Source organism: Paramisgurnus dabryanus, chromosome 6 (assembly GCF_030506205.2).
Source record: "Paramisgurnus dabryanus chromosome 6, PD_genome_1.1, whole genome shotgun sequence".
Taxonomy (NCBI): domain Eukaryota; kingdom Metazoa; phylum Chordata; class Actinopteri; order Cypriniformes; family Cobitidae; genus Paramisgurnus; species Paramisgurnus dabryanus.
The window spans coordinates 47074626-47185352 of NC_133342.1; the positions used below are offsets into that span (position 1 = coordinate 47074626).

General features: G+C 37.8%; 6 protein-coding genes and 1 long non-coding RNA gene across 12 annotated transcripts; 3 read left to right on the plus strand and 4 right to left on the minus strand.

The window, feature by feature from the left end:
- Positions 1-3605: 3605 nt before the first annotated feature.
- On the plus strand, positions 3606-32137 carry atcayb (ATCAY kinesin light chain interacting caytaxin b). 5 transcript variants are annotated; one of them, XR_010541954.1, is made up of 15 exons: positions 3606-3906; positions 4050-4301; positions 7595-7689; positions 8511-8590; positions 9287-9514; positions 12004-12153; positions 12397-12499; positions 12589-12720; positions 12953-13039; positions 13117-13215; positions 14554-14589; positions 15120-15149; positions 23814-23860; positions 28749-28786; positions 28955-32137. XR_010541954.1 is itself a non-coding variant. In XM_065276894.1 (14 exons), exons 3-13 carry the CDS (start codon positions 7613-7615, stop codon positions 23845-23847), a joined length of 1056 nt encoding a protein of 351 aa, XP_065132966.1. In that variant the 5' UTR covers positions 3606-3906; positions 4050-4301; positions 7595-7612; the 3' UTR covers positions 23848-23860; positions 28749-32137. The 5 variants fall into 5 exon arrangements, 4 of the variants coding, with proteins under 4 accessions (XP_065132966.1, XP_065132968.1, XP_065132969.1 ...); XM_065276894.1 differs by having other exon boundaries at positions 28749-32137; XM_065276896.1 differs by having other exon boundaries at positions 12604-12720; positions 28749-32137.
- Positions 32138-35287: 3150 nt separating this feature from the next.
- Positions 35288-38100, plus strand: nmrk2 (nicotinamide riboside kinase 2). Of its 2 annotated transcripts, XM_065276903.1 has the most exons (8): positions 35288-35447; positions 35531-35621; positions 36252-36300; positions 36731-36908; positions 37018-37089; positions 37164-37270; positions 37346-37431; positions 37511-38100. In XM_065276903.1, the coding sequence occupies exons 1-7, from the start codon at positions 35422-35424 to the stop codon at positions 37429-37431; spliced, it is 609 nt and encodes a 202-aa protein (XP_065132975.1). In that variant the 5' UTR covers positions 35288-35421; the 3' UTR covers positions 37511-38100. The 2 variants fall into 2 exon arrangements, with proteins under 2 accessions (XP_065132975.1, XP_065132976.1); XM_065276904.2 differs by lacking the exon at positions 36252-36300 and having other exon boundaries at positions 35398-35447.
- A 2514-nt stretch (positions 38101-40614) lies between these two features.
- Positions 40615-44341, minus strand: LOC135767237 (uncharacterized). The gene is made up of 3 exons (XR_010541957.2): positions 44261-44341; positions 40996-44006; positions 40615-40960 (listed from the first exon to the last, which is right to left on the minus strand). It is a non-coding gene; the product is annotated as an uncharacterized lncRNA (long non-coding RNA).
- A 2007-nt stretch (positions 44342-46348) lies between these two features.
- Positions 46349-50976, plus strand: loxl5b (lysyl oxidase-like 5b). The gene is made up of 7 exons (XM_065276879.2): positions 46349-47247; positions 47349-47457; positions 48059-48196; positions 48704-48860; positions 48956-49051; positions 49131-49246; positions 49676-50976. Exons 1-7 carry the CDS (start codon positions 46521-46523, stop codon positions 49680-49682), a joined length of 1350 nt encoding a protein of 449 aa, XP_065132951.1. The 5' UTR covers positions 46349-46520; the 3' UTR covers positions 49683-50976.
- Positions 50977-61230: 10254 nt separating this feature from the next.
- LOC135767214 (uncharacterized) lies at positions 61231-71758 on the minus strand. The gene is made up of 3 exons (XM_065276876.1): positions 70171-71758; positions 68100-68815; positions 61231-62401 (listed from the first exon to the last, which is right to left on the minus strand). Exons 1-2 carry the CDS (start codon positions 71071-71073, stop codon positions 68252-68254), a joined length of 1467 nt encoding a protein of 488 aa, XP_065132948.1. The 5' UTR covers positions 71074-71758; the 3' UTR covers positions 61231-62401; positions 68100-68251.
- An 8216-nt stretch (positions 71759-79974) lies between these two features.
- jund (JunD proto-oncogene, AP-1 transcription factor subunit) lies at positions 79975-82241 on the minus strand. Its single transcript, XM_065276900.2, has one exon. The coding sequence runs from the start codon at positions 82003-82005 to the stop codon at positions 81166-81168; it is 840 nt and encodes a 279-aa protein (XP_065132972.1). The 5' UTR covers positions 82006-82241; the 3' UTR covers positions 79975-81165.
- Positions 82242-88570: 6329 nt separating this feature from the next.
- LOC135767209 (tripartite motif-containing protein 16-like) lies at positions 88571-92741 on the minus strand. The gene is made up of 6 exons (XM_065276871.2): positions 91308-92741; positions 91081-91176; positions 90769-91002; positions 90395-90548; positions 90192-90248; positions 88571-89147 (listed from the first exon to the last, which is right to left on the minus strand). Exons 1-6 carry the CDS (start codon positions 91926-91928, stop codon positions 88618-88620), a joined length of 1692 nt encoding a protein of 563 aa, XP_065132943.1. The 5' UTR covers positions 91929-92741; the 3' UTR covers positions 88571-88617.
- Between the last annotated feature and the right edge of the window lie 17986 nt (positions 92742-110727).

Below are 110727 nucleotides of genomic sequence, written 5' to 3' on the forward strand. Positions count from 1 at the left end.
AGATCGTAACAGGGTGTGGTGATCTTGAACCTGCTTACGTCACAAGTCATTTTTTGGACCCAACATCCAATAGGAAAATTCAACTGCAGTAGCCACCGTTCAACCTGAAGAGGGCAGCACTCAGACGTTTTTACACCATATATTGTAGTATTGAAACATTTTATATCCAAATGTCAAAAAACTGACTAAAATCAATGAACAGCACTAATAAAGCCACATTCTTACAGATCATTAACTAAAAAAAGTTGGTTTAGGGTTTAGTTACGCTTTAAAAAAGCAACAGTCGTTAAACAAAATCATTCCAAAAATTTTTATTATCATGAAAATACCTGAAACCATCTGAAGAACAGCGATATAAAAATCCCTTTAGACATTTCCTGGAATAGTGTTTGTAATGTTACTTCTTCTCTGGCACAAATGGCGTTTCTACACGAGAGCGCCCTCTGGCTTTTGGATGTGGCGGCGTTTCACCGTAATTCATTTAAATTAATTCATTGAGAAAACGCGCATTTGCACGAGTAATTGACACAGTCCTAATTGTAACATAGCTTCTTTAAATATTTATACAGGGCCGAGCAACCTGTGCTTTTGGTCTTTTCCTCTTACTGCCAGAAGATCTCCTGTGAATTTGTGAAAAGTTTTGATATGTTTTCATTAAGATATTGAACAAAAACTGTTTTTGAGGCGTGGAAGTAAATTTCTTTATCTTATATTTTTTTTCCGATTTCTGAGTTGGGTGTGCAAGTCACCAAATCCAACCGTAAATTATTTTATTGGTAACACTCTACAATAAGGTTATATTAGTACATTAAATATTAAATAAATCCATTAACTGACATGAACAAACATTGAACAATAGTTTTCTCCCACAGGCCAAAAACTGGCAAATTAGGTGAATTGAAGATATCAAATTGCCCCTCGCCCAACCTGTGTATAAATTAACTTGTGTATGGATTAACCGGTTCTCAACATAAATATAGCCGTAGATGCTGGTATGGCGTAAAGTATAAATAAAGAAGAAACTCAAGCGCCATCTTATGGTGAATATAGAAACAGCATGCAGCTGATGGAATATGTTTTTAAATTATTATTACAATTAATGTTTTAATATCTCACATGTACTGTAGTGGTATCATACTGTTCTTCTGTAGCCTATATCTATACTGATGAGTAATTTATAAATCACATGTGCAGTGTATATATTTAGTATATTAATCTGTATTTTTTTTAGTTTCTGTAATAAAACTAGTCTGAAAAAAGATCAAATATGTGTATGAATCACTTTTATCTATTGGAAGATCAGAGGAGATTGCACTCAAAAATTCACTCTTCCTAAAGCATTGAATGGATGTTAATGAGGAAGTTCAGTTTCAGGTCTGTTTATTTCTCAGGAAAACCTCAGGCTTCATCTCTAACAAACACAAACTCTCTTCATTCACTCTTGACTATGAATGTCTCAGTGCTCTGAGCAATATCTGAATTGTCTGCATATCTCACAAAATGCATTTAGTTTTTTTTTAGTGAAACATGGCATTTTAATTTTGTTTTTTAAATTTCGTACAACCAAATACAAGTCATCTGTTCACATCCATATTCATCTCGGTGGTAGTGAATATATACCCCAAATCAGAAAAAGTTGGGACACTGAAGAAATTGTGAGTAAAAAAGGAACTGAATAATTTACTAATCTCATAAACTTATATTTTATTTACAACAGAATATAAATAACATATCAAATGTTGAAAGTAAGATATTTTGAAATGGCAGGCCAAATATTGGCACATTTTGGATTTCATGAGAGCTACACATTCCAAAAAAAGTTGGTACAGGTAGCAATAAGAGGCCAGACAATGTAAATGTACATATAAGAAACAGCTTAAGGACCAATTTGCAACTTATTAGGTCAATTGGCAACATGATTGGGTATAAAAAAGCCTCTCAGAGTGGAAGTGTCTGTCAGAAGTCAAGATGGGCAGAGAATCACCAATTCCCCCAATGCTGCGGCGAAAAATTGCAAAGAGTTTAAAGTTATCATCATCTAACGTGCATAATATCATCCAAAGATTCAGAGAATCTGGAACAATCTCTGTGCGTAAGGGTCAATGCTGGAAAACCATACTGGATGCCGTGATCTTCGGGCCTTTAGATGGCACTGCATCACATACAGGAATGCTACTGTAATGGAAATCACAACATGGGTTCTGGAATACTTTCAGAAAACATCGTCGGTGAACACAATCCACCGTGTCATTCGCTGTTGCCAGCTAAAACTCTATAGGTCAAAAAAGAAGCCATATCTAAACATGACCCAGAAGCACAGGCGTTTTCTCTGGGCCAAGGCTCATTTAAAATGGACTTTGGCAAAGTGGAAAACTGTTCTGTGGTCAGACGAATCAAAATTTGAAGTTCGTTTTGGAAAACTGGGAAGCCATTTCATCCGGAATAAAGAGGACAAGGACATCCCAAGTTTTATTAGCGCTCTTTTCAGAAACCTGCATCTCTGATGGTTTGGGGTTGCATGAGTGCGTGTGGCATGGTCAGCTTACACATCTGGAAAGGCACCATCAATGCTGAAAGGTTTATCCAAGTTTTAGAGCAACATATGCTCCCATTCAGACGTCGTCTCTTTCAGGGAAGACCTTTCATTTTCCAACATGACAATGCCAGACCACATACTGCATCAATTACAACATCAAGACTGCATAGAAGAAGGATCTGAGTACTGAAATGGCCAGCCTACAGTCCAGATCTTTCACCCACAGAAAACATTTGCCGCATCATAAAGGGGAAGATGCGACAAAGAAGACCTAAGACAGTTGAGCAACTAGAAGCCTGTTTTAGACAAGAATGGGACAACATTCCTATTCCTAAACATTGGTCCTCCTCTAGCTGTTCCTTATATGTACATTTAACTTTTCCGGCCTCTTATTGCTACCTGTCCCAACTTTTTTTGGAATGTGTAGCTCTCATGAAAACCAAAATGAGCCAATATTTGGCATGACATTTCAAAATGTCTCACTTTCTACATTTGATTTGTTATCTATATTCTATTGTAAATAAAATATATGTTTATGAGATTTGTAAATTATTTTATTCTTTTTTTACTTTTTTTGCTTTTTAATGCAGGGAAGGCATTTGCTTATCTGCAAGGTCACCTGTATCAAAACAAACTATTTTCATTGCCTCATTTAATTTTTAAAACTAATAGGCCAATGAATGTGGTTTCTAAAGCATGTACTAAAGATGATTTAATATTAGGTTATTATGTAATCTAAGTAAATGTGAATATGTTACTGTGATATCTAAAAACATTACATGGCAAAGTTTCTGTCCCTGATACGCTGCAAATGTCATACTTGCAGTGCACACAATCCTGGAAACCATGACATACAAGCCTCTTGTGTTTCAAACCGATGACGTCATTAAATAAAAGCTGAGCCAATCAGAGAGGAGCAGAAAATATGTCTCTACCAATCACAGCGAGGGATGAGCCTCTGTTCATAGACACAGCCCAGAGCACCAACAGCTGTGTGTGTGTGTGTGAGAGAGAGAGAGAGAAAGAGAGAGAGAGAGAGAGAAAGGGGGAGGTATTATATGAGGGAGGACTTTACAGAGGAGAGATTGTGTTCAAGCTGGACAGACAGGGATGCTGTTGCTAGGTTACAGGGAAGGGGCATCCATCTTTAGTAGCTTGCTCCAGATAGAGAAAAAACACAAGGTTAGGATAAATGTTCCTTTCAAACTGAAGGGAAACGGACACTTTTCCAGGAAAAGATACAGAATAAGAAAACAGAGACGTGACCTCAGGTGAGATTGTGCAGTCAATGCTTCAGACGGGCCAGGGCTGCATTCACACGTCTGGGATTATGTGGTGGTCGTGAAGAGAATGCTGCATCCCCTCAATCTGTAAGTCTGTTTTTTAGGTGTGAGTAAGGTGCATTGGGACTGATAGCTACATGTTTGGGAAGAAAAGGGAGAGTTTGTGTCAGTATCACAGGATATGAATGAGATTGTACAGATGCTAATAAATTCTGTTTGCGATTGTGCAGAAATCATCCACCTGGCCCGGTGTTAGACTGATAGACACCTTTTCTTCATCAACCTCGACCCAGAGGAGAACCACAGACACCAACAGTGATAAAGAGACAGACAGACACAAAAGGAGAGAGAGATGTGGAGAGAATAATTTGAGTTTTTTCTTCTATTATTACCACAATGGATTTATTCGTGAAAACTCAACAGGCCTAAAGACTGCAGAGACATCACAGAAACTCAACACTAGTGCAAGAAAAACATCTGCTGTAAGTATTTCACAAGCATTTTAATTCGATATTGTGACTTTCCTGAATAAAACAGGATATTCAATGTGGATGAGAGCAAAATGTTGCTTTTAAAGTCCCTGTGAAGTCAATCTTGAAAATAGTTTCTAAACACATTATAAATGGTTTAATACTCTCACCTAAAGGATTATTAGGAACACCATACTAATAATGTGTTTGACATTTCGCCTGCCTTAATTCTACGTGGCATTCATTCAACAAGGTGCTGAAAGCATTCTTTAGAAATGTTGGCTCATATTGATATCATCTTGCAGTTGATGGAGATTTGTGGGATGCACATCCAAGGCATGAAGCTCCAGTTCCACCACATCCCAAAGATGCTCTATTGGGTTGAGATCTGGTGACTGTGGGGGCCATTTTAGTACAGTGAACTCATTTTCATGTTCAAAAAACCAATTTGAAATGATTCGAACTTTGTGACATGGTGGATTATCCTGCTGGAAGTATCCATCAGAGGATGAGTACATGGTGGTCATAAAGGGATGGACATGGTCAGAAACAATGCTCAGGTAGGCAGTGGCATTTAAACGATGCCCAATTGGCACTAAGGGCTTAAAGTCTGCCAAGAAGAATGTGTGTGTTGTGGCTTCACAAATGCTTTGCTGCATACCTCAGTTTGTTACGAGTAGTTATTTCAGTCAAAGTTGCTTTTCTATCAGCTTGAATCAGTCGGCCCATTCTCCTCTGACCTCTAGCACCAACAAGGCATTTACGCCCACAGGACTGCTGCATACTGGATGTTTTCCCCTTTTCACACCATCCTTTGTAAACCTTTGAAATGGTTGTGTGTGAAAATCCCAGTAACTGAGCAGATTGTGAAATACTCAGACCGGCCCGTCTCGCACCAACAATAATGCCACGCTCAAAATTGCTTAAATCACCTTTCTTTCCCAGTCTGACATTCAGTTTGGAGTTCAGGAGATTGTCTTGACCAGGACCACACCCCTAAATGCATTGAAGCAACTGCCATGTGATTGGTTGATTATATAATTGCAATAATGAGAAATTGAACGGGTGTTTCTAATAATCCTTTAGGTGAGTGTACTGTATATTACTGAAACACGCCACAAAGACTGTGAACTGTGCTGTGCTGAATTGCAGAATTAGATAGTTCCAAAGTTTTTCACCCTGTCTGAGTTCAGGACTTTTTAGACGTGCTGAAACGGTGGCTCGATGACACACTTGAGGCACCGTGCATGGCCCCGCCCTAACAAAATCACGAACATACATTCAGGTTGTAGCAGTATTTGAAAGTTGAAAGATAACGGCAGCTTTCACGCTTGTTTTTTTGTTTTTTTTGCCGTGTTTTCCATCATTCAAATTTGGTTGGGTGGTAAAAAACAATTTTTTTTAACTATTGAGATTTGATCACGTCATCTCTATGACAGGTGGTTGGAGGGAGGGGCAAAAACATACTTGTTACTTCTTAAGCCCTTTTCAGGCAAAGATTACGGAAAATACATGGAAAATGCGTCCAGGATTTGTCCGAGTTTGTTTGATTTTTGGTTCATTCACACTGCCAATGATTTTCCAGAATCTGTGTGTGAACTCAAACACATACTGTAAAGATCCCATAAAGACATGTGACGCATTTAAAGTCCTACACTTGGTAGGTATTTTCCGCTGCGTCTGAAGTTTGCTAATTATCCGTGATTTCTCTCCCGAGATACCACATGCATCCATTTAGTTCATGATAAATTCCAACATGATCTCATGGAAATCTGTGTTATAGTCCCGGAAAATTTGATCACTTTATCCTTGACCATGTCACGGAATTCAGCTTTGTTCTGTAACGGGACCACAGATGTCTTTTCCGTGTCACTCCAGCAGATTTCTCGTGTCATTTTTTTGTATTGTTTTCTCATATTTTTTTTCCTATTTTTAAATAATTGTCGCTTGGGGTTAGGGTTAAATTTGGGGTATGCGTTAGGATGTACTTTTACGTACTTTACTCTGTACGTGGTGCTATAATACCCCTCCCCTTATGTACCCAGGGTCTAACTAAACTGCGTGAATGGTTACGGTAGGACAAAAAAAGTATGTACTTTTATGTATTGGTTTCAACATGTCTTTCTTGATTTGCATAAGGTTAAACTCAACTTTGTTGCGTCACTTGACACGCCCACTTCCCGTCGCCAATGGTCACTTTCATTCGCGTCGCCCGAAGTCGACCAAGCTTCAGTTAAAATGGATGAGATCATGTCGCTCTACCACTGCTAGTTGATTGTTGGGCGGAATGGGGCTTAATCTGGCTTGGTAATGTCAGTCGAAAACTTGAAGTTGTTTTAGAGGCGGAGCTAGTTTGCTAATTTTTACATTTATATGTATTATTATGAATGTCAACCTTTACTGATAAATACTGGATGATTAGGAACATTTAATCAAAAAATTATGCCTAAAAAACAGCTGTAAGACATATTCTTAATTATTTCATGATGTGATTAATCATAGAAATTGTGTTTTTATAAGATTTATGTATCTGTACAGCTCCTTGGTCAACTCTTGTAGTTACAAATAAAGCTACTGGCACAGAAACTGTCAATTTAATTGCCTTTCAAATATTAATTTAAAGTGAATAAAAGCTTACGATGTTGAGTCACAAATACTGAAGAAATGAAACTTAAAATTAAAACAGCTCTGTTTTCTATTGGAAAGAGTGAAGGAAGCAAGAAAGCATTTCTTTTATTTGATCTTTAGTGAGTTAGTGTCAGGTTAAATGGAGATCTTTAATATCTTGGCGGATCTGAGCACAGCTCGAGTTATTTAAGCAGGAAGAAATAATTGAGATATTAAAGAGTAACTAAACCCTAAACCAACTTTTTTTAGTTAATGATCTGTAAGAATGGGGCTTTATTAGTGCTGTTCGTTGATTTTAGTAAGTTTTTTGACATTTGGATGTAAAGTGTTTCAATACTACAATATATGGTGTAAAAACGTCTGAGTGCTGCCCTCTTCAGGTTGAACGGTGGCTACTGCAGTTGAATTTTCCTATTGGATGGTGGGTCCAAAAAATGACTCGTGACGTAAGCAGGTTCAAGATCACCACGCCCTTATTAAGATCTCACCACACACTTAGTTCGTCCCCTCTATCTCCTTGGGATCTGCCCACTTTTCTTGCATTTTTCAAATATTGCCAGTGGGTGGAGTCAGGCTCTGACCAGGGGTTTAGTTACGCTTTAAAGATATCTTATTGATTATATTGCTTATATCAGCTGTATTCCCTTTAAAGCCACTTTATTGATTGTGTTGATCAGTGAACTTGAGACTTGAGGATGGGAACGACTGAAGCCACTTTACGCATGGAGAACATGGAGGTGAAAGACGAGTGGCAGGATGATGATTTCCCGCGGTAAGATCTCAGATTTACCTTTCTGACATGAAGTGAGCAGTGATTGGGTGTCAGTGGGATACTGTTATATTAAAAAGGCTAAATATAAAGACATTAAGACCCCAGATATCACTTCATTTCTATTGAAACCATTGTGGTGAGAGCATTGATGGTGTCAAGATATTAAAAGTTTGATGCAAATGAGCAATGCAGTTTTGTTAAGTTGGATGCACATCCAGTTATCTGTAAATGATCAACATATAACACCTACATTTGTCCACTAAAGACACAGTCCACATTTTGCATTGACATTAAACATTATTTTTTGGACTGTGAGAGAAATACATGAACTGCCGTGTTCATGTTTGCATATCCCCATCGCCACCTTGATCTTGTAAATAATCATTTTTCGAAACCTGCCACAGATCCTCAAAGTGAAATTTAAGTTAAATGATCTGAACTCTGACGTAAAGACACTCAGCGCTTCTAAACTCAATTATTTCCTCTGTTGTAGTCTCATATTAAACAGCACCGCTGCACAGACTGCTGGGTAATTACACACTGTGTGTAGTCAATAGTGCAGTGTGTGTAGGATTTAAACTCCAACCCATTTCATTCCCAAACACACAACCCCTGGTGAACATAACACCATACAGTGATGTGATGATTGCTGGCTTTACTTCTGGTGAAGCACATTATTTAGAGACCTCTATTGTTTGTGCGTTGTCACCGATGTGAATACTGCATCATTTACTTGTCTTTGCTAGGGATCTTTGTGTGAGCGTAAACTGCAAATGATGTCAATGGAATAACATCTAAACTAACTAAAACCTTTATTTCAGATATATTAATGTTATATTTGGTTCGAATGACAGGCCTCTACCTGAGGATGGTGATCTGGAGGGACTCACTGATGACTCTAGTAAGTTCAGCTCAGATTTTTGTCATGATTGTGTGTATAAATGTTTTACCATTGTGTTTTCAGTAAGACATTAAATCGAATTGAAATGTTTTTTATTAAGAAGCATTGGATGAGATTAAGTATAGAAAGCCAGTTAGTTAAACTGTTCCTGTAGCTGACTTGGTAGAGCATTGTGTTAAATAGAAAAGATCATGGGTTTATTTTGGGATCAGTGACTTTTTATACACAGTAAGTTGCTTTTGATCAAAGTATAAATGTAAACATCTAAAATATCACATTGTCTCATTTGTTTAGTCTCATTTAAAAAAAAAAAAATTCTTTGTTTAAACTTTAAAGGAACAGTATGTAGGATTGTGGCCAAAACTGGTACTGCAATCACACAACTGGTGGCCAATACACAACATGACAACCTAAACATCAGTTGAGGGCTGCAACTCCACTTTTTAAATGACAATATCCTGGCCAGACCACAGTGAAATAAGTATTTGAAATGAAAATGATTTCTTAATGGCTAGTGACATATCAGGGACATTTTATGATTCAGTGATATACATTTCTTACTGTTCTTACTGTTGCTTTAAACTTTCTGTTCTTTCAAAACATTTGGTTTTATATTATTTTTGCCATGTTTGCTGTTTAATAATGACTGTTGAAGTCAAACCGATCAGGTGTATATATACAGTATCTGTGTTGTAGGTCATCTTGGAGCTCTGACTGCCCATCATTTGGACTCTGTCCACCGTAAGCGTCGCACGCTGGTTGCTCCAGAGATAAACCTGTCACTGGACAAGAGTGAAGGCTCTCTGCTGTCTGAAGACTTTCTGGAAACTCCAGATGATCTTGATATAAACGTGGACGACATTGAGACTCCAGATGATGACTCTCTTGGATCAACCAACAATGGCAATGAACTGGAATGGGAAGGTCAGTGAAATCAAAGATCTGGCTGCTGTTTTAAAAATGGGATGCATTACAGTCTCTCTCTTCATAACCGTAACTAACCTTTATGTTTATCCTCATAAAATAGACAGACAAACAGCCAGAAAATATAGACATAGACAGATATAGATCGAAAGATATAGACAGACCGACAGACAGATATAGATACAGACACAGACATATATAGACAGACAGACGGACAGAGACAGACAAACAGACATAGAGAGATATAGACAGACAGACATAGACATAGAAACAGACAGACAGATATAGACAGACAGACAGACATAGATATAGACAGACCGACAGACAGATATAGACACAGACCTATATAGACAGACAGACATACAGACATAGACAAACAGACATAGACAGATATAGACTGACAGACAGACATAGATATAGACAGACCGACAGACAGATATAGACACAGACCTATATAGACAGACAGACAGACAGACATACAGACATAGACAAAAAGACATAGACAGATATAGACAGAAAAACATAAACATAGGCACAGAAATAGACAGAGACAGATATAGACAGACAGACACAGACATAGACAGATATAAACAGACAGATATAGATATAGACACAGACATGTATAGACAGATGGACAGAGACAGACAGACATACATAGACATATATAGACAGACACAGATATAGACAGAGACAGATATAGACAGACAAACAGATATAGACAGAGACAGAAATAGACAGACAGACAGAGACAGATATAGACAGACAGACATATATAGACAGACAGGCAGACAGACATAGACAGATATAGACAGACAGACAGACATAGACCGATATAGACAGAAAGACATAGACATAGGCATGAAGATAGAAATAGAAATAGAAATAGACAGACACAGACAGACAGACAGACAGACAGACATAGATATAGAAAGATATAGACAAACAGACAGATATAGATATAGACACAGACATATATAGATAGACAGACAGACAGACAGACAGACAGACATAGACAGATATAGACAGACAGACATAGACATAAAATATAAATATAAATAGACAGAGACAAAGACAGACACAGACAGACAGACAGACAGACAGACAGACATAGATATAGAAAGATATAGACAGACAGACAGACCGACAGACAGATATAGATATAGACAGACAGACATAGGCATAGGCATAGAAATAGAAATAGACCGACAGACAGACAGACAGACATAGATATAGAAAGATATAGACAGACAGACAGACAGACAGACATAGACAGATATAGACAGACAGACATAGACATAGGCATAAAAATAGAAATAGACAGAGACAAAGACAGACACAGACAGACAGACATAGATATAAAAAGATATAGACAGACAGACCGACAGACAGATATAGATATAGACAGACAGACATAGGCATAGAAATAGAAATAGACAGACAGACAGACAGACAGACAGACATAGATATAGAAAGATATAGACAGACAGACAGACAGACAGACATAGACAGATATAGACAGACAGACATAGACATAGGCATAAAATTAGAAATAGACAGAGAGACCGACAAGACAGAGACAGATATAGACAGACAGACATAGGCATAAAAATAAAAATAGAAATAGACAGACACAGACAGACAGACATAGATAAAGAAAGATATAGACAGACAGACCAACAGACATAGACAGATATAGACAGACAGACATAGACATAGACAGATATAGACAGATAGACACATACTTTATTAATCCACTCTAGGGAGAAATGGTTTGCATGAGCGGTCAAATATATCCACACAATTAAACTGTTCTGTTAAAATATCTGAATATTTTGTAATACTTGAAAACTAATAAAGTAAGGAGAAATCCGTGAATGTTTCATATTTAAAAATGTTTTTGTGCTGCTGTGCATCCATGTGTGTAATAAGCAATAGGTTTGATCACTTTCTCTCTTTAATAAAACGTAATTGAGGTTATATTGTAATCTCTTAATTCTAAATTTCAGACTTTAACTTTTCAAAGATTACTACTTATCAAGAGGAAAATGTGAGAAGCAAATGAAAATCAACATTTTAATCTACATTCAGTACTGATTAGAACACAACTGAGAGATTAAGAGATTTTGGTATCACTTTACAAGGTTGTATTTGTTAACAATTAGTTTAGGAATACGCTAACATGAATTAACTAATGAATACTTCTACAGCATTTATTAATCTTAGTTCATGTTAATTGCAGCAATTACTAATACATTTATAAAATCAAGTGTTGTAACACTTAACATTAGTTAAAGCACCATGTACTAACATTAACAAGAATCACGAGCTGAAAACGATATTGTTCATTGTTTGTTCATGCATTTACTAATGTTTGCTAATACAACCTTATTGTAAAGTGTTATTGAGATTGGATTTAACTCCAAAATCTCAATCTGAACTTAATCATTTCTGATGAAAATCTTGCAGAATAGTCTTCTCTTCATCTACAGATGACACTCCAGTGGCCAGTGCGAAAGGTTCGGCTGGTGATGAGGGTGAAGGTGCAGGGCGTCTCTGGAGAACTGTGATCATTGGAGATCAGGAGCACAGAATAGACATGCAGGTGATCAAACCTTACCTGCGTGTCGTCACACATGGAGGTCAGTTTCGCTTCACGCACACCTCTTATATTTATATGTACTTGTAAGAGTAAAACTATGTTACAGATGTCAAGCATCACTGTCGCTCATTTAAACGAATCACCCTTAGCGCTAGACTCGAGCCAAAGTGTTTGTGCTCAGTGTTCATGATTCAAGCCTTTATAAGAAATGCATGAAATACATTACAGGTAAAACTCTGTTTTATCAATGAACATAAATCCTCGACACTGTTACTCTTTGCAGGTTACTACGGTGAAGGCCTGAATGCTATCATTGTATTTGCTGCCTGTTATTTACCTGACAGCGGCTGTACAGACTACAGTTACATCATGGAAAATCTCTTTCTGTAAGACCATATACACAATACAGTTTTACACATGTATTTGAGTATTTTATATCAGATGTGGAGTTGTGCGTGTATTTGTTTTACTGTAGATATGTGATCAGTAGTCTTGAGCTGCTGGTAGCTGAAGATTATATGATCATCTATCTGAATGGAGCGACACCACGCAGACGAATGCCAGGACTCAGCTGGCTGAAGAGATGCTATCAGATGATCGAGAGACGGTACAACACCTGAGCAATGTTACCTGTAGAGAACAACAACACATCAATCACATCTCATAGAGGCCTTGAATTTTAACAGCCGTAATAAAAAACATAGGAATCTGCAATATAGTATTTCAACATATCACTGATGTCTGTTTTTTGAGTAACATCCTAAACTTTTTTATTTAAATGAAATGAACAAAGTAGTTTTCCTCTGGACTGGAATTATATGTTTGTTTTTAACATCCAGGTTAAGGAAAAACCTCAAAGGTCTGATCATCGCTCATCCATCCTGGTTCATTCGTACGGTTCTTACCATCTCAAGACCATTTATCAGGTGAGAAAACATCATACAAAACATCAGCCTCTGTAATTGATGTGTATTACATCTTGTATTTGAATTTGTCTTTTCAGTGTTAAGTTTATGGATAAGATCCGTTACGTTCAGAGTCTGGAGGAGCTGGCTCAGATTGTTCCCATGGAGCATGTGCAGATTCCTGAATGTGTGCTGCAGTAAGTGAAGTTCACCTGCAGGAGGCGCCATGAGGATGTTTTATGTGTTATAGACACCATTGTGAACCCACATTTATGCCCATACAAGAGTGTTGTAATTCTTGAGTAGATCATCAGATAAAATTTTTCCTCTTTTTAAACATGATACCAGCATACTGTTTATTACACAGTAGACATATACTGTATACATACTCATTTTAAAGTACTACAATATGTGAGATTAATATGTGTTATTAACATTGCTATTAGAGATGCACCAATATAAAAATTGTATTAAATATTAGACTGATATGGATGGTTATATTAACAAAATTCTGAAGATGACATTTTCTGAATGTTATTCATGCATATAATGAGCATTAATATTGAACATTTAACGAGTGATGTTTCTTTAAATTTTCTATAAACAGAGCTCAAATCATTGCATTTTTCCTGTTATCTTTTGATTGATTGACAGGATATATCAGCCCATAGTCTGAAAATTTGCTTTTATTGACCGATTTCATTTCATTTATTATACAGGAAAAGTTAAAAAGTAACATTGAGATACAATTTAAACGGGCCTGACTCAGTTTAAACACTGGTTTCCAGCAGGTTCCTGTTCTGCAGAACATAAAACACAGTTCACAACATAAAGAACACACTTTTAAACATAAGCTAAACAAATACAAAGGACTAAAAACAACAATACAATCAATGCAGAAAAAATGATAAAAAATGATTTTCAAGATAAACTAAAAATATCTAAAAATTCTTAAATTACGATGCTTTTTCTTGATGAGCAAAATGACCCTAGAAAATAAGTCTAGTTTTTAGACCCAAAATATCAAATGTAAGTGATTTTGTGCAAAAAACAAGCAAAAAAATCTGCCAATGGGGTAGGCAAAAAAATCTTGAAAATTTTTCTTAAACACTAAATTTAAGAAAAATTAGCTTTTTTGAAATGCGTGATATATGGTATTTTTCTTATGTAATGTGGAATATTATTCCAAATTTAGGTGTATATATATAAAAGGGACTGATACCGATTATTAGCCAATATATCTGTGCATCTCTAATTACTACTTATTCATGATAGTGAATATGAAAGAACAATGCATTATGTTATACAATAGATTCAGGATACAAATCCAAATAGCTTTAGTGGCATGAGAAACATTAAATAAACATATTTATGGAGGAATACACATTTTGGCAAATAAAAAAGATATCTGGGTATTTCATGCATACTGAAACTTCACATACTTTTGATTGTATACATTTAGTTTAACAAACATTTTGTGTCTGGTGTTAGAAATGTGAAGTTTTTGTAATGTTTGTGTTCTTGTCTTTCTGCAGATATGATGAGGAGCGAGTTAAATCTCAGAGCGACAGGTAAAACTGCAGTGACCTTTATAAGGGTCAGATGTTAAACAGGTCACGGGGTGGCATTTCCTCTTACGGTCCTGCCTTTAAAACACACTCACACTCGCACACAAACACAGGTTTGTTCACTGTTTAAGCGAGGAGACTTCACATATACTTCCAACACCATCTCTTAAATCTAATACAGACTTAAATCGGAAGACATTATTAAAGTAAAACAGTGGGAGCAACTAAAACCTTTGCATTTATTTTACTGTATTTCATTTTAATTTTTATCTACCAGTTTAATATTTTATACTATTACAGTGTTTCCATTTTTATAATAGTTATACTAAATATTATTATTATTATACAATTATTGTTCATTTCAATTATTATTACTATAATAAATGTAGTAAAAATCTTCATATAATCACAGTGAGTGTACATTTCTTAAGATTTTATTAGTGGCTGTGCCCACTTACTAATTAATATTTCAGTGAATATTTAATTTTCATGCACATTAGTGTTTATTTTTCACTCATGTCTTTCCCTCACAGGCTTGAACAGCTGGCCAAGACATCAGAGAGGTAAAATGCCTTTACTCTTTATACATGTTTCACACACACACACACACACACACACACACACACACACACACACACACACACACACACACACACACACACACACACACACACACACACACCATATCATTACACTGAAGCACATTGGTTGTCCACATACCGTATAGGACCGTAGTATGCAGAATGATAGTATTCACAGTAGTCTTTAATAAACTGGCTGTGTATAACATGCATTTATGAAATTATTAAGCAGGCTGTCCTATATTTCAAAAATATTGGGTAAACAGCTGGATCAATATCAATATAAAGTGCCTTTTGCTGTCCTCATCAGAATCACTCAGTCATCATGAATATTATCCAAATAATTTAATTCTTAGGTTTTATTATAAATAGCCAATCATTTACACACATACAAGTACAATGATAAGTCTCTTGAAATATGTTTTTCCCATTTTATACCATTTTCTTTGATTGGATGAATGCAATTTTGTCCCAGACCCTGCTCAGCTAACTTAAGTAAGGGTAAAAAGTGAATAAATGACATAAAATTCAAAAACTTTTAGATTTTTCTTATTGTCATCAACAGGTTATTGATAAAACAAGTCTTTTTTATAATTTATATTCATTTTTCATAATAATATTAGGCATTTTGTACATGTCCCTAAAATTGCTGTCCACCCATGTCATTTTGGGGTAAACGCCCCTTCAAGAAACCAACTGATGCAGTCAATGACATCCCGTCCCTCATTTGGTCTTTATTCAGTGGAGGTTAAAACATATAATGCACACACAGTTAGTATCTTCACTTATTTTTCTTTATTTTCATCATATTGTATTTGTAGTTGTCTGGCGTCAAGCTTAAAATGTCCACCCTGACATTTTTGTGGACATATTTGTTGTATGGTGTTTGCTTGCAGTTAATTTATAAAAAGTGCTGGAGCTTGACTGTTACGACCAGCTCGTTTAAAGCCGCAACACAAAAGAGGAATCACACAAACCATATAATTAATGTGAATTTTATTACATTAAAACATATGCCACAACCAATAATAATAAACAAATGTCTAGAGGAAAATAAAATAATACAAATTACCAAAACAAAATCTGGACGCTACATGTGAAAGAAAACCATAAGAATGAGCCACTCGAGAGGAAAACTTCCCCCAAGAGTGCCTGCCTCCAAATCAAACACAGAACTTTTATATTCTCTTGGCTAACTATCAATTAGCATGGGCAAAGCCAATCAGGAACTCCCATGATCTGCACCCACGGAACCAGGAAGTAACTCAGGGTCGTCACACCTCCCACTCGAAAAGGAAGTTCTCCCAGAGAACTGACAGAGGGAAAACAAAGTTACCAAAAACAATACCACCATTTAAATGTGAATGTACAATAACTTTACTACTCATCTCTATGAATCTAACTCCATGTCACCTCCGGAATCCTGGGCCCTAGGACATTGAGGAGAAAAGGAGAAAGAAGAAAGAGAAGAACAGAGAAAAGACCAGACTCTAACGGTACACGTTACATTCGGGAAAGAGCATCAGCAATGATGTTTTCCTTGCCGCGTATGTGTTTAATCTGTAAGTGGAAAGGTTGTAGAATAAGGCTCCACCTCATAATTCTTTGATTTTTGCCTCGCATTCGATCTAAGAAAGTCAACGGATTATGGTCCGTATATACAATAATGGGACCACAGATAGAACTCAGATAGACCTCAAAATGCTGAACGGCTAAGACAAGGGCTAATGCCTCTTTTTCCACTGTAGAGTAGACTTGCTGGTGACGATTGAACTTTTTTGAAAAATAACTGACTGGATGTTCAACTCCGTTACAATCTTCCTGCAGAAGAACAGCACCAGCCCCATAAGCACTAGCATCAACGGCAAGTAAAAAACGCTTCTCAAAATTAGGGGTAACTAGCACGGGAGCATTTGCCAATAAAGATTTCGCATTCTCAAAAGAACACTGGCATTTCTCAGACCATTGAAATGGTCTCTTTGGGCTTAACAGGTCAGTCAGAGGGGCAACTACACTCGCAAAATTGTGACAAAAACCTCTATAGTAACCCACCATCCCAAGGAATCGTCGTAACTCACGACGGGTAATTGGTTTGGGGAAACCGCAAATCGCATTCACTTTAGCATGAATCGGTTTCACACAACCCCGGCCAACCACCTTACCTAAATATGTCACAGTTGCCTTTCCGAATTCACACTTGGCAAGGTTTATGGTCAAGTTGGCTTTAGCCAGACGCACAAAAAGCTCTCTAATTTGATCAAGATGTTCAGACCAAGTGGAACTATAGAGAACAACATCATCCAGGTAGGCCTCACAACCAGTCATCCCAGACAACACATGATTTACCAATCGCTGGAACGTAGCCGGAGCATTTCGGACCCCAAAAGGCATAACGGTATACTGCAGGAAACTATCAGGGGTGACAAAAGCAGATAGTTCTTTAGCACGAGATGTCAATGGCACCTGCCAGTAACCTTTTAGGAGGTCAAATTTGCTAACAAATTGTGCGGAACCAACCCGGTCAACACAATCATCAATTCTTGGTAGGGGATAACAATCAGGTTTTGTTAAAGAATTGAGTTTCCTGTAGTCGGTGCAAAAACGATACGAATTATCAGATTTACTCACTAAAATACATGGAGAACTCCAAGAACTAAAACTAGGTTCTGCCAAGTTATGATCAAGTAAATAGTTCACCTCTTTCTGAAGTAACTTCCTTTTTATAGGATTTACACGATATGCATGTTGTTTCACTGGCTGTGCCATACCCACATCAATGTCGTGCTCAATGGCAGACGTTCGCGTAGGTACATCAGAGAAGAGGGTTGGAAATGAGCTTACCAACTCTATTATATTGGTCCTCTCTGACTCAGACAAGTGAGACAGATGGTGAGCAAAATTAACAAGAACTTCAGAGTTATTTAATCGCCCTTCCACTTCTCCTCGAGAAGGACCCTTAAATTCCTCTAAATGGTCATCCACCTCTACAGATGCTTCTGAAACACTTTCAGTTACAGTCATAACATCAACAGGCAAAGAAGGTACTGGGGTCACATAAGATTTAAGTAGGTTAACATGACAAACCTGTATTTTCTTTCGACGATCGGGGGTACTTAATAAATAGTTGTTATTCGGAAGACACTTCGCAATTGTATAAGGTCCAGCAAATCGAGCCTTGAAGGGACTAGTCAAGACAGGTAACAACGCCAGCACTTGATCACCTACTTGAAACTGTCTGGACTTAACGTTGCGATCAAACAACCGTTTCATCTTTCCCTGAGACTTGGCTAGGTTTCTTAGAGCAATAGCTCTAGCTTCATAAAGTCGATAACGGAAACTACTCACGTAGTCTAGAACATTCTCAGACGGGTCAAAATTCGTCCACTCATCTGCCAAGACAGCAGTAGGTCCCCTAACAGTGTGTCCAAATACTAACTCATTAGGGCTAAAACCTATGCTCTCTTGTACAACCTCACGAATAGCTAACAGCATCCAAGGAAGTCCTTCCTCCCAGTCACAGTCGAGTTCAACACAGTACGACCTCAAAAGTGACTTAAGTGTTTGATGGAACCTTTCTAGACCTCCTTGGCTTTGAGGGTGATAAGCACTTGAGATATTATGTTTAACTTCAAGTTGTCGCATGACCTTGGAGAAGTTTCGGGACATAAAATTTGAACCCTGATCAGATTGAATAGTTTTTGGAATACCGAAAATAGACATGAAACTTGTTAAAGCCTTTAAAATGGCTTTGGTAGTAATTGATCTAAGGGGGTAAGCTGCCGGGTAACGTGTAGTCTGACACATTATGGTGAGTAAATAAGCATGTCCAGCCTTAGATCGTGGTAAAGGGCCAACGCAATCAATAGTCAAATGTGCAAAAGGAGTGGAAACGGCAGCAATAGGCTGTAAAGGAGCAACTGGAACTTTTTGATTCGGCTTTCCAGTCATTTGACAAGTATGGCAAGATCGTAGAAAGTTAATCACATCTCGTTTACATCTAGGCCAATAAAATCTCCTTAACACCCTATCATAAGTTTTTCGTACCCCCATATGCCCAGCTATGCCCTGATGCGAAAGCTGTACGAGGTCTTGACGAAACTTAAGTGGAACCACAATTTGGATTCTGGGATCGAGTGAAAAATCAGAGCTCATAGGCTGTTGTCTACAAAGCAATCCATCTTGGAGAAAATAGAAAGGAGATGAAGTTTTGTCTCCAACTTCATGAGCTAAAGAAAACAATTCCTGAAGAGTATCATCCGCCTGCTGTGCTTTAATAAGGTCATCTCGAGTCACACTATAAAGCGGAGATAAAGAACAAGTGTTAACATGGTCACAGAGAAATGGGCTTTCTGGCTTTAAATTAACCTCATCTACAACATGTGACTCATTTACAGGGATCACATTTTCCACATCTGTACACACAGTACTAGGTTCCACCTGAGAGGAGTTTCCTGAAACCAGAAAAGTATCAGAAAGAATATTTTCAGTTTCATCTGGCACACATTTCTTAGCCATTGCTCGAGTTATGGCACATGCAGGGTATAAATCAGGACAGTCAGAAGATCCACTTAACTTCTCAACAGTAGACATCACTATAGGTGGAACACCCCCATCTGACTTTTCCCAAACATTTCCCCCGGCTAGATCATTACCGAGTATGAAAGTGACACCAGGGACAGGAAGCATAGCACGAACTCCCACGACCACATCACCTGACACCAGTTTAGAATTAAGATGAATGCAGTGTAGAGGAACTTCTGTAAACCCCATCTCAAGCCCTCTGACCAGTACATTTGTTCCTGTAGCAGTACGTTCAGACAAAGGCAAAAGTCCTTCCAAAAGAAAAGATTGCCCCGCCCCTGTGTCACGGAGGATACGTACAGGCACTGCCTCATCGGAGTTAGGCAAAGCAACAGTCCCTTCAGTAAGAAAAGGTGCAAAATCAGCATTAATTTTAACAGTCTCCATCTCAGTAACATCCACTTGTTTAATATGCTCGTTACATTGAACAGTAGTATGCTTCACATTTGATGTAGAAATTAAACCAACAGACTTTATCCCTTTCTCTTTCTTTTTAAGAGCAACACAGTCTGAAATTTTATGTCCTGGTTTCCTACAATAAAAGCAAACCATCTCACCTTTCGTACGGGTACCTGAGATATGATCAGCAACATTTGGGGCACCATTCTGACGTACAACCATCTTTTTACTTTTAACAGCAACATTGAACTTAGGCCTGCTCAAATCAACAGAAAGCTGATGAGTAAGAACAAATTCATCCGCCATAAGAGCAGCATCTGACATTTTGCTTACTTTGTGTTCATTAAGATACATTGCAACAGCATTTGGAACACAGTTTTTAAACTCTTCTAAAAGAAGCAATTCTCTAAGCTGTTCCTTAGTGGTTACTTTTACTGAGGTACACCAGCGGTCAAACAAATTTTCTTTCTCTCTAGCAAACTCAAGATATGTACATTTTTCAGCCTTAGAGTAACTTCTAAATTTCTGACGGTATGCTTCGGGTGCCAGTTCATAAGCGTGCAAAATAGCAGACTTAACCACTTCATAATCGCCACTTTGTTCCGTAGTTAGCGCTGAATAGACATCCTGTGCCCTCCCTACTAACACACATTGCAGCAGTAAAGTCCAAAACTCTCTTGGCCATTTCAAAGACTCTGCAACACGCTCAAAATGTTGGAAATACTTCTCTACTTCCTTCTCCAAAAACAGCGGCACTAATCTAATGTTTTTATAAACATCAAAAACAGGTGCAGGAAATACGGGTTCAGCAGATGGCACAAGTGGAGTTTCACCTGTTTGGGCACTCAGCTCTAATTCAAGTTTTCTCAACTGAAACTCCCTTTGCTCCCTTTCAGATTGCAACTCCAATTTCCGTAACTCTACTTGCTGTTCTAACTGCATTTTATACTGCAACTCTATTTTCTTAATCTCAAAATCATTTTCTAGCGCTTTCCCCTTTAGTGCACAAGCATCACGCTCAACACGAAGTTTTTCCACATCGACACATAAGCGTTTCTCCTGTAAAGACATCTCACTAAACTTCACAGTTTGATCAGCAGCGAAAATAGGAGAGGTTAATGATTCAGCAGCATCAAGAGAAGAGGTTAACAATTCCTCTGAATTAACTTGAGCTCTTACCTCTAAAACACCGCGCTCAGAAAGTGCATTTTTCACAGCTGCCATCAGCGTTTCTTTCAGCTTCTTGTCATTACTCGTTACCTCCACATCAAAGCGCTCGGCAATCTGCACCAGTTCTTCCTTCGTACATCTCTCCAATAAGATTTCCGAAGGAAATACAAGAAAGTCCTCGATTACCGACGACATTTCTACTAAAGGATGCGGCAGAAACACAATAACAAACAGCAATACAAACACGGACGAAACGCCGCTAAACTAGAGCAATAGAACTACAAATCCCATCAGCCACTTCGCCCGGAATTGTTACACATACATGCTCCGAGTGCAAACCCCACCTCAGTTATGAGATAAATAAAACTTACCCCAAGTCTTTACTCAAATTATCTTCATCTTCAGCAGGTATTATACACACAATTACAGAAAATAACCAAGTGTCACCTTTTACTGAAAAATGAGAGACTCCAGTTCCTACCTATAATAAACCAACTAACTAAACCTACCTAATCTTCAAAGGTGTACCGGACTCGGGGCGGTATTTAAACGCTAAACTCACGGACATTTGGCAATTCAAACCAAAAGCCTGAAGCGTACCCCCAACAGAGATTTAAAACCTCCGCCCAGGATAACCTTCAAAAACAAAAAAGGAAAAATAACAAACACAAAACAACAAACAGTGCCTCGATGGAAGGATTATAAAACCCAGCTGAGAACACTCTAAATACCCGAAGTCTACTCATTTCACAGGTGAACACACTAAATACATCATGCATTTACTTACACATGTAGCAATCCCGGACGAGCCCCCAATTTTATGTTACGACCAGCTCGTTTAAAGCCGCAACACAAAAGAGGAATCACACAAACCATATAATTAATGTGAATTTTATTACATTAAAACATATGCCACAACCAATAATAATAAACAAATGTCTAGAGGAAAATAAAATAATACAAATTACCAAAACAAAATCTGGACGCTACATGTGAAAGAAAACCATAAGAATGAGCCACTCGAGAGGAAAACTTCCCCCAAGAGTGCCTGCCTCCAAATCAAACACAGAACTTTTATATTCTCTTGGCTAACTATCAATTAGCATGGGCAAAGCCAATCAGGAACTCCCATGATCTGCACCCACGGAACCAGGAAGTAACTCAGGGTCGTCACATTGACCAATATTATGCATTTCTAACAGCCTAAGGTCTACTTAATACAAAACAAATTAAATAGAAATCTCCATTTAATCTTCAAAATTTGGGGGGAAATTTTGCCGTCTCAAAGGCACTTTATAGTGATATTGACCCAGCTAACAGGATGTTGTGTGCAAACCCTTTCAGACATAACTCTGTATAGATGGCACTTATATACAACTCTGTAGTATGTGGTATATAAACAGTATGTAAATGATCTGTCTGGATAATCTGCTGATGCAATACACAACAGTCCACACTATACAGGATACTTTAGCCCACAGTTAGGGCAGCAAGATAAATTGGAAGGATCGCAATGTCACAAATGTGTATATACAGTAGCAATGGTTTGAATGATTTTAATAATTTAAGTTTTAGGTCAATTCAGATAACAGAGAGACTGGCAAGATGATGCTTTATTTTTACCAGAAAGAATATAAACATTTCAAAGATAATGTACTAGAATGTTATTTTATTTTAAAAACTTAAAGCATTATCATATTTCTTTTTGTACATCACATTTGTTTATAATGTTTAATTTTGTAAATTATTTGCTGTAGTTATGCAGCTGTTTGCCAGTAATTTACTGTAGATTTAAATGTATGTTATTTACTGGCAACAGTTTGTTCACATTTAAACATTAACAAGTCTTTATGTTTACAGAGTAAAACTAAAATAGCATCCTTATGCAAAGCATTCTGGGAAGCAGAAATTCTCATCAACTTTCTCTTAGTTCCCAGAATGCTTTGCATGAGGATGCTATTTTAGTTTTATTCTGTAAAAATAAAGACTTGTTAATGTTTATTTCACTTTGAACAAACTGTTGCATATAACATATATTTAAATCTGTAACTTACTGGCAAACAGCGGCAGTAATACTGTCATTTCTACAGATGTTTTTAGCAATGTACCCAAAACAAACCCAACCACACATGAATAAATCTGAATTTAGTTTAGCAATTTAATACAAAACTCTTTTACTGAACCTTTATTTAATTTGTTTTCACAAAGTTTTTTCCAGAAAAATGATGACAAACTAGATGATGACAAACTACCATTTACATCCAACAGTACATTTACGATAAAAATGAGAGTGTGTTATCATTACATTTTTTGTATTTATTGATATACAGTAACTATATTGTGTATGTTACTATTCCTGGAAATTTCATCTTCAATGTCAGAAACATAAATCTATCATTCAGCTCTTTATACGCAAAGGAATGTAATGTGATTCTTTTTTGAGGTTTGTTTTATACTGTTTGATTTTAACATCTAATTAAAGATATTATTTGGCAGGGCGTCGTCAGTAGCTGAAGAGGCGTGTCCTTGACATCTCACATGGGGTAAGAGACGGACGGAGCACCCATCTGTAACAGTAGATTCATTCAGCAGTGTCAGTTTAATGACCTCTGTGCGATGTGCCATATCAGGAGCGCTTCACGCCATCTTTAAATGGGGTGGAGCAGAGTCTGGCTGAAAGTTTGAACACCATATGTTACATAAAACACATCTGCTGCACTCATCAGGACACCAGCCGCACCCGACTCCAATTCATGCTATTTATGAGCGGACTGCTGTCTGCTGCACTGTTGGTATTTCAGCAGTAGTATGAGACACACGCTTATATCCCACACTTCTGAAGCTCTTATACAGCTCCAAACATTAAAACACTCTTCATCTAACAGCTTAATCATTAGTCTGTCTGTCTGTCTCTCTATCTTTATAACTGTCTATCTCCTCCTTGATAGCTGTCTGTCTCTCCATCTTGGTAGGTGTCTATCTTTCCATTTTGTTAGCTATGTATCTCTCTGTCTTGGTAGCTGTCTATTGTAACTGTATCCTTATTGTAACTGTCTATGTCTCCGTCATGGTAGCTGTCTATCTCTCCATCTTGTAACTGTCTATGTCTCCATCTTATTAGCTGTCTATCTCTTTATCTTGTTAACTGTCTATTTCTCTGTCTGTGAAGCTGTCTGTCTCTCTATCTTTATAACTGTCTATCTCCTTCTTGATAGCTATCTGTCTCTCTGTCTTGTTAGCTGTCTATTGTAACTGTCTCCTTATTGTAACTGTCTATGTCTCTGTCATGGTAGCTGTCTATCTCTCCGTCTTGTAACTGTCTATGTCTCCATCTTGTTAGCTGTCTATCTCTTTATCTTGTTAACAGTCTATTTCTCTATCTTAGAAGCTGTCTGTCTCTCTATCTTTATAACTGTCTATCTCCTTCTTGATAGCTGTCTGTCTCTCTGTCTTGGTAGGTGTCTATCTTTCCATTTTGTTAGCTGTGTATCTCTCTGTCTTGGTAGTTGTCTATCTATCCATCTTGTAACTGTCTATGTCTACGTCTTGTTAGCTGTCTATCTCTTTATCTTGTTAACTGTCTATTTCTCTGTCTTAGAAGCTGTCTGTCTCTCTATCTTTATAACTGTCTATCTCCTTCTTGATAGCTGTCTGTCTCTCCATCTTTATAACTGTCTATCTCTCCGTCATGGTAGCTGTCTATCTCTCCATCTTGTAACTGTCTATGTCTCCGTCTTGTTAGCTGTCTATCTCTCCATCTTTTAATTGTCTTTCTCTCTGTTTTGGTATCTGTCTATTGTAGCTGTCTCCTTATTGTAACTGTCTATGTTTCCATCTTATTAGCTGTCTATCTCTTTATCTTAGAAGCTGTCTGTCTCTCTATCTTTATAACTGTCTATCTCCTTCTTGATAGCTGTCTGTCTCTCTGTCTTGGTAGCTGTCTATCTCTCCATCTTGTAACTGACGCTCTCCCTGTCTTGGTAGCTGTCTATCATTACGTTTTGTTAGCTATTTATCTCTCCATCTTTATAACTGTCTATCTCTCTGTCATGGTAGCTGTCTATCTCTCCATCTTGTAACTGTCTATATCTCTGTCTTGGTAGCTGTCTGTCTCTCCAGCTTTATAACTGTCTATCTCTCCGTCATGGTAGCTGTCTATCTCTCCATATTGTAACTGTCTATGTCTTTGTCTTGTTAGCTGTCTATCTCTCCATCTTGTAATTGTCTATCTCTCTGTCTTGGTAGCTGTCTATTGTAACTGTATCCTTACTTTAACTGTCTATGTCTCTGTCTTGGTAGCTGTCTGTCTCTCCATCTTTATAACTGTCTATCTCTCCGTCATGGTAGCTGTCTATCTCTCCATATTGTAACTGTCTATGTCTTTGTCTTGTTAGCTGTCTATCTCTCCATCTTGTAATTGTCTATCTCTCTGTCTTGGTAGCTGTCTATTGTAACTGTCTCCTTACTTTAACTGTCTATCTCTCTGTCTTGGTAGCTGTCTATCTCTCCATCTTGTAACTGTCTATGTCTCCGTCTTATTAGCTGTCTATCTCTTTATCTTGTTAACTGTCTATTTCTCTGTCTTAGAATCTGTCTGTCTCTCTATCTTTATAACTGTCTATCTCCTTCTTGATAGCTGTCTGTCTCTCTGTCTTGGTAGCTGTCTATCTTTCCATTTTGTTAACTGTGTATCTCTCTGTCTTGGTAGCTGTATATCTCTCCATCTTGTAACTGTCTATGTCTACGTCTTGTTAGCTGTCTATCTCTCCATCTTGTAAGTGTCTATCTCTCTGTCTTGGTAGCTGTCTATAGTAACTGTCTCCTTATTGTAACTGTCTATGTCTCCGTCTTGTTGTCTATCTCGTTATCTTATAACTATCTATCTATCTATCTTTATAACTGTCTATCTCTCTGTCTTGGTAGCTGTCTATCTCTCCATCTTGTAACTGTCAATATCTCTGTCTTGGTAGCTGTCTATCTCTCCATCTTGTAATTGTCTATCTCTCTGTCTTGGTAGCTGTCTATTGTAACTGTCTCCTTATTGTAACTGTCTATGTCTATGTCTCTGTCTTGTTGTCTATCTCGTTATCTTGTAACTATCTATCTATCTATCTATCTATCTATCTTTATAACTGTCTATCTCTCTGTCTTGGTAGCTGTCTATCTCTCCGTCTTGGTAGCTGTCTATCTCTCCATCTTGTAATTGTCTATTTCTCTGTCTTGTTAGCTGTCTATCTCTCCATCTTGTAATTGTCTATTTCTCTGTCTTGGTAGCTGTCTATTGTAACTGTCTCCTTATTGTAACTGTCTATGTCTCTGTCTTGTTGTCTGTCTCGTTATCTTGTAACTATCTATCTATCTATCTTTATAACTGTCTATCTCCTTCTTGATAGCTGTCTGTCTCTCTGTCTTGGTAGCTATCTATCTCTACATGTTGTAACTGACGTTCTCTCTGTCTTGTTAGCTGTCTGTCTCTCTGTTTTAGTAGGTGTCTATCTTTCAGTTTTGTTAGCTGTCTATCTCTCCATCTTGTTACTGACGTTCTCTCTGTCTTGGTAGCTGTCTATCTTTACGTTTTGTTAGCTATCTATCTCTCCATCTTTATAACTGTCTATCTCTCCGTCATGGTAGCTGTCTATCTCTCCATCTTGTAACTGTCTATGTCTACGTCTTGTTAGCTGTCTATCTCTCCATATTGTAACTGTCTATGTCTCCGTCTTGTTAGCTGTCTATCTCTCCATCTTGTAACTGTCTATCTTGTTATCTTGTAACTGTCTATCTATCTATCTATCTATCTATCTATCTATCTATCTATCTATCTATCTATCTATCTATCTATCTATCTATCTATCTATCTATCTATCTATCTATCTATCTATCTATCTTTATAACTGTCTATCTCTCTGTCTTGGTAGCTATCTATCTCTACATGTTGTAACTGACATTCTCTCTGTCTTGTTAGCTGTCTGTCTCTCTGTTTTAGTAGCTGTCTATCTTTCAGTTTTGTTAGCTGTCTATCTTTTTGTCTTTGTAGTTGTCTGTCTCTCCATCTTTATAACTGTTTATCTCTCTGTCTTGGTAGATATCTTTCCATTTTGTCATCTGTCTATCTTTCCGTCTTTGTAGCTGTCTAGCTCTCTGTTCACATTCCCCTCTCACCTCCCCCCTCTGATTTATTTTTGAATGCGTCTCTTGTCACGCTCGGTCGATGTGATGGGTTCCACTTTACTCAATGACCCTGTGACTCGTCTGATATGTCAAGTATGTACAGATGGCAGAGTCCACCAACTTGACCGTCAGCCTCAATGAGATATCACAAATGTTTGTTAGTCCACTGATGTGGGATTGTGTTTAAACACTAGGGACCTGATTTACTATCAACTACCACCAGCGCAAACCATCGTTTTATAGTTAAATAAAAAACGTTCTGGATTTACTAAAGATGCGCAGTGGATAATTAGCACTGAAAAGGTGTGGTCTAGTTATGTTTTCGATTGACATTATTGCATATGCATTTGTAGGAGTTTCTGAGCTGTCTCAAGCAACTATGTGCTCTAATGGCTGCAATTGTTGCTGATAGGAGGAGGCATCACAGACATCAGGGAGCGCATGGTAAAAGGGAGAGGATTTTTGTTCCCCACACATATCAATTTATTTTTAATGCCAGAGGAACATATTATTGCCAAGCCATGTTCATCTTAATTGGCTAGAGGAGTCACTGAGAAAAGTCACACAATACCAAGTGTTTCAAAACATCTTGTAACTCTTAATTTTTCAGTGTACTACTGTATGGCTTTGTTAGCTGGGATGTTACACCCTTTCAGCTGCGATGTCTGTAGTGCCGAACTCAAGTGCATCAGATGTCCCGCACCTGAGGAGCATCGGCTCTGCTTATTTGCGAACCTGCACTAATTTGCGCTGCTCTTAGTAGATTGTGTTGGTCATTATGAAAATGAGCTGTTGCGCCTGTGTTATTTAGTTTGCACGTTTTTATTTAATTACCCGCAGATATTTTCACTTCCATCAATGCTTTTTTGGAATTGCGCTCTCACACTAATTTTCCCTCATTTAAAATCTGGCCCATAGTCAGCAGTATTTTTTAATGTCATCTAAATGATAAATTTGCATGTCATTATATAGATGAATCTTATAAAAGGCTTTTGATGCACAGTTAAGCATATTTAATTAAGGTCATTTTTATTGATTTATTTTTTGCGTTGCATTAAGGTATGTTTGGAGGGAATTGTGCTTATCATGAAAACAATGGAATATAGCATAAAACTAAGGGTTCATTTGTTAGACAAAATATTTTCTTGTTTTTTTTTTCGACAATTTATTAAAGTTAGCAACGTGAAACAGTCCCCAAAGTAATATTTATATTAAACGATATTGCCTCATTTTATTAAATGACCTTTACGTCTTGTTTTACAGGAACACATCTATGCGTGACATTTTCCAAAGATGTATCTGTAAGCAAACACAGTGATGCTTTTCAAACATCTGTCCACGGTGACATTTTCCATAAACACTCAGTCACCCTTTTTCCCTGAATCATTTTAAATCTAGATCACAACATGAGAGAAAACAAACTGGACTCTAATGAAACAAACTTTTCCAATGCTTGTTTGTTTTTCAAGGGGAACATCTGTGCAAACTCAAACATTGTGTCTAATACTTAAAATATGTATTTTTGTTGTACATATGTAAAATATGTGTGTGTGTTTTTTTTATTGTCCAAGACATAAGTTCAAACCAGTAAGACTACTATACTTTAATCAGTTGTTCTTGTCTTGGTGGTTTAACTTGCCAACCACTTTAACAACCCTGAGATTCATTCTGTTACACAACACTGCAGTTTGCAGGTTATGAAACCAGAATCAACTCTCTTTACTTTTTTAAATCATGTTTCTGTTCATATTGGGCCTGATACACCAGAAGTGGAGAGCGGGGCCATAAATAAAAAATTTCAAATCATTTTAAAAGCTAATGTTTTAGACAGGGATATATTTTTGCTGTGGTCAATAACTCACAAGTGTGGTCTATCAATCCCAGGTGAAATTTTGATCAAATGTAAAACAGCTTTAGTATAATTTCACTTTTAATTTCTCGCATTGTTACTTTTGAGCCTGTCAGCTGGTACAGTTTGAAAGTAACATACATGTGGGCAAAAGTAACACAATTTTTTGTGTTACACTTGTTTTTAGTAAATATACATGTGACCTTGTTTATTTGTAGCTGCAAGCATATTTTGTCATTTATCTTTGCAAAAAATAATGAAATTACATTTTCATTTTAACATTTAGTTTCATCAAATGTTTCAACAGCAACCTGAATTGTTGAGAATAAAACATGTTTTTCAACAGTCTGAATATAATGAAAATTAAAATGTATTAAATGAGGATAATATAAATTCTCAAAATAATGCAAGTGTTCCTTTCGTCCCGACAGGAACTTCTTACATTTAAACCCGATTTACTTTAATACTGAATAACTTTAGGATGTGTTACAGCACTAAATAACCTGTAGATTGATCAGTGCTGTCACACGTGAAACCAGAAACAACACTTTCTGGACCAGTAGGAAACAATTATGAAATAACGCAATATTTGTCAGCTCTGTCAAGGGTTGCGTGCTGTCATATTTTGAAATGCAAATGTAGTCAGAGCCATTGGCTGCCGGTGACTTCTTTTTATAAGGGTGCTCGATGCGAAGTTCATCACAACATGTATGTAGCCCATCATGTTTGTGGTTCGTAATTTCAAAATATGTGTTCGGCGCGTCGATGAACCTATGTGCATCACGTGTCTTGTCAAAATAAGTGCCCATCTAAAGGGTTTATGATAAAAGAGACGCTCATGTTTGCCAGATACTCGCATAATCTCATGCATATTAAGAGTTGACTGTTTGTGAACGTGAGCGTCTCTTTTATCATACATGGTTTTGACACATGTGCAGCAGGCACTTATTTTGACAAAACACGTGATGCACATGGGTCACACATGATGCAACAAACACATATTTTGAAAACGCAAGCAACACACATGACACTCCGAACACTTTGAATTTGCGCCCCTCGGAAGAGCAGTCACGAGCCGTCACTGGTCAGAGCTCTGAGAAAATCACTTTGTTACTTTCACCCCGGTTCTCCCCTAAATGTTATTGCAACGAAAAAGACAGTATTTAAAATGTTTAAAATCAAATACAAATAACTTGGTCCACCTCTGTAATATATTATTTTGAAGATATTGTCACCTAGGTCATGCAAGCTGTTGGATAATGTTAAACAGTAATGGCAGGTAATGAAATAACTTGTAATCTCTTACTGAAGAAATCTGCTCACAGTAGGCTACACTGTTTTCTTGTGAAGGATCTTTATGAAGTTCCTTTAAAGCAACCTGTGTGTGTGTGTGCGTGCGTGCTTGCGTGTGTGTTTGAGTGGTGTGTGTTTACCTGAGATAACTGAGATTCTGACTTCAAGAGAAACAATACACTAGCATTTTATTTTTTTATTACGGCAAATTTTTTTATATAATACAATTCTTAACCATGTATTAATGAACTGATATGCCTTTTATTATAAATTAACTTTTAGAGTTAAAATGTTTTTTTACATTTAACCCTTGCAGGTATGTTTGTAACATCTTGATCCTGCACTTTAGTAACATATTTTACTTTTTTGTAGATAAAGCAGTTTTATCTGCTTTTTTAACATTCACCCTTACTGGTGTGAGTTGTGGATTTACTCAAGATCATCATTTTAACATCATGGATATCTGTCTTTAACACAGATGTCTGTCTTTTCTGGTCAAGTCTTGAAGATTTCGATCGCCTCACAAATATAGGTTGCTTTAAAGAAGCTCAGATCTTAAGTTATCTTAAATCATGCATACATTACTCTGTCCTGTAAATACTGTGGCTCTGAATTTGAGGTCAAATGTGTCAGGCAGCAGTTAACTGAGCCCCTGTGTTTGTTGTTTAACTGAGGTTTGTTAATATAATGTAATGTAATGTAGGTCAGGGCTATGTTTGCAATAGAAAACTTACACACTGTAAAATGCACATTATTTTTATTCAACGGTCTTGTAATATATTTTTTAAAATGGTGTAAAACAGTACATCTGATGCATGCATGCAAGTGGTGTTTAGTCATACGGTTTTAGTTTATTCTTAAATAAAATGATTAAACAATGCATTCAGATGATGTTAAAAATAAAAGTTGATATCATTTCCATGTGACATTACACTGTTAATGAACACATTTTATTTTAAAAAAGCAGTATTCCAGTAAATGTGATCTTTTGGCAAATGCCGTCAGTCTTCCGGGTTTTTCGTGCATGCAGGGTACCACAGTAATAATTGTATGATAGTTTTCTATTACAAATATGGTCAGAATGTCATCCTCTGAATTGACTGTAATAAGTTCATGTACATAAGTATGTAATTCAACACTAGAGTACAAACTCATGTGTGCTTCCAACACAAAGTGACATCACAGGAGGCGGAGCTTATTAACCCTCCCCTCAGAAAGCCTTATGAGTATATGGAAATAGTTTATCTACAAACAGTTAGTTAGCTATGGGTAGGAAGACAGAAATTGATGGTGTACAGGAGAACTGTATTGATTTTATTCTCTGTATAATGGCCAATAATAGGAATTCTTATTGTAGGCCTTGATATTTGTGCTGAGGGGGTAATTTTTGCCACATTATTGTATAATGTACCTTAACTGATTGTTTTTAACGCACGGCGTATAAATCATTTGTATCATATAATGTGCAATAAGTGAAGGAGTCACTAATACTGATGATGTGAACATTTAATAAAAGCTTAATGTTAAGCATTTTTGGTTTTTGTGTGAATATCCAGACTGAACAAAATTGAAAAGCAGAAAAATTTGTGAGTTTCTCTAATATGTATAATATTATGTTGTTGAATTGAACAACTCAAGGTTGACCTGCCGCCTGTGTTGTGCATCATAAGCAGCTGTCACAGCAGGTCTGTCACTGGACAGTCATAAGATTTAGGAAAGACTTCCTGACTGTTGTGTTAATACAACTGATGTTGGACTCGTCATTACATTCTGCACAGCGCTTGTACTAATATCATGTCCTAGGATGGCTTCTCCTGCACACAAACTAAAGCAAATTCTTGTCTGACTATAACACAAAATATTGTATCTCTGAAGCACATACAGTGGTATATTCAACTCACAATTGAGGATATTTTCTAGCAAGCATTTCACTGTCTACACTATAAAAAGCGAAAAGTTTATTTTCACTTTAGGTGAAACATTTTAAGTTGATGAGTAACCCACTTCTAGCCAAACTATATATGTCGTTCTTGCTATAATAATCTATGATATGTATGATATTTCATCATAAAGTTAACACACTGTAAGAAAAATCAGCAATAAGTTAAAACAACTTGGTTTTGCAAGTCAATTTAACCGACTATTTTAAGTTTTGACAATAAGTTGACATAATTAATAAAAACAACTTTTTATTTGTTAAAACTTAAAATTCTATGTTAAAGCAACACTATGTAGTTTCCATGTAAAAATGACTAACAGCTCCCCCATGTGGTTGAAAAGCGCAACAGTGCCTGGTATCAGACACTCTTCTGCAGGCAGGGGGAGGGGCGGGGCTGTGTTTCCTACCCTCCTCTGCCACTTTCAGAGTGTGCTTGTAGCAGCTAGGAGGCTGCTCAGGTTGCAGCAACAGTACAATTTGTCCAGTTAAAAGTTGTTCTATCACTGAAATCATTTTAGAGACATTATTTAAAGGTAAAAAACTACATAGTGTTGCTTTAATTTGACAATACTGCTGCATTTTGCTACACTGCATTGAGTACAAGGTGTTGGCTTTCATTATTTTATTTTATTTAGATTTCATTTGGTTAGACGTCTGTTAAATTTTTACCGTTAGCCCAAATTTCGCCTTCACTGTAAGCAATTCTTTGCAGAATATTTTTGTTTTATCAACTCAGATCATACCGAGCCCCTTAGGTGACATTGGAGTAAAAAAAATCTAAAGTTGATGTGCTCACGCGAAACCTTCAGGTGCAGAATTTTTTTTAAAGTTTAGTTTTGCGTGCTCACGTGAAACTTTCGCATGCGCACGTGAAACTTTCATGCCGCACGTGAAAATTTCACGTGAGCACGCGATAGTTTCACGTGTGCACGCGAAACTAAACTCGATAGTTTCAGGTGCGCACACGATAGTCTCACCTGCGCACGCGAAACTAAACTTTATTTAATTTTTGCTCCATGTCCCCTTAGGGGCTCCATATATTTACAAGTCATTTTAACGTACTATTATTATTTTGACAAGAGGTACGTTGTTATAACTTATAAAATAAAATATGTCAACTTCATTTTATAAGCTCATCTCATGTCAAAATAAATAATAGTAAGTTAAAAAGACGTAAATCTGAGTTGATACAACAAAAAGTTTTACAATGTGGTTTTAGCCTGCAGTGTTTGGACAGGTAGTAGACATCTTTTAAAAGTAACATTTTTTGTTGGGTTGTGTCAGGATCGCACCTATGATGCTGTGGATGAAGGTATTGGGTTTTGTTGTGGTGATGGAGTAGTTTGTTGGCTGTCTAAGAGTTTAACTTGTCTGGTATTTGTTAGTTGCATCAGAAGCGTTTGTTTCATGGTCACACACACATCATGCCAAATATAGCACTAAGCCACATCTACATGAGCTGTTTTAGTGTGGAACTTTTCACCCCACACTAGGAAAATGGTTCCCTTACCATGTGCCAAATTTAAGGAGTCAAGTAATTGGAAACAATTTATTATAGAACGGTCAAGTGTCTTTAATAGCATGTGACCATTCAGACTTTGGCTATGTGACCTACAGCCACATGTGTTGATTTTAAGTACGTACATAATACATACATTACTACTAACAGACATGAATTAAATTGCAGAAGCTACTATAGGACAAAAACAGCTCTGATGAAACAGAAAAAGTTTTTAGAGTCAACAGGATCTCTCCAGTTTGAAATATCAGATTGGCACATACACATGTACTTGATGATACTGTTGAATTATCACATGTTGGATGCTGTTCAGACTGCAGTTCCCAGAGGAAATGAGGGTAGATATGATGTTAAAAAAAGATATCAGCAACCTCAAGAACACAATTTGTCATAGACCTGATGTCGTGTCATACAATCAGCAAAAGTGCATAGTGTGGCAATGTCTGACAATAAACATTGTATCACTACAATAAAACACAATTCTTCAGACTACAAAATACCATATTGCACTATAATGTAAATTGTACCGCTATTTGGGAATGTAATTTAAAAAAATTATAGAATCAATCCAAATCATGACCAGAATTTTTTGTCATATATGTTTGAGCACAGCAATCACACAAATTAAATAAAAAGAAAGAAATAAGCGAATAATTAAAAAAATTATTGTTTATTTATTTTATACTTTAAATGATTTTTATAAACATGATAAAAAAGAATTTTTTATTTAATTATGAATCTAAATATTTATTGAACATTTATTGTTGACTTGTTATATGTTTTACAACAACAAAGCGAATCAAATTGGATTAAACCGGGTAAGTTACAGGGTAAAGTCCCTAAACCACGTGATAAACTCGCTCGTGCTTTAATTTATTAATATATATTTGTAAACAGAACTGTCGTGTGTATTATGTGTTTTAAATGTTGTTGTTTTATTTTAAAATGAGTAAGTTATGGTAATGAATTCCACTGGCGTGGGTTGACGGTTTATTTCCAGTCTTTAATTGCCCTCTATGAGATGCCCCCGGTTGACTCGACCTGCCCCATCACGCAGACAGACAGAACGCGACAGCTGCATCGCTGGACCGCACCCCTCATGTAAATCTAACTAGAAGAGTGAAGCGCCGATTGGCCCAGAGCGATCGCCGGTGATTGGTTCCTTGAGAGTGGCGTAATCGGCGTGTCATCAGCGTCTTCGTGACGTCGGCGGCTCGCGTATATATATTGAAGGCGAAAGACAAATCCATCAATGAAATAGTAGAGAGGTAGACTCTGGGAGAGAGACACACCGACAGCATTCCCGACTATATTGACAAATACAAGAAGACCAACAATGAAGTTTATCATTGGAATTGGAGGGTAAGTGTTGCCTTTGATCTTTAGATGATGTGCGATCTATTGCATGATGTCATCGTTTAATGTCTGTCATGTGTCGTTTACAGCGTGACAAATGGAGGGAAGACAACGTTGACGAATAGACTTTTAAAGACTTTACCAAACTGTTGTGTAGTACATCAAGATGATTTCTTCAAGGTATGGATAGAAGACTTTAAAGTTATTAAGTAGATATTAAGTATAGTTATTATCACAGTCTATAATACTATAATGTATATACAGCAGGTATAGGACATGTAGGGGTTCTTTTTATTGTATGTGGTTCCTATGCTGGTGTTCTCCTGGGCAGCCAACCTCAAACACAACAAATGAATGCCTACTAATGCTCCTAAGATTCCATCCAGTCTAGCAGGCATTCATTTGCCTCATTAAACTCCTAATTTCACTAATATGATGCTCTTGGGTCATGTATTCATCACTATATGGCATGGAATAAGATCTGGCTAGCCTTCACCAACACTAAAGGCACAAATACTCTCATACTCATATAGGCTAGCTGCAGATAACTGCATACACACACACATTCCTAACTGTCATCAAAGCTTTAGATATCTCATTGGCAACATGCTTGTAGAGATATTTCAGTAAAATAATTGCAGTACACTAGGAGAAAAGAAGTCAAATGTTCCCCTCATGATGGGGTTAACACATGACTCAAATTGAAGATGATATTACTGTAGCCTGAGGGCTTGGCGTCACATGTCCAGGTGGGACCAGCACTGCGTGAGCGATCTGCACCTTTTGTTTTATTGGTCACTGTTATTGCAGCCCCAAGATCAAATAGAGGTCGGGGACGACGGCTTTAAACAGTGGGATGGTAAGAATGGCTTTCGCTGTGGGAAGAGAAACAGTAATGTATTCCCACTTTTCCATGTTTGATTTTTTTGTAAACCCTGCAAAACTTTCTCTTACAAGGCAAACGTTTGGACACACTTAGACGAACTGTTTCAATTCCTTCAAGTTTGTTACATGAAGGCAGTTTTTGGTTACTACATAATTATAAAGTTTAAATTTAGTATTTTTCTATAATGTCTTAAATTATGATAGTTATAGAAATGGTAGTAACGTTTAAAGTAAGTGTTTCCAAACGTTTGCCCGGTAGTGCAAATATGACTCAACTATTAACATCCCTAAAGACAGAAAAGGAACTAAATTAAACAAAGATTGAAAGCGTGATGTCTTACTTTCATATTTCCATTGTTCTGGCATGTGAGACACGTCTTCTCTTTCCTGTCGTCCTTGTGTAGTGATGACCTCCTTAGATATGGATGCTATGGTGAACACGGTTAAGGGATGGATCGAGAACCCGGTCAAGTTCGCCCGCTCCCATGGCGTCACCGTTTCAGCCATCCAAGATGGCTCAGACCCTCATCAAAGTGAGATCCACATCCTTATTGTGGAGGGATTTCTGCTTTATAACTACAAGTAGGTTGTTTGGTTTTGGTGCAGATCATTGGCAGCGAGTCTTATCGGCTCAGGATCTTTCCATACGATGCGCCTGTAAAGTTGTATTGTTTCTGGTTTGACTCTACAGGCCTTTGCTTGATGTCTACAGCAAGTGTTACTATGTGACCATTCCATACGAGGAGTGCAAAAGGAGAAGAAGGTGAGATTTCTTTCTAAAAGATCAGATGTTTGGAAAAGAACAGATTTACGGACAAAGATGTTTTTTTCTTTCAGTATGAGAACCTACACCGTTCCTGACCCTCCTGGTCTGTTTGACGGCCATGTTTGGCCCATGTACTTGAAATATAGAAAAGAGATGGAGAATAACAACCTTGATATCCGTAAGTCACCAAACTCATACAGCCAAGTTCATATTTAATTTGTTTATTAACACCCGCTTCAATTTGTGTCTGTAGACTATCTGGATGGGATGAAATCCAAAGGTGAGATCTACAACAATGTTTATGAAGACATTCAGAACGCACTGTTGAATATTTTATAGGTAAGAAACGTTTTATTTATTTCTAAATCATTATCATCACAATAAGTGTTTTATATCTCTTTGTCTCTTTCTCTTTCAGCATCTGCTGTTAACATGAAGATGTTTGTGTATAGAATTGTAAATAGCATTATAGTAGATATGCCATCTGCTGCTGTAAATATGATAAAATATTAACTTATTTTACAACTGATGGCAAAAGCCTAGAATTTTGTATTGATCTGAATAACTTTATTAAAAACTCATTACTCTCTGGACTGCCAGAGACGAACACTGTATGCCTGTTAAGACTTTATTTTCAGTTTACTTTGACTTAAAGCTAAATCACAAATGCAAAAAATATTTAACACACTGTATTATTTGGGTTTTCTTCATTGGTGTTAATCATCTTGTAAAATTTCTGGACTGTATTATCTGTTCATATAAAGTATTGCATACTTATTTGGTAACTTCATCCGTTTTTTGTCTTTAAAGCTAATGTACTTAATGCATTAGACAACTCAAATTCATGTACTGTAGATCATCACACTTGTACAGTATTTATCAATCACACTTTATTAAAGTATATTCAAAGCACATAAACAATTAAACTCACAATGCATATATTACTTTTATGCATGTTTTTCAACAAACCCTTAAAAGCTGTAAGACAAAAATAAATAAAAACAAATGTAACTAAGAATGTTGCAGTTTTTGGTCATCATAGCATTTGTGACTCTGTCTGTGAAATCCAGTATAAGTTGCATTATTTAAAGATGAAATAAAGTTTATTTTCAACATTGATTTCAATCTTTGACATGACCTTAATCAATATTAAAGATATCATGGTTATATTTTTACAGAATGTTCTTTGTTTGATGATTTTTATGTAGAAAACAGTAAATCACACAAAGACCATAATGCAGAAGATCATGATGATTAACATCAGTGTATACTCTTAGAAGGGATTTACACATCTTTGTGCATTAAGCTTTTAACACATTATGGGCTCTAATGTGTCTTTCGCTAGTTTCCACCCTGCGCAATGATAATTTTCACGTTTAGAGCCACGTTGTTTAAATAGCAAATGCATTTGCGCCCCCTTTTGCGCCCATGGGCGTTCTGGTCTGAAAACGAGGTGTGTTCAGGTGCATTGTTGGCCGTTGCTATTTTGAGGCAACTAAAATAGACTACGCCATTGACCAACAAAAACCTGCTCTAAAGTCTAAAGTCAATGGCACAATGTGTTTTTAGTTATTTAAAGAACGCATTAGTAATATACGCCTATAAGCAGAAGGACAACGCTGGTTTGCTTATCACATACATGAATGCGCAGCAGCACAAAAAAGCTTTTAAATATGAAAGATTAAAGGATTGAATGTAAAAGATTATTATTGAGTCTCTTGGACATAAATGAGGACCGATTATGAGACGTTAGAAGGCGCAAAGAGTTGCTTCATATGTAGCCTGGGCTGCGTTCAGCCCCGACAAAATGTTGCACAACGTTTATTAAACAGAAACGGTGATGCTTTGAACACTTTGTTGTGATGACGCAAGAGTTGCAACTACGGTAGCTGAGAGGCCATTCTTTGTGTTCTTTTTTAAATGTTTCTGAAGCCTGATGAAATCGTTATAAATGTGTGTTTAATACTGTAAAATACCCTCGATGTTACAGTCACTGACCTTGCCGTCCAAAATGAAGGCCAAAATCCCAACTTGAACCCATTGAGCGAGCTGTCTCTTTACTACCGCGTGATTTTATACATCTTGCCGCTGATTGGGCCGACATTTCTGACACACCCACCAAACAAGAGAAAACGCATCTAAAACCTGTTGCATGCCGTTGCACACCGTTTCCAGGAAACATGTCGTTCAACCCGGAAACCGTAGAAAAACGTTGCGCACCGGTGTGAGATAGAACGTGTCCCTGGTAAGTAAATAAATGCTTTGCTTTAAACAAATGCATCTGTTTTTAAATGTTTTTTTTAAATGCTACCTCAGGGATTTATTGTATATGATGACTCTGTACCTGTGGATATGATGAGATGAGAAACATTTTTAAGTAATGCTTCAAAAAACTCATGACGCTGTCAAAGTGCTGAAATGTGCAGAGAGCCGTTCGTAAATTTTTTATCTCCTGTTTGTTACAAATAAAGTATTTTTAGAGTACAAACCTTTTCTTACATACTTGTAAATTATTTTTTGATGATTTTGGATAGCCATACATTTAAAGCAATTAAAAGCCTGCTTTTTTAAAGTCGGTCATCTAAATAGGGAGACATAGCGCCAGCGCAACTGGCTTTTAAAGGGGATGAGAGCTGAGACTCTAATTGGTTTATTGCACGTTACGCCCAAAATACTCCCATTACAATAGGACCAACCCTTTTCGACCAAGCGCACAAACCATTTTTCCCATCGTTAAATTAGCAAAAGTGGATTCGGACACGCCCATTTAGACGTTGCGCTGTGCACTTTAGACAATGCACTTAGATCGTCAAAATAGGGCCCTATGTGTCATTTTGTGTTGATTTTGTGTTAAAATATAACACAAGTTGTGTTAAATGTGTTGTTTCAATAATAACCCAAAGATGGGTGGATTCTAGGACAACATATTTAGTGTGTTGTCCCAGAATCAACACTTAATGTGTTGTTTTTTACACATTCGTTCTAAGCGTGTACCCTGTATGTACTGTAGTTAATAAAACGCTGGTGTCTTTGAACAATTAGTGAATTAGTGATGGCTTTTTGACATTATTTATGCTGCCATAAGGGACAGTTAAAACAAATATATATATATTCTGTAACATATCCTGCAATATTTCAGCCAAAAACATTTAAACATGTCTAGCATATTTATGTTCATGTTGAATTGGCTTTTCAAAAACCATCAGAAAATATGACACACCATTTCTTGTAAAGGAATATAGTTCCATTAAGCTGAAAGTAACTTTATATAACACATTTCATTATTGCCTTCCAATGACAGCTTGCTTGGTTTCCTTCCTCACTTTTGTAATTTGCTTTGAAAAAAATCTTCTGTTAAATGCCAAAATGTAAATATAACAAAATGAAAATCATTGCACCCTGGTTTTGCAGGAGATTTTATGTATAACATTATTTTCTGACTTAAAGAGAAATTTACAGCTCTAAATGACTTTTAAAAAAGTGTCTGATAAAAACTTCATGAGAAAGACATTAAAAAAAAAAACAACAACAGCATTTTTGGTTCATAGCAGGCACTTTTAATATAAAGAGAAAAATAAAAGCATATCAATTAATTCAAAGAAGTAAACAATAGTAGATCTACCATACTAAATTTCATCAATGTAAATATCATTACATAATATCAACAGGTGCACATTCAAAATGCTTGATACATGATATGTGACCCTGGATCTTAAGACGCACGAGTATATTTGTAGTGATAGCCAACAATACATTGTATGAGTCACAAATATATTCATTCTTTTATGACAAAAATCATTGAGATATTATGTAAAGATCATGATCCATGAAGATATTTTGTAAATTTCCTACCGTAAATATATCAAAACTTTATTTTTGTGAGTAGATGCAGTTGTCGAGGACTTTATTTGGATAATGGCATTGTCAATCTAGTAACCTCAGATTCCAGATTTTCATATAAATGTAAATGATACAAATCCACATTGAGCCAATGGCATTTCTCCAACGGGCTATGTGTCCTTTATAGTTGCACTTTTAAGAGCTGACAAATATTTCCAGACACACCAGACAAAATATTGATTTCAATCTTACATGTTTAGCAAACATATCCAGAAATGGATATGGCTGTTTTTTTATTATGTCTCAATTAGAAATACACTTGAAAATATTTCCCATTAAATGTATTAGTAATATGAATGATTTAAATATTATTATTGTGTTTTCTCCCTAGAGTTGTAATGCGATGTAAAAAGTGCGTTGCTGTATTGTGTCACGTGGGCTTCTTATATGACGCATTGTCAGGAGATTAGACACGTTGACTGTGTGTGTCAGCTGGGCGTGAGGACTTAAATTTAGATGGCATACCTTCAGTGTCAAGAGGAATAGTGTGCAATCTAAATAGATGTGTACCCTCTGATCTCTAATCAGTTCTGCCCACTCACAGCCAAGTCACACTGAAGCACTGAGTCTTGGCCATGTGCCTGGTCCACGAGGTCGGGCTGGGGGAAAGGTGAGAACGTCTCTAACGTCAAGGTTTGTCACAGACACCAAAAAAGGTAGCGGAGACGCAGATCAAGTTTCGCTCTATTTCAGTTAAAATAGGAGAAAGTCACGAACAGACTTGCGGATTGATGTGCATTTCTATTCGGAATTTAGAAATATTACACCAAGGTGTGTTAGAGGACATGTCCAATGTGCCTTGTCCTATACAGGACAATGCTAGTTTCTCCAGTTCTTTTAAGCTTCATTCCATATTTTCAAGAAAACTGACAGCAATCATTTACATTTATGCATTTGTGAAATGCTTTTATCAAAAGCGACTTCCGTGTGCAAGCTCCACATGACATTTATCAGTAACTGTGTTTCCTGGAAATCAACCTCATGACCTTTGAGTTGCTATTAAGCTCCACCAGCTGCCCTCCTGTATAGCTCAGTAGGAGAACATTGAGGTAGCAGTGTAAAAGGTCATGGGTTCGATCCCCGGAGAACGAGAGGTGATAAAAATGCAACCTTGTAATGCACAGGAAGTTGCTTTAGACAAAAGTGTTTGTTAACTGCATAGATGTAAATTAACTACAAGAACACATTGTATAGTTTCAAAGCATGGGCTTATCTGACCTCTATATGAAGTCGTACATGGAAATTAAATGAAGCAAGCAAACATTGGCTACTTCATTCATAAAGGTTTACTGTAATTTATATGGTAAATATTATATCACCTCTAACTGTTTACGTCACATGACCCTTCAGGAAGTGATGTATGCAAGGTATTTTTTATGGGGTGAATATGTTTTCACACACCCTCATAACTGAGATTGTTGACTAGAGACACATGCTGTTCCACAGGCAGCTGTAAATGTGCGAGAAACATTTCACGCATATGTTAGATAACAGTATCATTTCTCTAGCTGTCAGAGACTTTCCAGCAATTAAAGCAATGTCATTCTTTTATGTACTGTAGCTAATTTCATGTGTGTTATCCTAACTCATTTAGAGAGTTTATTTACAGCATCTTGACCAAATGTATTTATGCACAAAATCTATTGACAGATTTATAAAACTTTGAATTGTCTGACTCTAAACTAAGATTTATGAGTTATATATCTCCACATTAAAACACTTATAATATTTGTCTTTGATAACTGATATCTCTTATTATTTAATGTGTGTTGTGCTAAATGTGTGTCTACTTTTAGATAAGACCCACAGCACATCTTCTTCTATTACTAAGTGGAGAGCACAATTTATTTTTAGTTTCACCAGATAAGCATCTCATATTAAGAGTCTCGTGTTAATAGCTGGCCATGTTAACACAGGCAAATAGATCCCCTTGTGTGACCGAACAAGACATGTTCCCATTTATGAGAATTATACGTATTTATATATTTAGATGTGTCTGTGAAGGATTTTCTTTTGGAGACATGTGTCAACACATCTTGTGGAATTTAGGCCATGGGGTGATTTTTAATCTGCAACAGACATATGTTGGACTCATATCTCAAAGTAGACATGCAATCATAAAAACATGTTGTCAATGGTGTGAAATGAATATGTTTTATGACCACCCTACTTTTTCCAGGTAAATCAGGCCACTTACCAAGTAAAAATCATCACAGGATATTTCCTGATTATGCCTTTGCTAAAAAAGCAACTACAGTGGTGTCTATTGATGCTGGATAGTTATTTTGGGGGTGGACAGTTATTAGCCTGTCTGGCTAGAAGACCAGCTAGTTAAAATCAGACCAGCAAACTACTTCAGCCAGAATTTTATAGTTAAACTCTTGTTTTATTCATTTTAATGATCATCCTAAACCAACACCTCAGATAAGCTCTTATTACCGAGGGACAAAAATATCAAAGGAAATATTTTGAATTACATATACAGTTTTATCCTAAAAAAACCTAAGACCTATTTTGTGCTACAATTACAATTTGATAGCAAAAAGCATTCAGTGGCGCATTGGAGCGCTGTTGTGTTTCTGGTGCGCATTTGGAGACGCGCGTTTTTACGCACACAGATGCGCACGTCAAAATGAGATGAATAAACAATTTGTACATCTTGAACATTGTTGTTTTATTCTTCCATGTATATCCATTTTATGCGATTCACTCCCACTTTTATCCCAAGCATTTTACATATTCCATGATTTACAAGGTCGTTTGAGTAGAACAGCTCCTTGAAAGGCAAAAAGGCATTCCTCACCTGTTTTCTCGCCATCAGAAGTAAATGTGTAAAGGTGACCTTCAGCCCTAATTTTAGGGACTATCATTTAGATGGTAATTCCATGAAGAGTATTTTTCTTTACGTGGCACACGGGTGTGTGAATATTTATATTCCTTTTGGGATATCTTGTGCTCAAACCATTAAAGGCCATCTTCACAAATCACACAAAGATCAGTGCGGCTCTGGACACCTAGATTTACGAATGAAATAATTTCAAAGCGTAGCAGCATTAGTTTGTATCGGGAGGAAACACGGGGAAGATTTTATTTTACAAACCAGTGACAAACAAGCAGGTGCGCCAAAGACATTGAGATTTTATTTCAATATTACACAAAATGTCCAAACCGGTGGAAGCAACGGTTGTGATTGTTTTTATACATTTTGCACTTTTATACACACAAGTAGGCTACGCTTTAAAAGACTCAATGTAATGTTTATACTTACTGTCTAAACTGTATCTTAGTATCTTCGGCTGAGGGTAGTGAGTGTCTTGTGGCGAAACAGATTCACAGGTCTCTGTGGTCTTATAGAGTCTGATGCAAGGGGCGTTTCCACATCGAATCGGATCTATTTTTGCTAGTGGTGTCACAATGAGTCTATGAACAGATCTTGCCCTATTTGGCATTCAAAGTCCAAGCTGTAATTTCCCCGCTGTGTAAATGAAATTCGAGCCGCGCGGACAGGAGTGTCACGCGCAGGGATTTTACGTTTAGCATTTTCTATAAGAAAACGATTGGTTGTAAAGAGTTGAGCGAAATACCTTCGATATAAAACCAATAATATATATATATGAAGAGTTTCGTTGCAAAACGAGATAACTCCGTTTTTAACATTTTTGTCAAAACATGTTTATTATTATGTTATTATTTTGTTTTATGTTGCTACTTAGCTGTATTTTTTAAGTTATGAAGGTTTAAATCAAAACAAACCAACTGCAGTTGAATTGATATTAATTGGAATGCACAACCAAAAAACGAGATTTCTGAAAATAAAATAGAAACTCTTCATTTATATATAGGCTTATATATATATATATATATATATATTTTTTTTTTTTTTTTTTTTTGCTGAAGTCAACAAAGGTTTTCACATTAATAAAAACTTTATCTGAACTAAAACATATGAAGTAAATAAGACTACAGTGCACAGTGCGCAGATCTTGTGCACATACATGAGGTCCCAGCATGAACAAATGATTAATGCGCAGTGATTCTGTTTTACCCTTTTCCACCAGTAGGCCTACAGTATATACATTTTAAACAGAGGCACATCGGGGTTGCAGTCATTATGGTAGGTGATTACTGCCATCTTGTGGACATCAAAGTGCAGCTTAAAGGGATAGTTCAGCCAAAAATGAAAATTCTGTCATCATTTCCTCACCCTCATGTTGTTACCAACCTGCATAATTTTTTTTGTTCTGATGAACACAAAGGAATATATTTTGAGAAATGTTTGTAACCAAACCGTTCATGGACCCCATTCACTTCCATAGTAGGAAAAAAGAATAAAGTCATTTATGCAGGTTTTTAACAACATGAGAGTGAGTAAATGATGACAGAATTTTCATTTTTTGGGTGAACTATCCCTTTAACATGTGGAGCAGTGATCGGGTGCGTTCGAATTGATGCGGGGCCGCGCAGACCGACAGGCGCTTGACATCAAAGTAACGCGAGAGCCATTCAAAAGCTTAGAAGTCGCTCGTGCATTACAATGATGATACATCTTAAGGGAATCCACGAGTCTCAAAATAAGTAAGCACACTACGCCAAAACAAACTAAATGTATTTATAAGTTTTTTTTATGGTATTTGTAGGAGAACTATAGGTAACCACGCATTGCGTTTCACAGTATTTATTTTATATTATAAAAATAATAATTAACCAAAAACAAAATAACTATACTTTTATGATAAATCCATGGTTGATTTTCATAAGGCGTATGCTACTTGTGACAACAGAATCAAATGTAAAATTAATTGTATTAAACGTTTACATTTTAATTATTTTATTATTATTAAAAATAATCCTTCAGGTCATGAGATTTGTCAAGTTACAATGATAATGATGTTAAGTGTCCTATTTTACCACTTTTTTAAACCACTTTTTTATTTAAACTCCGTAAATAAGTGTTTTTGATTTTCCAGTTCTATAAAATAACTTTCTTTTTAACCTTATGGATAAAAGTAAGGGCAATCTAAAAATCTGCTGGAATAGCACAAATTGTTTCCATCTGAGCCAACATATTACCAGTATAAACTCACAGAGATCAGTTTAACATTTTTAACTATTAAAAACACTTTTTCCTGTTATAACTTTTAAATCCAAAAAAGATAATCAAATAACATACACTACTTAAAAAATGGGAACAGTTATGATTAATTGTGATAAATATTATTCAATAAAAGGGACACACGTCTGACCCTAATCTGGGGAAAGTGTCAGAAAATGTAACTTTGTGAGCCTGAGCCCGGGGAGGAAAGAGTTAACAGACATTATTCCATAGTAAATCCTGACTGTGCATGCGCAAGTAAACTCTAACACTGTGATAAATGTCTCCGTCCGGTGGGTTTCAGGCTGATTCAAGTGACTTTGGAAAATTCGGACTATGCCGCTGACGCACTCCAGATTCCCACATCCACTTGGAGAGACGCGGTTTCCAGAGGAACAACTGGGGATACCATTTTAGTTTTTTGTGCCGTTTCGAAATGTATCCTAAGATGTCCAAATTGACTTTGTTTTTATATTTATTTCAATGTCTGAATAATTTCATTAACGCGCAGCAAGCTGCGCCCTGGAGGAACCGATTCCAGTGGGTGAATAACGGTCAGGTGTTCAGTTTAATGAGCACCGGGTCAGAGTATCAAGCACCGGTGCCGTCCAGAAGACAATCCAGAGTTTTTCTGAGCAGCAACGGAAATGCTATGCGTGAGAGGACAGTGCATATGCCCACGGGCGCATCAAATTCTGCGCCGGACAGCGGCACTACCGCGCATCAGGGACCGGACAGCATGCAGTATGTAGTGGCCAACAGTCGCGCACCTGGTGCCAGGCAAGTGCAGTTGCGTCAAAGGGCCAGGGGTCCTCCAGGAACCAGAGCTAACGGGACCATTCTTGCGGAATCTTCAGGCCCTGGTGTACAGGGTGGAAATCACGCAAGGAGAGCATCGTCTGGTGCCGATATCCAACAGCTACCTGCGCCAACTGAGAACTCCAACACTTTGCCAAACTCTGATGTTGCAAACGAGATGAGTCTCACCAGAGCGCCTGTTTCAAATGTTCCGACAGAGCAGGAAGTAACAACTGGCAATATGGCAGACGATTCAAGACACAGGAATACGATTTTCTACAACATTTATCCAGGCAGTGCAAGAGCAGTCATTCCCCGTAGTCCCCCGCCTGGCACCGGGTATGGTACCAGATATTTCCACAACGGTGAGTTGTGCGCAAATGGCGAATTCTCTTTAGGCATTTTAGAGACGCTTTTGAAGTTATGAGACTTATAGTGACTATAATTATCTTGTGTTCGTCTGCAGGTCTTCCAGACCTCGTACCAGACCCGTATTCGATCCAGGCGGGCTCCTACATCCAGCGCGTCCAGATGTACGCGCTTCGGTGCGCGGCGGAGGAGAACTGCTTAGCGCGGTGAATACAACTTAACATTTAACGCATTTAAAAGTATGTGTCGTTTCAACCCATATTTGAGTAAAATATAGACTAACCAAATAATTTCACATAGAAAAAGTCCATATTTAACCCAACCTTGGGTTGAAACAATTCAGCATGTTTTAGAATTAATGTAGAAAACCAAAAAAAAAGTGTCAAAAGGTGACTACCATTGTAGTCAAAGGTGTGGAACATGCCTATAGTTACATTTGTGCGTTTGGCAGACGCTTTTATACAAAGTTACTTACAGTGCATTACAAGGTACACATTTTTTTATCAGTACGTCATGTGTATTCCCTGGGTTCAAACCCATCACCTTTTTTGCTCTGCTAACGCAAGGCTCTAGCACTGAGCTATCTGATGATTAGTTTATAATGCAAATACATTTTAGGTGTGATTTAAGTATAAATTATTTTGAAAATAATCATTTGTATAAGGTTTTTAATAAAATAAATTGTTAGGATTTTTTAACCTAATTTGAATGTATTTCAACTGTTCTTCTGTGTAAATGGGAGCGTGACCTGCTATGACCTGTTAAACATGCACTTATGGTGTCATCCCTACCTTTTATTTCGTAAAGGTCAGCATACAGACCAACAGTGAGAGACATCGACTACAGGGTTCTTCTACGGTTCCCACAGAAAGTGAGAAACATGGGAACATCTGACTTTCTGCCAGTCAAACCCACACATCAGTGGGAGTGGCACAGCTGTCACCAGTGAGTATTTATTACAATACTTGTTCATTATGTTACCTGTGGGTTGTTTGTGGATGCCAATTAACATAGGTACTTGGTGTATGTGTATTTCACAGCGACATCAAACACGGCCTATATCATCAAAACAATAATTTAGCAACAATACATAATAAGATTTTGATATCGTCAGATGAGGTTAAAACTCTCTGCTGTTGTGGGTGGTTTTCAAATTTTGCTATGCGGTTGTTAAAGTGTTACAGGTGGTTGCTAGGTGGTTGCTAACTGGTGCTTGTGTGCCAACTCATACACAGTAAGGTTTAATATTTACATTTGGTAGATGCCTTTTTATCTAAAGTGACTACTTGGGAATCAAACCCATGACTTTTGCACTGCCAATGCTCTACCAGAAATATCTAGTAAAACTAAGATTTACTCTTCGGGGACGGTAGGATACCTAAATATGAGGGATGCTTATGAGTACTTACTTACTGAAGTGCAATATCAGTTTGATCAAACTTTATTTCACAGACACTATCACAGCATGGATGCATTCAGCAACTATGACCTCTTGGACATCAACACCGGCCTGAAGGTTGCTGAAGGACACAAGGCGAGTTTCTGTCTGGAGGACACAGGCTGCGATCCTGGAATTCACCGGCGATATGCCTGCACTGCGCACACCCAGGTACAAACCTATATATGTGTTGTCACTCACTCCACAATGCTAATGAGATGTATTTGTGCTCTTTGATTTAAACATTTCAAATGTTGTGTTTAAAGGGTTTGAGTCCAGGCTGCCACGATACGTACGCAGCAAACATTGACTGCCAATGGATTGACATCACAGACGTTCCTCCTGGGAACTACATTCTGAAGGTATGCAAGCTTGGCTGAAGATTTATTGACATTCGTTTATAAAAGATATCCTATTGGTGACGTTTCTTATGCTGTGCAGGTGACAGTCAATCCAGACTACCTGGTGCCCGAGTCAGATTACTCCAATAATGTTGTGCGATGTGATGTCATTTACACTGGCATTTATATCCAAACACGAAATTGCATAATAACTGGGTGAGTAAACATATCTACACAATAAAGGGTTAATTCACTCCAAATCTTATACTTTTCTTCTGTGGGGCAAAGAAGGAGACTTTCAGTTGAATGTTACCAAAGTGTTTCAAAAGTGCATGCAGTTAAAAGGAATGGGGCTTGTTTGTAGTCTTAAACGATTTGTTTGATTTATGAAAGAAACAGACTGAAGCTGGTTTATAGGTATTACTATACTTCACAGCTTAGGTCTCCATCCACATTGTATGGAAAAGAGCAACAACAACGTTCTCCTTTTGTGTTTCGCATAAGATTATTATTTGAAACAACCTGAGCTAGATTTAAACAAGCCATTAAACATTTTTTGGGGTGAATTATTTAAAATTGCTATTTATTAATGCATTATGACTGCAATAATCTAAACTAAATGTTTTTTCTCTCTCTGTTTTTCAGGAATTAAAGCCATTTAGCTTTATTTACAGATGCTATTGTGCTTCCATAGAGATGCTTTTTAAAGACCTTTTAAAGGTTTTGAGTAACTTTAAACATGCCATGTGAGTTGTTGGAATAAGATTCAACGACAAATGGGTCTGTTTTAGATGAGTTTGATTTTGTGCCCCTTGTGCGAGCAATAACATTTACATTTGTTATTTTAGTCAAACTATGGTGTTTGTAATGTCTGAAATATAAAAGTGTAATTTTTTAAGTTTAAATTAAGAATGATAAATTATTAGATTAGGTTTTATAGTATGTTTTTATAATGCTGATTTTTAGTTTTGTATTTATTGCATTCAATTTAAAATATTAACTTTTTGGTAAAGGGATAGTTCATCCAAAAATGAATATTTTGTCATCATTTACTCACCCTCATGTTGTAGTGAAACTGTGAGTTTCTTTATTCTGCACCATAGAAAAATGCAGCATGAAATTAAAACAAATTAGTTTTGCAAGTCAATTCAACCTACTATTTTAAGTTGTCTTAAAAAAGGGTGACAACACTTAAAAATTTATTTTTCGAACACACACAAAAATTTTGAACACAAAAGAAGATATTTTGATGAATTATGGTAAGCACAGTTGACGGTACGCATTAACTTCCCCACTATTTGTTTTTCTACCTTCAGTTGTAGTTAAAGGCGATCTAAGCGAATCTGCGAAACGTTAGTTTTGTTGACGTTTGAATTGTTTTCAAACAGAGGGAGCGTAGCTGACTCCTCCCCCTCCCCCTCCCTTCCGTGCTTTCATGAACGTGCCCAACCCCCACCCCCAAATCCTTTTTGTCGTTTATTGGCTGGAACACTTTGTTTTGTTTTGTGGTGCTAGGTTTGGCCACTGTGTTGTTATTGCCATTTGTGAAGCCTGGGCTGATCGCGTTTTTTTACAGTTTGATCAGCGGACAGGCAGCAAGCAGATAGTGAGGAGATGTTTGCTGTATGTAACAAAAAATGTTTTATGGTCTAAAACACGTTAATTCGCTTAGAGCACTTTTAATATCATTTATCAAATTATCTTCTTTTGTGTTCAATAGAATAAAGAAACTCATACAGGTTTAAAACAACATGAGGGAGAGGAAATTATCACAGTATTTTTATTTTTGGGTGAACTATCCCTTTAATAGCCATCGTCTTGGTTGTGAATTTATAGTGGCTGAGTGTGTTCAGGCCACTAGTGTAAATGTAATTGTCCAGCTGTAAGCCAATATTTTGTTAGTTTGAATATGGGTAGCTTTGAAAGGTATGTAGTAATAAGAGTCTTTCCTGAGTCCTGCATTTTGGCTTTATACAATAAACAGAACATGTAAGATGGAACATGATTTGTGATTCTTTTCTCAACGAAAACCTAAACATTACATCACAGGTTCATCCAGAACATTTAAAACAAGTTTAAAGCCAAACACATATCATTATTACAGCTTATAGCATGATAAAAGAGAAAGAAAGCAGATGAAACAAACCAAAAACATTAAAACATCAGGCATGATGACACCTTTATGCTGTTTATACATTGATTAACATTTTGCTGGGAAATTGTTTCCCTTGCTGGAACAAACGCAGTTTATAATCAGAATTTCTTTCATTTCAAATAGAGACACTGGAAAATGTAATTGAGTAGAGTAAAAATGCTTAATTACTGTCAATCTCTGCATTAAAAGAATATATCACTTTCATAAAAAAATCTGATAATTTACTCACCCCCATGTCATCCATGTGACTTTGTTAATTTAAGAAGAAATTATAATTTTTATTTATTTGAGAATTATTTTTGGATTTTTCTCCATATAGTGGATTTTATTGGACTGAGGCATAAGGTCGTATCTAGTGAAACAATCATTATTTTCAAAAAAAAAAAAAAAAAAGTATTTTTAAAACACAGATTTTCGTCAGCCTCATGCGTGAGGGATGCAAAACTACATCTCCAGTGTTTACAAGTGTGGAGGAAGATGAGCGTTCTGATGTTGTTGTATGTGGAATGATACAAATTAATGTCTTTGTTTCAGTTTATTGTTTAAAATGGTCTGCAAGTGTGGGTTTCACATTTGTAACCCTTGACCTTTCAACGTGATTGCGTAATACGTAAGGTCACGCTGCTGCATCACACATCTAGTGCAAGACGAAAAGTTGTGGTTTAAAGGCGAGGTGCACGATTATTGAAAAATGCTTTCACGGGCCGACTACCGATACACACTTGTAGCCAATTAGCAGTAAGGTGCGTGTCTACTAACCGACATTGTTGCCTGGGTTGCGTATGTGTGGGGCGGGTCTATCAAATGAAGGTCCAGTTACTATTGGGATAGGGGCGTTTTTGTTTAGGTGATTTCAAATGTCAACATTGGCTTTCACTAGATAAGGTTTGGTGTGTTTTAAACCCCTTTGAAACGGCACTGAAGCTGTAAACTATTGAGATCCACTAAAGTTCACTATATAGAGAAAAGTCCTGGAATGTTTTCCTCAAAAAACTTAATTTCTTCAAAACTGAACAGAGAAAGACATCCAGTAAACATCTTGGATGACACGGGGGGTGAATAAATTATTGGGATGTATTTATTAAAATGTAGTAATTCTTTAAGTTGCTTCATATAAGTTAAAAACCAGAAGCCTCTTAATAAAGAAACCTCTGTCGATGGTCTCAGATGTTTTGCAGGAGGATTTCTGAAACGTAAATATCCCAATATTTTGAGTGCCTTTCATGGGTTTTATTGTTCTAACTGGAGTCTTTATTTGAAGTGTTAGTGTAAATAAGACTGGCCAGATAAAGTTTACAGCCGTATAGACTTTGTGACTTCATCAGGTTGATAGGAGAATCTCTGCCTGTTTACTGACAGTGCCCTGTGAAGACCGAGCTGAGATGTTATTAAACCTCCAGCCGTGTGTCTGCCAAACCTGAATGAATGAAGAAATAAATGAATGAATGAATCTCTCTTTTGTGTCGAACTCTTCCTCCTCTAGATTTGCGGTTTCTCTTTAAACAGGATATGGAAGATGAAATGTTGTGGCAATAATTTATTTATTCTTTTATTCCAAAATCATCATCTACTCTACAAAGAATCCACCTGTGTTCCTCATGCAAAACATTTAAATAAAAGCTCATTTACAATAACACTTTTACATCAAATTTAAAAATAAATTGCTTCACCATGCCATAGAAGAACCATTGTTGGCTAAATGGTTCCATCTGAAGGATCATTAAAAGTTAAAGGGTTCTTTTACTGAATGACTCTTTGAGGAACCAAAAATGTTTTTTTTGTTATAAATTGCTATGAAGAACCTTTTGAGCACTTTTATTACATTTTATAACATACATCCAGCCATTTGTGCAACCAAATTATGTTATGATCATGCACATGTCTACGTGCCACACATAAAACATTCATTTGAAATATTTTATAAGCTCATTTGTAAGAAATTGAAACCTGGAATGAGAATAGAGACTGAGGAGCAATACATTAAACATATAGGGGTTGTTTCACGGCCAGGGATTAGACTAGTCCTAAACTTAAATAAATGTAAGGGCTGTTCAAACTGAAAACCGCTTGCACTGACATTATCTTAAAATCAGTGGCGGGCAGTGACTTCTTTATTCGGGAGCGCACGACGCGAAGTTCGTCACAACATGTATGCAGCCCGTCATGTGTGATTCGTAATTTCAAAATATGTGTTTGGTGCGTTGAGTGAATCTATGTGCATCATGTGTCTTGTCAAAATAAGTGCCTGCTGCAGATCCATCTAAAGGGTTTATGATAAAAGAGACGCTCACGTTTGCCAGATACTTGCATAATCTCATGTGTAATCAGAGTTTACTGTTAAGGGAGTGTCTTGCGTGTATTTTGTGAATGTTACAGTCCCTTTTATCATAAACGGTTCTGGCGCTTGTGCAGCAGGCACTTATTTTGACAAAACACGTGATGCACATAATTCACATGACACAACAAACAAATATTTTGAAAACACGAGCAACACACATGACACTCTGAACACATATTTTGAATTTGCGCCCCTCAGAAGAGCAGTCACGAGCCGCCACTGCTTAAAATACATCAGTGCCCTTTTGTTTTGCTCAAAATACACAGTAATGTTTTTAGTAAGAAATGTTTGGTAAAACTAGTTAAATTTCCTAATTAAACTAAGGCCTAGTCCTGGTTTTAGCTAATCCCTGTCTGGAAAACCACCCCTATATATTTAAAATCAGGACTCATCAGACTGGATGAGAGTTGTGTTATGAGTTTTATTGGGAAAAACAAATCTCATAGTGTCACACATTTCTCTGGTCAGCCAGTTTCACTAAAGAAGTAATGCAGGTAGAGCAACTTCATCAGCTAGGCATTATTCATCCATCTGTTTAACCAGAATAAACAAATTTACACGGACACCTATGGACTTTTGGGGAAATTTAGGAAAAAAAATTGTGAACATGATAATATGATCAAACTTCAGATAATGTCATAGACTCAAGAGAATTAAAAAACATGTAATCCAAGTTTAGCTGTAATGAGGAATAAAAATAAACAGAGAACAAGACATTTATTCTGGCACTTCTGAGTTATTTTCTGTCAGAATAGATTCTCTGTGTTTTTGAATTTGTCTGGAAAAAGCCATTTCCTCTTCTCTCCTGGCCTGTGCTGGTCTAATATTGACTCAGAAACGACAGATGAGTTCTGCTTCTATACTGTTTATAAGACAGAAAATGGGAAAATAAACAGCAACAACTTATTTACCGTCTCGCTTGGGTCAGTAGATGAGCTGCTGAAATAAATCATTCTTTATTATCAATTAACAGAAGGATCTTTGTGAAAACATAATTAAATAAGATTCTCGCTCACATTTAGTCAATGGAGGAAGTGCTTCTGTTTTCAAAGCAGTTTGCTCCTCTCAAATTTGTCACGCTGGTGAAGAGATGACTGTTTGTACAGCTGCAGCAGAGGACATGTGGTGAGAGTCCATCGGTATCTCCAGAGCGCATGGCAAACGCAGAGACCTTAATGAAGACATCCCAAAATCAATTTATGTTAATGACTGTAATAGAACTTATATCACATGATGTTTATTTTTCTGTCTAGACCTTTTTATTTTGTTAAAGACACAAATACAGTTGAGCACATAAGTTTACACCCCCTTGCAAAATATTTAGTATTTAATTTGCAAATTGCAGTTTGTTTTTAAACTAGTACTGTCCCACACAAGCTATTTCACTTCAGAGAGGCTTACACAGAATAATAAAAAAATAACCATGTGCTTTACATACGTTGACCCCTTCAAATGGCATACTCTTCCCAATGTACCCTTCTAGGCTATGTGTGTCTGTACTGTTAAAAAGATTTATTTGTTCAACCTAAAAACTAAGTTACCTGGTTGCCTTAAAATGTTGAGTTAATTCAACTTAAAGGTGCCGTAGAATGTAAACCTGTATTTATTTGCTGAATTAGCGCTAAATACTAGTTAAAGGGCTGCTAACGTAGGTATTTTCAGTGATATAAAAATGTCTCTGGTATCCCCAGACTGTGTCTGTAAAGTTGTTTTGTGTGACTGTTGCGGTTTAAACGAGACTAAACAAAGAAGAATAGATGAATTTGTATAATTACAGGATGTTTCTGCACACACACTGGCGACTCATTTCGTCTAGAAACACATTTAAAAGTGCTTTTTTATGTTGGGGAGGCTTTAACATTTTATTTTAATCCATTCTTGGCACCTTTAAAATTACTCCAATTTTTTTGTAAAAGTTGTTGTCAACTATTATTTTTTAAGTTGAATTAATTCAAAAACTTTTTTAAGTTGAACCAATTTTTTACCATGTTTGTGTGTGTGCATGCATGTGTGTGTGTCATTCACACTGACACATCTGCATTGGTATAGTGTTTTCCACACAGAGTATTGAAATTCCTCAGCAGCTGATTCAGTTTAAAGAATGAGGGGAAAAGTTTTAGACGGAGAGCCCCACAGCACAACCTGGAGACAGAAAGACATTTGGTTTGGTTTACTTAAACAACTGGCAGACACCTCGACTAACATACAGAACATAAACATTATCAGCTGTAAAACATGCTGACAGTGCAGGAGTCACATTAGACTGAATAAATATTACACACACCAGAGGTTATACGGTCAACTGGAAATGTTTAAACAGGATATCTGACACTGACTACACATGTCCATATGTAGGTGGACATACACTCACCTAAAGGATTATTAGGAACACCATACTAATACTGTGTTTGACCTCTTTTCGCCTTCATTACTGCCTTAATTCTACGTGGCATTGATTCAACAAGGTGCTGAAAGCATTCTTTAGAAATGTTGGCCCATATTGATAGGATAGCATCTTGCAGTTGATTGAGATTTGTGGGATGCACATCCAGGGCACAAAGCTCCCGTTCCACCACATCCCTAAGATGCTCTATTGGGTTGAGATCAGGTGATTGTGGAGGCCATTTTAGTACAGTGAACTCATTGTCATGTTCAAGAAACCCATTTGAAATTATTCGAACTTTGTGACATGGTGCATTATCCTGCTGGAAGTAGCCATCAGAGGATGGGTACATGGTGGTCATAAAGGGATGGACATGGTCAGAAACAATGCTCAGGTAGGCTGTGGCATTTAAACGATTCCCAATTGGCACTAAGGGGCCTAAAGTGGGCCAAGAAAACATCCCCCACACCATTACAGCACCACCACCAGCCTGCACAGTGGTAACAAGGCATGATGGATCCATGTTCTCATTCTGTTTAAGCCAAATTCTGACTCTACCATCTGAATGTCTCAACAGAAATCGAGACTCATCAGACCAGGCTATATTTTTCCAGTCTTCAACTGTCCAATTTTGGTAAGCTCGTGCAAACTGTAGCCTCTTTTTCCTATTTGTAGTGAAGACGAGTGGTACTCGATGGGGTCTTCTGCTGTTGTAGCTCATCCACCTCAAGGTTGTGCGTGTTGTGGCTTCACAAATGCTTTGCTGCATACCTCGGTTGTAACGAGTGGTTATTTCAGTCAAAGTTGCTCTTTTGTCGGCTTGAATCAGTCGGCCCATTCTCCTCTGACCTCTAGCATCAACAAGCCATTTTCACCCACAGGACTGCCGCATACTGGATGTTTTTCCCTTTTCACACCATTCTTTATAAACCCTAGAAATGGTTGTGCGTGAAAATCCCAGTGAGCAGATTGTGAAATACTCAGACCGGCCTCTGGCACCAACAACCATGCCACGCTCAAAATTGCATAAATTACCTTTCTTTCCCATTGTGACATTCAGTTTGGAGTTCAGGAGATTGTCTTTACCAGGACCACACCCTTAATGCATTGAAGTAACTGCCATGTCATTGGTTGATTAGATAATTGCATTAATGGGAAATTGAACAGGTGTTCCTAATAATCCTTTAGGTGAGTGTATATCTACTGCGTATTTTTAATTATGTGGATTTCACCTACACAATCCAAGTTAAACAATATATTTAGGTTGGTAACAAAAACTAAGCTATGAGAATTCATTCACATGGTCTTTTTGCACTTGTTGCAGTGCATTATGGGATTGACTTCTCCATGCCGCATACATGCAATCCTGCTCAAACAATCATTATCCTCAAAAGAGGTAAAGAAATTTGCATGCCTTTATGTTGAGATGCACAAGTGATGCAACTTTCAGTCCTGTCTATTTAAGTATCTCATTAGGTTTTGAAGCAACAACTGGTGTATTTGGTGTATTTATTCCCTATTTAAAATAATACAGTATTGGACTAAAAACCTGAAGTGGCTTAATGTCTGTGACTAAAAGAGTTATTCAGTGCTTATTTACAGATTATTTACCCTGCTGCAAATATACATTTTTATACAGCCTACTTTTTAAGGCACTACCGTCACATTGCTATTTTAGTTAAGTTAAAGACAGGAAGTAGTTGTATTAAACACTTCCTCAGGATGTTGACCTGTTCCTCTTCACACAGGTATGGCCTAAAAACATTTAGGCAGAGTGAGAATGACATCATGTGCACATCCTAAAGCAAACATCAGCCCTGGTTTGTAACGGATTTGACAGGCAGACTCTGACAGCAGAAAGACTGTGTGTAAAAGAGGACGTGTTCATTGCAGTGTGCATGTGTGTGTTTAAGTTTAAGCAATGTGTGTGTGTTTCTATCAAAGCTACATGATTGGAAAAGCGGTTTTTAACTTTTGATGACATTCAGTTGTTGTGAAAGAAAGCAAGGCTGGTTTTGAGGATTGTGTGTGATGATGGTCTGATGATCCAAAAACTAATTTGTTGTTTAACATCTGTCTGTCTAAATCATGCTGAATATGCCAACTTATGCTTGACTTCATTTTTATTACATTAATTCTGTTTAGTTTCAAGATTTGTGGACATTCACCCAGTCTTGTGTTAAAGTTAACTTACAAAACATTCCATGGTATTCCCTTGCTTTATTATTATTATTATTTGTAGTAACCATGGTTTTCTGGCACATTGATTACTAATGACAAAATCATGGTTTTGCTTCAGTAACCACAGTTAAACCATGGTTTTGTAGTAGCACAACTATCAGTATTTTGTGATAACCATGGTTTAACTATAGTCAGTAGGTTTTCCAAGGTAAGCATGGTTAATTTTTATAAGAGAAGGTCTTTGATGTGCTCAGTGGTGAGTTTAGTTTTTTGTGTAACTTCAGTGTGTGATGATTAACAGGTCCCTGTCATTTGAGGCATCCTGCTTTTCATCTCTTCATCTGTCTTTATGCACTCTTCTCTTCACCATTACAGTGTCTCCACCTTATGCAAATATCAATGCTACCTCAGATGTTAGTCCTAGAACATTTCTTAAGACATAAATATATTTGTTGACCTAGAGTAAGATTACAGGCCTTAATTTACCTAAATCATTTGGAAAATTTGATGAGAAATGTTCATATTGACACCTACAATAATTTGTTGGGGGGATTTTATTGAGATCTCTTTTTAAACTCTATAGGAGGCATGTGAGCCTAAACATTCAGTCCTGTCAATCATCATATGAAAGTATGTAAGTGACAATTCTTCAAACATCTCTCATCCTCCCCATTTCCTCCATATTGGCTTAAATTTTTTTCTCAATGCAGAACCATTATTGGAGGGTTTTGAGTTCAGAGCTCGAGTCGAGCCTCAAGTTCGAGTCCCCTTTGAAGACAGCAAACCAAATAGGCAAACCCACACTGTAAAACCAAACAGTAAAACTAACTTAAAATAGAAAGTACCTGGTACTCAAAATGTGCCAAAAAGTTTAGCTAACTATTATTTTTGAGTTCATTCAACATCTATCATTAAGATTTAAGTAAATCTTTTTTTAAGTTTTTACAACTACACCAAAGGTAAAGAGTTTAGGGAACTTGAAAAGTAGATTCAACCATAATTAAATATTTTAAGTCAAAAGCCCTCTAGTGGCGGTTTTTACCAAAAAGTGACATCATCATTGAAAGGGCACTCAGACGTGTTTTAAACGGATGAATTTGCTCTTGGATGCAAATAATTACAAACTTTTGGTGGTTATGATGAGTTCAATTTGCCAGGTAAGCTAAGAAAGAGTCTGTCACTGCAAATTTACTTCATTTTAAAGTTAAATCAACACCATTGGTTGAGGAGGTTCAGTTCCCAGCATGCTTTGCATGAGCCCGCAAAACGAGAGCATTTTTTGAAATTAAGTGATATTTATGTGTTTTTTAGTAAACAAAAAGACTCAGTAGTGTTAAACATTTATTTATCTTGGATATTTAGAAAAGTTTGCTATTTTTTAGTTTTGTGCTTACCATTGTTCAGAAGTGTAGTGCCTGTGCTTAGGCTTTAGGTCAATAATGTGTTGCTTTATCTTATAAACAATTCCTATGTGGACGTCAGCATTGAGCTCAGTCTCAACACACTTTCACTGGTATCAACTTTACATGAGTCTCATGATATGTTTCTGTGATTTGTGAACAAAACTTGAATATTTTGAGTACTCTGAACTTGGGTTTTACAGTGTTCTGTTAAGTTGTAAAATGTAGATATTTGAGTAAAGGAAACTTACGAAAAGCAAAGCAATCAGTTGCCACAAAATATTTAAGTAAAACAACTACTACTTTTTAAGTTACATGAATTATATAATTTAATTTATACAAGACTTTATCTAAGTTTAGATAAATACATTTTTTTGATTTGAATTGAAGTTGTCAGTACTCAAAACTTTTAACTTGGCAAACTTAGAAAAATAGAGGCAATCAGTTGCCTCAAATTTTTTGAGTTAGTAGAACTTATCCGGGTTTACAGTGCATGAACATATCTTACAATGAAAGCATAATGCTGTGATTGCTCAGAGCAAGACTGTTTACTCAAATATCTTGAGACTTTCTAACTGTTCAGTTTCTCTAAAGGGTATACAGATGAAAATATGCCTAGTCCAATATTTCCAAACCTTAATTTGTAGGGTACGTCTTGTAAATTGTGTTATTGCTGAGACGTGGTGCTTTCTGTTTAACTAAATAAAAAATTCTCCAAATTATCCATTTAGTTTAGCTGTTTGCTCAGGCCGAGGGAAATGAGTCTGTTTGATTGACCTCGCACGCTCGCTTAGCCTACAGAAACTTAGCGGCTAGACTCGAGGACTCACCCCTGAATAATCCGGCCCATTTGTCTTTCTGGGCAAAGTAAGCGGTCACAGTGACTCATACACATTCAATATTTGTCAGTTTTGGCTGGAGCCCGCGGTACAGATGAGAGATTAGAGAGGGTAGTGAAAAATCACAGGACTGTGGCGTATGAGCAGGTCAATGAATGAAATGAACCTAAGACATCCGCCGGCCGGGCAGGACTCAATGGCTGATTTCATTATAAATAATTACTCGCTGCTCGTAATTAATCTGTTAGATGAAGAAGTTTGAATGATAAAATACAGTCAACTTAAGTATCTTAAAGTGTGTCATGGAAAAATACTAAACCACACTTCTCTTAGATGATTTTAAGCAAAATACATTTCTTAGGATTTTCTGACATGTTGTGACACTACTGGCTGATTTGATATTTTGTTATCCAATGGAATGACATTTAAATGTTTCTTTGTAAATGTGTGAAATGGTTTAAGACCCCTGAACAGATGCATGCTGGGATGTGAAGGGTCTCTCAGAGAGAAGTGTGGAAACTCTCAGACAAGATATAAATAAACAGACATGCAGACACTGTCAATACTGACCCCAATGAGACCTGAACTACAATATATACATATGTCAAAATATAAGTTATAAATGTCAGACTGGAAAGACGCAGTCATTATGTGTGCGATAATATTACACAATAGTATATGCCATTTGCAAAAACTAAATATGAGAACAGATTGACCCCAAAAAATTATGATATATAAACTATGAAACTATATATATATATATATATATATATATATATATATATATATATATATATATATATATATATATATATATACAAAAGATAAACATCTTAATTATTCGTAATTTTTCACCCAAAATATTTTTAAGAGAAGCATGTAAAACTGTACACATTTAAAAAAATGTTTGAAACAATGTTTTATTTCATGTTTCAAGTTGTACACGTTTATAAACCGTTTCCATTATAATGTTCTGTGGCCTGCAGCGCCCTCTGTTGACCACAGGGTAAAAACACAAGACTACAACAGTCAATAAAATGACTTTAAATACTGCTTAAATAATTCCAGTCCACAGCTTCAATGATGTGTAAAGATTATTCACTTTATCAACCTTTCAGATGTGGTTTAGTGAGCTGCCTTCAGGCCATAATATTAGATTTAGCTTAGATTTAGCTTAACATTTGTATACATCCTTTAGCTTCTCTGAAGAAAACATGTCCATCTTTGGTCTTTTCAATATAAGGCATTATTAAGAAATGGTAAAGCATTTCAGCATATATTCACAGTCTTTCAAATCCACACGAACATTGGTAATAATTTGCATACATCTAAGAGCTCAAGACTAAAGATAAAGTTTATGAGATGAGATAAAGTTTAAAGCAACACTAAAGAGTGTTTGCTCTTTGCTCCCCCTACAGGTTAGAAGCGGAATTGTCCATTACCACTGTCGTAAATACTGCAGCATAGCTGGCTCTGATTGGATTGTAGGTCTGCCGTAAAGCAAGTTTTTGTAGTTTTCACTCAAACTCACCGGTTGGAAACTTCTTTAGTGCGGTTTTGGCCGATAGAGGGCTGCAAAGCGAATGTGAAAGTGCCGTTCACCCTGTTTCGAGTGGATGAACGACTGAAACTTTTTTGGAAACGTAATTTTAAGGTAAAAAAAAAAACTCTTTGGTGTTGCTTTAAATGTTATGTTAACTTAACCTATAAATCCAACCATACAGACGTTCTGTTGTCCAACAGTCAGAAAATGCATAAATAAGAAAAAGAGCAACACAACCATTAGATTTGCCATGATGTACAGGAAAAGTATTGTTATGATGATAAACATTCATTTAAAATGCAGTGGGTCAAAGTCAACATGAGAAGAAATATGACAGCTGTGTAATTTATATATTAAATTATGTATATCTTCGGTAATGTTGAAAGGCAGAGATATGTCAAAATATCTCTGCAATGAAACGCTGAAGAAGATCTGAGATCCAGATGTTTCTTGAGTTTTCCATGGGAAATACAGTCACTGCCCTTTGGTTCGGAGTGTTTCTGTCCTCAGATGAGCTTTGTGGCATCAATCCCTGCATAATAAAAGAGACATTTTCATTACATGCTGTTCTCTAGTCTCCAACCATCACTGACATGGTCACAACACAAGCCATGGGCAAATTCATTATACAAATGCCCCTTTCAAACGTGTTGATCGATGCTTATACCCAAGTGTCTACCTGGCTCAGATCCCAGATCAGGGAAAGACAAAAAGTTGCCAACAAAAAATTTGAAAGGCCTAAAAGGCAATAATAACAAAATACAACCGTGAAACTGTATGATACTTTTGACTTTTAACCCTTGTGTTTTCTCCAACCCAACTTTCGTCAAGGACACACATTATGTGTTAAAATAATGTAATGCCATTTATCCTTTCCTGTTCTAAAGCCAAGATTGCTCTCATTTACAAATGCGATTTATTGATGTACTTTATATGCTCAGTTTGGCTCAATGTTAAGGGTAACAAATTGCATCAGGCACGATTTTACTCATGCCGCAGTCTGCTGTCTTTATCAAGACTGTAATACTGCCATCCTGTTGATTTAAAAGGTTTTAAATAGCTGCAGTACAACAATAGACTTTAGAAATGATTAGGAATAATTAGCTTAATTCAATTACTGATCATTTAGCATATAATCTATAATATATGAATGTTGCTATGCAGTTCTGGGTGGTTGCTAGGGTTTTTGGGGTTGATGCTGACTGGTCCATTTATATTAAGGACCATGGGTCTCATTGGGGTCCATGGTGGTAATAAAGAGGGTCCTCCAAATATTGTTCGAATTAAAAAAAAACTAAAATAGGCATAAAAAATACATCACTAGGCAAATAATAAAAATGTAAACTTGTTAAAAATGAAGAGCATAAAAAATCTATTCATAAAAATAAAATATAAAATTAAAATGTGACCGGAAAGTATTATGTTAAAGACAATGTAACCATCTTAACAAAGTATGTAAATCCAATCCAAATGTTACTTTGATGTACTGGGGGGTCCCTTATTCTTCTCTAAGGGGTCCTTTAAAGTTTTGCTTTTGACTCTATAATAATCTTACAAATATATGCTACATTACTTTAATACACTCATTTTATTGTAGAAATTATGATATTTGTGTTGCTTTTTCTCGAAACGTCTGAAGCAAGCTGATAAATGAAGCATAACTAAAATCTCAAATGACAGGAGAGAAACAGAGAGAAAGTTTGAAACATTCTCTAAATGCTTGGCTGACATTCAGCTGTTTGTATTCTGACATTTGTTCAATGTAATTTCCATCACTGCTATAGTCTCAGACCACCCACTGACCGTCTCCATACATCATGAACCCAAACCCATAAAGGAGTTTATCGGTTTGGCAGGCTGGTTTTGCATAAATTTGGGAGTAAAAGAGTTCACAGCTTTATTAAAACAAGTCAATTTATCAAGGGTAATCTGAAGACGCATGCACAATCTGTCATTGTCGTAGTTTGAAATTTAACCCTAGCATCAGCATTCAGACGCAAAACAAAAATTGTATTGGTCACGGCTTGGACGGATTATGCTGCAGTGTGGATGAAACTTTATGCAATCTGTCTAAAGTGTCTACATCATCTGTTCTCATCTTTAAGGCGTTAAAGACAACATCTGAACTGAAGACCGCCTAAGTACTCGCAGACACATGTCATTATCCACCTACCTGTAAGTCAAACAGTCTGGTGCACATCTATATCTATTTCATGGTTCTTTCTAAAATATCTTTTGCATGAGAAATAAACCGAATCTGGTGATTCAGCTGATAATGAAGATGCATCAGGCGTCACTGTCTCCTTAAAATTCCTCATAAGAATTATAAATAGCCTCAAATGTGTGCTGACCTACTGTAGGAGTATAGAGATATCAATCTAAACATGATAGGAAACTTAAAAAAGTTGTAGTGGATCCAAGCCTCCTAAGACGACTTTACAGAGGTCTTTTCACAAGAGAAACGTCTGAAAGGTTATCGGATACTCACTGTTTGCTATCAGATTTTGGGAATTCAGATGAAAGCCAATGGAAATGATTGTCATCACCTGCATCTGGCTTCTTTTACATCAGATTTACATCAGACACGCTTACCCGAAAAGTCTCAGAAAGACATTGTTCAGCCAGAGAGAAGGCACCAAGCTGTGGGCGTTCTCTGTAAACACACGTCTACCAAAACATCCGCCGGTCATCGTGGCCATCGCTCGCAGCATCTACTTCCTGGTTTGTGTCATGAAGCCAGCTGTTCTGCCCTGCCAGATAGTGGGTGGCCATCATTGTAAATACTGTCTGAAAGTGCTCGTGTTTATGTGACCATCACAGATATTGCAGAGCTCGCCTCGTTCGGTTAGGCCCGCGGCCAAGTGGTTTCTAATGAAAACCAGATACAAGGTCTTGCTTGAAAACTATACGGTAGAAACACAAGACTGCACAGACGCATACCATCCACTAGAGGACAACAATCATTCACTGCCAAACCTAAACCACTGTTTCCACATCCCAGCAGGCAAAAATCAGTTCCTTTTGTTCTCCACCACATTCACTAAGATCACATTTGCCTTTTTAACTTCAAACCAAGAGGAATGTAAAATATGTCTATAGTAAGAATAGTTTCAGATTTAAGTTTTTCGAGCATTCCACTATCAGAGCCACCACACACACACAAACACAAAGTTAAGCTAAGTTTAGCCACTGTTTAGCCACACCACAGGAGATAACAGGAAACTGGTTGTGCTTGGTAAGTTATGCGTCACTATTACTATTGCTCAGATTTAGAGTTTTTTCTGTATTTTAACTCAATTAAACTGTCTTAAGCTGTGGTGCACAGAAGCATAATTTAGATCACGTTTTTTTTTTGTGGAAGTTAGTGATCAGATCAGACTTATGATATTCACCTGACATGTCAAAACAGGTAACATAATCACAAATCATATCCAGAGACCATCATACACATAGATTTGCAACCACTGAGAACACCCTAGCAACCACCCAAAACACCCTGTCAACCACCACAATACCCTAGAAAGCACCAGGACATCAACCACCAGAGCACCCTAGCAACCACCCAGAACACCCTAGCTGTGTCCCAATTCAAGGGCTGCGACCTTCTAAGGACGCAACCTCATAAGGTGAGCACTCAGTCTTTGAAGGTGGCAGCCTCTGAAGTCCACCAAGAGAACTGAAATGAGACGGTCTAGCCTTCGGAGGATCCATAATTTGCGTCACCATCTGTACGTGCCCGCAGTGCCGGTCAGGTGGACATAGCGGAGACGCTTCTGACTAATATGGAATATATTAAATATTAATTTAATTTAGAAAATATGACACGTTGATGTAGATTAAACTAACCAACAGTATATCAAATTAATCAACCTTAGAAATATACGCAACACATACACAGAATAATATTAATACAAAACATAACTTATTATGCTAAAACAGTGACAAGAAACTAAATTCACCCTTTTTTAAATAAAGTTGTAATTGTTTATTTTAAAATATCCAGGGCATTACAGGCACCCAATGAATCTTGGGATAGCCTCGGCTGTGAAAAATCCATTTGTTTTATCCTTAACAGTGCATTTTGAGGCTTCATGTTAAGCATCCTTTGAATTTGGACATTCTTACTAGCCTGTCTCGCTACTGTGACACAATCGGTCTAAGATTAAGAATAGCCTTATAATTGGGACACAGCTCCTGTCAACCACAACATTACCCTAGCAAATAAGGATGTTCATATTGACCGGTTAACCGAGGGTAAGGATTTATGATCGATTAATACAATCAGTTAAAAGAAAAAAATATTTGTTACCGCATGCTGAGTGTCAACAAATGCCTACAGACATTTCAGCACTTTTCTATTCTTAATTTGGGAATGTCTTGTAAATGACGTGAATCAGTGCTGCCTTGACAGTCTGGTAAAGTAATTATTTGTATGAGAAATCATTTGTGTGGCATATGTGTCCGTGATGGTTAGGAAGCTGCACGGAGACGTGCATGTGTCCGCACATTAGTGGCCAGACCATCGCTGATTCCCTCTGTCATAGACCCTGACCATAAACATTTCCATTTTTGCACAAACCGAGAAAGAAGACACAAAAGCAAAACTTTTTGAAATGTGTCCTGCTGTGAAATGGCCACTATGGTAGATGAAAAAGAAAAAAATTGCCCTCTTTGGATATTAATCCTCTGGACTGATCGCATGCTCTTTAATAATGTAATGTTTCCTGGTTCTGTTGTTGATCTTTTCCACTTTCAAATTAAATAAAATGTTTGTATTGTTTTTACCTGGTCACAGACAACCGTCTACTGTGTTTTTATACAATGACAATTTAATATTAAAATCTGCGGTTGTCAGTAGGGAAAATGAACTGAAATGAACATCCCTACCAGCAGCCACGCAGAACACCCTAGCAACCACCAGAGCACCATAGCAACCACTCAGAAAACCCAAGCAACCACCACCCAAACACCATAGTAACCAACAGAGCACCTTAGCAACCACTCAGAACACCATAGCTACCAACCAGAACACTAGCAACCACATAAAAATCCTAGCATAGGAACTACCAGAGCACCCTACCAACCTCTCAAAACACCCTAGTAACCAATCAGAAAACACTAGTAACCACCCAAAAGACTGAGGCAACCACTCAAAACACACTAGCCAATAACCAGAAAACTATAGTTACCAATCAATAAACCCTAGCAACCACCCACAACACCCTAGTAACCACTGAGATCACACTGGTAACCACCCGAAACACTACCAGGCACTGAGAGCACACTGGCATCCACACAGAACAATCCTGCACTGTGGTGGAGAGTTTTCCTGTAGTGCAAGTACTTCTCAGTAAACATGTAGTTAATCTCATTGATGCATTAGGTAATAATGTCCTCTATCAGAATAACATCTGGCCCTAGAGCAGAAATCCAGATATAATCAGTGATTCAACCACAAATTAACTAAAGTTTCATTTATAGAACGCTTCTCAAACCTTCTTGATTGTGTCCTGAATTCCTCAGTGATGAACCACATGGTGCTCTACAGCTTTTTTCAGCTTTCCCCCAAAACTCGAGCACCAGGCTGGCACAAAACGAAAGTTGTGAAATAATGTCATAAAGAAGATTTGCCTGGAGGCCAAACAACAAAGTTCTCGGTAATCTGAGGAAGCCAGAGCAGCATATTGACACCATATTAGCCAGAGGAGCAGATGGCAGAAATCTTTCATGAGCTGTAGTAACACTGAGTCATTGTGTAGACTGTCTTCAGTCTCTGACTCAGTAGTGTCCGACATGCTTTTTTCTTCTGGGAAACAGTAAAGTGGAAACAATCACGGTGATGCTGGCAGTTTTAACAGCTATGGGAGTGTTTCCTTAAACACAAGACCAATGAGACGCATCAGAAGTCTTATTACAGACATTTTTTATATGGAGCACATTTGAGAAGTAAACACAGAAAATGTGGCCCCTTTAAAAGCTCAGGAGACTTTGAGGTACGGGTCTCGTCTTTGATGTTTTTCATAAAATTGCTTTGAAGAAATGAGACAATTGTTCACATGCAGTAAGAATCCAGAGCTAAATAATATTATGGATAGACAATTTGGTCTTGAAGGAAACTGGTGACAGAAAAAAACATCTTCGCATGTAATAAAAACTCTACAACACAAATGCAGACATACACATGTGCATATAAATAGACACAAAAACATCTGAAGATGTGTCTCACTTACCCTGAGTTTTGTCACCAAGTGTCCTTCGGCAAAACATCTTTTGTAAATGAATACGTGTGTGTGCGTGTTGCATTTGCATCTGTTATTGTGTGTTTAAGTGTGTTGTCTTCTTCGGTTATAAGAGGCTTTTTGGGATGGTAAGTTCAGTCTCTCTACACTATAGTAGAGGAGATTGTCTTATGTTTTCCAGGGCAGGGGGTTGTCTGTGTTTTCACCTGGCCGTTCTGAGGATAAGGTGGAGGCCGGTGGTTCTTACTCACTAGTGAAAAAGGTGGCCTGTGATTTTCCAGTTCTCCTTTATGATGCTGGTGCCTGTTAGTTTTGACTTTGTTTGTTCGGTGTGGTAGGCAGGTACCATTGGCTGTGCTCCTCATCCCGTGAAGCTCTGAGCTCTGTTGGACGACAGTCCTGCTGTTATTTTGAGCTGTGATTGATCGTTGGTCAGGAGGAGAAAGGTTTGTGTGGTTTCTCATCGCTGCAGGATCGTTAATATGAACAATATCCACATCGAGCTGGTAATGGGCAATAGAGGAATCAGAAGTCTCTGGTGTTGTGTCACTTTGATCTTTTGGTGATTCTTCCTGAACACCAGAAGAAACAGAGTTGGTGTAATTACTGCTCCTATGTCGTGCATCGTGGAGGTAGCCATTGGATAGACTTGGTTCCTCTCCACTAAGGTCAATGTTGGATGTCAAAATGTCAATCTGTTGGACAACCTAAGCAAACAAGAATGATTATAAATATTAGCTATATAACTATTAATTATTTATTTCTTTAAAATTCTACGTAACTTCTTATTTTTACAGTATATTACATCTCTGTCAGCACAAAGTTTTATTAAAATACTCATGTGACACATTACAGATCTTCTGAAGTCATGCAATACCTATTGTGCAAAGATTCAAAGCATTCAAATATGCACTCTTTAAAATGATGTGCAAGGTTCTTCACAGCGATGCCATAGAAGAGCCATGTTTGGTTCCTCAAAGAAAGGATCTTTAAAGAACTATTCCTTTCTTACCTTTTAATAAGCTGAAGAACCTTTTTAATGCAAATAACTTTTTGCAAAACAGAAAGGTTCCTCAGATGTTAAAGGTTTTGCAAAATGCTATTACATCGTGAAGCACCTTCATTTTTATTGTGAGTGTGGTGTGCCAAAGTTAATAACGAGTCTGAAAAAAACAATCGTGTATTGTTGAGTTTAAAGTCTACGAATGAGATTTGAAAGCTTAGATTTCAGATTTTTAGTAAATGACTGTGTTGCTGTGACTGCTTGGAAATTAACCGTCACATGGTTTTGAAGCAACATGGGGTGACAAACAAAGCAATGTTTCGTAAGAGAGGTCAAACCTAGCAATGGATTACTTCACTCAGTTGCGCATTTAACTTTTAAATGAACTTTCTAAAAAACTGCACACTTTTACAGGTGAGCATCATGCAAAGAAGAAACCTGCTGAGCTCTTTGCCTTTGCATGGTAGTACATATCTAAATAATTAAATTAATGCCTTAGGCCCTGCCTAGTCCATTATTACTAATGTCAATAAGAATATATCCAAAGTTATCTTTCGGTATTGATTTTAAGATCTCTATCCTCTTTCAGGCCTCTCTGATGGACTTAAGGACTGACCACTTCCATTTCACAAGATTTAATATCCTCTCCACAATAAGCTTTTAAGGAAGGTTGTATATAAAACATTTCCAATTGAAATGAAAGACAACTGGATTTCTATCAACTGCGTTCTGGGTCAGTATCAGGTGCTAGAGGCACTGACAGTTGCTTTGTTTTAATGCTTGTCAAAATGAATATGTTTGCTAAGATCACATGTTGAGTCTATCCTGAATAACCTCAGGAGTCGAATTTCTGTGCTTATTAAAATCCTATCTCAAACCTCATTATCTCAATTCTAGCTCAGAGTGATTCACAAATACTTCCTCAAATAGAAAAGTACAGCTTAAAAAAAACCTCTTATACCTCATCCTGTCACCCATTGGATTTTATCATCTTGTATTATACAACACTCCTCACTTTTTTGTATAGTTTTATCAGTTCAGAATGTACTGTATCCTTACCTCTTTCATCTCCAACTGGACCTTTTTGAGACCACCCAGCACTTCCTCTAGCTCTGTGACCACTTGTTTGATCTGTTCACGTACTGTTCCTTGACTCTTCCTCTGGTTACCATGATTCTCCGGACTTTCACCCTCCGTAGACGTTTTTAATTCCAGCCCATGTTTGGATCCACGTACCCTCGAGTGACCCAGCTTGCTCGGGGGAACCTCGGTGGGAAAGAAAGCTGTCGGTCCAGAGTTTGTCCCGTTATAACGTGGCTTGTTTGGACTCGATTGTCTGCTAGTCTCAAGACTGTCGATCCCGTGCCGCTCTTCGTGGCTCTTGAAAGACACTCGTCTCTTTTGGCAATGTCCATTATAGGTAGATGCACGATTGTCCCACTGAGGCTCTCGTAGATCTTCGTCTCCTTGATCGTGACCCTTGTAGTGCTGCTCCGAGACATACAAGACCTCCCTATAGTACCTTTGACCTCTGATCTTTGGGTTTGGCGGGGCATGGCGTCCATTAAAGGGGCGTTCTGGATAATACCATCGTTGGACGCAGCCGCATTCTCTGCGTATCTCCCTTACGCACGTGCAGGGGGCGTGCGGGGAGTCTAATGGCCAATCCCACCTGCCCGGCCTCACATCCCCCCAGGAGTAAGATGGATGGCGAATTTCCTCAGCATACACCTGGCGTGGAGAAGAGGTCGCACAGCTTCCCGTCCTCTCTGGTCTGTAGTCGGCTAATGCCAAGTCTTTTGGGAACGGGAGGGTGACCGTCCGCTGTGATACTCCGGACTCCACGCGCAGACATGATCCGTTCAGTATGCTCTGGGGCCGTGCGGTTTCATGCTGCAGGCAGAGATGGCAGGATGGTGTCCGGAACTCACGCTGGCCCGATATCGTATTGTCCGAGTGCATACCAGTCCAAAAGCCGTCCGGTCAAATGACTTAAAAAGCAACTGGTCTCCACATTCTCTCTCCACCCAGGCCATCCACAGCGACTGTTTTTCTCATCTGCGCAGCTCTCGTCTAACGTCTGCTCTCATTTATTGCTCTCTCACACATACTGTTTCTCTCTCGCAACTTCCCCCTTCAACTTTTTGTTCTGCCCGTCTCGCTCCCCCCCTTCCTTCCTCCTAGTTATTTTTTCTAACTTACTCTTGTTTTCCCGCTCTCACGTTCTTCCCCAAAGCAGCTTGTTGCTCTTTCTCCAGCATTGGGCCTCTTTTCTTTCCCTCCCTCCAGTTTTTTTCCTCCACCTCTCCTTCTTCTAATTCACTCACTTGAGGTCTTACTTCACCGTTTCTCCACCCCTTTCCTGCTCTACCTCTCTCAAAGCCTCTCTATAACTCTCTGCCTTCTTCCAAGAGCTGCTCGTTCCCATGCGTAAAAATTCCCTGCTCTGACTCACTCTCCCTTTCCCAAACTCCAAACACTTCCTCTCTTTACCCTCTCTGTCTTTCCTTTCTCAGGACTGGGGCTTGTAGAGTGTTGACAGACGCAGCGGCTCCGTGTGATTCCCGATCTGTCCCTCAGATCTTTTGCCTGGCTGCCACTCTGCAATTAAACACAGCCAGGATTCCACACCGCCTGAGATGGGGTGGAGAGAGAGAAAGAGAGAGAGAGAGGAGGTGGGGTTTCAGACGTTGCTGAAGCAGACAGGATCTAACATGAGACAGAGCGATATGGAGAGAGAGGGAGAGGTGGGGAGGAAAACAGAAACACACTCATCCCCAGTATAAGGGGATTTTCAGCATAACTTCTTTCCCACAAGCCCGTGTGAGAGAGTGTGTTTGGGAGAACTGAATGCATACTCAGTGTGTTTGTGCATGTGTATAAATCTCTGTGGTTAGGCCTTCACTTATCTGATCATCTGAAGTCTTAAAAGTCAGCCGGGATACTAGCACTGTGTTTGGTAGACGTTGTGTAATGAACAACACACTGCATGGGTGAATACACAATTCACATGTTTTGTTCTCTAGCAAAATCCCCTTTCATATTTGACCCTTTCAGTTTTATTTTCCAGAGAAAGTCCCACGGGTAATAAAATTCACAAATGAGATCTCTTAAATGTGTCAAATGTTTCTCCTAGACAGAAATGGAAAACTAAGGCATGTTTTCTGAAGTCGCTTGTCAGAAATTTCCTCATGTTGAAATAAATTCACTCTTTCTGTTGGTGGTGTTTGCTAAGGTAAGCATCTCTACATCTCTTCAAACCAGTAACCTTAAGTAAAAACAGTGGCTTTAACCCTTTCATTTCTGGCAGGCATTAAAACTTTTAGGTGAAAACCTATGACACCAAGTTGAAAGTAAACTTGTAAAACTAAGAACTTCCAAATGAAGTGAAACCTCTGAGCTATAAAATCTTTGTTTTCTGAGTGTGGCCATATTTTCACTTCAGAAATGTATTTGTATTGCTGTTGGTTTGGGGACAATAAGCTGTGAATGCCACAGAGATACTAAATATGACTAACGCAGAGGAACTGAGTTAACCAACACATAAGCTTTTTTTTCTCTTTCCTGGATTATGTCATATTCATTGTGTACTGAAATAGCTCAGTTTAATGCAGTATAAAGGGAAGCATTCAGAATACACTGCGAACCTCAGTCAATGTTCAAGAAATCTTACCCAACTTTCTGCAGTAAATTATAATTTACTGTATCATAAATTCGGGTGTAAACAGTAAGATTACATTCAATCCAGTTAACCTCATCAAAGAAGACTTGGGGGGTTGTGTGGTTTTGTTTGTGTCGCAAGTGCATTTCATCTTCGAATCTAAAAGGTTTTCCCCTTGAGGCCTCTTGCGTTGTGTAACTTCTCAGTCTTATGCATGGCTGAACTATAATTAAATTCAAAATGTGCCTTTTCTTTCTAGACAAAGTTAAAGCATTGCATGCATGATACAAAAGCACTCGTGTATAATTTACATCACTGCATAAAAACATCACTGTGATGAATCTGAATCAGAATGAATGAGTTTCAGTGATGTCACAGCTTAGATCAAACTCTATGCACATTTTCGGATATTATCATCCTGCCTTAAAGGCTATTTCATGCTATTATAACTTCTCAAGTGTTGCTGATGTTTTAACACAATTGTGTTCCTATGGAAACCATCTATAGAGTAATATATTTGGGTCATGCTGTAAGTGCTGAGTCAATATTCTGTCTATTCAGAGAGAAAAAAAAGATCTCCTTTTGTAATTGCAGAAAAGTCATAATCCAAAGTGAAGAAGCGCAATGAAAAGCACTAGAACATTACTTTTAGCAGTCTGACCTCTTGCATAACTCACAGACAGTTCAAATCAAACCTATTATTAAAAAGATGCACCGCTCTGAATCTTTCATGACTATATGAATATAATATGTATTTGACACATGTTTTTTATGACATTCAGCTTCTATGGCTGTATTCATGGAGAGAATGACTTAACACAGTATTGTAGCAGCACGTGTGCCCTGAGTTTGAACCTATGACCTTTTGCACTGCTAATACAATGCTCTGTCACTGAGCTGTACATGAGCATATAAACAGTATGCATGTGTAATAAATAAAATAAATTCATTTTCAGAAGCTGTCCACACATTGCACATTTTAATGGAATGACACTGAGCGGTTCTTGGACCCCCAGTGGGCCTATTTGGGTTTCTAAGGCAGGATTCATTGTAAAGCTGCTATGGAAACTAGATTTATTGTCAAAGTTGCTTCAGTACATTTTAACTGAAAACGTATCTCTTCGTGTTTCAAGTGTAACCAATTATATATTTGTAAAACATAAAAAATATTAATTCCTCTATATATTTTAGGTAGGGCGTCCCTCGCAAAAAGTTCATTGTATTTCGGGGTCCTTGGCATCATAAAGTTTGAAAACCCCTGACAAACACCACATCATGTTGGTTATCGACAAGCCTGGCAACTTGGCAACTCGCGTATCATTTATAATCCAGAGTTTAACACTAGTAGCCTAAATCCAACTTTGTTTGGTTGGATATTTTCGACTTCGCTTAAAGACAGCAAAACGCCAGTCCTGCCAGAATTTTTTTAAAATATTTATACCCCAGAAATCACAAGGGTGCCGCCATACCAGTTATGCAAATAAAGAGTTAACATTACTACTTTAAAGCGTAACTAAACCCCTGGTCAGAGGCTGACTCCACCCACTGGCAATATTTGAAAAATGCAAGAAAAGTGGGCAGATCCCTACGAAGATAGAGGGGACGAACTAAGCTTGTACCAAGTGTGTGGTGAGATCGTAACAAGGGCGTGGTGATCTTGAACCTGCTTACGTCACGAGTCATTTTTTGGACCTAACATCCAATGGGAAAATTCAACTGCAGTAGCCACCGTTCAACCTGAAGAGGGCAGCACTCAGACGTTTTTACACCATATATTGCAGTATTGAAACACTTTATATCCAAATGTCAAAAAAATTACTAAAATCAATAAACAGCACTAATAAAACATAATCCTTACAGATCATTAACTAAAAAAAGTTGGTTTGGGGTTTAGTTACTCTTTAAAGGTCCATATTGGATCTCAAAGGCACATATTGGTACCAAATTCAGCTGGAGTACACATTTTGATGATTTTTACTAACAGTGTGGATCCATGGATCACAGCAGAGTTTAGCTCCAACTTTCCTCAAACCTGAACCAAATAATAAGTCCAAAAACATGGTGGTGGCCCTAAAATCTCAAGTTGACATCAGCTTTCCAGGACTGCAGACCAGAAAACTTTAGCAACCGCATAAACCCCTCCTGACTCCCACCACAACTTGATGATGACGGTAAATAATAACTAAAGAGCAGAACTTGAAGCACATCATGTCGAGACGTCCTGTGTTGAAGGGCTCTTAATGTGCTGTTGCTATGGCCAACTAAACAGACAGACAGAGGGAGTCGTCCATCTCCATAATCTACCATTGAGACTGAGGTGGACATCAGGTGAACATCTCAGCGGGAAAGAGGGACAGAACGTCTTGTTGGTTTTTCACTGCTTTAGTTCTTCTGGAGCATTCAACATTGTTACTGTTTTAAAGGAGTTATATCATGCATTTTAACATATAAGTCCACCTAACATATTGAATATAAAATCAAATGAACTTTAACAGTGTGATTAAGAGGTAAAGAGCTCCACATGAAAAAACATTTCATGCTTTTAAGAGGCCAAAAATCAACTGATTAGTTAAACATCTACAATGATGTAGGAAAAAATTTGCTATTTATTTGTTGTTCTAAACAGCATCCAGAGCTTCATTTAAAGCTAAATTAGGTCATGTGACAACAATGTACTCTAAATATTGTTGTTGCGTAATATTACACGTACAGCATTCACATTGAAAGTAGACTGTGCAGTATGCTAATTTCATTTCAATCACAGTCATTGAGTTTGTGTGTTTGAATAAAATTTCCATCGGATAGCTTTAGCTGTTCAAGGCCGGACATGAGATATCCAAGTTCAGGGTTCTCTGCAAAAACATTAGGATCCCTTTAAACACATCATCGACTAAAGTACAGTGTGTATCCCAGAATGCAAGTCTTCCTGGCTCAATCGCTGCCTGACGTCTCTTTCTGAATCTGATAGAAACCACTGAAGTACAGGAAATTACTCTCAAAGGAACATGAACATGTCGATTATTATATGATTAAAGTGATACTGCAATATCCTGATGTGTTCTCAAATATCTAATTTAAACAAAAACTGAATCTTTTATATCACACAATCTGTTGTTTAAAGTAACAACTGCCAAAAATACCTAATTTACTTACATTACCTTTTTCAATTTACAAAGAATTAAGGTTAGGTTTGTGAACCATCCGTCGTCAGACGTCACTTGCACTTTTTTCCTACTAAAACCTTTTTCCTACTTGTAACCTAAACGTTCCTCAAAATATCTTCCTTCATGTTCATTAGATCAAAGAAATGTATACAGGTTTGTAACAACATGAGAGTGAGTAAATAATGAGAGCATTTTCATTTTCGGGTGAACTATCCCTTTAAGAATGGCAGATTGTTTTTGACAGGTGGCCAAACATCACAAGCGTATTTGCATCAAACATAATCTACTGTAGCACAAATGCAATGAATGAATGTCTATTATTTTTAATCCTGAAGAACTGTAAGTTTTAGATAAACACAGTCAAGTTCAGGTCAGAATGCCGATAGACAAAAAATATAGCCATGGAAACAAATGAAATGTGCAGTTTCTGTTTAAACTAACATTTTACTACATTTGTGCGCTTTCTGTGGCTGGTTATCGCATACATCCCAGAGTCACCATGACTGTAACTTACATGAAAATGAAATGTGCAACAATAGCAAACAACATAAGAGAATAAGAGAACTGTCAGAATGTTCAGGCATGAGGCAGGGATGACTCTTCTAAAATAAAGAGATGACGTTCTCACTCAGGGCTTGGTTTATTTTTAGTCCACATTGTAAAAATTACTATTTAAGGCTCCTCAGCTGCTACACCAGCCGAATCCTTTAAAAACCTCTAAGCACTTTTGAAAGATTCCCTGCCATTTGTATTGTGTTCTAGCAATACTGGAGGAACTGGTTGAAACCAAATAAATACATACTGTATAAAAAATTATCTTACACACTACAGGAAAACAGTATGCAACAGTGTGCATTGGGAAAACGCTATAAAATGACAATTAAATTGAAATATTAAACAGTAAACAATATAACTGCACATTACAATAACAAATATATTTAATTTTCCTTTGATTTAAGCTTAAAGGCTTTTCACACTAAAAAGTAAGTAACCCCCGGGCAATGCGGTGTTCACATGCTTCCGAGCAAGGTTTCATAACCCTAGGTTGATTTCAGGGATAACACCACTTCTAAAAAACAATCCTTAAAATCCTCAATTTGTCTTTCAATGCATTTAAATTTTATTTCCATTCCCATGTGAGTGATGCTGTCCGAGTCACTGGCCATTTCTCAACCCGTGGCTGCATCTTCCATTTGTAGGCTGCATACGTCTTATTTCAAAATATTAACAATTATAAAGTTGACTCTTAGTTAATATGCTCATTGCAAATGTGATGCTCAGTTAACTTAAAATAAACCAGGCTTGATAACGTATGCAGTCTGCATGTGTGACCTCCAGAGGCTGCCGCCTTCTGGTTGAGAAACGGCCACAGACTTGTCAACTTCGTTGGTCCGTCCTGCTGAAAGCACGAGAGGTTGGGCTTACTGCATTCACAGATTGACAGGTTTATGAGCCAATCACAGCCAAGTATCTAACCTCACATGAGTCCCTTTGTGCTGTGGCTCATGGGAAGTGTAGTTTGGCAACGCATAATCATTTTTAAATAAGTTGTTTTAATTTTAATTCTCAGACAATTAGTCACACTTAACACATTTAATGATGACAGTCTCAAATGTTTTAAACACAAACATCTTTTAACATGGTATTGGTCTCGCCCTACTGGACAAATAACATATTGCATATAGGCTGTGGCTTTGAAAAGTGTGCATCTTCCAGAAGACCAGTGGTCTGGTGTGACTTTTTTAAGTTCTCTTTTTATTTAATTTCTCAGATTTATATTTTAGGCAAAATTATTATACATTTTTTGCAGTCAAAGTGAAGCAGACAATTATTGATATTTGTATTGGGCTGGTTCAAATGTAACAATTACTTTTTAATGACATGACTATAAGTACATATATATAATTTGTTGTTGGGTGTGGTTGTTGTTACAGAGTGATTTTGTCATTAAAGGTCAAGTTCTTTCTGATCCCATTTTTTTACCCCTAGTTAGTGTGTAATGTTGCTATAATGGCATAAATTATCCCTGTAAAATTATAAAGCTCAAAGTTCACTGTCAGGCGATATATTTTTTTAACAGAATTCACCTTTCAAAGGTTACAGCGAATGGCCGGTTTGGACTACAACCCTCTATTTCCTGCTTTAATGACGTCAGTAGAACAGTTTTAGACTAAACTCCGCCCACAGGAATACGTCAGTCGCCAGCTAAGCTAACGGCAAGCTAAGCTGCTATCAAATCACAACACACTTAACAAGCTACACAATCAGAACTCAATATGTATTTCTGAAGGAGGGACTTCATAGAACAAGGAAGACATCAGCCTGTTTTTAGGACAGCGAAAACAGCGCTATAGTAAATTGTTTAAATTGTAAATTGTGTGAAAATACCGTGTTTTTTAGACGTGGAACATGAACACATGTTATATTGCGCACTGTAAACACAATCAAAGCTTCAAAAATACAGAAAGAACGGGACCTTTAAAGGAATATTCCATTTTCTTAAAAGAAAAATGCAGATAATTTACTCACCACCATGTCATCCAAAATGTTGATGTCTTTCTTTGTTCAGTCGAGAAGAAATTATGTTTTTTGAGGAAAACATTGCAGGATTTTTCTCATTTTAATGGACTTTAATAGAGCCCAACATTTAATAATTAACTCAACATGTAACAGTTTTTTTCAACGGAGTTTCAAAGGTCTATAAACAATCCCAAACGAGGCATAAGGGTCTTATCTAGCAAAACGATTGTCATTTTGGACAATAAAAATAACAAATATACACTTTTAAAGCAAAACTTCTCGTGTAGATCCGGTCCAGCGCGACCTAACGTAAATGCGTAGTGACGTAGGGAGGTCACGTGTTACATATATAAAACGCACATTTGCGGCCCATTGTAAACAATAAACTGACACAAAGACATTAATTAGTATCAGTTGACATACAACAACGTAGGAACGGCCCTCTTTCTCAACACTTGTTAACACTGGGGCGGAGTTTCGCGTTCGTCCTCTGTGACCTCTTGACATCATGACGTATTGCGTGGGGTCACGCTGGCGCATCACGAACGGATCTAGACAAGAAGTTGTGCTTTAAAAGTGTATATTTGTTATTTTTATTGTCAAAAATGACAATTGTTTTGCTAGATAAGACCCTTATGCCTCGTTTGGGATCGTTTAGAGTCCTTTGAAACTCCGTTGAAAAAAACTGTTACGTGTTGATTTAAGTGTTAATTGTTGGTGTCTATTAAAGTCCATTAAAATGAGAAAAATCCTGCAATGTTTTCCTAAAAAAACATAATTTCTTCTCGACTGAACAAAGAAAGACATCAACTTTTTGGATCACATGGTGGTGAGTAAATTATCTGGATTTTTCTTGAATATTCCTTTAAGTTTTAATTGGGTATTGCAATAACACATTTCACCGCTAGATGGCACCAATTCCCACTCAAGAGCTCAGGTGACATTAGAAGCTAATCACTGTCATTAAACAATTATTTATTTTACTATATTTTATTTGTTTTTTGATATGGGAATCATATTATTTTGTTTTCTTTAATCACAATATCAAAAGTGAACTTGTTTCACTAATTTGGTTGAAGTGGATGTTTGTTTTTGTCTCTGGGTGATATGAAGTAATGTCTATCATGAAAATCTGGCAGTTTATTAAGAAATACCAAGAGTTCCCTTTTTTAAAGTCATTTAGCATTTAACATTTTTCATCCTATATACTATTTGAGTAAATGATTTGAGTTAATTTGTCTCACTCAAATGTGGAATGCTTGATAAAATCACACAAATTACAACAAATGTTCTAAATATATAAAATAGATATATTCAGTAAATTAGTTTTTAGTCCCTCACTGGTTAAACTGGTAAATCTGAATCTTCATTTCCATGCTATTACTCTTCTTATTATACTTTAAACAAACACAAGCCTAGACATTTTTAGGTTTAGTACCAACAGAAATGACTTAGACAAAACCCGCTAGCTGTGTATTTGGTGGGGTATGAAAATGCCATTAAACACAACTACATCAATTAAACGTGTGAATTGAACAGGATTTAATGACACTTAATGTACAGATCACACTGATAACATATAAAGAACAATAAATGACATGTGACGAGGAAACATTTACATTTACAACACAACACACATAATCCAAAAGAACATAAAATAAGACATCATGTGAATAGTATAAAATCGATACAGTCATAGATTAATAAGAGCTTGTCATGAGAAAAGGCCTTTAATATGAAGCGTACATGCATGACATCTTTGTTGTGTTTGGTTGCACTCATTTTGAGCTTGTCTCGAGCATGCAAAAATACAGCCGCGTAGATCTTCAGAGATGAGATCAAATAATGTTGCACAGTTGCCATCGTCTCCCAATGCAACGGAGCACAAAAGTCCATTTGCTACAAAATGTTGTAAACATAAAGTTTATTTACATCAGCACCTTTAGTGTCCAATTCAACAGTCCAAAGAGTTCAGTCTGTGATCTTTATGCATCAGTGAACAGAGAGTTGACATCACAGGAGTGGCCTGCAGTAGGAGATGCTTACAATAGATGTTGAATGACAAATGTCTAAACATAACTTACTGCCTATTTCCCATTTAGACATGAAAAGCATTCACTTTCTGAATATTAACACAAGCTGAAAAGTTGTGTTCATGTTTTTGTTAGGCTATGTAATGAAGGGCAGTCGAGACTGTGCTTCATTGTGAAAGTCAGGGTTTCCATTGTCATTTATAACCTGGAAATATGGAGTTTTAAAAAACACCTACGTTTCCAAGTCACACTGTTAAAAATAAAGGTTCGGAAAGGGTTTTTAGTGATGCCAAGTTTTGGTCTCCAAAGAACCTTTTAAGGCAAAGGTTTCAAAAGATACATTTCTTTCTCACTTTTTACGCAGTACGCACTTCCCACGGTAAAGACACTTTTGCGCAACAGAAAGGTGGATGTTGAGGGTTCTTAACGGAATCAAGAGCTTGATTTAGTGTGTATGAAAATGTTTCATATTAGCGCAACAATAATGTATCGGCTACATGTTGCTCTTGGTAAATTTACTTTGAAAGTTTTAAAGTCGCGCGTCTATTCACAATAAAGCACAGCCTGTAGTGCGTTATTAAGTTAAATGCACGTTTAAACTAAAAACCATGATCTATAAACCTGCCTGTGTTGTCTGTCAACCACTGGAATACTGACAAATAGAGATGAACGTCCTCTAATACGCTTGAACTTGGTTAGGCAGCAGTTGACACCCGTTATTGACGTGGTTCATGACTCTCTGCTTTAACTGCGCCACTTGTTCTCTCAACACGCTGGCCGTGGACGCGAGCTCCGTGTTTTGGTTTTTAAGGGTTTTCACTTTGTCTTCCAGTCGGGATATCCGCTCCAGTTTCCTCTTGCGGCACTTGGAAGCGGCGATCCGGTTGCGCAGCTTTTTCCTCTCGGCCTTGATGCGCTCCTGCGTGTCCATGTCGATGGGAGACAGCGGCGGACTGTCGCCGATGCTCTGCATGTCCGGTACCGTCTGCGGCTCGTCCTTCAGGGACTGTTGCGCGCTCATGGGATGCGCGGGCGGCGGCGGTGGGAAGGGAATGGTGTCCGTGGAATAGTTCACCGTGGTGCCGCCGTACGCGCTCAGGTTCGTGTACACCGGAAGATCCACGGGCAGGGCGAGGGTGGCGCTGGACGGGAGTCTGTTGAGCGTCGGTGGAACGCACGGTCCGCCATTTAGCTGGTTCTGTTTGTGGAGGTCTTCCAGGGCTTTCACGAAGCCCTCTGCGAACTCCTGCTCTTCGGTTACCGACTTCGGGTAGACGAACTGGGAGGTCGGTGTGGTCGTGACCATGCCATTGGACTGGATGATCAACCTCTCCAGCTCTGGTGACGCTAGTTTTAGGAGTCCCAGGTCGGGCGAATTGAGGATCCCCTCGGCATCCCTCAGATCCGGCTTTAAACTGGAGCTGTTCTGATCGTCTAGGTTTAAGCTCATGTCTTTCTTCATCATTATGGTTGATATTCCAAGTATTTCCTCTGGCGGATAAAAGCTTGTTCCCATCCTACACCCTACAATGGAGTGCGCTGGGTTTGGTGTCCAAATAATCCATGAGTTTGTTTTTGTCGTCTTCTGCTTTTACTTAAAGGGTCTTCTTGTTGCGATAGTTTTACTTTCACTTGATCGAGTTAAGATATTGTTGTCATGATATTGTCGGTTCTCCCCAGCGCGAGAAATGTTATCTATGGGCGTCAATACGCATTTGCAAGTTTTCTATCCCTAAAAATTCCATTATGTCACTTCAGAGCGCTCAGATTGGCCAAAGATGACGTTTTCTTCCGGTTTCATTTACATAAGGGGCCGCGCTCGCCGCTGTCGCCATGGAGACGGCGAGTAAACGGCAAACAGCGCGGTGCATTGTGGGTTGATGTCATAGAGAACGTAGAGCGCGCGAGGGTGGGGACAGAAACAAGGCTGTTTGGTGGTAGAAAATGTTCTTTTATTTTGTGAAGGTCTTTAGATGTTTGATACCACGTTTCCACTTGAATTTAATCTAATGGAATAAAACTGCACGTCTAGATTATATAGATAGTGAAATAAAATGCGCATGTGTATCTTAATATGTATGACAAATATTCACATAATATATTTATTTTACTAATAAATATAATAAACAGAGATATGCAAAGTTCTGACGTTTTTCAAGTATATGAACACTGCTGCTATAACGGGTCATTTTTACACATCTGTAGGCCTACATAAATGTGTTAAGTGAATAAACACGAGTATAATACAAATAACTCGATTTTAAGCGAGAAAATATGCATAATTGTCTTAAATTAAAAATATATAATTTGACCTATGCAAAACATTTTTTTGAAGGACATGATGATGTTTTGAAGATAAATTTGAATTCAATAAGCTGCTTTGGCAAGCTGTATGATTTCTAAAAATATATCTGCAGACAGCAAAACGAAAGAGAGAGAAAGAAAGAGAGAGAGATGAATGAGAGCCGATGACGTTCGTATACGTCTGCATCAGAGAATAGAATCAGCATCATCCGTTGCTATGGTAACACTGACATGGGGTCTGACGCAGAGGCAAGTGAATGAAGCGGGGGTGAGGATGTAAGAAGCTGCAGCAGATGTACTTCATGAGTAGGTGGAGGCAAGATTTGTGACTTCCATAATTAATAAAAAAAAAGGTTATATAGTTTTTTCAAAATGTTTTATGTTTGATAGATTATTTGTACATTATACAGTGAAAATGTTTTTAGCATTTTGCCAAAAGGATAAATCAGGGTAAATGAAACAAAACAAACTTAATTTAAGACATGTTTTCCTTATAATAACTCTTTAATATCAATCAGTTTCTTTGTATGTATTTTGTTCTAAGAATGATAAGATACTTTTAACTGAAACACAAGTCATTTAATACACTGTTACAGGGCCGTGCACAGACATTTTGAGGGGCAGTGGCCCAAACCAAAAAGGGGGCACGGGGGGCACAATTTATATGGTTTTAACAATATGATGTGTTATAGATTAGTATCAAATAATATAAGTGGTTATAATGGAAAATAGACTTTATAACAAGATTTAGAGTGTGACAAAACTTCTTAATATTCTATATGATTTACATGCTGAAGCTTTGAATCCATGTTTGCAATTTTGAACAGCTTTTGCAGCCTCCCTTACAACTCTGACTTTTAAAAAAAAAAAACATTTTATTTTTATTTTTTGTCCACAAAGTGTGCCAACAACAGCAAATTTGGTGTTATTTATATTAGATCTCATCGGGTACATTACTCATTAGACAATCACTGTAATTCTAAAAATGTTTGCTAAGTTGTTACCACTTTAAGTAGACAGAGAGCAAATCATCCACAGAAATACAAAAACATAGGAAAGCCGAGAGAGGTCATCCATATTTTTATTTTTGCTGCTTGTTTTCTCATGATCTCGAGATAACAAAAGTTGTTTTATCCAGACATAATAATCCAAATGCCATAATGTAATTTCCTGTCCATAATATTTCATTTATTTTGAAGTGGACTGCTGATCCAAGTTTTCTCCGTTACCACGCGTAGCTAATTGTAGATAGACTTAATAAATAAATAAAGTTTGATGTTCGTGAATTTAGGGACCATCTCTAAAGTGCACTGTACACGTTTCTATCTTCAATAGTATTTAACAGTTTATTTGAATAAATATAAAACATCTAAAAAAGTGCCCTGCTGAAAAAAACAGCATACCAGCAAGACCAGCATATGTTGTGTTTTGGTGCTGGTTTGCTTGTGAACACCAGCTAAACCAGCATCAAACCAGCATCAGCACCAGCATTAGCACCAGCTAAACCAGCACCAAACCAGCATTAGCATCAGCTAAACCAGCATTAGTATCAGCATCCCATGCTGGTCATACCAGCATATGTTGTGTTTTGGTGCTGGTATGCTGGGAACACCAGCTAAACCAGCATAGACCAGCATGATTCCCATGCTGGTCCATGCTGGTTTGATGCAGTTTTTTTCAGCAGGGTGTGCATTATAGTTGACAACCATGAACACTTTACAGTTGTTTTTTTTTTGACTGTTTGTTGACTTTAAGTTATTCCATTGTAATGCTGTTTAAAGTAGAAACGTATATAGAGTAATTTAAAGACGGTCCCTAAATTCACCGCGCTATCAAATGGTCATTTTTTGGCAAATCTGTTTCATCTTGAGCGAATCCCTGATCTAAGTAAAATCTCATTTGTTCATCCATGCTAATTTGCTAAATATGCTTTTGCTGTCTAAAAATTATGTTCTATTGAGAACACGTATGCTTTAATCACATCACAAGAATACAACTTTTGTTATGTCGAGATCACGAGAAAACAAGCTGCTGTTTTCTCGAGATAACGAGAAAATTAAGTAGTGATCACTAGAACACAAGCAAGCAAAAATAAATATAGAACACGACCTCTCTCGGCTTCAAACTACCAAATTACTAATTGAGCAGCTCAACAACTAAGGTAATGTAATGAATCTACCTGTTAATACAACAAACTGTCGTCTTCGCCCTTCAAAGAGTGGACACAGAATGTGAGAGATGCTGCGGAGCGGGCGGGGAATCACGAAGTGGATTACCAGAAACAGTAGATCTTTAGACGAGCGGTAACAGAACACTTTGACTGGGGTTGGCGAGAGGGGCACCTCAGCCGATTAGGGCAGAAGGGCAGTTGCTCTAGCCACCGGGCCACCCCCCTGTGCACGGCCCTGCACTGTTATATAGTTCTCATGGACACATGTGTGTCTCCTTCCCTCCATTTCTCTCTCTCTAAAATAAATTCAAATTTATTTATACAGTGCTTTTAACAATTGGACATTGTTACAAAGCAAAATTGCATGGAATACAAACAAAAAAAATTACAGAAAAATCAAGAAATAACAATTTAAGAATATAGATTAAGAAAATGCAATTTAAGAATATAGATTAGAATAGAGATAAAGTAAGCTACATGGATGCCCCAAAACTCAACCAACTCAAAAACACCAGCTAAAGCAAAGTATGACTCAAAGATAAGCACCAGTTTGAGGCCTAAAGAAACACTGCTAATTATGAATGCCACTGTGAGAAGTCATTCTGTAATGATACAAGCCCATTCAACACCTACAGGCCCTGCATACACAAACAGGTCTAAACCACATATCAGCAGTGGGTGTTGACCATTTAACTGATTTAAAAATAAAGACATTCAGTCATATCTTTGTAAATGAAATTTGTTTGGAGACCTATTCAAGTAAAGAGGCTAGCAACAGGCCCATTGACCAAGTGTTTCAAGAATGATGCCATAGAAAAGTTGTGTGCCTTGCAGATTTTTAGCTTCTGAAGAACTGACATGAACGTTACATAAATTTTGAAACAAATGATTTTAATGTAATCATGTTGGTTGAACTTTTAGCAGCTTTTGAGGTTTTAAGAGCATTTATTCTGCACTCTGTGTGTAAGCTTAGCTTTAATTTCTAGCATTATAAATACACAGAATGGTTAAAGTTATTAGTTATTTTAAGAAGTAAATAAACCTTTCTTTATCATGAAATTAAAAATGATCTTTAAGGAGTTTCTACGTGCAAAGTAAGCGTGGGTTGTAATTTCACTTCATGACCGCAAGATGGCAGTAGAAACTTTGATCTTGTGTCTAATATAAGCTAAGCCTTTAAATGGGCCCAATTTATTCCAATAATATAAATTACAGAAACCGGTCATTTCTGAATGCGATTGACCCAGAAACGTGCTCTATGAAAATGTGGAGGACAAACTCTTGTAATTTAATAGAGTCTTTTTATAAATGAAAATCTACTTGAGTAGCTTATAACTTAATTGTGTATTTATTGTTGAAAATCTATAAAAAATCTCCTTATAAATATTTATATGTCCTTGTCATCAGTGCTAAATTTCTGTTTCATACTGAACACCCACAGTGTTTAATCTCAGATATATCATCAGGAAATCAGTCCTCCAATGATAAATGTGAATGTCTGTCAGATCATAGTTTTGGAAAAATATTTGTATGACCTTAGAGACTAAGTGGTCTTACAGATTAATTGTATACATGATGAAGGCAGTGTAAAATCTTGGTGTGTTTTGGGATCATTGACTGCAGTGAGTGAAAATCACCATTAGATGACCTACATGATTCATCAGTTTATTCAATAAGGCAGCCCCAAGTAATAGGCTTTATAAGCATTGTAACAAAATAGTTTTTAAACATTATGTTTACTAGAAATGCCATCAAAACTTGTTGAAAGTGAAAAGAAATCATACATTTATATAGAAACTGTTATGGCAGACAGATGACAACGGAATAAAACCAAATGTAGAGATTAACTTGTACAATATAATACAAAACAGTCCGAAAGATTAAAAAAGGTAAACATATTTAATCGTACACTTGGCAAAGTTATTACACAATATCAGTAACAAAACTTATCAACAGTTATATAAAGAAGTCGTCAGACCATGTGTTTTATATTACATACTGTACTGTTTTGTACTTCTAATTATCAGTGCTGCTAAATATCAGATATATACATGTACTCAAACACAAATAAACAATTCAGACAATATTCATCATGAAATACATTTAATGATTCAAAGATGTTGTGTTTTAAAGTAAAGTTAGAAACAGAAAAGTCTCAAAGCTGTTTAAAGAATGATATTATATAGCATTATTACAACCCCAAATCAGAAAAAGTTGGGACACTGTAGAAATTGTGAGTAAAAAAGGAATGGAATAATTTACAAATCTCATAAACTTATATTTTATTTACAATAGAATATAGATAACATATCAAATGTAGAAAGTGAGACATTTTGAAATGTCATGCCAAATATTGGCTCATTTTGGATTTCATGAGAGCTACACATTCCAAAAAAAGTTGGGACAGGTAGCAATAAGAGGCCAGAAAATCTTTATGATGCGCTGAATGTTTTCTGTGGGTGACAGATCTGGACTGCAGGCTGGCCATTTCAGTACTCAGATCCTTCTTCTACGCAGTCTTGACATTGTAATTGATGCAGTATGTGGTCTGGCATTGTCATGTTGGAAAATGCAAGGTTTTCCCTGACAGAGACGACGTCTGAATGGGATCATATGTATCTAGAACTTAAACCTTTCAGCATTGATGGTGCCTTTCCAGATGTGTAAGCTGCCCATGCCACATGCACTCATGCAACCCCAAACCATCAGAGATGCAGGCTTCTGAACTGAGCGCTAATAACAACTTGGGTTGTCATTGTCCTCTTTAGTCCAGATGAAATGGCATCCCAGTTTTCCAAAAGGACCTTCAGAATCAAATTTTGATTCGTCTGATCACAGAACAGTTTTCCACTTTGCCAAAGTCCATTTTAAATGAGCCTTGCCCAGGGAAAACGCCTGTGCTTCTGGATGATGTTTAGATATGGCTTCTTGTTTGACCTATAGGGTTTTAGCTGGCAACGGCGAAAGGCACGGTGGATTGTGTTCACCGACAATGTTTTCAGGAAGTATTCCAGAGCCCATGTTGTGATTTCCATTACAGTAGCATTCCTGTATGTGATGCAGTGCCGTCTAAGGGCCCGAAGATCACGGGCATCCAGTATGGTTTTCCAGCATTGACCCTTACGCACAGAGATTGTTCCAGATTCTCTGAATGTTTGGATGATATTATGCACTGTAGATGATGATAACTTCAAACTCTTTGCAATTTTTCTCTGAGAAACTCAGAAAACTATTTTTCACCGCAGCATTGGGGGAATTGGTGATTCTCTGCCCATCTTGACTTCTGAGAGACACTGCCACTCTAACAGGCTTTTTTATACCCAATCATGTTGCCAATTGACCTAATAAGTTGCAAATTAGTCATCCAGCTGTTCCTTTATATGTACATTTAAATTTTCTGGCCTTTTATTGCTACCTGTCCCAACTTTTTTTGGAATGTGTAGCTCTCATGAAATCCAGAATGAGCCAATATTTGGCATGACATTTCAAAATATCTCACTTTGAACATTTGATATGTTATCTTTATTCAATTGTAAATAAAATATAAGTTTATGAGATTAGTAAATTATTCCATTCCTTTTTTACTCACAATTTCTACAGTGTCCCAACTTTTTCTGATTTGGGGTTGTATATAGCACAAATGGTGTATATGATTTATATTGTTAGATGACACAATTTTACAGTTGAGCTCGTATTTAACCCAAACCCAGGATAGAGAGGTTTAGTGAATGTGGTGTGAACTCTGTGGATGAGGGACATCGTGTCAGAGACGCTGTAGAAAGACAAAATTCCTGCACTGTGATCCACATAAACTCCTATTTTACAAGAACTGGAGACTACGGTCAGATCTGTCTTCATGTTATTGTGTAAGAATGAACATTCAGAGGAAGAACAGACCAATCTCCATGACTGATCATTACATCCAAATCCACACTCATGAACGCTTCCCTTCCTGCTGATGCTCTTATATGACACTGATATATAAACACAACCGCTCCACGTAATCTCCCAGTAACAGCGTCCACACAAACTCTCTTTACACAACACCTGAAATAAATCATTAAATCTATCTGGATGATCAGGATACTGCTGAACTGTGTCAGTGCCAATTGCCGCTCTGTTCTCCTCAGACAAACAGATATAACTACATGCTGTGTTTGGATCCAGAGAGAACAGACTGAAATCTGAGGAAGATAAAATGCATATTTTATGTTTTTATGAGCATTCATTTGTTAATTTGTTGGAAAGGTGATGAATATACAGTGTGTGTGTGTGTGTGTGTGGGGAGGGGGGGGCGTTGCAAATGTGGTTTACAGGGACTTGAATAGTGTATAATGACATGTTAACTATGCTATTATTACCATGGTTTATGGGGACACAGGAAGTGTCCTCATAAACTAAAACTCTAAAAAAACATACTACTTTTTCATAGATTAAAGACTGGCAACAGGTTTTTGTGACATTGGGGTTAGGGATTGGGGTAGGTTAGGTGAATAGAATATGGACGGTATAAAATGCATCGCGTCTATGGAAAGTCCCCATAAGCCATATATGCCTGACTGTGTGTGTGTGTGTGTGTGTGTGTTTTAGAGCATTAAAGGGGCCATGTCACAAAACTTTTTTAAGATGTCAAATAAATCTTTGGTGTCCCCAGAGCACATATGTGAAGTTTTAGCTCAAAATACCATATAGATAATTTAAAATTGCCACTTTGTAGGTGTGTGCAAAAATGTTTTGGGTGTGTCCTTTTAAATGCAAATGAGCAGATGAAGTGCAAATGCTGATCACAATGATGGTGGTTTGTAGAAATTACTGTCAATTATTTTCTCTCTGCATTAAATGGCAGTGCTGTGGTTGGAATAAGAGCTCCTTATGACATCATAAGGAGAGCCACATTTCAACAACCTATTTTTTCATGTCCTTGCAGAGAATGGTTTACCAAAACTAAGTTACTGGGTTGATCTTTTTCACATTTTCTAGGTGGATAGCAGCACTAGGGACCCAATCATAGCACTTTAACATGGAGAAAGTCAGATTTTCATGCAATGGCCCCTTTGAAGTTTGAGTCGTAGGTCGTTATTAAATATATCAACATTTTATTTCGATGAATGATGTTTAGATTATGTAGGAAAAATGACAAGCTGGGTTTGCACAGACTTTTCACACATGTATGCCTGTTAAAGTTTCATGTGATATAATGTGTTTTGTTTTTTGTTGTTATGTCTTACATTGTAGGAGCTCCGCTCTGGTCTTGGGTTCATTGAGAATAATTTCAATGTATGAAACTAAAGAAAATAAAGTGACATCATCAGATTAATTCTAATGTAAAATCGTCATCATTTTAATCTGCTCTGTATTAATTATGTTATATTTTATGCTACTGTAGAACTATGAGAGTAAATCACAGTCTTAGTTTGAGATGTTTCTTTACCTTTGTCAGATATCATTTCAATCTCTTCTTTACAGAAATCCTCCATCTTTTCTTTCAGTTTAGTGACAGATTTCCTCACATTATCAAAAGAGAGAAGAGAAGAGACAGTGATGTTGTCTGAAGAACCAGGAGATGAAGAGAGAGACTGAAAACTCTACAACACAGTGACAAAAACTTTATTACCTCCTAAACACACTGATCAGATGTGTGCTCATTTATTTCAGCTCTCAGCTTTATAAATCAATTTGGGATTTTTTTCAACTGTAATTGTGGATATTCAGAGACTGTGCTGAAGTTTTTTCTCACATAATCATCTTTGCCCTTTATATCACAGCTCTAAATAGACCTTTGCATTTTAAAAATTGTTGCATTACCTGAAGGAAACTGATGTGATCTTTTGTTTGTGAAAGTTTCTCCATCTCATAATTTGTCCTCCTCAGATCATCAATTTCCTGCTGCAGTTTCTTCAAGAGTTCTTCAGCTTGACTCACTTCAGACTTTTCCTGATCTCTGATCAGTTGTATCAACTCAGTTCGTCTTCTTTCAATGGATCGGATCAGTTCAGTAAAGATCCTCTCAGTGTCGTTTACTGCTGTCTGTGCAGAGATCTGTTAACACACAAAGAGAGAAACTCAATCTCAAACACTTCTTCCAGTATTTATGTTTCTGTATTGATCAAAACTCACTGTGTGAATCTTCACAGCCTCTTTTAGATCCTGAATCTCCTTCTCTTTCTCCTGGATTCTCTGCTGGAGTTTTCTCTGGTTGTCCTCCAGTAGTCTCTGTTCAACAGATTAATAACAGATGACTCAACTATTTGGGTGGGGTTTGAAGAGATCAGTGCACCAGTGAAAGTTTATGTTCTCTAGGGAAACATATCATCAATATTCTTTATATTTTAATTTGTTCATACCTGTTTCTCAGTTCTCTCTGCTGCAGCTGATACGGTGTCGTGATTTTTATGTTCATCTATCAAACACAGCAAACAAATACATTGCTGATCAGTGCGACAGAAAACCTCCATGAGTTTGTCATGTTGAGAGCAGATCATCTCCTGAAGTCTTCCTGTCACATCAATCACTTTGTGTCGCTTTCCTGGTTGAAGTTCTTCGTGACGTTCAAAGTGAGTTTGACAGTAAGAGTATAGACACACCAGACAGGACTTGATAGCTTTGTATTTTCTCCCAGTACAGATGTCACACTCCACATCTTCAGGTCCAGCATAACTGAGATCAGATCCGTCAGTCTGAAGTTTTGTCTTCTTTAGTTTCTCCACCACTTCAGCCAGCATGGTGTTTTTATATAAATCAGGTCTTGTGGTGAAGATATGTCTGCACTGAGGGCAGCTATAAACTCCTTTCTTATCATCCTGATTCCAGCAGTTTGTAATACAGCTCATGCAGTAACTGTGTCCACAGGGAATAGTCACTGGATCCTTCAGTAAATCCAGACAGATTGAACAACTGAATTGATCCTGAACCCATGAAATACTCGCTTCTGCCATGTTAACGCATGTACACACGCAGTGAGGCATACAACAGCTCAACAACACAGTTTTAGTTTCACTTTCCTTTCTTTAAGAAATGTGTGTAAAATCCATTGGCACTCATTCATATACTAAATGTCCACCAGGTGTCAGTCTTCTACTCGTTTCATAACACAAAGACATACACAAAGTGTAAATGTTCACTATTATGTGTCATATCCTTTATGACATTTGACATGCCTTAATGGTTTGGTGGATTCACATTTAACTGCATTTATGGGATGGTGTGCAACTCACATATTCGGTGCTCTCTCAATTGCTTTGGATATAACAGTGAGGTTCTGCTAAACAAAAAATGTACATGTAAGGTACCAGAAAGTTGTGAATGCCCCTACTGAAAAATCCAGCTAAGACCAGCATAAGCTGGTGAGCTGGTTTTAGCTGGTCCTCCAGCTTGGTTTTATCTGGTATTGCCTGTGTTGCAAGCTGGTCTAGCTGTGTTTTGGTCACTTTTTAAGATGGTCTGGACTGGAAGACCAGCTGACCCACCAGCTTGACCTGCTTTGCCAGGCTGGAAGGACCAGCTAAGACCAGCTACTGCCACCTTAAACCAATTAAAACCAACTACCAGTTGGGCATCAACATGAGATAACCTTGAAACAAGTGATCTTTATATAGACAGTTTCAACACTAACAGCATAAACAAACGGCTTGCGTGGAACAAACGTAACTTTCGGTAAACTCCGTAAAGAATCAATAACAACAGAGTCCTTTTAGTCTAGTTTATAACAAGCAAAATAAACAACAAGTTGAATATCTTAGTTTAAATAACTAAAGCAAAACTACACCAACGTTACTGTGTAAAATGTGTACTGTAATGTAGTGATGGGAGAAATGAAGCTTTTCGAAGCTTCGAATCAATTGAACAATTGCTTCGAAAATTGATTCAGTTTTTCGAAGCAGTTCGAAACCCCACACACGCTGGCGACCCCTGCTGGTCAAAATAGTGTAAAGCAGATATGTCCAAACATTTTACACTTTTTTTTAACAAAATATTGTATTATAACATGTTTTAAAAATATGTTAAAAAATTATTTAACTTAATTAAGACATAGTTAAAAGTGTATTATGTGTTTTTAGTTTTATTTAGGGCAAACAAATCATTAAAACTAACTACCCTTTTAATTATGCAAATTGTTGTCATTAAATCTGTCTATAAACAAAAAGTAGACAAAATGGCAGTGTTATTAGTCAGAAGGATAAATGTTTTATGAACTTTCATAATAAAACTGACCCGAGTTCACCTGAACATATTAGACACTGGTCATGTGATCAACTCCCCCTAGTAGTGAACCATCGGATTTTGAAGGCTGAATCCGAAATCGCATACTTACTGTGTAGGTACTGAATTTCACTGGGTACCTACTGAACGTTGATTGCCGCGGGGAGTATACTCGAAAAGCTGCGCGGACGCGTGCGCGCGCGAGCCGGACGCGGAAAAAAAGTATACCGCGGCCTTAAGGCAGTAGGTGTGTTCGACTTCATGCGGCGCTGCGCAGACCGATCGGCGGCTGACTTGAAGCAGTGCATTCCGGTTAGTATTTTTGTCCGACTTCAGCTGGCGCTGCAGGCACGTGACTGTGTCATATGGTTTTTAAGTACCGCGAGAGCGTTTCGAGAGTAGCCGGCTAGCTCAGCCGGTGCAGCTTCTCCAGAGCGGCTGCCCGGAGTTGTGATGACGTAACAGCTTTACGTGATTGGTCGCCTCATTGATGACAACGATCACGTGCGTTTTAAGTTTAATCCAACCTTTAGTTCCACTTATAAACATTATAAATTCATGTTTTAAAACAGGAAAAAAACACTTTAATATGCCTAAATATGTTATATTGTGTCGTGTAATAAAATAAAAATGAAAATAACAAACTCTATTGGTATTTTAATAATATAGGCTTGTTTCCCGTTATTTTCGGGTATACAGTATAAGCAGCAATTAAAATATTCGATATAAAATGTTTCTGGTTGCAACTTTTTATTAAAAGGTTTGTTTTTATGAAATTCAGCTTTTTATTCACTTCATTTGCGATTAAAAACAAGGAAACACGGCGCACACGTCACTACGGCAAGCAGCAGGTGTCCGGCTTGACGGCTCCGTCTTCAGTTCCTCCCTCGACTGCAAGCGGCAAACCTCGCCGATCGGTCTGCGCAGCGCCGGATGATCTAGAACACACCTAACATGTACGAGCGTTCGGCTCAAGTATGGACCGCATTCGCTATGTTGACTTTATCATGTGACATATGACGTAGTAGAGTTGTTCGAGTTCATGCGGAACCACAAGAACCGACAGGAGATTGACATCACAATACCGCGAGAGCAACTCGAAATCAGACTTCTCCGTATGATTTCTGGAATCGCTCTCACGGTACTTTGATGTCATCCAGCTGTTGGTTCTTACAGCGGTGCATAAACTCGAACAAACCTAATAACAGACATGAAAACGTATGCGTGTGTATGAGGGACAGGTGCACTAACACCTGATTGCATCAGTAACTTGTTCTGTAACAGTGTTACAGATATATTACACATTATTTTGTAGTGGACAAAATAAGTAAAACAAGCAGATTGTAATTTAATATTTTTTGTCACATGACAGCTGTGCTTGAATACAAACTACAATGCTGGCAATGTGATTATATACATTTTAGTGAAGCAAACTCTTGTATTTACTTAAAACAACAGGAAACATGAATAAAAAATGAATGAATAAAACCATCACAATAAATGAAAACGTATAGAAGTGAATCCCATATGAAACAAAACTTTATTCAAATGAATTTTTCTAACAAACCATCACATATTTACTGTCAGCGCAACACAGCTGTGACAATTCTACAGCTTTATTTTCATGAATCAGCTGAGCACTTTAATTGTGGTATATCCTAGGTCTGTGCGTGAAGTCTGGGTGCTGAGGAACAGCCCTGTGTGTGTATCGAAATCACCCGATTGGCTGGTCTCCGGTCGATTGCTTTGCTTTCCCGTGGCATCATGGGAAAGCTGGGATAGAAGTGTCCATCCGATGCACGCTTCAGAATCTGGGCGGACTCAGTAGGGCATCCGGGGATTTCTCGCCTACTGATTTTATGGATACTGAGGATTCGGACGTACTACTCTGTTCACGTGCTGTTTCCCCTACTACATTTTCAGTAAGTAGGCGGTTTCGGACAATACTTAAGTACACGTGCCTCTAAATCTCGCGAGAAATAGTCCAAAATCCCGCTAATTCTCGCCTACCCTTTTACGTATACTGAGGTTTCGGACATACTATTCGTTCGCCTACTGCTTTTTGCCTACTATATAGTATGGCAGTATGCGGTTTCGGATTCAGCCGAAACGTTTCGAAACAGTTATGACGTAATGAAGCCTCGTTAGCTAAAATCACGTGACTTGGGCCAGTTTGAAACAAGCTCCGAACCACTATTCGAAACAAAAGATTCGTAAATGTTTCGAAGCCTCATGAAGCAGTGCTTCGAAAACGACCATCACTAATATAATGTAAACAATGTTAACTACAGATCAGCTGCCAAACCTCTCCCGTCATCTTTAGGAAAATAAAACATTTGTTATGGGGCAATTCTAGGATTTTCATTTTAGGGGGCTCAGCCCCCAATGAGAGTATTATATAATAAATAATTTAAAATATATATATATTTTTAATACAGTGTAAGGTTAGATCTATATACAAAGAATGGCTACCCTTACGAAAAATACGTTTATTCAAGTGTGCTATATACTTCTTTAAAACTTAAAATAAGAAAGTATACTTTCAGTTTACTTTTTATGTACTTCTCTAAAATGTACTTTAGGTACTTCTCAGAAATATACTTAAATTGTACTAAAGTATACTTGACCTATACTGACCAAAATGTCTAAGTATATTTGGCCTATACTTGTTTACTGACATATACTTAAAAGTATAAAGTAAAAATGCAACAACGAAAGCTACATCAAGAAAGCTGCAAAAAGCCATATGAATAGCCCTGGTGAAAAATAAATATACTTTATTGTATTTCAAGTATATTTAACTTTGCAATAGTACATTACAAATATACTTAGAAAGAAATCTACCATCTTTGAATATATTGAAAGTATGCTTACAACATATTTGCTTACAATTAAACTTTTAACATATTTCAAAATAATTATATCTTAGTATATTTTCTAAAAGTATACTTTAAAAAAATATACTTGGAGTTAAAGTTCTGTACAATTTTTAAAGTATACTAATTTGAACTTATTTTAAAGTTTATTTTGCGTATACTTTATCTGTTAAAGTTATCATTATAATAATGCACTGACAGCATATTTATAAAATACATTATTTAGCATCCTTTAGAAACAGTATATTTTGAGTAAATTTTGAAAGGCTATAGTGTACAAATGTATATTATCTTTATGGAGAATCTTAAGTGTTAGTAAACTAGTAGGTTATTAATTTTGTGCTGCAGGTATTCTTGAAAGTATTCTTTTACTATACTTTTAGTTAACTAGTGTACTCATACTGAAAGTGTACATGCAAGTGTTCTGTTAGTGTACTCTTAGTAAACTAGTAAGTTACTAATTGTGTGCTGCAGGTATACTTGCAAGTATTCTTTTACTATACTTTTAGTTAACTAGTAGTTTACTACTCAACTTTACTTTAAGTGAACTTAACATCATATTATAAATAAATAAATAAATAAATAAATAAATATATATATATATATATATATATATATATATATATATATATATATTGCTCTTAAAGTACAATACAATGTTCCTGTGTATTAATTTTTATACTTGACATTTACATTTTAATTGTACTTTCAATTTGAAGCTAAATCTTTCGTATGCTATCAGTGAGCTAATCAAACAAAAATAATAAATAAATTAATTATTTCAAAATGTCTCACTTTCAACATTTGATATGTTATCTATATTCTATTGTGAATAAAATATAAGTTTATGAGATTTGTAAATTATTCCATTCCTTTTTTACTCACTATTTCTACAGTGTCCCAACTTTTTCTGATATGAGGTTGTGTATATATATATCTATATATATGGCTGAATCCCCTGAATATTAACTTTCTGGACTCCATTTCCCATAATCCCGCATACCTGGACTGATTACTCTGCCACCTGAAACTCATTGGACAGCCTATATAAACTCTCTGGAAACATTCAGTCAGTGCAAAGTCTTGATGTGTACCGGCTGTCATTGCTGAGCGGTTTGCCTGCCTGCATATCTATCTGTATTTATTGATCTTTATCTGTTTTACCCGGTTTATGAGTATGTTTGTTGCCTGCCCTGACCCTTTTGCCTGTTTCATGACTACGAGATTTGCCTGCCCTACATTGCTGTGTTGGCTGTTGTTTGACCTTGCCTGTTGGAATATGAGTGTGTTTAATAAAAACCTGCAGATGGATCCTCAGTGTCAAAGTGCTTTATTACACAAGCAGTATACAATAAGTAACCTACTAGTTTACTAAGAGTACACTAACAGAACACTTGCATGTACACTTTCAGTATATGACTAGTAAACTACTAGTTAACTAAAAGTATATTAAAAGAACACTTGGAAGTATACCCGCAGCACACAATAAGTAACCTACCAGTTTACTAAGAGTACACTAACAGAACACTTGCTTGTACACTTTCAGTATATGACTAGTAAACTACTAGTTAACTAAAAGTATATTAAAAGAACACTTGGAGGTATACCTGCAGCACACAATAAGTAACCTACTAGTTTACTAAGAGTACACTAACAGAACACTTGCATGTACACTTTCAGTATATGACTAGTAAACTACTAGTTAACTAAAAGTATATTAAAAGAACACTTGGAAGTATACCTGCAGCACAAAATTAGTAACCTACTAGTTTACTAAGAGTACACTAACAGAACATTTGCATGTACACTTGAAGTATAAGTCTAGAAAACTACTAGTATACTCATGAGTCCACTTGCAGTACAAATGAAGAACTAATTGTGCACTAGTTGTACACTTAAAGTTGACTACTCTTACACTTACCCCGGATTTCCACCGACTGCGGAGCGGCTGCAGATCAGCTCCGCTGCGTTACAGCTCCGCACTCCGCCGTCCGCCAATACCCACCAGATCCGTATTTGTTGCAGAGCGGCTTCGTGCTGAAGTGACGAGGACCCATGAGGTCTCGCAAATTCACGTGATGATCGCGCGATACCTAGTTCTGTCTCTGCCCATTATGCCGTTGAATTATGACGTTTTTACAAACCAGCCCAGATCACAACACGAGATCTCGCGTAGACAGAGCAGTACATGAAATCCATCCAAAATTAAAAAAATAAGAAGGCTGATAAAACATTTATTTATGCTCTATTTAATGTATTTATTTGAAACTCCCCCTGGCTCTGTTCTTGTCTATTATTTGTTGTTTCTGTATTAATGACTTTATTTGTGTGTGTTTGTAATGTTTGTATTGCAAATATTTAATTAAAAAAAAACACGAGTTCTCGCGTATTCAGGTATGATCACGCGATAAAGTCATGGCTCCGCCCTGCGGAGCTGTCCGGCATCCGTCAAAAATAGAAGCTCTGCGTATTTGTGCCGGAGGGCAGCGGATGGCCGGAGCTGTGACAGGTTCGGAGCACAGTCAGTGGAAATACACACATAGGGCCCTATTTTAACGATTGTCACAGGTGACGGTTTGTAAGGGCGGAACCAAAAGCGCGGAAGACGATGGTTCCGCCCGGACGCTTTACTCTGAACACCGGAATTCCGGGGTTTCCCCGAAGACGAAATCAAGCCTGATTTCGCCCAGGTGGGGATAATTTACACAGCGGTTGCTGATAGGCTGCTGAGGAGAAGAGGTAGAGGATATAAAGACCTTTGAAGACATCAAACGGTGTGCTTGGTATGTACTTTGTGTGCGTTGTTTTGCTGCTTTGCAGACGCTTGTGCTGACTTGTTCGTTCCTTCAGGGAAGTAAAGGAAGGAGAGACAGCTAGCGAAGGAAGATTGGGAGAGTTTTTCACTCGTGAGTGAGCAAGATACAGAGCCAACGGGATTATAGATACAAGAGGCTATTGACAACAAAGAGTGAGTAACTGCCATTGGGTTCTTCGTGTGATATTTTGAAGAGGAGTTGCTTGGTGTGTGTCTTTCTTGTGTTTGAGGTCCCTGGCCCCACTGGAGAGGGAAGAGTGGGCGAGCCGTGGGTTGACGGAAGCACGGGCGAAACATTTGTATAGGAAGCGCCGTCTACGCATCGATCAGTGGCCCTGCGGGACAAGAAAGCGTGGGTGAGCCAGAGAAGTAACAAACAACACATCGGGGCTGTGAGTATTATAAGCCTACTCTCAACCGGCGACCAAAACATTGCCCAGCTATCCTCTCGAGGGAATCGAAGCCTGGTGGCTAAGTCCATATTTAATATCACGTGAAGTGTGTACAAGAGTGTCGTGGGTGAGTTACACTTATTACTTGGTGTTGTGCCGTGCTTGCTGTGTGTATGCTGTGCTTGTAGCGACCAAACCGCCCGGCCTCGGACGAATCGTGAGAGGTTTACATCTGTTGTGGCCCGAGTCCTACGGAGAGAGTGAAATTCAGCCTTGGCCCCGTGTGTTAGAGAGAGCTTCACTCCTCGATAGAGCGGGCAGTGGTGAAACCCAGTGGCGGATAGGAGTGAGTATTTTTGGAAGTGCACTGTGTGGACTGAGGGTCATAGTTGTGTGTGTGTTCGACCTACCCAACAGAAGCTCGTGGTGGCGGAGCCTCAACGAAAGTTCGCCCCAACTCGGACCCCGGTCGTGGAAACAAGAGGGGGAGTTCGGGAAGCGTTCGGCTCCGTGCCACTGGACCCATCAGTCCCTACGACGCCCGAGAAGTTGAGTGGACGGGTGAAGGAACACGGTGCACCGACGCTGTAGCGGAAGCCCGCTGTCTGTGAGTAACTTACCTCTGTGGAGTATTATTGACCTGTGCTTCCAGCAACCACTTACTTGTGTCTTAAGGAAAGCTCTGTGTGAACGAAGATCCCCAGTGTTGTGAGTAACTTACCCCTGTGAAGTATTATTGACCTGTGCTTACAGCAACCACTTACCTGTGTCTCAAGGAAAGCTCTGTGTGAACGAAGATCCCCAGTGTTGTGAGTAACTTACCCCTGTGAAGTATTATTGACCTGTGCTTACAGCAACCACTTACCTGTGTCTCAAGGAAAGCTCTGTGTGAACGAAGATCCCCAGTGTTGTGAGTAACTTACCCCTGTGAAGTATTATTGACCTGTGCTTACAGCAACCACTTACCTGTGTCTCAAGGAAAGCTCTGTGTGAACGAAGATCCCCAGTGTTGTGAGTAACTTACCCCTGTGAAGTATTATTGACCTGTGCTTACAGCAACCACTTACTTGTGTCTTAAGGAAAGCTCTGTGTGAACGAAGATCCCCAGTGTTGTGAGTAACTTAACCCTGTGAAGTATTATTGACCTGTGCTTACCGCCACCACTTACCTGTGTCTCAAGGAAAGCTCTGTGTGAACAAAGATCCCCAGTGTTGTGAGTAACTTACCTCTGTGAAGTATGATTGACCTGTGCTTGTAGAAACCACTTACCTGTGTCACAAGGAATGTTCTGTGTGAACGAAGACCTCCAGTGTTGTGAGTAACCTACCTCTGTGAAGTGTTATTGACCTGTGTCTACAGCAACCACGTACCTGTGTCTCGACGAATGCCCTTGTGAATGAGGAACCCCAGTGTTGGGAGTTGTTTCCCTGCATGGTCCACTAACGGTCTCTGCTTCCAGTAGCGTCCGCAGAACAACGAACCTAAGGCAGAGGAGAGAGAGAGAAGACGGGGAATTAGAGCAGCAGTAAGATCGCATCAAAGCACATTGTGATAACCTTTCTGTTCTTGATTCTGCCTCCAGGAAGAAGTGGAGTGCGCCACGGGTTCTAGGACCAGTGCCATAAGGAGCCCCTGTCCCCAGTCCTTGTCACGAGTGGCCCTGGAGGGCAGAAGAAGCCATATTAGTTTTTAACCTTGCCCTTTCCCTCTTTCCCCCTTCCTTTTAAATATTTAATAAAGATACATTTTAATTGTAGTATACTCGTCTGTCTGGTCATTGGGGTGGTCTTGGGAAACTCCTCGAGGTGGAAGAGTTGAGAGGGGTGTGACCTTTAGTATATTTGGGTCCGCCCCTGGCCGTGACACGATCTAAGTGCATTGTCTAAAGCCAACACCGGAACGTCTAAATGGGCTTGTCCGAATCCACTTTTGCTAATTTAACAACGGGAAAAATGGTTTTTGCGCCGAGCGCATGGTCGAAAAGGGTTGGTCCTATTGTAATGGGAGTATTTTGGGCGTAACGTGCAGTAAACCAATGAGAGACTCAGCTCTCATCCCCTTTAAAAGCAAGTTGCGCTGGCGCTATTTCTAATCCCTATTTAGATAACGGACTTTGTAAACTGAAAAACTAAGCGGAGGAAGAAGATCCCCAGTTTAAGATTAATGTTAAATAATTGTGTTGTTTTTCACTTGTATTGAAATTGTTATTTTTTTATTAAAACCTTTAAAACCCGTTTTCTTTAGTCATGGAAGTAAAAAGCAGGCTTGTAATTGCTTTAAATGTATGGCTATCCAATGTCATCAAAAAATAATTTACAAGTATGTAAGATAAGGTTTGTACTCTAAAAATACTTTATTTGTAACAAACAGGAGATAAAGAATTTACAAACGGCTCCCCTCACGTTTCAGCACTTTGGACAGCGGTTTTTTTAGCAAAGAGTTTTTTAAGCATTACTTAAAAATGTTTCTCATCTCACCATATCCACAGTTACAGAGTCATCATATACAATAAATCCGTGAGGTAGCATTAAAAAAAAACATTTAAAAACAGACGCATTTGTTCAAAGCAAAGCATTTATTTACTTACCAGGCTGCAGAAGCAGCTCTTTGCGCCTTCTAACGTCTCATAATCGGTCCTCATTTATGTCCAAGAGACTCTTTATAATCTTTTATATTCAATCCTTTAATCTTTCATATTTAAATTAAAACACATTGCGCCATTGACTTTAGACTTTAGACCAGGTTTTTGTTGGTCAATGGCGTAGTCTATTTTAGTTGCCTCAAAATAGCAGCGCGCCAACAATGCGCCTGAACACACCTCGTTTTCAGACCAGAACGCCCATGGGCACAAAAGGGGGCGCAAATGCATTTGCTATTTAAACAACGCGGCGCTAAACGGGAAAATTAGGGTGGAAACTAGCGAAAGACACTTGCGTCGCGCCGGGTGTAGATAGAGCCCATAGACTTGAATGGAAACCAATTGACTCCGCTGCCGTTCCGCAGCGGATCCGCAGCCGTTCCGCAGTCGGTGGAAATCCGGGGGTTATAGTACACTTAGAACAGAAGTATACTTTTTGTAGGAGCCAAATCGAGCTTTGTATTAATTTTATATTTCTTTCTTGTCAGTAGTAGTAAGTGAATATTATGTGGCCATTGGACTGTCTACTCCACCTAGAGGACTGTTGGGAGGTTGAAGGTGAAGCCCAAAGGGAAAGGCCTTAAGAACAGGAAGTCACAGCAACTGGGCGTGGCTGAGAGGGCAAACAGTCTTTTGACCGTGTGGTGGTGTGCCATATAAGAGACTGCTTTAGTTTACTTATGTTTTTCTTATTTTACTTCAAGTTTTCTGTAACATTATATCAACAACAATAAATGCTCATTGTACAAATTGGATCAACCTCTATTACTCATCTACTTAACTGCACGCGTCAAGACATATCCAACTCAGCCACAAGTATTAGCAATTCAGGAAGCAAAGGAACGACCAGAAAAGGCTAATACAATTTAGTCAAAAGACTGCTCTGGATGGATATACTTGGATCAAAGGAATATTGGATCTGAAAACCAGATATGGAAGTCTAGGAAGTGCATGTGCCATCTTGGATTGTTTAAAGGCCGAAGCCAATCCAAGTGAATCCTAAAGAATCGGTATGTGAAACCAATAACTTTTTAAGCAACTTTGCTCTGTGTATTTATAAGAATTCATTTTGATGAATATTGAGTTATATTTTTGGAAGAAAAGGGACTTTTGAGTTTGTCACATGGAACAAAGAGCCTCAATGAATATGGATGTCATTAACTCTGATGTTGCACCTGTTGAGGAAGAAAAGCAGGAAGAAATGTTCGAAAAGTTAGAAAAGAAGAAGAAAGAAGCAAGAAATGCTAGAAGGAATAAGTGTGCTGCATTGACTCGTAAAATGAACAAAACAACTGAGCTTATGTCTGATCCAGTTAATCTGGAGAAAGTAAAGGAGAATGTTCAGAAATACAATGAAATGTTAGAAGAATTAAATGACTTGCACAAAAGTTACCAACAACTATTGTCAAAAGAAGAGTGTGTTGAAGACACAGAACAATGGTATGAGCCAAAGTTGATAAACATCAATGAATTTAAGATTAAGGCTGAAGAGTGGATCCACTCCTGTCCTGGTCAACCACTGCCAGAAAGGGGAGATGAAATTAGTCCTAAAGACAGTATATCTTTTGTAAGTTCACATAGGAGTTCATATGCAAGCTCAGCATCAGCTCGTTTGGTGGCACACGCTGAAAAGGCAGCGCTTTTAGCTAAGGCTGCTGCTTTAAAAGAAAGGCATGCTTTGGAAGAAAAAGAAGAGCGCTTAGCTAAGGAAAGAGAGGAAATAAGAAGGCAAAAGGAGACTCTGAACTTCGCAGCTGAGTTGTCTGCTGCAAATGCAAAGCTTGCAGTGTTGGATGGTGCGGAAGAACAAGTTTATTCCACCCCAGTCGATGGCATGAACTCATACTTTCAGGAGAGGAACTTGGAACTCGCCAACATGGAAACTTTGCAAACAAAGGTTCCAGCAACCAATGTGTATGAACATAGGAGTGTGCGCCCAAAGGACAGGGCACAGCATCAACAGCTGCCATTGTATGGACTATCACAATCTCTGCATGAAGAAGGTATAGTTAGAGAGGGTGGTAGGGTAGTTGTAAAATCCCATGATCAATCCGACAGAGTGGAACTCAGTACAGAATATAACCAGCTGGCGGAAGATGTTTTTGTTCAATCACATGCAGACAGAGCAGATTCTGTGTTATCAAAACAGGAACTTATGCAGCGCAGACCTTTAGAGGACAGTGTAGTTTCCAATAGTCTCATTGCTGTCTTAAACAGACAAAATGAAATTACATCTATGCTTCTCAAACAACAGCAATTGTCATTATTGCCACCTAAAGGTGTTATCATATTTGATGGGGACATTTTACAGTTTAGATCATTTATGACGTCTTTTGAACATAACATTGAGATAAGAACAGACAGTGGACAAGATAGGTTGTTTTACCTTGAGCAATTTACTAGAGGGCAAGCTAGAGACCTAGTAAGAAGTTGCCAGCATATGGATGGAGATCAGGGTTATCTCAGAGCAAAGCGCTTGTTGCTTGAACATTTTGGCAATGAGTACAAAATTTCAACCGCCTATATTGAAAAGGTTCTCAAATGGCCAAATATAAAACCTGAAGATCCTAAAGCCTTAAATGAGTATTTCTTGTACCTCAAAGGATGTTGTAATGCCATGGCGAAGATGAACTACATGGAGGAATTGAACGTAGCCTCTACCTTGAAAGCCATTGTTATGAAATTACCCTACAAGCTGCGGGATAGATGGCGGACTAAGGCTCAAGAGAAACTTGAAGACAACAGCAGGATTACATTTACAGACCTTGTACAGTTCATTGAGAAACAGGCCAAGATATGTTCTGACCCAATATTTGGAGATATACAAGAAACTGTTGCAAGCAGGAATAAAAGGCCCAATGTAAGTAAGACCCTTTTTAGACCCAAGTCTACCTATGCAACTAATGTAACAACACTGAGCACTCCAGCTGCTCCAAGCATGAGTAGTGATGTAAAAACTCCATGCCTCTGCTGTAATGGTGCTCATTGTTTAGAGAACTGCACCCACTTCAAGAAGAAAACACATAGGGATAAGTTAAACCTTTTAAAGGAAAAAGGACTCTGCTTTGGTTGTTTGTGTAAAGGGCACATGAGCAAGGACTGCAAAGACCGTCTTACATGTAACATCTGCAAACAAACACATCCCAATGTGCTTCACATCAACTTTGAGACTAAAGGGCATGCCTCAAAGTCAGCAGAGCAGTCACAGAAATGCATCAGCAAAGTGTCATCAAATGCTTGTGGACATACAGGGGCCGGAAACAGTAAATGTGCACTGTCAATCCTTCCTGTGCAAGTTAAGTCTGTTAAAGGTAACAAAATTAGTCAAACTTATGCTCTTCTTGATCCTGGCAGTTCGGCAACATTCTGCACAGAGAGGCTGGCGCAGAAGTTGTGTCTAGAGGGGAAACAAACGACCGTACTGCTGAGAACAATGGCACAGGAGAAACCCATAAAAAGTGTGTTAGTATCAGGCTTAGAAGTCAGTGAACTTAATGGCAAGACATTCATTCCTTTACCTGATGTCTACACACAGAAACTTATGCCTGTAACAAAAGAGAACATCCCAAAACAAGAAGATTTAAAACAATGGCCTTACCTTAGTGAAGTTCAGTTACCTCACATAGACTGTGACATTGACTTGCTCATAGGAATGAATGCAGCAAATGTTATGGAACCTTGGCAGGTAATAAACTCACAAGAAGATGGACCATATGCTGTAAGAACGTTGCTAGGTTGGGTAATCAATGGTCCATTGGGAGGTAGCAGCAAAGGTGTGGAAGTGTCCACAGTGACCGCAAACAGGATCTCCTTGGTCAACCTGCAAGAATTGTTGGTGAGTCAATACAACACAGACTTCAGTGAGAAAGCCTATGAAGAAAAAAGTGAAATGTCAGTGAATGAAAAGAAATTCCTGAACATTGTCAATGAATCTGTTAAAATGAAAGCGGGTCACTACTGCATTAACCTACCTTTTAAAGCAGATAAAATCACAATGCCCAACAACCGCATTGTTGCAGAACAGCGCCTGTTGAATCTGAAAAAGAAGTTCAAAAGAGACCCGAACTATCAAAAGGAGTATACAGAGTTCCTCAGTGATGTAATTTGCAAGGGCTATGCTGAAAAGGTTTCCTCTGCACAACTGAACAGGACTGATGGAAGGGTTTGGTATATCCCTCATCATGGGGTATATCACCCAAAAAAGAAGACCATTAGGGTAGTGTTTGATTGTGGTGCAACTTTTCAGGGGACATCCCTTAACTCTGAATTACTCCAAGGCCCAAATTTGACAAACACCCTGATTGGAGTACTGACACGTTTCCGAGAAGAACCAGTTGCGCTGATGGCAGATATACAAGCCATGTTTCACCAAGTCAAGGTGACTGAAAGTGACACAGACTTACTGCGCTTCTTATGGTGGCCTCAAGGGAATGTGGATGATGCTCCAGTAGAATATCGCATGACTGTTCATTTGTTTGGTGCAGTCTCTTCACCAAGCATAGCCAACTTTGCTCTCAGAAAGACTGCACAGGACAATACAAGCAACTTCCCTCGTGAGGTAATAAACACAATCATGGAGCACTTTTATGTAGACGATTGTTTGAAGTCAGTGCCCACAGAACAAAAGGCAATGGAACTAATATCAAACATAACGGAAGTCTGTCAAAGAGGAGGCTTCTATTTGTCAAAGTGGAGGAGCAACAGTAGAGCTGTGCTTGGGGCTGTTCCACAAGAAGACCTAGCTAAAGAGGTAAAGGACTTGGATTTGAGCAAAGATCAATTGCCCATGGAGCGAGCCTTGGGACTTCAATGGTGTGTCCAAAGTGACTCCTTCAAGTTCAACATCACCATCAGTGAGCGTGCACTTACCAGAAGGGGCATTCTATCAATGGTAAGCTCTATATATGATCCATTAGGCTTTCTATCTCCACTTACCTTGCCAGCTAAACTGTTATTGCAAACATTGTGCCGACAAGACCTTGGATGGGACATGACCATTCCCAGCACACTTTCTAACCAGTGGACCAAGTGGATCAGCAGTCTTTCACAACTCACAGACTTTAAAGTTCCACGTTGTTTTAAGCCAAGTGATTTTGGTGAGTCAGTGCATAACCAGATTCACCACTTCTCTGATGCTAGCGAGCTAGGCTATGGAACAGTCAGCTATCTCAGAATGACAAATGCGGAAGGAAAGGTCTGTGTAGCATTCTTGATTGGCAAGGCAAGAGTAGCTCCTTTAAAACGGCAGACCATCCCAAGGCTGGAGTTAGCAGCTGCAGCTTTGTCAGTCAAAGTGGATAAAATGTTGAAAGAAGAATTGCTGCCAGTTACAGATAGGTCAGTGTTTTGGACTGACAGCACAGCTGTTTTAAAGTACATCTCAAATGACCACACACGTTTTCATACTTATGTGGCAAATAGGACCTCTAGAATTAGGGAGGCTACACAAGTCTTTCAATGGAGATATATTGACACAAAGAGAAACCCTGCTGATGACTGCTCTAGAGGTGTGAGTGCAGAGAGGTTCATTAGGAACCCAAGATGGATCTCTGGACCAGAGTTCCTTTGGTCATCAGAAGAGGACTGGCCAAATGAATCTGTGAACAATGTTGAACTTTGTGAAGTTGATCCAGAGGTGAGGAAATCTGCAACAGTGAATGCAATCATGCAGACATGTGAGGAAAAGCCCACAGACCAGTTGCTCAATCATTTTTCAGACTGGCTGAAGTTGAGAGTAGCTGTTGCATGGATCCTCAAAATTAAAGAAGCATTAAAATGTCTTGTGCAAAAAAGAAACCACTCAAAGAAAGATTGTAAGAAAACTCAAAGGGTAACCAGAAGTACAAAATGGCATGTCAAAGATGACATAAAGGAAGCAATAACAGTTGATGATTTGATAATGGCAGAAAAGGCTATTCTCTCCTATGTACAGAGACAAAGTTTCCCTGAAGAGATCAACATGTTGCAAGAGGGCGCTTCCAATGTGAAAAAGAACAGTAGCATATACAGATTGGATCCAGTGCTGGACAATGGAATCCTTAGAGTGGGTGGTCGCCTCAGAAGAACAGCAATGCCTGAGGAAAGAAAACACCCTGCCATTTTGGCCAAAAACCACCACGTCTCCACTCTGATCCTACGCCACTTCCATGTTCAAACTGGACACGGAGGAAGGAACCACATGCTATCTCAGGTACGAAAAACATACTGGATAACAAAAGGTAACTCTGCTGCAAGAAAGGTTCTCTCTCACTGTGTGACTTGCAGAAAGCACAGAGGTAAAGCCGGCGAACAAAAGATGGCTGACCTGCCAAGTGAAAGACTAGTTACAGACTTACCACCATTCTCCAACGTTGGCCTTGACTACTTCGGTCCTTTTGAAGTAAAAAGGGGAAGGAGCACAATGAAGAGATATGGTGTCATTTTTACCTGCATGACCAGCCGAGCAGTGCATCTAGAGGTAGCCTGTTCTTTAAGTACAGACTCATGCATCAATGCTATCAGAAGGTTTCTGTGTCGAAGAGGACAGCCACAACACCTAAGGTCAGATAATGGCACTAACCTTGTAGGTGCAGAAAGAGAACTACGAGAAGCGCTCAAAACTTTAGATCAGAGAAAGATCCACCAAACTCTGATGAAGGAAGGAATTCAGTGGAGCTTTAACCCCCCTACAGCCTCTCACCATGGTGGGTTCTGGGAACGCCTCATCAGAATGGTAAGGCATGTCTTATATTCAGTCTTAAAACAACAAACCTTAGACGATGAAGCACTACACACTGTTTTCTGTGAAGTTGAGGCCATTCTTAACAGCCGTCCCATTACAAAAGTGTCTAGTGACTCACAAGATCTTGAGGCCCTCACACCGAATCATATTCTGTTGCTCAGAACTAACCCAATTCTGCCCCCTGGAGTCTTTTCAAGGTCGGATATATACCACAGAAGACGCTGGAGACAGGTCCAGTATATAGCTGAGCTGTTCTGGAAGAGGTGGCTTCTGGAATATCTCCCTCTCCTACAAGAACGACAAAAATGGTCAAGAGCAAGAAGAAACTTCATCCCAGGGGACATTGTCTTGATCGCAGACAATACCGCTCCTCGCAGTTCGTGGCTACTGGGAAGAATTGTTGAGGCCAAACCTGATGCCAGAGGTCATGTCCGAGTTGTGAAGCTGAAAACAAAGACAAGTGTATTGGAAAGGCCAGTGTCCAAAATCTGCTTGCTGTTAGAGGGAGACGAAGGTTCTCTAAAGAAGTCTTGAACATTCAAGAACATTGAAGATAAGTTGACTCTTTAAATTTTGAGTTTAATTCTGAATTTTACTATAAGATTTAAATAAATGGAATATATTTTTGGAGAAGTTAAGCTGCAAGTATATATGGCTCCTTTATTAATTTAAAAAAAAAATAATTGTTTTGCCTCTACAGAAACAATTAGGGGCCGGAATGTAGGAGCCAAATCGAGCTTTGTATTAATTTTATATTTCTTTCTTGTCAGTAGTAGTAAGTGAATATTATGTGGCCATTGGACTGTCTACTCCACCTAGAGGACTGTTGGGAGGTTGAAGGTGAAGCCCAAAGGGAAAGGCCTTAAGAACAGGAAGTCACAGCAACTGGGCGTGGCTGAGAGGGCAAACAGTCTTTTGACCGTGTGGTGGTGTGCCATATAAGAGACTGCTTTAGTTTACTTATGTTTTTCTTATTTTACTTCAAGTTTTCTGTAACATTATATCAACAACAATAAATGCTCATTGTACAAATTGGATCAACCTCTATTACTCATCTACTTAACTGCACGCGTCAAGACATATCCAACTCAGCCACAAGTATTAGCAATTCAGGAAGCAAAGGAACGACCAGAAAAGGCTAATACAATTTAATATACTAAAAGTGGGCCAATTTAGTCCCAAGCGGTATTCAAGCAGTACACTTACAAGTATACTCCTAGAACATAAATGTTAGTACACTTACCACATAAAGTATATTTAAAACTATACTCCAACATTACTTAAGTATACTTAATAAAATTAACTTGAAGTATACTTATTTTTCGTAAGCGTAGAAATAAATGGGATTGCCAGGGGGTGACCAAGGCTACTTTACGGGGTCCATATAGTCCATGAAAGAAAACGATGTGCAAAAAGCATATTACCCTACATTAGATAAATGTTCCTACAGGCTACTGCCCTGACTTCATGGATTACTGACCAAATATAATCAACTTTCATTTTAAGTGTTTGGGTTATAAATAGAATTGTACAGAAAATACAAACACAGCATTTCTATATTAAAAATAATTTTAATGTTTTTCAGCAGGGCTCTTCATTTCATTTAAGAATTCATTTGATATAAAAAACAGTCCAAAGAATAATTCAAGAGTACAGCTGTTTTCTCGAGTTCAGGGTTTCAATGACCCATGTGTACGCAAATTTTGCCTTATGTGCATACACACACTTTAAAGATTAAATCTATGTAAAGTTTTATACATGAGGCCACTGGTTGTTTTGGTTGTGATGTTTTTTAAAAGCCTTATTCCAAGGTGGTTAGTTTAACAACTGAACACGTTTCAAAAATGTTGAACTTTTGTCTGGTTTTGTTTTCGTAGTGAACAGACATGATTTAAGTTTTTTACAACCTAAACGTGCCAAATATATTGTACAATGTTTTTAAAATGTCCTTTTTGTTTATATTTATCGTGTGGTTTTTCAACATTTTAAAAGGTTTTGTGGCAACATTACCTAATTACAATGAAAATACAATGTTGTGAAAAGTTGTAAAAACTTTTTTTGTGTTTGTATTTTTAATATGATCATAATCTTTGTCCTACGATGTCCTATCTTTATGACTTTAA

What these genes read in the sequence shown, in the direction of transcription:
- jund (XM_065276900.2), bottom strand. Translation starts at nt 82,005, where the DNA reads ATGGGAACAAGCTTTTATCCGCCAGAGGAAATACTTGGAATATCAACC.
- LOC135767214 (XM_065276876.1), bottom strand. Translation starts at nt 71,073, where the DNA reads ATGCACTCGGACAATACGATATCGGGCCAGCGTGAGTTCCGGACACCA. An exon ending in TCCAGTTGGAGATGAAAGAG is followed by an intron (nt 68,816 to 70,170) that starts GTAAGGATACAG and finishes TTGTTTGCTTAG; the next exon opens with GTTGTCCAACAGATTGACAT.
- nmrk2 (XM_065276903.1), top strand. Translation starts at nt 35,422, where the DNA reads ATGAAGTTTATCATTGGAATTGGAGG. An exon ending in TTTCTGCTTTATAACTACAA is followed by an intron (nt 36,909 to 37,017) that starts GTAGGTTGTTTG and finishes TTGACTCTACAG; the next exon opens with GCCTTTGCTTGATGTCTACA. An exon ending in GAGTGCAAAAGGAGAAGAAG is followed by an intron (nt 37,090 to 37,163) that starts GTGAGATTTCTT and finishes TTTTTCTTTCAG; the next exon opens with TATGAGAACCTACACCGTTC.
- LOC135767209 (XM_065276871.2), bottom strand. Translation starts at nt 91,928, where the DNA reads ATGCCTCACTGCGTGTGTACATGCGTTAACATGGCAGAAGCGAGTATT. An exon ending in ATCACATCAGTTTCCTTCAG is followed by an intron (nt 90,549 to 90,768) that starts GTAATGCAACAA and finishes ACTGTGTTGTAG; the next exon opens with AGTTTTCAGTCTCTCTCTTC. An exon ending in CAGAGCGGAGCTCCTACAAT is followed by an intron (nt 89,148 to 90,191) that starts GTAAGACATAAC and finishes TATCTTCCTCAG; the next exon opens with ATTTCAGTCTGTTCTCTCTG.
- atcayb (XM_065276894.1), top strand. Translation starts at nt 7,613, where the DNA reads ATGGGAACGACTGAAGCCACTTTACGCATGGAGAACATGGAGGTGAAA. An exon ending in CAGGATGATGATTTCCCGCG is followed by an intron (nt 7,690 to 8,510) that starts GTAAGATCTCAG and finishes CCTTTATTTCAG; the next exon opens with ATATATTAATGTTATATTTG. An exon ending in GTTAAATCTCAGAGCGACAG is followed by an intron (nt 14,590 to 15,119) that starts GTAAAACTGCAG and finishes TTTCCCTCACAG; the next exon opens with GCTTGAACAGCTGGCCAAGA.
- loxl5b (XM_065276879.2), top strand. Translation starts at nt 46,521, where the DNA reads ATGTATCCTAAGATGTCCAAATTGACTTTGTTTTTATATTTATTTCAA. An exon ending in TACCAGATATTTCCACAACG is followed by an intron (nt 47,248 to 47,348) that starts GTGAGTTGTGCG and finishes GTTCGTCTGCAG; the next exon opens with GTCTTCCAGACCTCGTACCA. An exon ending in CTGGGAACTACATTCTGAAG is followed by an intron (nt 49,052 to 49,130) that starts GTATGCAAGCTT and finishes TATGCTGTGCAG; the next exon opens with GTGACAGTCAATCCAGACTA.